Source organism: Rutidosis leptorrhynchoides, chromosome 8 (assembly GCF_046630445.1).
Source record: "Rutidosis leptorrhynchoides isolate AG116_Rl617_1_P2 chromosome 8, CSIRO_AGI_Rlap_v1, whole genome shotgun sequence".
Classification (NCBI taxonomy): Eukaryota; Viridiplantae; Streptophyta; class Magnoliopsida; order Asterales; family Asteraceae; genus Rutidosis; species Rutidosis leptorrhynchoides.
Window position 1 is genome coordinate 102,811,206 of NC_092340.1, and position 144,179 is coordinate 102,955,384.

At 33.9% G+C, this 144,179-nt stretch overlaps 1 protein-coding gene and 1 pseudogene across 1 annotated transcript; one reads left to right on the forward strand and one right to left on the reverse strand.

Moving 5' to 3' along the window:
* Nucleotides 1-27,977: 27,977 nt before the first annotated feature.
* LOC139863690 (probable disease resistance protein At5g66900) lies at nt 27,978-33,131 on the forward strand (annotated as a pseudogene).
* A 29,289-nt stretch (nt 33,132-62,420) lies between these two features.
* LOC139863691 (LOB domain-containing protein 10-like) lies at nt 62,421-64,066 on the reverse strand. Its single transcript, XM_071852298.1, has 2 exons — nt 64,047-64,066; nt 62,421-63,323 (listed from the first exon to the last, which is right to left on the reverse strand). Exons 1-2 carry the CDS (start codon nt 64,064-64,066, stop codon nt 62,531-62,533), a joined length of 813 nt encoding a protein of 270 aa, XP_071708399.1. The 3' UTR covers nt 62,421-62,530.
* Between the last annotated feature and the right edge of the window lie 80,113 nt (nt 64,067-144,179).

Below are 144,179 nucleotides of genomic sequence, written 5' to 3' on the forward strand. Positions count from 1 at the left end.
ACAAACTAATGAACAAAATGCTCAAGCATTTAGAAGTTAACAAGCTTCTATTCAAAATCTGGAACAAAAAGTGAGCAACCTAGCAAGGTTGATAGGTGAAAGAAAATCAGGGAGTCTACCTAGTGATACAAATGCTAACCCCCGGAATGAAATAGCTAAAGCCATTACCACAAGAAGTGGTATTACACTTAAACCACCTGAAATACCTGTAATTTCTGATGACTCTATTCCTACTCCACAGGCACCACAGCCTGAGTAAGAGAAAGAAACAGAACCGGTAGTTAAAAAGGTTAATGAAGATAACACAGTTAAAGCTAAACCTTATATTAAACCATACCAACCACCACTTCCTTACCCGAGTAAAATGAGAAAAGAAAGACTTGAAGCCGAGCAATCCAAATTCTTGGATATGTTTAAACAAATAAATGTTAATCTTCCTTTCATTGATGTGATTTCAGGAATGCCTAGATATACTAAATTTCTGAAAGATCTAATCACAAATAGAAAGAAAATAGAAGAACTCTCGGCTGTTACTATGAATGCAAATTGTTCTGTAGTGCTGTTGAATAAACTACCAGAAAAACTCTCAGATCCAGGAAGTTTCACAATTCCATGTTTTCTTGGTAGTCTTAGTTCAATAGAAGCATTGGCAGACTTAGGTGCTAGTATAAATTTAATGCCGTATTCACTATATGCTAAACTAGACCTTGGAGAATTGAAACCAACACGAATAAGCATACAACTAGCTGATCGATCAGTAAAATATCCTAGAGGGATAATGGAAAATATGCTAGTTAAAGTTGGTACTTTAGTATTTCCAGTAGACTTTGTTATTCTGGACATGAAAGAATATTCTCGAGTTCCTCTTATATTAGGAAGACCATTCTTAAACATGGCTAAAGCAATAATAGACGTGTTTGGTAAGAAACTGACCCTAAGTATAGAGGACGAGAGTGTTACCTTTTCTGTGGATAGAGCCATGCAACAACCGCAATCTGCAGATGATACATGTTATTATATTCAAACTATAGATTCACATGCAGCATTGTTAGAAGAATTCCCAGAATTACAAGGAACAGGAGAATGTTCTTTAGGAGAAGGAACTGAACCAATTGATGAAGCTGAAATGTTAACCACACTCATGGCTAATGATTATGAACTAACAACAGAAGAACTTCAAATGTTAAAAGAGGAAGACAGATATCGATACAAATCATCGATAGAAGAACCACCGACATTAGAGTTAAAGCCACTTTCAAACCATTTGGTATACGCTTATTTACATGGTGAATATGAATTACCTGTAATAATATCGTCTTCTCTTACAGAAAATGAAAAATCTCAACTCATTTCTGTGCTAAAAGCTCATAAACCAACTATTGCATGGAAGATTCATGACATTAAAGGCATAAGTCCTTCGTATTGCACACATAAAATCCTTATGGAAGAAGGTCATAAAACATATGTGCAACACCAACGAAGACTAAATCCTAATATGCAAGATGTTGTTAAGAAAGAAATTATTAAACTGCTAGATGCAGGTTAAATTTATCCAATCTATGATAGTCCATGGGTAAGCCCAGTTCAATGCGTACCTAAGAAGGGTGGCATGACTGTCATCACAAATGAAAAAATGAGCTAATTCCTACTAGGACTGTAACAGGATGGCGTGTCTATATTGATTATAGAAAATTAAATGACGCCACCAGAAAAGATCACTTTCCATTACCTTTCATTGATCAAATGTTGGAAAGACTAGCCGGGAATAGTTACTATTGTTTTCTTGACGGTTTTCCCGGATACTTTCAAATTCCAATCGCACCCGAGGACCAAGAGAAAACCACATTCACGTGCCCTTATGGTACTTTTGCTTACAAACGCATGCCATTTGGACTTTGCAACGCCCCTGCAACCTTTCAAAGGTGTATGATGGCAATTTTTCACCACATGATAGAAGAATGCATGGAAGTTTTTATGGATGACTTTTCAGTCTTCGGTGATACATTTGAAACATGTCTAGTTAATCTTGAATGAATGCTTTTTAGATGCGAGCAATCAAATCTAGTTCTTAATTGGGAGAAATGCCATTTCATGGTTAAAGAAGGCATCGTTCTTGGTCATAAAATTTCAGAGGAAGGAATTGAAGTGGATAGAGCTAAAGTAGATGTAATTGCTAAACTTTCACATCTCACCAATGTTAGAGGGGTTAGGATTTTTCTAGGGCATGCCGGTTTTTACCAACGTTTCATAAAAGATTTTTCTAAAATTGCCACTCCTATGAATAAACTCCTAGAAAAGGATGCTCCATTTATCTTTTCAGATGAATGCATCAAATCTTTTAATATTGTTAAAGAAAAACTCACTAATGCGCCGATCATGATAACTCCAAATTGGAATCTACCATTTGAACTCATGTGCGATGCAAGTGATTTTGCAATGGGAGCCGTTTTAGGACAAAGGATTGAAAAACAATTTCAACCTATTTATTACACTAGTAAGACGTTACAAGGAGCACAAACAAATTACACAACTACTGAAAAATAACTCCTTGCTATTGTCTTTGCTTTTGACAAATTTCGTTCATATTTCGTTCTAGCTAAAACGGTGGTCTGTACCGACCATTCTGCTCTTAGATACCTATTTTCGAAACAAGATGCCAAACCACGATTAATTCGTTGGATCTTACTCTTACAAGAGTTCGATATTGAAATCCGAGATAAAAAGGGAGCAGAAAATCTAGCCGCTGATCATCTTTCTCGTCTTGAAAATCCTGAATTGAAAGTTCTAAATGAATCGACTATACAAGACAACTTTCCTGATGAATATCTTTTGAGAATCAATTATAATGAAATTCCATGGTTTGCAGACTATGCAGACTATTTAGTATGTAGATTCCTTGAAAAAGGGTTGTCGTACCAAAAAAGAAAGAAATTCTTTAGTGATATAAACACTATTTTTGGAAAGATCCACATTTGTTTAAAAGTTGTCCCAATGGAATAATACGCCGATGCGTATTCGGAGATGAAGCTAGTCAAATCTTAAACCATTGTCACACAGGACCAACAGGAGGGCATTATGGGCCTCAACTCACAGCAAGAAAAGTTTACGACGCTGGATTCTATTGGCCTACAATTTTCAAAGACGCACACCTTCTTTGTAAATCATGTGATGCTTGTCAAAGGGCCGGAAAAATAAGTCAACGTGATGAAATGCCACAAATGTCATTCAAGTATGTGAAGTATTTGACGTTTGGGGTATTGACTTTATGGGTCCATTTCCAAAATCTCATAATAATCTCTATATTCTCGTTGCCATTGATTATGTATCTAAAAGAGCGGAAGCACAAGCTCTCCCAACTAACGATGCACGAGTTGTAGTAAACTTCTTAAAACGTCTTTTTGCTAGGTTTGGAACACCGAAAGCTTTAATAAGTGATCGGGGTACTCATTTTTGTAACAATCAACTTGAGAAAGTTCTCAAAAGATATGGAGTGACTCATAAAATCTCGACCGCTTATCATCTACAAACAAGTGAACAAGTTGAAAATACCAACCGAGCATTAAAACGTATTCTAGAGAAAACCGTAGGATCGAATCCAAAGGAATGGTCCATGAAATTGGAGGATGCACTCTGGGCTTTTAGAAAATCCTACAAAACTCTAATTGGAACCACACCTTTTAAACTCGTTTACGGAAAAGCATGTCACCTTCCAGTAGAAATTGAGCACAAAGCATTTTGGGCTTTGAAGACATGTAAATTTGATTTATATAAAGCTGGACGTCTACGTTTAAGTCAACTAAACGAATTAGAAGAACTAAGACATGAAGCATATGAAAATTCGTTAATCTATAAGGAAAGAACAAAGAAATGGCATGATAAAAGAATCAGAAGTTCAAAAGAATTTAAGGAAGGAGACAGAGTCCTTCTTTTCAATTCACGATTCAAGCTATTTCCTGGAAAATTGAAATCAAGATGGTCTGGACCATTCATAGTCAAAAAAGTTTTCCCATACGGAACAATAGAGTTAATAAATTCAAATGGGATTGAATTTAAAGTTAATGGTCACAGAGTTAAACATTATATACATGGTCCAATGGAAGTTGACAATGAAGTTAATCACAATTTCGACACCACAGCTAACTAAGTGTGGGAAGATTCAAATCTTTTAAGGGTAATATGTATTTCTGTTAGAGTTAGATTTTCTTTTTTCGTGTAGTTCTCGAGAATGGAATCCGAATGGTCTTTCCCTAGCAGACCCTAAAGAACTAGTCTTCTCCCCCCATTCTGAATTTTTATTTCTTTTAGGTTTTACAAGATGAAGAATTCCTTTTATCTGAACCATGGTCTACTACTACACGCTATGATTACTAAACATAATAATAACATCTTCCCGAGCGAACTGGTATCATTCATAAGAGGAAAAATGGACGAAGTGAGGAAAGAACTCAGGAAAGATCACCATAAGACACATTTTGGTAAAGGAAAATCAAAATCCGCAACAAAAAGAAGAGCACGACACCTTGAAAGATGTAATAAATGCGGAAAATGGTCACACGAAGGTAAATGTTCGAACAATCAAACATATTCAAATACCAAATTTGTTACTCTATGCAGAGAAGGGCCGTTCATATGTTTAGAAGAAAAGTTATTGAAGAATCAAGGTTACGCTTATGTAGCTATGGAAAACCAAATCACACGACTCTCCTATGAGTCAGCTAAAGCAGGTCTCTGAGAATTCTATCTCACAGGTAAGTATGTACAATTTTTATTTGTTTTTATTTATTGCTTTTAACCTTTTGATAATAAACGCTGAATCGTTCCCTATAGAGTATTAAATTGATATTCAATAAAATTAGGTATGCGAAACCGAAATTATTGATATCATACAAAAATTTATTACATCACTGCGAATTTACCGTTTATTCTTAAGGTATAAATATCTTTAATCAATCAATCCAAAACATTTCAGAAATTCGTCAGCTGTAAAACTAGGTAAAATAGCCAAAATTACTTTACCCAAAAGAAGGACGTATATTTTTGATAATATTTGATTGATTAAAGTGGGATAAAAGACCAAAAAGATTTTTCATTTTAATTTTTACCTTGTTTTTAAATTAATATTAAATTATTATTGTAAATTTTTAAAATCAATATATTTAAGTTTTTTTATTATTTTAAAAATTAATATTTTCAATATAAGTTTGTAAAATTAATGTATAAAAATAATATTAATATTAATATAAATTTTTAATTTTATGCATTTTGAATTTAAGTTTGGTGTGAATTTAAAAACAAAAATTTACTTTATTTCATTAAGTTAAAAATTTGATATTTAAAATTCGTCGTGAATTAAAGACTAGGTCGTTGAACCGAAATTGCTTTACCCAAGGGAGGGACGAGAAATTTTATTATCATTATTTTTAATCTTATTGATTTAAAGTATGCCAACAACATTTAAAAAAACCCCAAAAATCTTTGCTTTTAAAACAAACGCTTTAAAATGACAAATTTTAAAAATTTTGTCGAGGGACGGACTAGGTAAACGTACCGAAACAACCTCGTCCTAAATAAAAAGGAAAACAAATTTTTAAAATTTATTAATTTTTGTTTTATTAATTAAAAGTTTTTATAAAAAAAAAAGGTAAATCCGCACTCTCGGAGCTGGAAAGGGACCCACATCTGCACTCGCGGAGTTGTGAAATTCCAAAAAAAATAAAACTAGTCGAACAGACCAGTTTGCACACACCCACACCCAATTTTCTGCGAAAAAACCCACAAAAACACTCTCAAATTCGAAATTTTTCACCGTTAATCATCAAATTTTTTGCTAAAATCATGTTGAGAAGGATCCTACCAAGAAGTTACTCAAGGAGATCGGTAATTTCTACATCTAAACACTCTTTAATTCATATTTTTAGTGTTCTTGAATAAATTTATACCTAATTTGATTTTGATGATTTCTAGTTTAATTATGCTTAAATTATTTGTGTATTATGCTTGTATAATCTAGATTGATGCTATTTAACATGATTAGAAGCCTTAAACTTCAAATTTTGAGTAATCTAGGGTTTGTGTTCTTGAGCAAAATTGGGGCTTTTTGATATAAACGGGTTATGGCCGAATTTTGTTGTTAGTTTATACTAAATTGAGTAGTGTAACATGTTTAGGTTTCTAAATGATCAAAACTTTGATCCTAGACATAATTTTTGAGCATTAAAGTGGACTTTTTGAGTCAAAAATGCATGAACTCGATTTAATTGATATGAATGCCATTTGGAACTTGTTTATTTGCTAGTAATGATTATTTTGACATGTTATTTGAGATAAAAGCTAAAGAACATTGTATACATTTTCATATATGTTTATTTGTAAAAGTGTAGAATTGTTAATATTGTGAAACTGCATATAAAGTTTAATATGGATTAAACATGTCATTATGATTGTTTTGATTTATGATTCTGATAACACTAATGCATATTTGGATGTACAAAAATTGTGTTTAATGTGTTTTGCAGACTGAAAGAGGTGAATCTTCATCCACATCTCAGGCTCACAATGCTCCTCCTGAGAATGCAGAAGAACAGGAGATTAACGACCAATATAGACAAAATCTACCGCATCAATTCATTTTATATTCAAATATAGAATTGGCAGATTTACACCCTAATTTAAGATTTGACAGACATTGGATAGATTATCCAAAATATCAGAGGAACTTGCACACCCTTCAGTCTAATGTTGTTGAAGTACCCAGGGTAATAGATTGCGAACCGTTAGAAACAGTGAGATTGGCCGATCCAATCAGAGAATTACTTACACAAAGGTATGGTAATTCTACTTTTAATGATTGGGAACGTTTGTTCAATATACGTAGGCGTGTATATAGAGAATGGTGTGTGGAATTTTTATGTGGTGTTGAAATAAATGATCGGGTAGCTACTTTAACCGATCGGAGTTTTATTAGATTTTTATTAGAAGGTGTGATGCGCCATATGTCTCTACTAGACATGGCTCAGGCTTTGTGTATATATACGCCTGAGGAACTAGCATCTACTAATTGTCAAAGGTTGATAGTTAATGGTAGGAGGGTTGATGAAAATTTTGATATGAATGGAATATGGAGTATAATGACTAGCCATAACCGATTTCGTGGGGGAAATAACTCTTATACTGATATTGATAGAGCTGAGCTAAGAGTAATCCATAGGTTCTTAGCAAACTCGATTACACAGCGAGGTAGGAACAAAGAGAAGGTAAATGAGAATGATTTATTTTATCTCATGTGTATTCGAGACCCACAGAGCGCTGTGAGTATACCTTATTGTGTGGGTTATTATTTATCGGCTATGGTTAGGAGTATACGGCCTAATAGTATAATAGGAGGTGGTATCTTTGTTACTTTAATTGTTGAGTATCTCGGTGTCGATAGAAGTCAGGGGGGATTAATAATTGCAGCACCAGAACCACGTGATACAATTGGTTTGAAAGTATATCATAGTGCTAAGGTTTTAAAGAAACGACATAACGCTGCAGCACCATATGATGGCAATCATCCACAGGTCGAAAGAGATCAGCAGCAAGGTAATGCGGGAGGGGGGAATCAGATGATAGAAATGCAAATTTTTATGGCTCAACATGAGTATGAAATGGCTAGACAACGAGCATTTCAAGATTGGCAGTATCTTCAAAACCAAATCATAAGTCATTGTACATACATAAATACAAACTACATTCCTACTCCAATGCCCGTATTTCCTCCCTGGACTATACAGACCCGACCACCGTACCATACATATGACCCAGCTCAAGCATTCTACAGCACATACGGATATGAATGGAATCCCTACTGGCACCATCCTCATCAACCCTAATTTTCTTTTATGCCTATTTTTATTTATTTGGTAACTTCTAATTTTATACTTTTAATATTTCTTTTGATACTATAATAGTTTTTATAATTTTCTAACTTTTATTATTAGATTTTTAATAATTTTTGAATGTGGGGTGATATACCCAACTTCAAAAATATGTATATATATGTTTGTAGTTTATCTCATGTACAAAACAGGGTAAAACAGCGCACTTTCAAAGACTGACATTAAGTTCAGCAAAAGCTATTAATTTTGACGACAAAACGAAAAACAAGTGTGATGTAACAACATACAGAATGAACAAATGATGTGCACCATTTATCATTCAACACAAACAACAATATGTTTGGAAACTTTGATAAAATTTAATCATTTTTCTACGCTAATCACCCTCAATAATTTAAATTGTTACCGATTTCTTGCAAATGAGGGCATTGCAAGATCTTAAGTGTGGGAAGGGGTTAAATTCTTTCGGATTTTTAAAATTTTAATTTAAACACTTGGTTACCATAAAAAAATACTAGTAACGCAGTAGTTGTATTAAAATCTAGTGCTCTCTAATAATAAAGAACAGCCCTAGTCTTATATACTGACTACCCAATTCTAGTAAAAATTTTCAAAATTTTCAACTAAATGAACTCAAAATCATGTTTATACATATTTATGAACAATAAAACTAGGTGTTAACACCGAAATTATTGTTACCTCGGAAAGGACATAAATTGAGAAACAACTCAAAACACTTGAATTCATTTAAAATGGAATAGAGGAGAATAAAAAGGCAAAGAAAGAAAAATAAAAGCCAAGTGTGGGAAAAATTTACCAAGTTATTTAGAACATATATTACATATTTTTGTACAAATAATTGAAAATACTTTTGTTTTGAACAATATTAATCAGTTTTACCCAGTTTATTGTAATATAAATAGAATTTATAAGGAAGTAAAGTCTTCCGAGAAAAAAGACACGGGCTTCTTGATTTAGGTCAGGAAGTTGTCGTCCAGACCAGTTGTAGAGTCTACGAAAAACCTTGAAAAGTTTTCTCGAAAATTAGCTGGAAATCCACGGACCTCAGCATCAAACAGGGTCGCCAAGTGGTTAGACTTATCCTAACCATGAGAGGATCTATCTCGTACAATGGGGGGCACCGTGCAAATTAGCTTATAAGACTAATGAATCAGATCTCCAGAACGGATAATCTCCTTAAAAGATCAAAAATCAGCTTTTAAGCCTGATATTACTCAATCCTTGAGATTGACCTTAAAGATTGAGAATTCAAACTCATGGAATTCAATGATATCTAAACTCGAGCTTGAACGAGAAAATATTTTGATCAAATTAAAACCGATTTGTTTTCTGAAAACCTATTTTCAATGCGTTCATTACCATTGAACGTAAAATTCTAAGAATTCACCGGAATTCATTAGGTCACCTGAACCAAATCGGGCTTCAACCGTAAGAACGGTGGTTGCATAGCATGGTCGAAGACAGGACCTTGTGCTAGATCGAAAAAACTATAGAGTGATCTTTACTATTGCTCCTACAAAGGATAGTAATTGCATCCGACATGATATAGACCATAATCAAAAGCATGTCACGGGACATTGCCTTAACAGTTGCTTGTTCAACGCTTTCCTTTACAACCGGACGGTAGTTTACAAAAAGGTAATATATGGAGCAAGTATACTGGACGTGTTGCTTTCCCAATACAAGGTTAGCAAGTGGGTGACACAAAACCATAAGTTTTGATCTAAAATTTTCAAATCTGAAACCCACGAAATCCACAAAAATAATTTGCAAACACCGGTGAAGGGTTATTCCGAAAAACTTATCTAGGGTAAAAGCTACATTGAATTTTCAAAAGATCAAATGTTTTCATAAAGATCCAATTTCCTAAAGGATCTAAATTTTTATAGTCATGTGGGACTGTAAACCACATCGTTACTACCATTGTTCATACCGCCGTATTAAAATCACTGATGTACAAAGTGTGAAGAATAATGAAGTGATTCTAGTAAAGATATATTCAAGTTCTATATTGCTTGAGGACAAGCAACGCTCAAGTGTGGGAATATTTGATAATGCTAAAAATGAACATATATTTCATAGCATTATCCTTCAAGAAAGACAAGCTTTTAGTTGCAGTTGTTCTATTTACAAGTTATATTCGTTTAAATAATAAAAGGTGAAGACAAAAGACAGATTCGATGATTTGAAGACGCAAACGACCAAAAAGCTAAAAAGTACAAAGTACAATCCAAGTGGTTCAAATTATTGATGAGAAACGTCTAAAAATGGCAAGAGTACAAGCCGCAAAAAGCAAAGTGCAAGATATTAAATTATATGAAAAGGCGTTCGAAAATTCGGAACCGAGACATGAACCAACTTTCAGCGCGCGACGCAAGGACCAAAAATTACAAGTCAACTATGCACAAGAATATAATATAATATATAATTAATTATATATATTATAATTATACGCAGCCCACGTTTTGAATTTGATCTATGAGCTGGAATCCAGACCTCCGCACTCGCGGAGCTGTGATGAAGAAAACCTCCGCACTCGCGGAGCACAACAGTTAAACGTGGGCCTATAAAAGGCCGCGCATTCTGATCGATTAAACACACCTTTTTCTATCTATCTATCTACGATATATTTATATTTATATTTTATAATTTTAATTTTAATTTAAGTTTAATAATAATAAGGTTATAGTGGCGAATGTTTTAAGTTTGTAAGTCGAAACTCTTACCGTGTAACGCTACGCTATTAATACTCATTGTAAGTTATGTTCAACCTTTTTAAATTAATGTCTCGTAGCTAAGTTATTATTATGCTTATTTAAGCCGAAGTAATCGTGATGTTGGGCTAAATATTAAAGACGGGGTTATTGGGCTTTGTACCATAATTGGGGTTTGGACAAAAGAACGACACTTGTGGAAATTATGACCGATGGACTATTATGGACAAAACCGTATGGACATATCGAGTAATCCCGGACAAAGGACAATTAACCCATGGTAATAAATTAAAATCAACAGGTTGAACATCATGATTACGGAAGTTTAAATAAGTATAATTCCTTTATTTTATATCTTATTGCATTTTTAATTTTCGTACTTTTTAATTATCGCAATTTTATTTATCGTCATTTTATTTATCGCACTTTAAATTATCGCACTTTTATTATTGTTATTTACTTTACGCTTTAAATTAAGTCATTTATATATTTAATATTTTACATTAGGTTTTAATTGCGACTTAAGACATAAAATCGACAAACCGGTCATTAAACGGTAAAAACCCCCTTTTATAATAATAATAATAATATTACTTATATATATATATATATATATATATATATATATATATATATATATATATATATATATATATATATATATATATATATTATTTATTTATACAAATATAGTTTTAAAAAAAATATAGCGTTAAACTTGGCTAGCTCCCTGCGGAACGAACCGGACTTACTAAAAACTACACTACTCTACGATTAGGTACACTGCCTATAGTGTTGTAGCAAGGTTTAGGTATATCCACTCTATAAATAAAAAAATAACTTGTGTAAAATTGTGTCGTATTTAATAGTATTTCGTACTAAAAAATATAACTATTTCGTATACACCTCGCATAACATCAGGTGACAAAGTCTCGATCTAAGAAGGCAGCTGAACATAACAATGAGTTGCAGGTTGGACCTAACAACAACATGATTGCAAACTTGAATAAGATTGATACTTTAGCTGATTATCATGGGATTATGGAGTTTCTTGAGCGTTCTCGGATTTACACAGCTATCACTATTGAGGTGCCAGCTTATGTGTCTCATCAACGTGAATTTTGGAAGAATGTTACTTTGTCCAAAGCTATGGATGGTGAACGAAGGATTGATGTGCTGAACAGTATGGTTCAGGGTAAGCCGATTGTTGTTCCTGAGGGACATATCAGGAGGCTGTTAAACTTCCCTGATAAGGCTGATATGAAAACAAGGTTGAATTTGGGACTTGTCAAAGGATGTTTCCAGAGATGTAAGTATTCTGGAGATTTGACTAAGTCAAAAGTGTTGAAGTCAGGTTTCTGTCCTGCTTTCAAGTATTTGGCTCATGTTATTGTTCACTGTTTGAGTTCAAGAAGGGAAGGTCATGATGACTTAAACTTTGTGATGCAATCAATGATGGTGGCTTTAATTCTCAATCTTCCGTATAACTTCTCTGGAGTTATTTTTGATTACTTGATCGAGAATAACAAGTTTAAGTCTGATCCCTATCTGTTTTATCCTCGATTTCTTCAGCTAGTTATTAATTCTCAACATACTGAGCTTATCAAGGAGGTTAAGGATCTCATTAAGCTAAATGTTATGACCAATGAGTTGGTGAGGCGTATGATTTACTACAAGGGTAAAGTAGCACCACCAAACCTTCCTTTGTTTGGTCATCTGAAAAAGGCTGATTATGTTGCTAGGAACCCTAGAATGTGGAGAAATGAGGATAGTGATTCTGACAAGGAAGATATTATTCCCGATTTTGCAGAAACGGAGGATGAAGATGAGGTGGTTGAGGTTGGTTCTCACTCAGGTCGAACAGCTGATGATCTCGAGAATTACAGCTTGGAAGATGAGGTTACCGAAGGTGGTGAGTTGTTAATGTTGTTAAAAAAGAAGGAAGTTCAGGTGGATGAACCTCTGAGAAGACCATAAAGAAAGAGAGGTCATGTGAGAAGGGTTGTTGATCCTTCAGGTGGGAGTTCGGCTACTCAAAGAGATGAGGCACTGTCTACTCAACGTGTTCAGGCGCCTCCGGTACCACTTGCTCAACCTACTCAACAAGTTCCAACTTCTCAAGTTGCTTCTACGCAGGAGGGTAGCTCACTGGCTCTTGAAAATGCTAATCCGGCATTTGTTACTCTTCTGGCTAATGTGATGAACTTGGTTAATAAGGTTGATGAGATGACAAAGAAGGATAAAGAGAAAAGGAAAGGGTGAATGAGTTACAAGCTAAAGTGGACTCATTGACTTATGAACTTGAGAAATCTCAGAAGGTAGCTGCTGATCTAAAACAGTTAACAGAAAAACAGGCTAAGAGGATCAGGAGGTTGGATCGTCATGATCGAAAGTTTAAAAGAAAGATTGAAGATGATCCTCAAGATGGGTCAATTCGGTTAAAGATGGAGCACATTGAAGACGATATCTTTTCTACAGAAAGCGAATTCTCTTCAGACTCTTCATTTGAGGGGACTGAGAACGTAAGTCAGATACAGGAGGTACATTTTCCTAAACCTCTGTTTGTTGATATTCATAAGTTAACATATTTTTTGGACCATCAAGGTACAGTGATTAGCTCGCTAGACTATGATGTGGAGGAAGGGAAAATTGTGCATACTAGGTCAGATGAAGAGGTAGCTAGAATGTTTGGTATTGAGGTAGATAAGTTGATTGCTGCTGAAAAAGCTCCAAATACTGCTGGTACACGTGAGAAGAGGCATTCAAACGATGATAGTGCTGAAGAAGTTATAGTTGAGGATGCTTCGAATGATGAGAACGTTGATGAAAGTGCTAAGGAAGATGACTTGCCTGAGTTTGCTGATCTTTTTAATCAACAAAGTGATGATGTTCTGAATAGGAAAGTGGATGAGAAGCGAACGGTTGAGGAAGGTGAGTCGTCTGGTGTGAACAAAGAGGGTGAGAATCTTGATACCATAAATAAACAGAAAAACAAAGAATGGAGGGAGTATCAAAGATCCTGCACCAAAGCGTGGTTTAAGAAAGTACCGTTGGAACCAAAATACAAGTTATATTACGATCGAACAGGAAAGGTTACAGGAGGAAAGATTCTCAGTTGGGCATATTTAAAAGATTTGAATTGCTTTGCTGTGCGTAGGGAGAATGGAGTAGATTATTTTAAACATGCTGTTGATATTAAAACACTTCCATATTCCGAGATGATGGAACTGGAAAGATTAACACTGCTTTATCATGATACTGATGGTTGGGGGCAGTGGATGCAGTTTAAGATTCGAAAAGAGTTCAAGTACGGCTGGTCTGTGTTAGAGCCGCAGTTCTCAAAAGTTTCTTATCGTACCGATCAATCAACCGAGAATGTAGTTCGAGTGGTTAGGTATACACGAGCAAAGACTATGAAGTTTGCACCAGTTCGTAAGATGCCACAGAATTTCGGTGATCGGTTTCGTTGGTGGTATTATGATGGGAGAACAGAAGAAGCGGTGATTGTGTTGGATAATCCTAATGGTAGTTTGGACCAGATCAGGATTATTGATCCGAGGTGGATTCGGAATTTGAGTAAGACTGATATCAAGGTGTTGAGAAAACATCCAATCTTTCATGAGTTGCCTAATACCGAGCCGGCGATTCAGTTTAACCGTGCTGTTCGTTCTTGTTATGCTTATGATATCCATGCTTAATGTTTGTCTGACGGTTTTAAATTTCATGAACTGTGAACTTGAATGTTTTCTTTTGGATTTAGTTCGATTTGGTTGTAATAACTTGATTTTAACGTCTTAATTTCCATATTATTGAATGTGTTGACTGTGTATTTAGTTGTTTTGCAGGGAAAGTGTATAATGTGATTTTAGATAATGAACTGGGTCCTAGGGGGAGTTTGTTGGTGCATAATTAGTCCCCGAGTTCATTATAATCAAGTTAAAGTGCTAAATTGTTTAACTTTCTCTGTTCGTATGCAACCGCACGGTTGCATAATGCAACCGTACGGTTGCAAGGTGCAACCGCACGGTTGCAACGTGCTGTGTGTATTTAAAGGGGATTTCGAGTTCATTGTGAGGGTTACGTATCCTAGCCTATATACACGTACAATCCGATTTCCTGGTGTTCTAGCATTCAATATAGTCGATCTTTAACATATCTAAGTCTATTTTATCATTAAGATCAAAGGTTTTCATTGAGTTTTGAGTATAAAACCCAATAACGAGATTTTCCGCACTCGTTATTGAATCTAAGATCGTTTAATTCTGTTTACACGATCCTACACTCTCCATTCAGAGCATATTGGTTCGTGTAATTGATTAATATCGTCGATTAGACCAACATAATCATTCTTGGATTGTACTCCCTTGTATGAAACTTCCCCTTGTAAAGAGACCATGACCACGATCATAAATTATCATTTTTTCTTTATGAAAAAGTTGAGTAGCTTTGTCACAAATGTAAAATGCTTTACAAACATAATATGTGTTACCATGTAACTTATTATAGTATTTAGTTATTTATCATTTTATCATATCAAAAGTGGAGCTTACAGACGATCTGTATCAATTTTGAATGAATTCTTTAGGTATTGGTACATAAATAATTTTTCAAACCATGAAAGCAGGGTAAATTGGTCTTTCTATTAAATGTACTCTTAGTCATCGACAGAGCTAACTAGAACATCCCGACTTTACTTCCCGATAATGTGATGGAATGTTTTGTTTGAATACAACATTGATATTTCTGAAAGTTATAGTGATTTTCTTTGCTTGTTTACATAATAAAAAGTTTGTCTGTGAAAGTAAGACAACATTTATTCTTTAGAAAATTCACACTAATATATGCACAAGTACACTACCAAGCCTTCAGATATGAGTCATGGGTACAATTTTCATGATAATGTAGCATATTTTCATACTAGGTTGGTTTAAACACCTCAACTTAATACAAAAAATGACAATAAATAAGGAAAAAGAAACTCAATGTGTAAAGAGGAATGGTAGGTTCAATTTATTGGATAAAAAAAAAAAAAAGTCCACCAGCTCTAATATTGCAGGCTTCATCTTCAGCTACTAGGAAACAATGATATCAGGAACAAAGTCAATAAACCATAAATAAGAGATGGTTTTAAAGTGTTAATGCCAAAACTAAACTATCAATTTCATTTCGAAGTTTTAATCTACGATTCCATATGTTCTAAGCGTGCGTTTGTTTTTTAACATCTTGAAGTAGCATGTCAATCAATCAATTCATAAGATTCGAGTCTACTCACATTGGTGAATAACACAACCTCAACAATAGTCATTGCATGAACAACTCCCACCTTCAAAAAAACAGTGAAATATACTTGAATCTGTAACAATAATTTCCTACTAACAAGTTTGGAGATGTGTTTTTATAGCTGTATGATAATCAACATAAGTCCTTAAATTCATAAACACTTTTATCGGTGTCCCTGATGGAGTAGCAAGAATCGCAAACACAATGGAAAGTTTCTTAGTGTGATTTGATAAGTTCTTCTCCTCTTCTACACCATTAAGCACATAATATGTCTATGGCACATAAACTGTTTCTGCAACTCCTTTAAAAGCACAAGGATTTCTTTTAATCTTGGTTGTGATATATCTCCAATAAAAAAAGTATACACTTTTCTCTTTATTTTAAGTCCAAATGCATCCTGGTTTCTTCAGCACTCCGTTAACATCCATCATGTTTATGATTGTTGCTAGTTTCGGTCAAATCCAACCCTGAAACACATGTTTACATAATATTAAGAAGTCTGTTAGACTATATTATTTATCTAGCTCATGGATTATGTCCGTTGGGCTTAGCTCGTTATTAGATGTTAGGGTTCTTGGCTATATATAGCCCTTATGTATGTAGTGAACAAATCATTCACAATAATAAGATATCTATGTTGCACTTTAACATGGTTTCGAGACCCCAGATATCCGGATCATGTCTGCTTATTGCAGAAATCTTTATATGGCCTAAAGCAGGCCCCCCGCACCTGGTTTCAGCGCTTTGCAGGATATGCTCAGCGGATTGGTTTTCACCAAAGCCGCTGTGACACCTCTCTTTTTATTTATCGTCAGGGATCCGATACTGCCTACTTGCTCTTATATGTTGATGATATTGTGTTGACTGCTTCTTCTACAGGTTTACTTCAGCGGATTATTTCTTTCTTACATCAGGAATTTTCTATGACAGATTTGGGACCGTTGAACTACTTTCTTGGGATTCACGCCACTCGTACTGCATCTGGAATGTTCCTCTCTCAGAGATAGTACGCCATTGAGATCATTGAGCGGGCTGGTATGCCCACGTGTCATCCATGCCGGACCCATGTTGAACCAGGTGCCAAACTCACTAGTCATGGCCCTCCTGTTCAGGACCTGACTCTCTATTGGAGCCTCGCAGGAGCATTACAGTATCTCACGTTTACTCGACCGGACATCTCATATGTCGTTCAACAGATTTGTCTCTTCATGCATGATCCCCGAGAACAGCACATGCATGCCCTGAAACGAATCATTCGTTACATTCAGGGTACCACTGAACTTGGATTACAGTTATATGCGTCTTCTCCTACCTCCTTAGTTGCTTACTCTGACGCCGATTGGGCAGGCTGCCCCACTACCAGACGATCCACCTCTGGCTACTGTGTTTTTCTTCGTAATAACCTTCTCTCATGGTCATCCAAGCGGCAACTCACGCCCTCTCGATCCAGTGCCGAAGCAGAATACCGTGGGGTTGCCAATGCAGTTACTGAGAATTGCTGGATTCGTAACCTTCTTCGTGAGCTTCATTGTCCTCTCACCTCAGCCACTCTGGTATATTGTGATAATGTCAGCTCGATCTACCTATCTACTAATCCGGTCCAACACCAACGGACCAAGCACATTGAGATTGACATCCACTTTGTTCGTGATCTAGTTGCTCAGGGGCAGGTACGGGTCCTTCATGTTCTCTCCCGATATCAGTTTGCGGACATTTTCACCAAAGGGCTCCCATTCGCATTATTTGATGAATTTCGATCCAGTTTGAGCGTCCGGCGCACTCCCGCTCCAACTGGGGGATGTTAGACTATATTATTTTTCTAGCCTATATATTATGTCCGTTGGGCTTAGCCCGTTATTAGATGTTAGGGTTCTTGGCTATATATAGCCCTTATGTATATGTATGTAGTGAACAATTCATTCACAATAATAAGATATCGATGTTGCACTTTAACAAAGTCAAATGGTTAGTGCATTCATGAGTTAAACATACATATTCTACAAATACTCTTTTGATAACAATAATTCACGTTATATGTAAACATATAACTCTATCATTTAATAATATAAATATAAATATAATATATAATCTCTAGCTCATATAATTTCTAGCTATGTTGAATGTATAGGTGTCGAACTCTGCTTTGAACTTTCTAGCTCTGATGAAAATGCAGAGGTGTAGAACACCGCTCTAACTCTATATATACCAATAGCCAGTGGCCAGGATTTCGAAGGGATGGTATCATAATGTAATGTATTTTTTCATCTTTGGCATTTCAAGGAAAATCATTTATATCGAATTTTTTGGCGTTGAAGGAGCAAAGTTATGATCTTGAAAATTTGTTAACGTAATACTCCGGATATGCTTGAAGGTTTTTCCCCATTAGATAATACTTTTCCTTTTATAAAAAAAAATTTTAGTGTGCCTTGCATCTATTTAATCAACATATATTTTAAATAGAATATGTATAAATTTGTTGAACTATCAAATCAAAATCAAACATGAAACATATAACTTAAAGAGAAATAACCCTTAATATTTTAAACAGCCATATGGATAACTAAGGAGTAATAAATATATTGATACCTACATTAAGTTAAAAAAATAGTCTCTCTGCAACTCTACTACTTCGGTCAAGAAAATAATAGAAATATACCGTAACCGTAAACCTATACTCATTTAAAATTGTTTCAAGTGAATTATAATTTATGGAGTAATTTATATTTATATTTATTATAATGTTATATACCCTAATATATAACTTCAATTTATTTTTAATTTTAATTTATCTAGTGCAATAGCCAGTAGAGGAGGTTAAAATAATTGGACCATACGTTACTAAATAAATTGGGCCGTATGTTGTACTCGTCTACTCGGTTTCCAATCTATCTTGTAGTTTTTCAGCCGCTAAAAGCAGTATCACATTAAAAATTATTTCTAATGGGTCTTTATCAAATAGAGTAGGGGTCAAATAATAGAAACCCAAAACTTCTACCGTATAAATTGTAGTATACTACATGTTCTCATAAAAAAATCCGCTGGTGTCAACCGACACCACTATTCAGTATGTGGCTCCGCCACTGCCAATAGCCTTTGTCAAAAGTCATCTCACTACTTGTGAAAGAATCCTATACCAGATAAACGGGCCAGGCTGGGTCGAATTAGATCACGGGTCGAATAGGGTTTGGGTCGAATAGGGTCAAGAGTCGAATACGCCTGGTAGCATATTGGGTTAAATGGGCCGGGTCATAACTAGGTTGGGTTAGTCATATTTTCTTAATATCTTTAAAATTCTTTTTACCTTTAATATTATAATTATAATTAGTTTACGTTTTACGGCTTACGACTTACGTTTATGTGTTATGTATGAGTGTTACGTGTTACGTTATAAATTTTCTTTTTTACGTGCTATGTTTTAATCTAATTAGTGGTTGATACTTAATTGATAAAACTTGAAAATAACATCGTTAATAGCTGACTCTGAATTAAAAGCCGTATTATTTTTTGTTTCAAACAAGTAAAATAATTAATATAATATCTTTTATATATTAAAATAATAGGTGTATAAAGAAGAAAAATCAGTATAAAAGTGAGTTTGACCTCATAAATCATTCCTGATCGTGATAAATCGATTACAGTCGTGTTTAATCGAGGCAGTTACACATTTAATCAAAGAGAATCCTAATTTCCGCAAATTCCAAAGAATCAAATCTTATTTAGATTATGAAGATTTTCTATTCCTTAAATTCCGGAAATCAATCGTTACTACGTCAAGAGTTAAGACGAATCTCTATTCTCCATTTCACTCTTTTACGATAACTTCTCTCATACGCTTCGAGTAATTGGATTGTTTTATCCATGTTATTCAACAGTGATAAAACTCTATTTATCGACTCATATACGTCATGAAAACATTTTTATTGTTAGTCATGACGACCTCACTCAAATATCGGAACAAAATTTCTTTAACGGGTAGGTACTGTGACGACCCGGAAAATTTCAACTTATTTTGAACCAAATTCTCGATATGATTTAATGTTTCTGACACGATAAGCAAAGTCTGTAAAACTGAATCTCAATATTTTTGAACTACTTTCATATGTTCAATTACCCTTCGATTGTTCTCAACGATTCGCGAACAATTATATGTAAATAGATACATATATACACTATAACTTGAAAGTGTAACAAAGTATTAATTGTATGATACTGTACATTAAACTCATTGGTTTAAATATCTATTTGAATATTTATGATAAGTTGAAATATTAATTGTATGAATAACTTGCGACGTGTATTTAAAACGTGTTTATAAATATGGAGAATAGATATAAACTTGGTTATAAAACATTTGATAATACTATTATATTAGTAAATAACGAGAAGATGATTTATTGAAGTAAATGACCAAAACACTCAAATGTATAAGTTATATTTCGAGTGATATAGTTTATGGATAATTTAAGTCTATATTTTGACAAAGGTACGAGTCACGAAACGAAAAGTGCAAGTTTTCTAAGCGTGCGAAACAACGTTCGAAAAACCGGAACCGGGACATAAGTCGAGTGACGACGTACGACATATTGGAACAAAAGTTACAAGTCCACTACGCACGAGAATATAATATAATATATAATTAATTTATATAAATTATATATATTATATATAAATATAATAATATGTCGACGAACTGCAAAACAAAGTAGATGTGAGCTGGATCTGGGGCTCATACGATCGCATGGGTTCCCCTCACATTCCCCATGCGATCGCATGGATGCTGGGGACAGAAAACTTGTATAAAGCTCGATCAGTTTTTGGCCGAAATCATTCACTCTTTCTCAATCTCTCAATCTCTCTAATATAATATATTATTATTATTATTATTATTATTATTATTATTATTATTATTATTATTATTATTATTATTATTATTATTATTATTATAATTAAGATTAATATTATTATTAATCTTATAGTTAGGGGTATTATTATTAGTAGTATTATACATAAAATATTACGACGGGAGTATGCTCGAACGATTTCAAAACAAGCTTTTTGAGTGGGATAGAGCTAAGGAAACTATGGGTTATAGCTATGGAGGTTATGGGTAATGCTCATTGGGTATTGTTCGCAAGTCAAACCTAGTGTTTATCATCTCTGTTGCGTCTACGTACTTTCCTGTAATATTAAATCACAATATTGATACGTGAGCATTCATATCTTATCTTTTATATATTAATAGTGTATCCATGTCTAGTGCTCGAGTATATATATTTATGCATGCTTGTATGCTAAATTTTGTCGTTAAATAGTTTATGATGAATCACGAATTTAATACATATATTATTGATACAAGGTATATGATATGCATGTTATTGGAAAGCTGACGAAAAATCAATAACTTTTCATTTAGAAATCGCGTAATTTCGATGAACGAATTAAAAGATATGGGCAACTGAATTATGATCAACGTTAATTGGAATCGCTTTTGAATCTGCAATTAATATTTAAACTACTTGTTTATAAGATTGATAAAGTGGATTTTTAAATGTTACCAGCCGAGTAAATGAATTCTTAAATAAGGCATGTCTTGTTCTGTTGAACAATGGTCAAGTTGACTGTTTTATCATATTTTAAAGCTTTATAAAACTATAGTCTAATTATACAAGTATTGGGAAACCATGTGAAATGTTAAACTATTTTCGATTGCCATGATCATTCAAACTATAGTATAGATTTTAAAAGTCACTATTTAGTCAGGTTGACTTTTTGAAATGACTTTTGATAACTTTTGTATGTCGATCTCGAGCATTAGGATTGTGATACACTATGACCTGACCTAGCTTGATAGACATTTATTGACCAACATATGTTCTCTAGGTCGAGATCTACGGTTATTTGGTATTCCGAATTTCAGTCACATTTCGGTGAACGACTTTATGTGCTGCTAAGGTGAGTTTCATATGCTCCCTTTTTAATTGCTTTTGCAATCTATATTTTTTGGCTGAGAATACATGCACTTTATTTTAAATGCAATGGATACAAGTACATACTTAATTCTACACCGAGTTTGAATGAAAATCCCTTAGCTTTGGTAACTAGTAGCCGCCGGTTATAAGAACTGGTGGGCGCGAATAGTTGTATATGGATCCATAGGGCTTGACATCTCCGTCTGTTCCAGGTATAGAAACCCTAGCCTGAACTATAAAATAGACGTATGCTATTTGAGTTAGTACACGTTGGTTTGCGTGTATTGTACATGTTGGTTGCATGTATGTTAAAACATGGGTACTTATTATAACGTTAAAGTTTAGTTACCAGGGTGCTCAATCTTGTAGAATATTTTGATAAACGTTTCTGGATGAAATAACTGAAATCTTGTGATCCACCTTTATATACAGATTATGCGAAACATTAAAAATATGAACTCACCAACATTTGTGTTGACACTTGTTAGCATGTTTATTCTCAGGTTCCCTAGAAGTTTTCCGTTGTTTGCTTATATGTTAGACAAGCTTTGTGCATGGAGTCATACATGCTTTATTCAAGAAAACGTTGTATTCACAAAATCATCATCATGTATCTATTTTGACTGCATTGTCAACGGATGTATTATTGTAAACTATTATTTACGATGATTGTCTATATGTAGAAATCATCAGATGTCGAAAACCTTGGATTTAAATATTCATTTATGTTATACCTTTTCAAAAGAATGCAATGTTTATAAAACGTATCATATATAGGTCAAATACCTCGCAATGAAATCGATGAATGACGTATTCGTCCATATGGATTTGGAGCGATCGTCACATAAGTAATAACAGAATGTAACGGATTTTGCCGCCAAAATTGTTTTAAGTAATCACTTGCTAATTAGAACGATTAGTTAGTTAATTTTCTGTTAGACGTTCCAATTGAGCTTGTATAAATGATTGTAACACGTTTCATTTAAGTTTTATGAAATCAATTGCGCAATTAACTTTCGTTTCTTATGATGCCAGAGCTATGGAGCGTAATAACTCTAAATCCCCAAATTCTCCATTTTTGATCCGATTATTCGATTCGGTTACAAAGTGAGTCAATTGACTGTGCTAATACGTTCGTTATCAGAGATTGAGACTGGTACAAAGGAAAAGGCAAAGAAACATGTAGATTTAGCTGCACATGCTACTGCAGACTTTGAACCATACATGCACAAAGATACACCTTTTAATATTGAAAATGAGAATTTGATTAACAGTGAGAGAATGGATCTGAATCAAAAATTAGTTAATACAGTTTGTTAAGAGATTACGAGAATCTTCAAAGGCAAAGGCCCAACTGATAATTCAAGTAATTCCAAAACATATGAAGGTATATCTTCCATGCCGAGTTAAAGTTTTAACTGATAAACACAATGAATTCAATTATGAGAAAGATTGGATTGTTGATATTGATGCTTCAGATCACATATTACATAACATTAATCTATTTCAAACCATTAGATGCTTAAACAGACCAATAAGAGTCAAATTACCATATGAAAATAGTAAATGAGTCACTAAAGTTGGGAATATTCAAATCACACCCAATTTGACACTCTCTAACTTATTTTATATTCCTGATTTTCATATATCTTTTATCAGTTGGAAAGCTTCTTAAACCCAGTTTTCTCATTATCATTTTACATCTGCTGAAGAAGGATTTAACAAACTTTACATCTGCAATTCTGCCACAACTGTTCCTTCTAAACCTTTCGTTGATGTGTCTTATTTTGTAAACAATGATGTTGTTAATAAGTCTTTAGACATACCTGTTGAATCTTTTCATTTCATATTAGGGCATTCTTTTGTGTCTAAGCTCATTCATGTAAAATATTGTAGTAAAACAAATGTGGTTGATATTATGTGAGATACGTGTCTTCTTGCTAAATCTCATAGACTCCTATTTTATGTTAGTCAAACTAGAGCAACACCATCGTTTCATTTAATCCCTATTGACTTATGAGGACCATGTGAACTTGCAGCTTTAAATGGATCACACTATTTTTCACAATTGTTGATAATCATAGTAGATGTACCAGACATATTTGTTACATACAAAGGATACCATTAGTGTTATCTTGTCTCACTTCTTTCAATATGTTTTTTGTTAAACGCAAGGTTTGGAATCACTGACGGGGATAGAAGCCACCCAATAGATCATTTTCCACACACACGCGCTTTTGAGCGGAAACCTGAACCGCAAAACAGGTCCTGATTCATCAATCCATATGGGCATGTAGACCAAGCTGAATTCCTGAATATGGAATGATAAAACCTCCCATTGGGGCTTCTTATGAGGCATGGTATTACCCATTTTGACACTAAACCTAAATACCTAAGGTCTTACAATGGTACTGAAATAGTGAATAAGACATGTATACAACTATAAGAAAAGGGCATAGTACATTAGAGATCTATAGTGTATACACTCCAGTAAAATGAGAGAGTTGAACGCAAGCACATATACTTTCTTGACACGGTAAGGGCATTGAAATGGCATGCTAATTTGCCCAATGAATTCTGAGGTGATTGTGTATTGAGTGCCATATATTTGATAAAAAAAATGCCTATGAAGTGCTGGATTGGAAGACACTTTATGAAGTATTACACAAAAAAAGCACCCACTTATGACAACCGTAGAATAATTGGTTGTCTATGTTATGCTAATGTGCCTAAACCCTATCAAGATAAGTTTGAAGCAAGAGGAACCAGATGTGTATTAATAGGATATCCCCAAGAGAAAAATGCTTACAAGTTGTATACTTTGGATACAAAAGAAGTCATTTACAGCAGAGATGTGGTGTTCAAAGAAGATGTGTTTCCATTTAAGCAATCAGTCATACCTGTCGACACTACACAATATGATCTGCCAATGCCTAGTTTTTCTTGAGAAGATGAATAATAATTTAATGAAGGAGCAGTTCCAACAATCACTGAAGTTTGATATGATCAAACTATTCCTACTGTAGACCCACCAAGAAGGTCTGGCAGAGTACATACATCACCCACATGGTTGAAGGACTTCATTCAACCACATAGTACAACAAATAATGTATCTACCAATCCAAATTACCCTTTTGTTCAACAACAGGATTTCAGGGATTATCCAAAGGATTATGTGGTTTCACTCTTCCATGTATTATCAGCCTTTGAACCCTCATCATCTGCAGAAGCCGCGCTTAATCCAAGATAGGTGGAAGCAATAAACAAAGAGTTGACTGCACTTGGAAATAATGAAACATGAGAACTGACAGAGTTGCCTTCTACTCGCAAAACTACTTCCTTAAAATGGGGGTTTAAAACGAAATATAAACCAAATGGTTCTATTAAACGAATAAACGCAAAATTGGTGGTTAGAGGTTCTAATAAAAAAGAAACACACTTTTTCACCAGTAGCAAAGGCAACCATTGTTAGAGTTCTTATAGCCATAGTAACTGCAAAAGGATGGCAGTTGCATCAATTAGATATTAACAATGCATTCCTTCATGGATATGTAGATGAGTAGATTCATACATACGACATTACACGACGCGAGAGTGCATGGCCAACTGCACGGTCGCTAGAAGATATGATCCAACCTACCCAACCTACTAGATCCTTTACATAAAAATACAAGAATTTCTTCCTTCTCCCCATATCACTCATTCACACAGCACAGCGCCTTGCTATTTGCATTCCGAGCGGTAATAGGACATCGTCTTTTCATGTCTAAGACACGGGTTCAATTCCCGTAAGGGATTTATATGAAGCAACCACAAGGGTACAAAAAGGCATTGCATTGTCAAGTTTGTAAACTCTAAAAGTCACTATATGGGTTGAAACAAGCTTCAAGACAATGGAATCATGATTTAAATAAATATATGGTTTTACTTGGTTTTACCTAGTCAAAGCATGATTATACTTTATTTGTCGTAATTATAAAGGAATATGGAAATTCAGAAGATGATATGCAAAGTTAAACAAGCCTTGGATGATAAGTTCACCATTAAGGATCTTGGTTTAGCAAGATATTTCCTTGGCATTAAATTGTGCAAAACTTACACCAAAAAAGTACATTTTAGATTTCTTATTGCATGCACGATTGACTGCCACTAAACCTACATCAACTCTTTTACCACAGTACTTGAAATTAGCTTTGGATAAAGGAAAAATTATCTAATAACCAGATTCTTACAGAAGATTAGTTGGAAAGTTATTATATTTGCCTATGACTAGAATAGATATCTCATTTGTAGTTCAACACTTAAGTCAGTTCATTTCAGACCTAAAAGATCTGCATACGCAGACTGCTATTTACTTATTGAGATATCTGAAGGGTACTATTTAAAAAGGCTTGTTTTACCGGTACAACCTGATCTCAAAGTGGCTAGCTTTTCAGATGCAGATTGGGCATATTTAATGACCAGAAAGTCATTAAATGGTTATTGTGGCTTTTTAGTTCATTTCTTGGTATCCTGAAAAACAAAGAAGCAAGTGACAGTGTTCAGGTCTACCACAAAAGTTGAATATAAAAGCATGGCTACAACAACTTGTGAGTTAGTTTGGTTAGATTACTTATTGAAGGATCTACATATTGAAGTTGCCAATCACACTTTTCTGTGACAGCAAAGCAACTCAACAAATAACTGCAAATCCATGCTTTCATGAAAGAACAAAGCATTTGGATACTGATAGTCATTTTATTTGAGACAAAGTGCAAGATGTTTTTTTACAAACTGCATACATACCTACCCAATTGCAACTGGCATACATTATGACCAAAACTTTGTGTCGAAATCAACACCTTCATCTCTCTACCGAGTTGGGTTATGAAGACCTTTCAAGTTGAGGGGAGGATATAAAATAATATTCAAAATTACAAGTTTAGGGTCAAAAATGTAATATTATAAACTATAGGGAAGGAATTGTAATTTTTGTTCTAGCCGGATAACATAATGTAACGGAGTTTGCCGCCAAAATTCGTTTAAGCAGTCTTTTGCTAATTAGGACGATTAGTTAGTTAATTTTCCGTTAGACGCTCTAATTGAGCTTGTATAGTTGTATAAATGATTGTAACATTTCATTTGAGTTTAATGAAATCAATTACGCAATTAACTTCGGTTTCCTAAATCTGTTGGACCTGTTGTCCTTAATAAGATACTCCATCCGTCTTAAAATAAATGTCTTGTTTGACTTTTCGTGATTTTTCTTTTGAAAGTTTGACTTCAAATATTGTTATTTGTGTTATATAATATTTGATAAAAGTTATATCAATGAAAACACATTTTAAAATCAAATCTATTCATATATTTTTTCATGAAATATTATATAACACAAATAAAAATATTTAAAGTCAAAATATCAAAAGATTGACCTGGATAAGTCAAACATGACACTTATTTGGGACGGAGGAGTAATATTTAATAAACCTAAATACCCAATTGGTTATTAACAATAACCCATTGGACCTTTTAGAATGAAAGGGGGTTTGGTTTGGCAGTTATAAAAAGAAACAACTTGATCGATGACTAAGTATGGTCAACACGATAAAAGGTAGACTCAGATCATATGCAGTCAATATGACTGGTACACATCAAGGTGAGCCAACTGGCCAAGTCATTTTCTATTGAAAAACTAATTTATAATTTATTTAATAAAATATAATAAAAAAAGGAATATCCAAATGAGTATCAAATTGTGTGGCAACATTTTCATAGAATAAAAGACATTTTAAGCAATCATACTTCTAGATTAACCAGAAACTAATAATAAGTTACTTATACATGTTTAAATATGATACACAAATAAAATGAGAGATCAGTGATCACAATTCACTATGTTGCTTATTATTTGTCTGCTAAAGTTTAATAATGGGTTGATTTTAAAATATTTGACTTATTATTTGGATATCCCTCTTAACGAACTTGGTGCTTTCCTGAATTGCAAAGGATATAACAGTGTATCTCTAAGGAAACAAAAAACACAAATGTATTGATAAGGCTTTGAACCTTTTGAAAATATCTAAAATCTGAAACATTAATAAAAACCAAACCTTATGACTTTCATTAGCTCGTACCGTAAGGTGTTGGATTAGGTCGCGCAACAAGTGCAACCATCTTGGTCTCCTAGAAGTTGCAAGCTGATTTCCTCCCATGTACTTAATTCCCCTTACCATATCCAAAGTCAACTGAATTATTTAAAAGAAAAGCATCTTCTTCAAATCCTCTTTTAAAATTTTTTTTTTATTTTAAGAAACTAAAAAAATCATCAAAAACTTAACCTCAAATACTTGCAAGTAGAGTATTGCTTAATTTGTGTGTTTGAAGATGGCTGTCGAGCTTGTTGGAGGAGCTGCTTTAGGTGCCGTCTTTAGTGAGTTACTGAAAGTAGTAATACAACAGCCTTCACTAATTACCAAATTCAAATCCGAACTAAAAAATCTTAAAACTACCTTAGAAAGTATCCAGCCGAAGTTTTACAAGATTTTGGAGCTGAGGAAAGTGTTGAACTGTCCTGAAGAAGAAGATACATTAACATCTTATCTAAAAGATGCGACGGAGCTAGTTCGCAAGTGTTCTAGGATTAAATTTCTTAATCTGCGTGCTAGACGTTATTACACCATAAAGCTGAAAATCCTAGATAACCAGCTTGTGAGGTTCTTTCAGATACACGTACAGGCAGACATGACTATCACTGGTATGGAGAGTTTAATAGAGATTCTAGGCATGAAAAACAAGTTACCAAGTAATAGTACCAAAAGGCTATTAGGTTGGTGCAATGTTCCTGGGCTTCCAGAACATATTGTTGGATTGGATGGGCATGTTAAAGAATTGAAGTACAGATTGCTCTAGGACGACATCCAGACGTTGCTGATTACAGCTCCAGGAGGATGTGGGAAGACTACTTTGGCCAAGAAGTTTTGTCATGATGACATAATTAAAGGTATTTCTATGATGCACACAACTCTATATAATGTTTGCTATTCACATGAGTTTAAGCTCCTAGAATAATTCTTCAGTTTTGCATCCTATTGTTCCTCTTTAGTGCACATTGTTGTTGAGTGAACTTAATTCCTCTTTCTCTTTTAGGGTGAATTTAATTGTCTCTTAAATGAATGGTTCAGTACGGTTGAATGTTGAACGTTTAACTTTCGGTGCGTTTGTTTGTGACATTTGAATGATAAATGATGCTCAACCATTTAACGTTCTTTGCTGCATTCAGAGTTAACCATTCTAACTCCTCTATTTCCTTCAATATCCTCCGAAAAGTATGTTCAAAACACTTATCAAATAATTATATTCTTCTATAGTTCTAATTATTCATGTATAAGGTTAATACATTGATTTTATCATTCAAAAAGTTCATTCATTCAAAATGATTATCAAACAGTTTATTGTTTAATGTGAGTCAGAACCAAGTCCAACAAGAACCTTTGAATTATTCAGATTTTGAACCATTCAATGCTTGATCACTCTATCTATCAAACACACACTTAGTTATGAGCAGAAAATTGTGACAACATAAAGTACTCACCAATTCAGTGTTTTTGTTAGATTATTCATGTCTGGTTACAACTTATATTTCAGTCTGCTCTTACTTGTATGTTGACAGACACATTTGGCGAAAATATCCTTTATGTTACTGTGTCACGAGAGTCCAGCCTTAAGGTCATCGCTCAGAACATATTTAAACATTATGGAGAGAACGATCATGTCTTCAAATCTGAAGAAGACGCCAAAAATCAAATCGAGAATCTGATGAAGCAAAAGATAGGGTCGGGAAAAATGCTGCTGGTCCTGGATGATGGATGATGTCTGGTCTGAATCAGAATCTCTTATTCAGAGTCTTAAGTTCCAAATACATAGATACAAAATTCTAGTCGCATCAAGGTTCCAGTTTAAAAGTTTTCATTCCACTTATGAGTTGACCTTGTTAAATGAAGAGGATGCAAAGAATCTTCTTTGCAAACACGCATTTCCAACTGATGGAACTGCAGTTCGTGTGCCAGAGGATGTCGTGCACGAGGTAAATGAAAATATTTACTTAATCCCTCAAAACTAATAGTTCACTTGTGTATACTGAAGATAATATTATATATGGTTCTGTATGCAGATGGTCAAATTTTGCAAGGGGTTTCCGTTGGCCCTAATTGTATTCGGTGCATCGTTCTGTAGGCAACCTGTGAATAAGTTGAGAACCACTCTTAAGAAACGGTCTCAAGGTCGATCCGTTTTGCAGTCAGATGAACGCAGTGGCGAAACTTGAACCCGACCACAGATGGGGCGGGTTTAAAATTTTATTAAATTTTTCAATGACAGCTGGGGCGAACACTAAAAAAAACCTTAGTGTTTAGTAAATTTATTATTTTTTTAGTGTAAATTTAAAAAAAAAAGAATATCCAGCTGGGGCGGGTGCCCCGCCCCGTCTCCGCAATGTTCCGCCCATGGATGAACGTATCCTGCATTGCCTCGAGGCCAGCGTTGATACATTGGATGAGATGCCGATTGCGAAGAAATGTTTCATGGACCTCGGTTCGTTTCCTGAAGATCATCGAATTCCAGACACTGTTCTTATGGATATGTGGGCGGAGTTGTACAATCTTGACGTGGACGATGCTAGTGAATACCTTTTTGAGCAGGCAATGCGAAATCTTATCAATCTTATTCCAACAAGGTACTCTGGGAGGTTTGTTGCAAACGACGGTTGCATCGGTTTGGTGACTAGTCCGTCCCATTTCGCTAAAACCTTAATAAGTCGGTTCACACTAAAAGTCAAGTCAAAATCGGTCAACACTGGTCAAAAGTTGAGTTTTTGTCTGGTCTTGCTCTAGTTAAAAAGAAAATCCCAAACTCATTTAAACATTAAGTGGAAATAATATCCACTTCGGAAGCATCCCTTATAATTAATAATACACTATAACTAAACAAAAGATTATAAAAAATCAATATATATTTAAACTAGAGGAATATTTAAATGAAACCAACTTTTAAGTTGAAATCCAAGGGACCAATCAAAGTGCGACACGTGGCGCGATAATCACATGTGATTGAAAAAAAAATTAAAATTTTTTTTTTAAATTTTTTTTAAAAACATTTTTTTCGAATTTTTTTTTCCTAATTTTTTTTTCCAATCACATGTGATTGGATTTGACATGCAGTAAATCACATGTGATTCTGCATGCCAAGCACATGTGATTGTAAAACTCAATCACATGTGATTCTGCCTGTCAAATCCAATCACATGTGATTGAATTTTTTTTTTTTTAGTAAAATGACGAATTTCAGTAAGTTTGTGCTAAAACCTTTAAACACCAAGTTTTTGATTAAAATTTGATCAAATCACCGAATTAAAGTCTGAAATTTTGAAGATATGATCACGAAACGCTGACAAACTTGATCAAATCACCGAATTAAAGTTTGTTTCCGGTTGAAATTTTCTTGTGGGAAAAAAAATTGAATTTTTTTTTTTCAATCACATGTGATTGGATTTGACATGCAGAATCACATGTAATTGTGTTTTACAATCACATGTGATTGGATTTGACATGCTAAATTTAAAAAAAAAATTAAAATTTTTTTCAAATTTTTTTTGAATTTTTTTTGAATTTTTTTTCAATCACATGTGATTGTCGCGGCACATGTCACGCTCTTATTGGTTCGTTGGATTTCAAACAAATTTTTGGATTCAAAGGATTACAACTCATACTAATACCACATCATCTTATTATTATGTTAACTATTTATTTTAAAATTATTTATGTGTAAAATATGTATGTTTGATTAATATGTTATTTAAAGGTCAACGTTGGTCATTGTCCGTCCACCCTATATTGACCGATTCAACCTTTCAAAGCCTCGACCGACTCGTCTCCCTCTTGCGTCTTTTCTAACCTTATTTCTCCATTGATCAAACAACCCTTATATGATCTTAAGGAAACATGTGGCCGAACTAGACGCGTATGATAGCGAGCATCATGTCACACAACATGATTTACTCAGAGAATTAGCCATATACCAAAGCGCCCAAGGAGATGAAGCAAACAGAAAACGACTTTTTGAGGAAATCAAGAAAAATATCTTTCCCGAATGGTGGACTAAACAAAGAGAACAATCCGTCGCCATCTGTTTAATGTCCATTACAACAGGTTTAGTTTCTTCGTTAACTTCTATGCTTAACCTGAAGAACATAAGCATCCTCTCCTTATTTACCTTACCACATTCTTTAACTAACAGACGAAACATTCAACTCTACGTGGCATGATATAAACGCACCGAATGTTAAAGTACTGAAATAGAAAATAAGGAGCGAGAATTACACCCTGCCCAAGTTCATCTAGAGAATGAGCCAACTAAAGGTTTTGATCATCACAGGCTATGGAGCTTATCCTACTCACGTACACAATCTTCAAGTTTTAGGTTCTTTATACAACATAAAAACAATCAGATTTGAACACATTACAGTCTTCTCTTCTATTTAAGTCATCTTCTCATTGAAGAATCTACAAAAACTTACCTTTGTTATGATCTTCCTGAACAATTAGGAACTCGAAATCGATCGTTGTTATGATCTTAAAAAACTACCAGAACAACTATGCAGTTTCTCTCATCTCCAAAAGCTAACAATCACCAACTGCCATGAGTTGGATGCTCTTCCTGAACAATTAGGGAGACTGAAAAAACTTCAAACCTTAAGGCTTCATACCTGCAAAAAATTGGAAAAGTTACCAGAATCAATTGAACACCTCCGTAATCCGGAGTTGTTTGACATATCTGACTGTTTGAATATTAAAGTACTGCCTGAACAAATTGGTCAGCTAAGCGGCCTTACATTAAGATGTGCGGTTGTCGAGGGTTGCAATCTATACCGGAGTCACTTAGCAAACTGTCGAAGCTAGATGTTATTTGCGACGAAGAGACGTCATATTTGTGGTGGGATCTTATATTGAGTGATCTCTCTAATGTGAAGATAAACCTTGTTGAAGACGACAGACTTGGAAGCTTTAAGATAATCACACAGTTGTAATATTGATCTTGCTTTTTTGTGGGCTCAAAACTGTTTGTCAAATATCTGTTTTGTCAATTGATGTGTAATAATAACTAGAGTCAAATTTGCCTTTCTGTTTTGCGATATAAGAAATGGTTATTGTTACAGTTTCATGAGGTGTATCATGATAAGGATAATGATGTAACGTTAAGTGTGACTATCTGCCTATCTGGTTGTCATTGTTAAAGGTACTATCAACTATATGAATATGTGATAAGCAAAAGTCGCATTACGGTTTAATCTTATATCTTGGAACTCATATGCGATTTAAACAATAATTCACATCGGTCAGCTCGGGTCAAAGTGGCAAAACGAGTAATCAATTTCACAAACACCTCATAAGCAGTGAGTCTTCAACAAAGACCAGAGTGTTTAACTGTGCATGCTGATCCTAGAATTCAAATTTTTATAATACGTTTATACTTTATAGACACTCATAGAGACATAAAAGCAAACCGTTGGTATGCAAAAACTTATATAAACATCAAAATTGTATTATTCATGATGAAGGTGAAAGGAGAAGATTACATACATGTTGAAAGTGGCCGAAGATTGTTAACCCGACGAAGACAACACAGTAGGGAACTAATTCAAACTTGCGACGGCTGACTGGCTGTTGCTGTGGTGGTTGAGTGGCTACCGTTAGGTGAACTTGAAAATAAAAATTTATTTTTAATTTAATTTGGACGCGAAGTCGCGAACCATAGAATGAAGTGGGTTAAAGACCTTCAACGCAGCGCGAAGACCACCAAATCACCACTGTCACGCCACAATTAGGCCAATAACATGGTGTCATGGAGAAGTAACATCGGGCACGATGAATTCCATGAAAGGATATGGAAGATGGCATTTTGGGTCACGTGGTGATACATGATTGGCTGTATATTCGAGCCGTTGGAAAATTAAAAAATGGGTAAAGACTAGACCTGGCAAATAAGACCCAAAGCTTAAAAAATGGGTTGATTGTGTTTACTTGAAGACCCAAATGGGTCCAAGCAAATAATATCAAAAATTACTCCAAGACCCAAATGGGTCCAACTACATTATAGAAAATTACTTAAGGACCCAAATGGGTCCAAATGGGTTTAATTCAAAAGATTTGATTTCAGAGCGCGAGTTCGACGCGCGTTATTCGACGCGAGTTTTCGACACTTGGTTTCGACCTCGTTTTCGGCACGCGTTTTTAGCTCCCAGTTTTCGGCCCCCATTTTCGGCGCCCGGTTTCGGCGTCCGGTTTCGGCCCCCGTTTTTGGACCCCGTTTTCGACGCCCAGTTTCGGCCCCCGGTTTCGGCCCCCGTTTTTGGAACCGTTTTCAACGCCCGTTTTCGGCGGGCGTTTTTGGCCTCCTGTTTTCGGCCCCCGGTTTCGGGGCCCTGTTTCAGCGCCCGGTTTCGGCCCCCGGTTTCGGACCTCCGTTTTCGGAACCCGTTTTCGATGCCCGGTTTCGGCACGCGTTTTCGGCACGCGGTTTCGTGACCCGGTTTCGGCGCCCTGTTTCAGCGCCCGGTTTCGGCCCTCGGTTTAGGGCCCCGTTTTCGGCCCCCATTTTTGGAACCCGGTTTCGGCGCCCGGTTTCAGCGCCTGGTTTCGGGGCCCGTTTTCGGCCCCTGGTTTCGACGCCCCGTTTCCGGCGCCGGTTTCGGTGCCCGTTTTAGGCCCCCGGTTTCGGGCCCCTTTTTCGGCCCCCGTTTTTGGACCCCGTTTTCGACACCCGGTTTCAGCCCCCGGTTTCGGCCTCCGTTTTTGGACCCTGTTTTTGGCGCCCGGTTTCGGCACCCCGTTTTCGGCGCGCGTTTTCGGCCCCCGGTTTTCGGACCCTGTTTCGGCGCCCATTTTCGCCACCCGTTTTCAGCGCGCGGTTTCAGGCACCCTGTTTCGACTCTCGGTTTCGGCACCCCGTTTTCGGTGCCCGGTTTCGGCCCTCGGTTTCGGACCCCGTTTTCGGCTCCCGGTTTCAGCGTCCGGTTTCGGTGCCCGTATCGGCTCCCGGTTTCGGCCTACGATTTTGGCGCGTTTTTCGACCTGCGATTTCAGAGCGTTTTTCGACCTGCGATTTCGGCGCGTTTTTCGTCTTGCGATTTCTGCGCGTTTTTCGACGCCCGTCTTTACGTGTGTTTTTGACGCGCCTTTTTCAAGGCGCGTTTTCGACGAGTGTTTTCGTTGCAAAAAACGAGGTCAAAAAAATACATAAAAAACGGGGTCCTAAAAAGGCGTGTGTTCGGAAGAGACACATCAAAAAATACAATTAAGAGCAATTTGACTAGCCCGACCCAACCGATCCGGTCTTGACCCGACCCGACCCGGGTCTCGACCCAACCCGTTCGACCCATTTTAATTCTGACCCATTTCGACCCATGACCCGTTTCGACCCAAACCCATTTGATCTTTGACCCAACCCGACCAATCTCGACCCATTTGACAGGTATAGTAAAGACTAAGAGTGTCATGCTTTAACTTAAAATTAATAAATTTTAACTATTTTTATCTATAAAAAACAATACATTCATCCATTTTTTATACACATAACTCCTACTCCTCCATTCAATTTCTATACTTTCTCTCTACAATTCTATAAACACGTCAAACCCAAATCAATTTCTCAATTCTAGCGATTTTGATTCTTCTAATTTATACAATTTCGGGTCACCAAATATGTCCGGTTCGTCTTCAAATTCTCCACAAAATATTCGGGATAATCGACCAACAAATCCTTTTGGCAATTTCACTCCACAAAATCTTCTTCAAGATTTTCACAATGAACACAATCTATGCCGTTTCAAAATCCTTTTGGGCAACAATTTACACAACAACAACAACAACAACAACAATAACCACTTGTACAAGATGAATAATTAGAAGAAATTCGTGAAGAAATGCAGCAAATGCAATACGAATAAGAATGTATCATAGGAAAAAAGAAAAAGGAGTTGTGAAAGAACCTCAAAACAAAAATTTGTGCACATCAAAAGGAGTTTGGTTGGCAATGTGTTGGATTGATGCATCACATGATACGGTTCATGGTATTTCACCAAAAGGGGGGTCTTTTGGGCTATGGTACGTGACAAGTTCAACGATAATGATTGTAGGTAGGAACGAGGAGACGAACAATCAACCGGAAAATGGAGTCATATCGATAAGGCGTGCAAACAATTCAACGCCATATGGAATGAAGAAGATCTTACCGTAAGGCGTAGCGATTGAAACGAGGCAGACATTTATGGCCGGAAGGTAGAAAATTATCAAGACATATTTTTGAAGAACTTAGGGGTTACAAAGAAGCTTGTGAATACTTGAATGCAAGCCAAAATGGTATGCTCCAAAATTCGGGTGAAATTTGTTCCTTTTATTTTAATAAAATTGTATATTTACATTTTTTACCCCTGAGAAAATGTAAAGTTGAGGGATCGTTGTGTAAATTGAGGCAAAGGTGAGGGGCCGATTACAGTGTGAACGCAAAGTCAAAGCTACAATCCTAACAATTGAAACTACAAAATCCTTCATGAGTTTTAGTATTTAGGGGTAATTAAATAAAAGCAATAATAAAATATCTAAAAAAAATAGTGGGACCTACTCCCCATCACACTATATTACCACTATAGACATTTTTACACCACTACAAACATTTCTTCCATCACAATTCCGGATCACTACTATACCCTTCAAAATCCTTCATGGCACCCCATAACACCATCACCAATATAAATTTTCTATATGATCCGCAAGCCAACTACTACTCCACCCGTTACTCTATCCTTTAAAATAACAATAACATTAGAATGGATCCGATGATCAATAAATGTAACCGATACACAAGAATCCAATAACGAGCCGTAGCCAAACCAAACCAAACGGTTTCACCACCGGGATGAAAAACACGTAAAATCTAGTAAGCAAGGTACAACTAAGGCTATAAGTAATGAAGACTTAAGTAACGACTACACTAACAATACATCAAAATAAACAAACAACAATAAAACCGAAACCGCTATTGCTCACCGCAGACGCCGGATTAATAAAAGCAAAAAACTCAGAAGACCAACAAAAATACTTTCACAACCGCACCCAAGGCAAGAGAACGTCACTCAGATTTTTAATCAATGAAACCTCCAATTTGAAGACACAAGCACCCACGACCAAAAAGGTCGGACGGAAAACCCCATATCCACGACACCAACTCACACCAAAAAATAACCGAAGACGGAAGCCTAAAATCACCAACCACTACCACCCTCTAAAATCAGATTTCCAATAGTGCACTCGGCCGCATGTCCAAAAGAAAGGATTGTACTAGAAAATAAAACTCCGACAAGAAAACAAATCTCCGGTCTGGCTGCTAACTTAAGCAGAGGCACGATCTAACCCAGATCTACCAAGAAGAAGCAAAAAAAAATACCATAAAGCGAGAGAATGTTGCCCAACCGGAGCTCAGAGAAACTTTGACAAGATTCGGGCGAAACAAAAGGAACTGGATGGAAAATAGAAGAGGGGGACCCCGAAGAGAAACCAAACAGGTGAACAACTTAAACCCAACTAACCTTCATTAAAGGTCACGAAAATGGCGGCACGATAAGGAAGATTAGCTGGAAAAAATGTTGTTGTCAAAGAAAACAAAGGGAACTAAAAAGAAGTCCAAGACACTAGTGCGATGTTAGTGGCCGAAGGAGGGAGAAACAAGGTTACAAATCCATAAACAAGCTTGAACGAGGGAAGAGATGGTAACAAAGTTAGGGTTGTTAGATAGTTACAAAGAAGATCAAAACAAAAGAAATAGGGCTGTCGCATTTTGGCTTGTTCTGTCGCCAAACGCGACAACAAAGGACGCGGTACACTAGCCTCAAACGCGACAGATGTGACAGAACGAGGTGTCTGAAGGTGTAACGTTTGAAGTTGTTTTGTCGCGTTTTGTTACAGTTGGTCGCGGATCGCGATAGGTCATCGTGAAACGCGATGACGTGCATAGCCAGCAAGTTATTCGATTTGTTTCCTAATTTTGATTAGCACTATAAATATACCTATTGTAATCTGTAACCCTAAGCATGAAAAATCAATAAAAAAAAAGCTCTCTAGTTAGCCGTGGACTAAAGCAATCACACCGATTGCATATAACCACGTAATATCTTGTATCATTTACTTTTCTTGTTGTTATTCTGTCCGTTTGTCGTTTGTAGGATCACAATCTTTAGATTGGTGGTCGTTGTTGGGTCCATAAATTCCTAACAACTGGTATCTAGAGCACAAGGTTCGTATCGGGCACGATGGGGGACGAAGGAAAGTTTAGGATTGATCGGTTCGATGGGAAAGATTTTGGATTTGGGAAGATGCAAACAGAAGACTATTTGTACCAGAAAAAATTACACTTACCACTTGAAGAGAAGAAGCCTGATAGCGTTAAACAAGAAGATTGGGATCTCCTAGATCGCCAAGCTTTAGGGGCGGTTAGGATGTCTCTTGCAAAAAACGTTACTTACAACGTTATTAACGAGAAGACTACGTTTGGGTGCTTAAAGGCACTTACAAACATGTATGAAAAACCTAACGCTGCTAATAAGGTTTTTCTCATGCGTCAATTGTTCAACAAAAATATGAAAGAAGGTGCGTGTGCTGCAGATCATATCAATGATTTTAACAATCTCATTACAAGATTGGCCTCGGTGGAGATTGTGTTTGATGATGAACTTCAGACACTGATTTTTCTTTCGTCTTTGCCTGAAAGTTGGTCGAGTACAGTTACTACAGTTAGTAGTTCCACAGGAACCACTAAGCTCAAGCTTGAGGGGATTAAGGATTTGATTCTAGGGGAAAAAACTCGTAGGAGGAATTCCGGAGAATCATCGGGGTCGCTCTTAAATACCGACAGGGGCAGGAAGAACGATAAGGGTACGAAGAAGGGTAAGAAATTCAAAAATAGGTATAACTCTAAGGACCGAGAATCTGCGGTTTGTTGGAATTGCAATCAAAAGGGTCACTTTAGCACTCAATGTAAGAATCTAAAGGTGGATAAAGCTAGGGTGAACTTCACTTCCGAGGATACGGATGACTCTTTGGTGTGTTGTGTTGAAAATTTGGTTGAAGCTTGGATCATGGATCCGGGCGCATCATTCCATCCTAATCCTAGTAAGGAGATGATGAAGAATTTTAAGGCGTATCAGGGGAAGGTGAGATTGGCGGATGACAAACGCTTAGACATAAGAGGCATTGAAGATGTGACATTGAAGACATCCAATGGTTCCAATTAGACTTTGAAAAATGTGAGGTATATTCCAGATTTGAAAAGGAAGCTTATCTCTATAGGTCAATTGGATGAAGAAGGTAATCATACTACCTTCGGTGATCGCAAGTGGCGTGTTCAAAAGGATGGTCAAGTCGTGGTTTTGGGACATAAAAGGGGAACTTTATACATGGTCGAGGTATTCGATGATGATGAGGTTAATGTGACAAGTAATGTAGGGGCCAATTCTACTCTATGGCACCGAAGATTAGGGCATATGAGTGAGAAGGGGATGAAGTTGCTAGTTTCTAATGGGAAGATTCCGGGTTTGAAGAAAGTGGATATCGGGTTTTCTGAGCCATGTACTATAGGGAAACAAAAGAAGGTATCATTCGGGAAATCGTGATTTGCGCCAAAGAAGGAAAAGCTTGAACTTGTTCATTCCGATGTCTATGGACCTACAACGGTTGAGTCGCATGGTGGTTCCCGCTACTATGTCACCTTCATTGATGACTCCACTAGAAAGGTATGGGTTTACTTTCTCAAAGTTAAATCTAATGTGTTTTCTAATTTTAAAGTGTGGAGAGCTGCTGTTGAAAACGAGACTAACTTGAAAGTTAAGTGCTTGAAATATGATAATGGATGAGAATACAGCAGTAAAGAATTTAAAGACTATTGTGCGGAACATGGTATTAGTATGTTGAAAACTGTTTCAGAAACACCACAACACAATGGGGTTGCCGAACGCATGAACCAGACGCTCAATGAGCGGGCTAGGAGTATGCGGTTACATGCGGGTCTACCAAAGATGTTTTGGGCAGATGCCGTGAACACGGCTGCTTATTTAATTAATAGAGGACCCTCAACACCGTTAGAGTTTTGAATTCCAGAGGAAGAGTGGACCGGTAAAAAGGTGAGTTTGGCTCACTTAAGGGTTTTCGGTTGTAATGTGTATGTGAAAACCAAAGACATTGACAAAGACAAGCTTGAAGCTAAATCAAGAAAGTGTACTTTTGTCGGGTATGGATTGGATGACATGGGTTATAGGTGTTGGGACAATGTATCACACCCCCAATTAGGGCCTGGGTGAATGTGACATTAATATCAAATAAACCAACATATTATAATATACGAGAACAATACTAAATGATAAGAATAAACTTTATTGAGTATGCAGCGAAAAATGAATGTTGTTACAATAATGGAAATTACAATAAAGTAATTGTTTCAAATGCAAGAATAATAAATGCGATATCTCTTGATCCTAAGTCCAAGTAACATCACATAAGCAGTAAGTAAATAAGCTTGATCAATCAGCACCTGAGACAAACATGCTAAAGTGTCAACCAAAAAAGGTTGAGTGAAGTTCATAGGTTTAACAAATAAGTTTGACCGTTGTTTTAGACCACAAGATTTAGTTTATAAAGTTGATCTCGCAGGGATCAAAAAGTTATGCCAATTCGTGATATTTAGACTAAACATTCAAAGTTTGCCCCAATGACAAGTTGTGTCTATACTTGTCGGTTTAATTTCATTATTAAGTAATACAATGACTTGGTCAAACGTATCGGGGATGTTACTCCCGATAGGCCTACCCCCAATAATTAAGAATGCATTTAACGAGTAATTAAAAATATCAATGTAGGGACTTAGTCGGACATAGCCGGGTATAGCATAGTTTAACAGTTGGTACTTGTGTCTAAATCGTAAAAAGTAAAAATAGCATGTGTCTCACCCCAAAAAGTTAAATAAGTTGCTAGCAATAAAGAGTGGGGCTATGAGTTCACCTTAGTAAGTAGGAGAAAGATCGTTATTCCTCGGAATAGGAAGTTTGGATGGATGAGCAGAAAGTCAAGCTAATGACATTTAAGAGTAGTTAAGTGTTTTGCCCAAATTTAAGTTTAAGTATGCAAGTGTTTTAAGTATAATTCGTTTTACTAAGTTTCCATTCTTAGTATGTTTCCACATTTAGTAAGTTTCCACCTTTAGTAAGTTTCCACTTTTAGTAAGTTAGCGTTGAACACTAGTGAGTTGTCCTTAATAAGTCTACCACCTATTAAGTGTGAAGATAACTAAGTGTATGATTACTATAGTCGGGTTTGACATTGTGCACCATACTCAAACATCTATTCCACAGCCGAGTCACCAGAATGACCAATTGTTACTGGTTGGCCCAGATTTCTTGACCAAAATCTAAGTTTGGCATTCGTAATCCACAAGCGTCCCATAGTGGTACCAAGGATCACCCTATGCCTTACGTAGCATTGACATTCGAGTAATCACACGTTATCGTGATTGACTATTGTAATCGTGTATTATACTATAAGTAGTATATTATAAGTATTAGTAATAGTATAAGTGTTAAGTAGTAGTATAAGTGTATAAGTGTTAAGTAGTATTAGTAATATAGTATAAGTAGTATTAGGGTTTTATTAATTAATTAGGTTTAATAAATTAAAGTAGTATTAAATGATTAGGGTTTATGTGATAAATGTTTAATAGTATTATTAGGTTTAGGGTGTAGTGAAGTAATGATTAGGTAATGATTTGAGTTTATTTAATATTTTAGGGTTTAGGTAATATTAGGATTTTATTAAATTAGGGTTAGTTTAATTAGGGTTTAAGTATTATATATATATATATATATATATATATATATATATATATATATATATATATATATATATATATATGTGTGTGTGTGTGTGTGTGTGTGTATATATGTATATACATCGTTTATATGTATATATATATATACTATTTTTATTTATTTTTTTATATATATGTAATCGTGTATATATATGTATATATTTATATATATATATATATATATATATATATATATATATATATATATTTTTTTTTTATTAGTAAATACATATATATGTAATGTGTATCTACTTTCCAAATATAACTACCCTAACACAATCTTAGTGAATTCTTAGGGTTTTTAAGATCTAAACAAAACCTTTTTTTATACATGTAGCCGTATGTATGTATATGTATATGCATATTTTATTTTATTTTTACATAAACAATATAGATGTTAAGATCATGCATGATTAATTATGATTATAAACATGAATCAAATGTAAGATTTAAGAGTTTTCGATCTAGGGTTTTTACCTTGATGAAGATTAATGAAGACTAACAAGATCTTTGAAGATGAAGATCAAAACCCTTGATGATCAAAGAACACCTTGAAGATCTTTGAAGAACGCGAAGAACACAATGAACAATTTGAAGATTACTTGAAGATCTTGATGATGTTGATGATTTTCGATGGGGGTGGTGGTGGTTTTCGGTTCTTGGCCGAATATAGGGAGAGGGAGAGAGATTTGAGAGAGAGATTTGTGAATGTGTTTTGGTACAAGATTAGCTATAGTCTAGGTCTCTATTTATAGGAGGGTTTAGATAATTCTAGAATTAGGGTTTAATTAGGAATTACTTTGGGAACAAGTTCGGTTAATGAGGAGGTGATGGGGTTCCTTTGGGCCGAAAATTAGGAGGACAAAAGGGTAATTTCCCCCAAGTTTAATCCTTGTACTTTAGATTAGCTTAAATAGTTCCTTAATTATCCAAGTTTAATTATTTAAGTGTACAAGGTTTAAGGTTATTTATTTTGTTCACAAAAATTAATAAGCTCATTATTTTTATCTTTTATTAACTTATCGTTTATTACACAAAGTTAATTATTATATTTTATAATTCTTAACGCTTAACAATCGTTAATTAAAGTTTAATCGTTAAGTTTAATTATATTGTTAGGCATTTAATATGGAAAAATATAGAATGGAAAAATGAGGGTCGTTATAGTACCTCCCCGTTATTAGAAACTTCGTCCCGAAGTTTTAGGTAGATTCCTCGTTTGCATCAGCAGTTGAGAAGAGATGGGGATATTTCCATATCATGTGGTCTTTGCGTTCCCAGGTATATTCGGGGCCTCTACGCGAATTCCAACGAACTTTAACGATAGCTATGTTGCTTTTACGCGTTTGTTTGACCTCTCCTTCCATGATTTCTATAGGTTCTTCAACGAAGTGCATTTGCTCATCAATGCGGATATCATCTAAAGGAATAACAAGTGTGTCATCAGCAAGACACTTTTTAAGATTCGAGACATGAAACACATCATGTACTTGGCTAAGTTCAGTTGGTGGTTCTAATCGGTACGCCACGGGACCGACTCTTTGAGTGACTGTGAAAGGTCCAACATATCGTGGACTGAGTTTGCTTCGTTTACCGAAACGGACAACACCTTTCTAAGGGGATACTTTCAACATGACTTTATCTCCAACTTGGTATTCTATGTCCTTTCGCTTCTTATCGGCATAGCTCTTTTGTCGGCTACATGCAGTTTCTAATCGTTGCTTAATCTGAACGATCTTTTCGGTAGTTTCATGAATAATTTCAGGACCAGTTAAATGTCTTTCCTCGAGTTCGTCCCAACACAAAGGGGATCTACATTTCCGGCCATATAAAGCTTCAAAAGGTGCAGCTTTAATGCTAGAGTGATAACTGTTGTTGTAAGAAAATTCAACTAAAGGTAAGTGTCTATCCCAACCTTTGCCGAAATCGATTACACAAGCACGTAGCATATCTTCCAAGGTTTGAATAGTTCGTTCACTTTGACCATCAGTTTGCGGATGATAGGCTGTACTCATGTCGAGTTGAGTTCCAAAAGTAGATTGTAAAGTTTTCCAGAATCGAGAAACGAATCGACCGTCGCGATCAGAAATGATCGAGATAGGAACTCCATGACGCGAGACAATTTCTTTAATGTAAAGCTGTGATAATTTCTCCATTTTGTCAGTTTCCTTGATTGGTATGAAATGTACAGATTTAGTAAGACGATCAACTATGACCCAAATAGTATCGTTACCGTTCAAAGTCTTAGGCAACTTGGTAACGAAATCCATAGTGATGCATTCCCACTTCCACTGCGGGATATTGGGTTGTGTCAACAGACCAGAAGGCTTTTGATGTTCAGCCTTGACCTTCAAACAAGTGAGACAATTACTAACATAGGTAGCAATGTCGGCTTTCATGTTAGGCCACCAGTAGAATTCCTTCACATCGTGATACATTTTACTGGAACCGGGATGAATAGAGTACCTAGTCTTATGTGCTTCATCCAAGACTAGTTCACAGAGATTACCGAAGCGAGGGACCCAAATTCTGTTACCAAAGTACCGTGTACCATTGACTTTCACTTGGAATTGGTTCTCAAAACCGATAGGTCCTTCACCTTCGATAAGTGTTGGTTTGATAGCTTCAAGTTGAGCTTCACAGATTCGCGATATAAGATTCTATTTGATTTTCAGGTTTAAAGCACGAACACGTTTAACATCGTCTTTTCAACTAAGAGCATCGGCAACTACACTTGCCTTGCCGGGATGATATTTCAGCTCACAGTGATAATTGTTCAATAACTCGAGCCATCGGCTTTGCCTCATATTCAGCTGTTTCTGATCAAAGATGTGTCGAAGACTTTTATGGTCAGTGTACACCGTAAACTTAGTACCAAATAGATAATGTCTCCATATCTTTAATGCAAATACCACGGCACCTAACTCAAGGTCATGTGTGGTATAGTTCTCCTCGTGTTTCTTCAACTGTCTAGATGCATAAGCAATAACCTTTTCACTTTGCATTAAAACAAAACCAAAGCCTTGCTTTGAGGTATCACAGTAAACAACAAAGTCGTTAGTACCTTCAGGTAAAGAGAGAATCGGGGTTGTGGTCAATTTCTCCTTCAGAATCTTGAAAGCAGATTCCTGTTCTTCGGACCACTCAAACTTCTTCCCTTTGTGAGTTAGCTTCGTAAGGGGTTTAGCAAGAAGAGAAAAATCTTTTATGAACATTCGATAATAACCGGCAAGTCCCAAAAATTGATGAATATGCTTCGTAGTCTTTGGTATCTCCCAGTTCTAAAATAGCGGTGATCTTAGCTAGATCGACATGTATTCCTTTACTATCAACAACATGTCCGAGAAATTGTACGGTTTTGAGCCAAAACTCGCACTTAGAAAATTTAGCATAAAGTTGTTCTTTTCGTAAGAGTTCAAGAATCATGCGCAAATGTTGCTCATGTTCTTTCTCACTCTTCGAGTAGATTAAGATGTCGTCAATGAACACAATGACAAATTTGTCAAGATACGGCTTGCAGACACGATTCATAAGATCCATGAATACGGCAGGTGCGTTGGTCAAACCAAAAGGCATGACACAGAATTCATAGTGCCTATAACGTGTACGAAAAGCAGTCTTAGGAATATCGGATTCCTTGACTTTGATTTGGTGATAACCGGACCTTAAATCAATCTTTGAGTAAACACTCGACCCTTGAAGTTGGTCAAATAGATCATCAATATGCGTTAATGGATATGGTTCTTAATAATAAGCTTGTTGAGTTTGCGATAATCAATGCACATCCTCAATGTACCGTCCTTCTTCTTAACGAATAGAATAGGAGCTCCCCATGGGGACGAGCTTGGATGAATGAAACCTTTATCCAATATTTCTTGGAGTTGGTTAGAAAGTTCCTTCATTTCGGAAGGTGCTAAACGGTATGGTGCTTTAGCAATAGGAGCAGCACCGGGAGCTAAATCAATTTGGAATTCAACTTGTCGAGGAGATGGAAGACCAGGAAGATCTTCGGAAAACACATCAGGAAAGTCTTTAACCACAGGTACATCTTCAATACACTTCTCTTTCGATTCGATCATCTTAACGTGGGCTAGAATAGCTGGATAACCTTTCATAAGGTATTTGCGGGTTTTAATACAGGAGATAATGTTGAGATTAGAACCACTCTTGCCGCCTTGAATGACTAGAGTCTCTCCATTTCCCAACGGAATGTTAACGGTTTTATCAAAACACAAGATTGCAGTATGTAATGGACGTAACCAATCCATTCCAACTACGACATCGAAACTTCCGAGATCGACTGGAAAAAGGTCTATCTTAAATTCTTTGTTGGCTAAGATTAGGTTGCAGTTTTTATAGATTTTATCGACTTTCATGATCTTTCCATTGGCTACTTCTACTAATCGTTTAGATTCTAAGGGTTGAGGCTTTTCAGTAAATAGGATACAAAATTCACTAGACACGTAACTTTTGTCGGCACCCGTATCAAATAAAATAGTTGCGTAACAATTATTGACAAGATACGTACCCTTGATGACCTCATCCTCATCTCGGGCTTCAGCAGCAGTAAGAACAAATGTACACCCCTTTGCAGCAGTAGTATTGGCTCCAGTAGTGGGATTATCTTTCTTCTTAGGACAATTTGGACTAATGTGTCCCTTTTCTCCACAAGTGTAACAAGTAGAACGAGCTTTGACAGGAACAATAGCTTTATCCTTTGGAGGAGTCTTACACGTCTTAGCAATGTGTCCCACTTTCTTACACAACGAACAAGTAGCAGTACACCGCCCCGGGTGATGCCTTTCACAACGAATACAAAAAAGATAAGTGCCCTTATAATTCGTCCTTGTATTATCTGCCAGCTTCTTACTAACATTCTGAGTTAAACCTTGAGATGGCTCAAACTTCCTTTTACCTTCATTGCTCTTAGTGTCAACCTGCTTAATAGCCGACGCCCTTCTTTTCTTGGCCAACATCAGATTTTGTGCCATGAGAATCACAGCATCAAGAGTAACCTTCTCAGCAGCAATAACATTCCCCTGAACATCCTCGGGGAGACCTTCAATATACCTTTCAATCCTTCTAGCTTCGGTAGGAAACATCTCGGGACACAAAGTAGAAAGCTCAAGAAAACGATTGGTGTAGCTTTCAATATCAGTACCCTTCACCTTGAGTTCCCAGAACTCGGCTTCAATTTTTTGAACTTGACTTCTCGGACAGAATTTATTAACCATCATGCTTTTGAGTTTGTCCCATGGGATTGCATTAGCATTGCCAATTCCCACGGACTTAGCATAAGCAGTCCACCAAGTCAAAGCATTGCCAGCTAATGAGCTAGTGGCATAATTGACCCGATTGTTATCTCCGCAGTTGCAAATGCGGAAGATGGACTCTAGCTTCTCGAACCATCGAACTAGTTCGACAGCCTCTTCATTTCCCTTGAAAGCGGGAGGATGGCAGTTTGTAAAGTCCTTGTAAGAACAAGGTTTCGGTTGAGGATTAACATTATTAGCTTGAGCGTTGCCTTAGGCAGCAGCAAGAAACTGTTGGAATTGTTCAGTGGTCAATACGATGTTGTTAACAGTAGGTGCAGCTGGACGAATCATGATGTCACTACATAGAAGTGAACATAAGTTTGGTAAGGTGACAAGTTATAAGTTTGGGCAATTATAAGTATGAATAAAATAAAGCATTGATATCACATGATATTAATAGAACACTTTATATTATTAGAACGAGGCATTGAATAAGCCTTTTTAATACACGATTTGGAAATAGAAATAGTTTAAGGCATAGCCTTTACATAGACAAGGAATTGGAAAAATAGTCTAGGAAATATTAAGATTGAAGTAATCTTCATATTTCTTCTTCTCATCCTCCACTTTCTTCATAAACTCATCAACTTTCTCGTTCCTCGCCTTTTGCTTCTCATAGAGATACTCGAGGTTATCATAGAGGTTAGTAACGCGACTGTTGACTGCGTTGTTATCGTACCCCTTTAGAGAAAGCTGCTTGTTGACTCGATTTCTTTCCATATCCAACCAGAAATCAACATTCTCCTTGAGATGAGCAAGCGATTGTTTTCCCCAACGGGTGTTATGTTCTTCCTCATACTTCACCAACTTTATCTCTTTCTTTAACTCCGCATTTTCCTCCACAAGTTTCTTGATCACTAGGTCCTTTTCATCCATTCGAGCCTCGATCTTTGTAATATGGCGAAGCAAACTATTGATGTTCTTTTCGGTAGTTGTTCGCAGATTCATGATTTCACACATGGCATCATGGTTATCGTAAGAAGGAGATCGAACTCTTTTTTTAGACGGGCCATCTTCATTAAAATTAGCAGGGCGTTTCCCCTTGTCTTCAATTCTTGGGGTTGGGTAGTAGTCGGGAGACTTAGGTAAAGTATTTGGACTATAGTTTGGCGAGGGAGGACCACCAAGACCATAAGGTGGGCTTTGGACTCGTCTCGAAGTTGAAGAGTGTCCAACACCTACTTCGGTGGTAGGGTTGAAGCGAGCCATTTCTTCAGAAGATTTAAAGAGAGTCATTTTATTTGGTTGATTAATGCTTGAGCTTGACATCCTAACATTAGGAAAGAGACTTTGATTAGAATCTTTGAGTCAAGTTTAGTAAAGCATATGTGTTAAGATTATAAGGCAATCCTAAGTGCTTTAAAGTCTAAGGAAGGAAAGGTTATAGTTTCCTAGATTGCTAAGGCACCCTATCTAGCAAATAAGGTACACATAAAGATGCAATCCTGGTTCTCTATAACAGCCTGGTTTGCTCTGATACCAATCTATCACACCCCCAATTAGGGCCTGGGTGAATGTGACATTAATATCAAATAAACCAACATATTATAATATACAAGAACAATACTAAATGATAAGAATAAACTTTATTGAGTACGCAGCGGAAAATGAATGTCGTTACAATAATGGAAATTATGATAAAGTAATTGTTTCAAATGCAAGAATAATAAATGCGATATCTCTTGATCCTAAGTCCAAGTAGCATCGCATAAGCAGTAAGTAAATAAGCTTGATCAATCAGCACCTGAGACAAACATGCTAAAGTGTCAACCAAAAAAGGTTGAGTGAAGTTCATAGGTTTAACAAATAAGTTTGACCGTTGTTTTAGACCACAAGATTTAGTTTATAAAGTTGATCTCGCAGGGATCAAAAAGTTATGCCAATTCGTGATATTTAGACTAAACGTTCAAATTTTGCCCCAATGACAATTTGTGTCTATACTTGATGGTTTAATTTCATTATTAAGTAATACAATGACTTGGTCAAATGTACCGGGGACGTTACTCACGATAGGCCTACCCCCAATAATTAAGAATGCATTTAACGAGCAATTAAAAATATCACTGTAGGGACTTAGTCGGACATAGCCGGGTATAGCATAGTTTAACAGTTGTTACTTGTGTCTAAATCGTAAAAAGTAAAAATAGCATGTGTCTCACCCCAAAAAGTTAAATAAGTTGCTAGCAATAAAGAGTGGGGCTATGAGTTCACCTTAGTAAGTAGGAGAAAGATCGTTATTCCTCGGAATAGGAAGTTTAGATGGATGAGCAGAAAGTCAACCTAATGACATTTAAGAGTAGTTAAGTGTTTCGCCCAAATTTAAGTTTAAGTATAATTCGTTTTACTAAGTTTCCATTCTTAGTATGTTTCCACATTTAGTAAGTTTCCACCTTTAGTAAGTTTCCACTTTTAATAAGTTAGCGTTGAACACTAGTGAGTTGTCCTTAATAAGTCTACCACCTATTAAGTGTGAAGATAACTAAGTGTATGATTACTATAGTCGGGTTTGACATTGTGCACCATACTCAAACATCTATTCCACCGCCGAGTCACCAGAATGACCAATTGTTACCAGTTGGCCCAAGATTTCTTGACCAAAATCTAAGTTTGGCATTCGTAATCCACAAGCGTCCCATAGTGGTACCAAGGATCACCCTAGGCCGTAAGTAGCGTTGACGTTCGAGTAATCACACGTTATCGTGATTGACTATTGTAATCGTGTATTATACTATAAGTAGTATATTATAAGTATTAGTAATAGTATAAGTGTTAAGTAGTAGTATAAGTGTATAAGTGTTAAGTAGTATTAGTAATATAGTATAAGTAGTATTAGGGTTTTATTAATTAATTAGGTTTAATTAATTAAAGTAGTATTAAATGATTAGGGTTTATGTGATAAATGTTTAATAGTATTATTAGGTTTAGGGTTTAGTGAAGTAATGATTATGTAATGATTAGGGTTTTATTTAATATTTTAGGGTTTAGGTAATATTAGGGTTTTATTAAATTAGGGTTAGATTAATTAGGGTTTAAGTATTAAATATATATATATGTATATGTATATATATCGTATATATGTGTATATAAATATATATATATATAGTATTTTTATTTTTATTTTCTTACATATATGTAATCATGTATATATATGTGTGTGTGTGTATATTTATATTAGTAAATACATATATATGTAATGTGTATCTACTTACCAAATATAACTACCCTAACACAATCTTAGTGAATCCTTAGGGTTTTTAAGATCTAAATAAAACCTTTTTTTATACATGTAGCCGTATGTATGTATATGTATATGTATATGCATATTTTAATTTTTTTTACATAAACAATATAGATGTTAAGATCATGCATGAGTAATTATGATTATAAACATGAATCAAAAGTAAGATTTAAGAGTTTTGGATCTAGGGTTTTTACCTTGATGAAGATTAATGAAGACTAACAAGAAAAAGTTGATGAACACTTGAAGATGAAGATCAAAACCCTTGATGATAGAAGAACACCTTGAAGATCTTTGAAGAACGCGAAGAACACGATGAACAACTTGAAGATTACTTGAAGATCTTGATGATGTTGATGATTTTCGATGGGGGTGGTGGTGGTTTTCAGTTCTTGGATGAAAATAGGGAGAGGGAGAGAGATTTGTGAATGTGTTTTGGTACAAGATTAGCTCTAGCCTAGGTCTCTATTTATAGGAGGGTTTAGATAATTCTAGAATTAGGGTTTAATTAGGAATTACTTTGGGAACAAGTTAGGTTAATGAGGAGGTGATGGGGTTCCTTTGGGCCAAAAATTGGGAGGGCAAAAGGGTAATTTCCCCTTTAAATTTCGGCTAGGGTTACATGGGATGGTTTGGAACTTTTTCACTTTAGTCCTTGTACTTTAGATTAGCTTAAATAGTTCCTTAATTATCCAAGTTTAATTATTTAAGTGTACAAGGTTTAAGGTTATTTATTTTGTTCACAAAAATTAATAAGCTCATTATTTTTATCTTTTATTAACTTGTCGTTTATTACACAAAGTTAATTATTATATTTTATAATTCTTAACGCTTAACAATCGTTAATTAAAGTTTAATCGTTAAGTTTAATTATATGGTTGGGCATTTAATATGGAAAAATATAGAATGGAAAAATGAGGGTCGTTATACAATGAGGCGAGGAAGGTGATTCGTAGTATAGATGTTACTTTTGATGAAAGCTCATTGTATGGCACCAAGGTAACGGTTAATTCTAATCATAGTCCGGTTATGCTTGATAAGTTTGTTGATGTGAATACAGGTTCTAGTAGGAGTTCGGGAACTATTGAATTTCCAATTGACGGTAAGGATCAAAGTGATGGAGATGATTCGAAGAGTGGTGCTAGCTCCGAAATGATGAGAGCTCTATTGGTGGGGATGATGGTGACTTAACTCGATCACCAACACCCGTTACTCCACCAATGAGACGCTCTAGTAGAACGCCCAAACCTACTGTTAGGTTTTCTCCATCAGCAAACTATTTGCTTTATACCGAGAATGGTGAACCCGAGAGTTATTTTGAAGCAAGACAATCTAAAGAATCCATACAGTGAGCTTGCTATGAAAAAAGAGATGGGGTCACTTATCAAGAATAAGACATGGTCTTTAGTGAAATTACCTCCAATGAAAATGGTGTTGCACGGTAAATGGGTCATTCGGGTCAAAGATGAGTTGAACGGGAAAAAGTGGTACAAAGCTCGATTGGTAGTTAACGGGTTTCAACAAAAGGAAGGAGTTGATTATAACGAGATCTTTTCGCCGGTTGTGAAGATGACTACTATTCTATTGGTTTTGAGTATTGCTGCTGCTGATGATTTACATCTAGAACAATTAGATATAAAGACCGCTTTTTTACATGGGGATCTTAAAGAGGATATTTATATGGTGCAACCAAAGGGCTTCGAGGTAGTTGGTAAAGAGAGATGGGTTTGCAAATTGAAGAAAAGTCTGTATGGGTTAAAACAAGCACCGCGGCAATGGTACTTGAAGTTTGATGAATTTATGACAATTAGTGGCTTTACAAGAAGCGAGTCAGATCATTGTTGTTACTTGAAGAGATTAAAGTCCTCCTATGTTATATTGTTACTTTATGTTGATGACATGTTGATTGCAGGATCGGATATGTTAGAGATCAACAAGTTGAAGAGAAAGTTGTCTCATGCGTTCTAGATGAAAGACTTAGAGGCTGGTAAACGGATACTCGGAATGAGTATTGAAAGGAATCGGATTGAAGGTACTTTAACTTTATCTCAAACCAAGTATATCGAGAAAGTGTTAGAGCATTTCAACATGGGTGATTCAAAGGCAAGATCCGTGCCTTTAGGCGGTACTTTAAAGTTAAAGAAAAGTCAAGCACCTACAACGGAAGTAGACAAAGAGGAGATGGCTCAAATTTCATATGCGTCGGCAGTGGGTAGTATTATGTACGAAATGATTTGTTCAAGACCCGACATAGCTTATGCAGTGGGAGTTGTGAGTCGGTTTATGTCGAATCCGGGTAAAGAGCATTGGGAAGGTATAAAGTGGCTTTTGTGCTACTTGAAAGGTACTTCTAAAATGGGGTTGCAATTCACTAAAGGTGATTCCATTTTGAGAGGGTACGTTGATGCTGATTTGGGTGATTGTGACGATTCGGGTAGAAGCACTACGGGGTATGTTTTCACGGTTGGTAAGATGGAGGTCAGTTGGATGTCCAAACTTTAAAGTTGTGTTGCGCTGTCAACAACGGAGGCTGAATACATGGCAGCAGCAGAAGCTTGCAAAGAACTTGTATGGTTGAAGAATTTTATGATTGAGTTGGGATGAGTTCAACAAGATTATGTCTTATACTGTGATAATCAAAGTGCTATTCATTTGGTGAAGAACCCGGTGTTTCATGGTCGTACGAAACACATAAAGCTAAGGTATCATAAAATTCTCGAACTTATTGAAGATGGTACTTTAGTTGTTAAGAAAATTCCTGGTGCGGAGAATCCTGCTGATATGTGTACTAAGGTGGTTACGATCGGGAAGTTGAAGCTTTGCATAGCTTCAACTGGTCTTCTTGTTACTTGATGAAAGAAGACGTCAACTAGAGAGTTCTAAGGGTTATTGGTATTGATTTCGACAAGTAGTGTTGAAGACCTTGTATCGAAAGTCTGCTCTTCCAACAATGTTGAGTTTGCGTGTCCCATGTTTGATTGGCGGTGTGAGAGGTGGTTCAACGTTCTTGGTTGAAATGGTTAGTTTTGGGGTTGACGAGATTTCTAGGTTTTTGTTCTCCTTTGAGTGGGAGATTGTTAGATAGTTGCAAAGAATATCAAAACAAAAGAAACAGGGTTGTCGCGTTTTGGCTTGTTCTGTCACCAAACGCGACAACACAGGATGCGGTACACTAGCCTCAAACGCGACAGATGTGACAGAACGAGGTGTCTGAAGGTGTAACGTTTGAAGTTGTTTTGTCGCGTTTTATTACAGTTGGTCGCGGATCGCGATAGGTCATCGCAAAACGCGATGACGTGCGTAGCCAGCAAGTTATTCGATTTGTTTCCTAATTTTGATTAGCACTATAAATATACCTATTGTAATCTGTAACCCTAAGCACGAAAAATCAATAAAAAGGCTCTCTAGTTGGCTGTGGACTAAAGCAATCACACCGATTGCATATAACCACGTAATATCTTGTGTCGTTTACTTTTCTTGTTGTTATTCTGTTCGTTTGTCGTTTATGGGATCACAATCTTTAGATTGGTAGTCGTTGTTGGGTCCATAAATTCCTAACAAGGGTTATGAGAGGAACTCCCGCGAGCTTTTGCCCAAATTAATTTAGATGGGATTTAGAGATCTTTTTTAGTAGCTTAGTGTTCAAATGATATATATAGTAACATTTGTGTAGCCATTACAGAAACAACTAATCAATATCTAAATCCATGCATCTATATAATAATTAATATTAATCTATATAATAAAGAAGAATAATCATGATATAATTCTATATATATTCAATTAGAGAATGGATGAACAATAACTCAATTGATTTGTGATTTTAATTTTTGATGATTTTAGATTATAAATATATAACGATCGATTTTTAACACGTAAGCTGTTTTGGCCGAGTGGTTGTATGTAAGGCTTTTAACCGAAAGGTCAGATGACCGAAAGGCTTTTACTTGGGTAATCTTATATTCAAATTTCAAGTAACAAATCATATGAGTTTTATGGAAGTTAGACTTACATCTACATGTATGATGTATTTTAAAATGACCGACTCTCTTACCCCATTAAAAAATTTCTATTTAAACCCTTTTATTTTTTATTTTTATTTTTTCCTTAACCTTTTTTAGAATATTTTTTATACTTTTTTTAAAACTTTTTAAATTCTTTTCGCATTTTCTCAATTTTTTACAATCTTTTTATGGAACTTTTGACTCATTGTTTCATTATAAGATACGTATAAAATTATTCGATCAACTATTTTTCTTACTTTTTTTTCCTTTGCAAATATTCTCCAGGGAGATATTGTAAATTGGGTTGTGTTTCTTTGAAATTCGATATGAGAATATAAGTAACGTTAACGAACTACTAAATAGATATCAATGTATTAAATGTTTGGCAGAACCATGATTTCTTATTGTACAATGTCGATAACGTAGTAGAAACAATGAACAACAAACATAGAACTATGTACGCATGAAATTTTATGTATATAATGAATATATCATGTAACACGTCAGTAGAAAAACCAAAAAACAACTCATGATTGGTTAACCGCTCTTCGGCCGCAGCGAAGCGCGGCTAACCACAAAACTTGTTAAGTTCATTTTCAATTGTTGAGAAATTTTTATGTTGAAGTGTCTTCGTGCAATTTTCTTGATTTTTTCGGCGAAAAACGATGAAACTTATATAAAAACTAGGATAATAATAAACAGATGAAAAATTCGAAACGCACTACAATCAAAGACACAAACACACCAAACAAAGAGAATGATAAACATAACACTACCTACAAATATAACCAACAAAGTTATGCAACAAACAAAACCAGGCAACCGACAAACATAATAACCCAACAAAAATAAGTAACTAACGAAATCGAAACAAAAAGCACAAACCAAACCACACGACCGCCACACTCATTTCTTGGGCGAAGGACCATTATCCTCTTTCATACCATTCATGAAAGTGGTGAACCAATTTGTTTCGAACCTCGAATACCCTTCTTCTTCTTATAATTTTTCTTGGAATTAATCAATTTTTCTTCAACAGGAACAAAATGAGCTGAATTCTCTGTCGCACATAGCACACTAGAATCGACTTGGAAGAAGATATCGTAAGAAATGGGTCCAAATCCATCACGTTAGCAACAAGTTCATACATTCATCAACCAACCAGAAGGAGGCAAAACCAAGAGCAGAGGAGCGAGATTTAAATTGTGTTTTTAACATTCATTCTAAACTTCTCGCACTACTCAACATTTTTTGATAATGCAAGTAGAGTTGCCATTGCAACTAGAAGATTGACGATGGGGACCAAAGCCACATCCAACTACATTCCAACAGCTGAGATAATAGGTGCTCCTTAGGCTACCCTCACCTTGAGTACTCTAGTCGTCTACATTTGCATCACAGGTGTGTATTTGGATATGCTACTTGCAAGGTGAGTTAAATAACCCGCTTTTTACTGTTTTCAAACATTGAGGTGAGAGTACATGATTATTTTACTATTTTACATTATGGACAAAATTACTTCAGTTACTTATATGCATAGTTATAGTCCATAAAGCCCTTAACTCGATTAAATCAAATTACTGAATTGTAAGCGTGAATCATTTAGATAGATTTATCGGGTCTTACAACCCCACCCAAATAGAACCGGGTGCTTATTAGTTCGTAGAAATACACTTGGAATAATGTACACATTTATAGAATTATAGGGTATTGGTTGTATATTTCATCACGCATGTTTTAAGTTTCATATATCGGGTGCTCATGACTTATAAACTTTTTGCGAATTTTTATACATTACTAAATCTTGTGGTCCATACTTATACATTCTCTGGTTTCTTAAACCTATCACAAACCTTTATGTTGACACTATATCTTGTATTTCTGAGGTCACTAGGCATTGTTTCCCTGCATATTGATTAGAGGTCAAACATGATCTCAACATTGGAGTATTGTGATGACTTTATTTATCGCATTCATTACTATTTCGGATACTTTTTTTTTTATGAAAAATGTATTACTTTTAACATATTGGTCACGATGAAAATTAAAAATTTTAATGTACTTTTATTAGAACGTCTCATGTAGAGGGTGTTAATCATCTCTGAGCTTCTTTATATCACCCCAAGTAATAACCGTTTATGCGGGGTGTGATACGTTGTCTCACTATAAGTGTTCATATTACTATTTTGAGATGTATTATTTAATGTATCTACTATGTAGTTTAAATAATTAGAAAAGGTTATTTTAGAGAATTTTTTTTTATTGGTTCAAAATGAAGTTAGTGACATTTTATAAAATTCTATTAGAAAAGTAAGTGAATATTTTTAATGAACGAATATATACTATAGGTAAAGAGCTGAGTACTAAATTTATAGCAAACTTGAACTTTGTTGTTGAATGCATATATAAAACATCTGGTCACAATACGAAAGGACAGCAGGTATCAATGAGTCCCCTCAATGCTTGTCAGAGACAAACCTCTCTTTTTTGACATTTTATACCTCAGTTTGACTTTTCAAAAACAATAATAATTAAATCAGATTTTCATTAAAGTAAAAAATGTTTCCATAATGTATGGTATTTCAAAAAGTAAATATTACGACAACTCGGTAAATTTATTAATTTATCTCTGATCATGAGTTTAGATTTGAAATAACATAAATATAAACTTATATATAGTATAAAAGAAAAGATAATAAAAATAATAAAATAAAAATTATATAAATGTTACCCGATACGTTTCATAAAATGAGACCACATTTTATTTATATATGTTTCAAAATAAATGTACGTTACTTAAAATAATATTAAAATGTCACTAAATTTTAATTCTAACTTTTTTATATATAGAATTAGACAAAAATTAAAATAGTGATTTCATCTCTTTCTTATTTTGTTTTGAAAGTTAGTTAATTATATGACTTATTAAATTAATGTTAATGTTAAAGTAGATATTTAATTAACTAAAATATCAAGAATTGAAAAATTATTTGTTGGTGGACATTTAATGTAGAACGGAGAGAGTATAATTTAAGCCTTTACTTCTACATTAGGGTTTTATCGAAAACATTGACAATATAACAAATCTTGGTGTTTCGTGCTGGGGTTTAACTTGTAACCATGGCTTGTGTACTTTGAGCATTTAGTAAACCTTTAAAATTTCCCCAAAAAAATAAATAAAAATATTTGCATATCCATTCCAATAATATCATCTTATAAAACGGGTTTTATTATAAAAAAAAATAAAAACATTATAAAAAATAATTAAGGGTCTGTAAATTTATAAAACAATGAGAGAGCGAGGGTAAATAAATGTAATTGAATGACATAAGAGAATAATTTAACTGAGAAGAGAAGCAAGGAAAGGGGTGGGTTTTATTTCATTCCAGCTACCAATTTATCAACAGAAATAGAAGCATACGTACAGGTTATGGTTATCATTACTGACTGTGACGCATCATATTCATGCCTGCATGTTTTTAATAAATAAATTTTTTTAAGAAAAAACAATAATTCCTGTTAACGTAACTGCCCTTTCTTTTGCATTAACTATACTGATCAATCTTCCCACTTTTAACTGCATCATTCTATGTTACATACATTTCAATAGTGATTTATGATATGTTATGTTATAGACACTTATAGCACATGTATATATGCATCGATAACCTTGATTTTACATGACATGAAAGTATTTCAAAAGGCTAAAAGGTGTTATGATTTTGTTACAATAGGTTTAAAGTTTGAATATTCCTAGAAAAACACTTGGAAAGTGATTAGGAAAAAAAATCAAAAATAGTTACCTGATTGGGCCGTGTCAAATGGTAGTGGTCGATGTGACACTCTTTGTTAGAGATTTGGAATTCGACTCTTGAGGATTACAACATTGCACACAAGGTTATCCCGTGACCTTAAAATCCACCCAAGGTCGCCTTTCGCACATTGCTTTGCGGGGGCAGTGTGGAGGGGTTTTACCAGTCATGTCCTCGGTGTTGAATAATGAATTTCCCCGTGATTATTATTCAATACTAATAGCATATTTATAGTACATATGAAACCCTAATAATACCTATGAACCCTAACGGACCCAAGCCCACAATCGGGTTGGGCCACTAACCTACCATCTAACACTCCCCCGTAGTCCGAACGGCGAAATCGCGAAAGTTCGGACCGGACAGATAACGCTAAGTTCAAAATAAACAAATAAAAATTACATTTTTTTTCTCTTGTTTGATGCACTGAATAGACATATATAAGAGGATATGGTTTCATATTGCTTGACTGCGTATTCCTTTCCCGTAGCGTTTTTTTTTCTTTTACGCCGTGGCTTGCTTTGCCTAAGGATTGAGCAGGACTTGGGCATAAAACTTTTGTCGACGACAACAGTCATCTTCAACGCTGCAAAAGAGAGTTTTTTTTTTTTTTTTTTTGTATTCCTCTTTTTTCGGGGTTTGAAACCTAATCACGCTAGGCGGCTCAGCCCCACGCCGATTATTATTAAATAAAATAGATAAACTATAAATTAAATAGAAATGAAATGTAACAACCCAACCCGTTAACCAACCAAAAACGCGGAATAAAAAAAAATTTAAAACTGAACTGGAGGGTGCGCGGCGCGCACCACTGCCTGTGCGCGGCGCGCACAAGGCCTGAGACAGTTCTGATCAAAATGTCCATTTTTCGCGAAAAGAACTTCGACTTCCCGACACTTTTAGACCGAACGCTTTTCACAACAAACTTATATATGTAAAACTAACACGAATCAAACATAAAAATGATGTTTTACAAGCAGGGCCCACACGACCCAAAATACAAGTTTAATACAAGTTTAGAGTTTCGACCACCAAAAAGTTTAAGTTCCAAACTACACAATGAGCATGGCGTTTGGGATTAAACTACCCAACTACCGGTCAAACTCCAAGAGCTACTAAAGCCAAAAGCGTCCCCTAGTATCAAGCGGGATCTCTAGTCCAATACGATGCCCTTACCCTTGTCCAAAACCGAACCTATAAAATGGTAAACAACGAGAGGGTAAGCAAAGCTTAGTGAATGCAATAATTATACGAATACATATATAATTATACCTACTTGCATACACTTACACAAACCGCAAACGTGCTAGCAACACAATTAGCTTATCGTCACATTAACAAGCTATAATCTCCAATACCACAAGCTAGCAACAACCGCATAATAATATAACTCGAAATGATATAATATGCTTACAACACAAGTAACCATGGTCGACCAATAGTACAAGGGAACGGCGCTCGCGAAAACGCCATCGGTGTTCATAACATCCATTAGGGCACTTAACACATCGCACCACTAACCCCTAGGGTGGCACCTTAACACTTCGGCACATCACCCCGAGTGGCATCTTAACACCTCGATGCAACACTCATTATTTTACGGAGTGGTGTCTTAACACCTCGACACTACACTCCTAGGTGGCATCTTAACACCTCGATGCTACACCCGAGTGGCATCTTAACACCTCGATGCTACACCTTTCACGTGAAACGTGGTGTCTTAACACCTCGACACTATACCTTTCACGCTACAACAAATAGATACATTATATACATACGCATATAATTATTCCACTCATCTTAACAATTAGATGACGATTTCAACCTCCACAAGCTTCAAAGCAAAGTACCTAATATAATAAGTTCTTGATCAACACACAAGCTAAGTGGACTCAATACTAACACTTACACATGAGCATTTAATGACTTAATGTATTAAATCGCCCATTTATACCAAAATCGCCCAATTAAAGTCAAGACCACCACTAATCACTTTAAAGCTAGTGATTAAGGTCCAACAACACCAACCAATACATAATTAGGGTAATTCATACCCATCTTTTCAAACTAGGTCAATTTATTACCCAAATAACCATTTTAAGACAACACACCCATTTCGGGTCATCCACTAACTAACCAAGACCCATTTACTAAATAACTAGGTGTGTTAGCAATTAACTCACCAATTAGGGTTCATAAACATCATTTAATACTTTGAAACCCTAGACTAGTCACCAATTAGTATTCAAGACTCAATTTTACCCAAGAACACCCAAAATCACCAATAATGGGTTTTGTGTTCATCATTTACTCAAACCCTAACCTTTACACTAAATCAAAGTAAGGAAAATAAAATTAGAACATACCACAACTACCACAACGAAGCTAGAGATAAGATGAAAGACTTTAATGCTTGAACTTTAACCCAAAACAAGCTCATTCCTCATGGATTTAAGCTTTCTCTCTCAAAAATCACAATCTCTCTCTAGAATCAAAGTTAAAGTGATAAGGTTGTTGATTATGGAGTAATGGTGCTCCACAAACTGACCTATCTGTCTCTAACCCGTCCATAAGTGAATTTATCAAAATGCCCATCAAAATATCTGATTTAAAAAGCTGGAACCCGGCTACAGTAAGGGGTGCGCGACGCGCTCCCTTTAGTGTGCGCGGCGCGCACTAGGCTCAGCTCACTCAGTGACTTCTGTTTAACTGCACAACATCACCCACACTCTATGTAACATATTTACACTGCTGTACAAACTGATTAGGGTCTTACATGAAATAAGAGCGATGATCGCCGGAAGAACGTAAAATGACAAAAGAGATGCAAAAATAAGGGATTGAAAACGTTATGAAAGGGGCTACGTATGATTATGATGAACCGAATGGTTTGGTAACACATACTCGGTCTTTAATTTTTTTTTTGTGTGCGCCGTAACCAAAAAAAGCAAAACGTATATTATTTTAACAATTTAATGGACAAAGGATTTATTCAAACAGAAGAGGCCTTGATGACACATGTGTACTTCTTGTTTTAAAGACACGTTTGATAAAAATACTTTGAGTGAATAAATAGAGACAACATCAGTAGATAATACGGATATTAGACAATCGGGAAAAAAAATTGAAAGAAAGAGAACAATGAAGAGACAGCTCGTGGTGATACCTACAGGGAGGATATGCAAGAGATTCAACCAGGATCATAATATTTGCTCTGATACCATGTTGAATAATGAATTCCCCGTGATTATTATTCAATACTAATAGCATATTTATAGTACATATGAAACCCTAATAATACATATGAACCCTAACGGACCCAAGCCCACAATCGGGTTGGGCCACTAACCTACCATCTAACACTCGGATTGGTCCGAATTTCCTCAAGAACAACAGCAGTTGGGGGCTGGTTATACAACTGCACGAGATCGCATGAGTGGTTTAATCCCTGATTGATCCCAAAGTAACTGCTGTTAAAAAAAAATCGTCATCGTAAGAAAAAATGAACAAGAAAAAACTTATATATATGTTTATCCTTTCGGATAAAAGGGACACGTCTAATCAATGAAATTTGTAGACTTTCATTTATTCTTATGTCAGTTGAAAGTTTAGTGTAACTATATCTTGTAAATATGAGTTTGAAACCGATCAATATTTTGACATCCATTACAAAGTTATACGTAGTAATATGGTACGTTGTGTAAGGTAACAAATAGCTTTCGGTTCAATAATATATGTCATCAATACAAGTATGTACGATTAAAAATCTCAAAAAAATGATGGTAGTCTTAACATGCATGTACGTGTTACATTTATGAATAACATGGCCAAAATTGCTTGCTATAACTTTAAAAAATAATCACATCTTAAATGCGTATGCATGTTTAATTTGAAACCTAAAGCAACAATCTTTTGTCTTTTAAGCCAATCTAAGTTATTCATATTTGTAACACGTACATGTTAATATTTTAAAAAATAAGTTATTCAAAAATATAAGTCAATTATTCCAGAGCAAAAATAGTTATCTGATGTTGATATTTGAAACACTAAATCAGGAAAAACTAAATCAAAACTACGACATAACTGCACTGCAAATTAAACTAAAGTGACTAGCTATCCCATTGCAAGAATCATCATATTAAGAAATGCATAAAATGAAATAAATAATTAATTAGTCAAATTTACCACCAAATCCAACAATTTAATTAATTAGCTAGTAGATTGAAAAAGAAGTACAAACAAGCTACCCAGAAAGAGCTAATGATATTAATAATCTAAAAAACAAGAGCAAAAGATGGGTGTGGAATTAGCATGAAAAATCGACAGGATTCAAAGTACACTCTCACTGTCCGCGCGTGCAAGCTACTCGGCTCCTTGTGGTTGCAGCGGTTGTTGCTGGAGAAACAACTGATGCAGCTGGTGATGATGATGTGGCTGGTGTTGAATCTGATGATACATATTATTATGATTATGATTATGATTACTCTCATACGAACCACCTAACGATAAACACGGTGACATGGCTGCAGCCCTGGTGGTCATATGGCTAAACTCATTAGCAGTCACTTGAACCGCAGCTGAAACTGCATCAATTCCACCATTAAAACTCCCTAAAACCTCGCCCGAACACCGCTGCTGCTGATCATTAGCTTCAATCAACTGATGTTGCTGCTGGTGCTGATCTTGAACCATTTGTTGACTCTGAACCAACCCTAAAACCGGATTTGGTTGCATGTTGTAATTAGGTAAACCTTGATTAATAATCGGAATCATTGCAGATGGGCCAATGTAGTTAGCTAATTCTCGTTTAGCGTTTTCTAAATCCATCTGAACTTGTTTTAACCGATGTTGGAGAATCGAGATTAGTCCTACACAGCCATAAACTGGATCGCGTAGCCTTGCATCGGCTTCGTAAGCTAACGAATTAACCGCATCTTCTCGTTGTGTGGTTGGCAAATCATTGAGAAGTTTAGCAACATTGCTTGCTCCATAAACTTTGTGCACATTTGCAAACTTATGAGGCTGATCTGGTGGAAAATAAGGTGCGAAAACACACTCTTGTGTGCATTTTCGACGTAGAAACTTGCACGCAGCACATGGCGAATTTGTTGACATTTTCTCTTTTACCTTCACAACTGCATACATAGTTTCAACACTGCACACAATTTGTTCATAAATGAATTGAAATAGACAGCGGATATATGAGAAAATATAGAAAGAAATTAATCATTGGGATCATGTTGACATACTAGATCTGTTGTTATTATTAGAGACACATTAATTAATTTAATGATCAGAGTAATCAGAAAAAAATATTATGCCTTTCAGATTTGCTTTTATATTAGTTAGGGTTTGAATATATATATAAAAGTTAGGGTTTTACACGATTAAAAAAAATCTTATTGATAAATTAAATCAGTGAAGTACTCGTACTTGTTATAAACTATAAAATTAGCCATTAGAGGAATATATATAGATAAACAAATGGATATAGTGATTGGTGATAAAAAAAGACAAATTGAATATAAAAGAATACACGTTTTCAAGACGTGTATGCATTAACTTGAAGACAAAAAACTGCTGATAACTAAATTATTATTTTACAAATTCGAGTAAATCAAAATAATCAAATGAAATCGAGAATCAAATCTGAAATAGAGTCTGTTATTCAAAATTGAAATTCATTATCTCACCTCTATGTTAATTAACACTTGTATTCTTTGTTTTCAAGTACGAAAACTTAAAAATAACCTGCAAACAGATAAACAATAACAAATAAAATAAGGATAACTTATGGTTGGATAATTTATTTCATTGAATTCTCAGTGTAACATATATATATATAGCGCAAAAGTCACTTGAAATCAAAAAGGATTACCTGGATTGAAACGACGACATTTCAGTGAGAGGTCTGTATATGGATATATATATAATTAGGAATATGAATGAATGAATGAATGAATTGTGGGAGTGATGATAAAGAAAGCGTGTGATGTAATCTACGCTGTTGAAATTCGGAAGAGGATTAGTTTTGAGCGTTGGATTAAAAATCGGGAGTTTGTTACAGGAGCATGGTGACACTGAGAATTGAAAGAGAGATGGAGAGGGACATGACATATATGATTCTGAACGATAACTTAAATGCCCCCTGAGTTTCCTCTTTGTCCCTGTACTGTTTTTCTTGTATTTCCATGATTACCCTTCACTACAACATTGAAGTTTTACAATAACAATAACATTATTATACTCTCTCTCTTTCATATTTATTGTTCATTATTTCTTTTTATATGTTTTAAATTAATTGTTCACTTTTATAATTGAAAAAGATTAATGTGATAAATTTCTTTTGTACCCCCACTTTATATATGTAAAACAAAAGAGATTGATAAAACGTAAGGGGTAAAACCGAAAAGTTAATAGAAAAATACATGTGTCAAGTACTTTTTTTAAATTATGTGTTTTTTGTCTGTGGCAATAGATTTGTGATGGATGGAGTATGTAAATATGTAACATGTATGTATTACATGTATATGTATTTATTGTATGTAAATATGTATCATGTATGTATGTATGTATATATATATATATATATATATATATATATATATATATATATATATATATATATATATATATATATATATATATTGGTAGGATCAAGAGGGAAGTAACCATTCGGGAGGAAGCGGGGGGAAGCAAAATTTTTTTTTCTTTCGTTTTTTGAAAAAACTTTGTTCACGAACATTATAGATGAGATGAAAATATGAACATTTAGTAGAGACACTTTGTGATAAATGTTTTTATTTTGGCGGGAAAACGCTCGAAGAAGTAATATATAACAATTATCGTGTTTTTCGAGCGTATTTTGAGGTTTTAGCTATTGGGGTTTAGATATTAGGGTTTATAAGGTTTAGATATTAGGGTTTAGAAATTTAGGGTTTAGGGTTTTGATTTAGGGTTTAGATTTAGGATTTAGATTGAGTTTTTAACACGAACGGTTTAGAGTTTAGGGATTCGGGTTTAGGATTTGGTGTTTTGGGTTTATGGAATAAACCCAAAACACCAAACCCTAAACCCTAAGCCCTAAACTCTAAATCGGGCTAAATTTTACTTCACAAAACATGAAAAAAACGTTCATATTCTTCACGAACAATATTATCTTGAATGTTATTTTTGTCGATCGTTTTCCCGCCTAAATAATAACATTCATCACGAAGTGTCTCTTCTAAATTTGCTTCCCCCCGCTTCCCCCCGATTGGTTACTTCCCCATTGATCCTGCCCCTATATATATATATCATTAACTCTTTCTAAATGTTATTATTTAGGCGGGAAAACGATCTACAAAAATAACATTCAAGATAATATTGTTCGTGAAGAATATGAACGTTTTTTTCAATGTTTTGTGAAGTAAAATTTAGCCCGATTTAGAGTTTAGGGTTTAGGGTTTAGGGTTTGGTGTTTTGGGTTTATTCCATAAACCCAAAACACCAAACCCTAAACCCTAAACCCTAAACTCTAAACCGTTCGTGTTAAAAACTCAATCTAAATCCTAAATCTAAACCCTAAATCTAAACCCTAAACCCTAAATTTCTAAACCCTAATATCTAAACCCTATAAACCCTAATATCTAAACCCTAATATCTAAACCCCAATAGCTAAAACCTCAAAATACGCTCGAAAAACACGATAATTGTTATATATTACTTCTTCGAGCATTTTCCTGTCAAAATAAAAACATTTATCACAAAGTGTCTCTACTAAATGTTCATATTTTCATCTCATCTATAATGTTCGTGAACAAAGTTTTTTCAAAAAAGGAAAAAAAAAGTTTTTGCTTCCCCCCGCTTCCCCCCGAATGGTTACTTCCCTCTTGATCCTACCACTATATATATATATATATATATATATATATATATATATATATATATATATATATATATATATATATATATATATATATATATATATTATTTTTTTAAAGATAGCTTTGGTCTATGTTCTCAATTTCGGGTGGTGGTTTTGTTTTGATGCTTGTATTTCCAGTCCTTGTGAATTGGTAAACGGAGTGAAATATCTAAGTGTAAATTATAGACTTGTAAATGTGCAAATGAATAAGATTTTCATTGTTCATGCTATCCGGTCACGAATAATATATTTAATTTATTACTACGCACCCAAAACGGGTTATTCTATAACCATTCGTGCCTAATCCCTGACATCCCAATATGTATTGTTAGTGAGGTTTGAACTTGAAATCTTGTGAAATAGATTATTGGTGTCACGCTCCCAAAAGTGATCCCCAAGTTTGTGACAGTTCATATCCACAAGTCCATAATAACGAGAACGACCTTTAAATGATATGTTTTAAAAAGACATATTTATTGCAGCGGAAAAGTAAATATTCACAGTTAAGTACAACCCATAAAGAAATAAACTAATGTGATATGTTTTTAAAATTAAATAAGATGCAAATAAATGCAGACTCAACATAGGCAAGCATACATAACATCTTGTTCACACAGCATATAGTTACCTGAGACAAAATATGCTTAAAAGTGTCCACACAATTGTTGAGTGAGTTCATAGGTTTATTATAACAATAAATAAGTTTGTTGACCACAAGATTTTAGTTACAAAGGTGATATAACAATATCAAAAAGTATGCCATGAGTGGTTAATATTGAAACTAAACAACTGTACCCTCTACGCTTTGTTTTCACGTCGTCAATCATTATTATGTAACCACTTGAACGGTCAATGGATAGTGATGTTAAACCTAATAGATCTTTTCACAATAATTAAGCTCACCTAAACTAGTGATTGACGATATTAAAGTAGGGATTTGCATGTAAATACATGTATAAGCAGTAACTCATGTTAAGCATAAAGTTTAGGCACTTGTGTTCAACACGTAAAATAGTTCAAAAGCAATCATGTATCTCACTGCACGTATAAAATATTAAAAAGAGTAAAAAGCAGGGCTATGAAGACTCACCTTAGATAGTATAGCAAAAGTTATCACACAAACACGATAAAAGTATAGCAAAAATATTCCAGACCGTAGCACTCAACCTAGTGATACAAGTTCATCATTAATCATCATTTTTTATGTTATAAATACGTAAATAATTCCTATGTAATTTTATTTGTTCAACAATAGTTGTTATATTTATTTTATATCATTAACAGATATAAAAGTTTCAAGATTCGGGGTTAGTAAACATCGTTTAATTAAATTTCACGAAAACAGTGACAATTGCGTCGTGCAATGGCATAGGTGCGCGACACCTTCTGGTGTGGCAGTGCGCCGCACCAAAGGAGTGGTGTGCCGCACCAGTCGGGCATAAACAACAAACTCGTTCAACTAGATTTTTAAGATTTCGACTTTAGGATTAGAAAAACGAAATATTTTATTAATTTTAACCCTAAACAATATATTTAAACAAGTTTTTATCATAATAATAGTATATGATTAAATTAAAAGGATTGGAGTTTAATTTATACCTTTGAACAAAAGATGAATGAGCTTGGATCGAATGGGGATGATCAACAAAAGTCAATTGTGGTGTTGTTGGTAGAAGAAACAAATGAGAGGGAAGGACAAGAAATTTTGGAACGATTTGAATAAGAGGTGAGGGGTGTATTTTTGGGGTGAAATTTTAGGGTTAAGATTAAGAATTAGAGTTTGAATCAAATTTACCTTTCTTAGGGGATAAGTGAAGAATATATTCTAGAATGTTCCAAGAGGATAATGTTAAAATATTTGAAAATATCCTTTTTGTAATTATCTAGTTTTGTTATTTATTTAATTTAATTTATTATTCTTATTCTTTTTTTTATTCGACCGATAATATATATATATATATATATATATATATATATATATATATATATATATATATATATATCGATTTTTATTAAATAAATATATGTATTTATCTAGTTTTTATTATTTATGAATAATGTACATTTTAGTCCTTATCAGTTTAAGTTCGTTTATTTATTTCATTTATGATGATGATGTGTGATGACCCGGAAATTTTCGACCAAATTTAAACTTAATCTTTATATGTTTTCGACACGATAAGCAAAGTCTGTAATGTTGAAATCTCAAAAACTTTGAAAACTATATTCATGTGTTCAATTAACCTGTGACCATTCCCGACGATTCACGAACAACTAATTATAAATTGATACATATATATTTAAATGTATATATATAATGATTTGAAATATAAATTGAAATAAAATATTTTTTAAGTATTAGAAATAAATATGTAAAATAAATTAATATAAGATAAGGAAGTTATACTTTAAAATGAATCTATATATATATATATATATATATATATATATATATATATATATATATATATATATATATATATATATATATATATATATATAATGTATATTCAAAATAAATATTAAATGATTGTAATACTCGTTTGATGTTCCGATTGATATTAAGCAAACTAAATTCAAACTTATATGATTTTGAAATAAACAGTGATCCGAAAATGAGTTTTATAAATTATAGGCTTATTAAAAATGTATTTAGGAACTATTGGTTAAATTTTAAGACTTTCTATATTTTACTTAGGGTTGGGAGTGAATAATTAATGTAATTTTTATTTAATATTTAATGATCGAATTTTATACCATAATGACCAAAATAAATAAATATAGTTAATTTAAAAATATGGGATTTTTCTGAACACTTTTATCCACCACTGATTTCGCACGATACACAGTTCGTGGAAACTGTCAGTAAGAAGAAACAAAGGAGGCTGCTACCGTTTTTAAATTTCAATTGGATTGACTCCATGTTATTATCATTTCAATTATATAATATATAATATATAGTATATAATACAATATAATGTATATTTGAAAGTGAGTGATACATGAACCATTACTGTGTTTGCTTTTATTTGATGTACCACTAATTATTTTATCTTACTTCTGCCTTTCAAAAACCGTAAACAAAAACCACCTTAAACCCATTTGGGGTGTTGCACCCTTCTATTGAGATCGATACCCATATACCGCCATCCTTATCATCTTCGTTCACCAACCTACTACCACCATGAACCATCACTCTCATCAACCACAACAACCAATCGATCACCATCACCCTTATCACCACTCTCGCCATCATCAACCATTTCACCTTGATCATTACTCTACCACCGTCACCCCCACTAGTGAATCACCACCACCTCGACCATTTTGAAGCCGCTAACAACTTATATCCGTTTCCTGTTTTGATTCAATCACCTAGTATGCGTATTACTACTGCTATATTCTGGCTTGTAACTGAACGACAAAAACACACAAACCATCATCGAACCGTTACATTTGCATCTATTTCTGTTACAAACCACCACCTTAACGCAAACCCACCATCGTTATCAATTGAAACTCACGAAGCACATCTCCAACACAAACTAATTATTACCTCTCATTTCTTTTTACCTTCGTGAAACCACCTCCTCCGTCATTAAACCGTCACCATCGTACCACCATGACCACAACCGTTGAAACACCATCGACCTCCTACACCGTCTATTTTCTTTCTGTTTTCTTTCATAAAACAAACACTACACACCACATAGATAAACTCTTGTTATTGTTTTATGTTTCTAACTATAAACGACTACTGTTAACCGTCGATAAATACCACCATCGGTCCGTCATGATCAAACCATCGACAACCCACCACCATGATAATTATTGAAAACCCATTAAAATTTCTACAATCGCTGTTACATTTTCCTGTTTTAAAACCGTCATCAACCACCACAATCACCATCCAATCACCATTATCACCACCGGTAACTGCTATTTCTGATCACTATTACACTCATCATCCAACCCCCATTAAAATCGTTGCTAATGAGCTGCTATATATTTCTGCCTATTGCATGCGATAACTATGATGATGAATGAAAAGTTGATTGTAATGGCGAATATAAAACAGTGAAGATAATAAGGGTACTGTGTCGATATTGTTTGCATTACACTATACCTGCTGTCTGTTTATTACTCGTTAAACACGAATTGATATTTGGCCGAATTATTATCTTTTTTCCTTGGGCCAGTTAAACGTGTTTTAGGACTAAAAGTGTGATTGGGTTTAACTTGGGCCATGGGTTTGTTTAGTTAGTGGGCAAATTAGGCCAAGAAGAAATATAGAAGCGAGTAAAGACGGGTTATATAATTGATTCCGTAAGTTTAGTCAGAAAAAATGAGATTAGTTCAATGGTTAAGGGTGTTAATAGGTGAGTGGGAGATCGCGGGTTCGAGCTTTGTTTGGGGCATTCTTTTTATAAAAACTTCATAAAAGGGTATACTCTTTATTCTTATTTTTTTATAATTAACATTATTATTATTATTGTCATTATTATTATTATTTTTGGTAATATTACTAGTAGTATAATTAGTATTACAATTATTATTACAAGTATTATAAATATTTTTATTATTATTAATATTATAAAGTATGAGTATTATTATTATTATTATTATTAGTATTATTATTAATAAGTAATATGAATATCATCATTATTATTATTATTAATCTAATTAGTATTATTATTATTGTTGTTGTTAAGTTAAGTCTTATTATTACTACCATACTACAAACTAATATTATTTTCACGAATATTAGCATTGTATCATTTTTAGTACTATTACTGTTATTAGTAACAATATTATTATTAATATGATTATCATTATTAGTAATGTTAATAATAAAAATTGTTATTGTGTTATCATTACAACTATATAATAATAATAATAATAATAATAATAATAATAATAATAATAATAATAATAATAATAATTATTATTATTATTATTATTATTATTATTATTATTATTATTATTATTATTATTATTATTATTATTATTATTATTATTATTATTATTATTATTATTATTATTATTATCATTTTTACAACTAGCATCATTAATATTTATTATTAGTATAAGTAATGTTATTAATAATATTATCATTATAATCAAATGCAACTTTTATCTACTATTATTAATATTATATATTATTATGTATATAAAAATATACTCATAAGTAATATTACATATAAGTATGAATTAATTATATTAACAATCTTAATATAAATATTCATATATATAACCAATTAGGTATTTTTAAAATATATATATATATATATACATATAACTATACAAATAAAATCATTTTTCAAATATATATATACAAATTAAATATACAATATATAAAGTTACAATATATGAAATTGTTCGATTACGAGTATGTGTTAATATATATACAAATGATATAGGTTCGTGAATCTGAGGCCAGCCCTACACTTGTTCAATGTCGTCATATGTATTTTTACTACAAAATACAATATAGTGAGTTTCATTTGCTCCCTTTTTAAATGCTTTTGCAATATATATTTTTGGGACTGAGAATACATGCGCTGTTTTATATTTGTTTTACGAAATAGGCACAAGTACTTAAAACTACATTATATGGTTGGATTATTAAACCGAATATCGCCCCTTCAAGTCTGGTAACCTAAGAATTAGGAAAATGGCCCCTAATTGACGCGAATCCAAAAGCTAGATCTATCGGGTCCAACGAGCCCCATCCAGGGTATGGATGCTTTAGTACTTCGAGGTATTATTTAGTATATTAGCTGCGTGCTGTATACTGGGGGATATTCTATATGCATCTTGTTAAGGTCGGTTACCAGGTGTTCAATCCATATGAATGATTTTTATCTCTATACAGTTTGCGAAATGCCTGATACGAGATTATGTTTATGAAAGATGGAATTTAAATCTTGTGGTCTATTAAAAATATGAAATTGATGGATTAGATAAACTAATGAACTCACCAACCTTTTGGTTGACACTTTAAAGCATGTTTATTCTCATGTGTTAAAGAAATCTTCCGCTGTGCATTTGCTCATTTTAGAGATATTAGTTGGAGTCATTCATGACATATTTCAAAAGACGTTGCATTCGAGTTGTTGAGTTCATAAAGATTATTATTAAGTCAATTATAGTTGGATATATTATGAAATGGTATGCATGTCGTCAACTTTCTATGTAATGGAAGTTTGTCTTTTAAAAACGAATGCAATGTTTGTAAAATGTATCATATAGAGGTCAAGTACCTCGCGATATAACCAAATGTAATGTATTCGTCCAGATGGAATAGGACGGGTCATTAGAGTTGGTATCAGAGCGGTGGTCTTAGTGAACCAGATCTTGCATTAGTGTGTCTAACTGATAGTTGTTTAGATGCATTAGTGAGTCTGGACTTCGACCGTGTCTGCATGTCAAAAGTTTTGCTTATCATTTCGTGTCGAAAATCATCTAACTATCATCCTTAGGAAATTACCTGCTTATCATTCTTAGTCTAGACACTTCTTATTGCATTGATTGCATGAATAGTGTAGAGAAAAAATTCATATCTTAGCATGTCTGCTAATCCATATCTTAGCGTATCTGTTACTGTAGACTTTGTCTGACACGTTTCCTTAATTTCCTCCGTAATCTACGGGATCATCTGTACTATACATAGATATTCTATGAAATTAGAATATCATCCGATATCCGAAAATCATTTCATAAAAAAAAAATCCTTTACCTAACCGTGCAAGATGAATTCCGCAACCAGTTCAAGTTCGTCGGATTCCGATAATTATTTCGATATGGATTTTCACTCGAGCTCCAAAAGCAGTGTAACCGGAATGGATCAACCGATTAGCCATCATCTATTCTGGATGAATTGGGGCTGGGTTCGTAGCCTCCTCAATCATTGGAGACAAGAAGAAGGTGATCCTTTTCATCCACCACATTGCCCCCTTGGCGAAGAACCTGAAGCACTTACCGGTGAACCTGTCCGAAACACCATTTTCTCTCTCATTTCCAGGGTATCTCGTCATGATTATATACTATACCAAATTCTAGATCATATTTATCCGCTCGTCCGAACCGACAATCACTCTGGTGTAATAGAAGAAGTCAACGAGCTTCGCGCTCGGGTAGTGACTTTGTAGAATATGGTGCAAAGGTTACAAACACTAGCAGCAGCACCAGCAGCATAACCAGTACCACCATCACCAACGCCAACAGTACCATTACCACCACCAACAACAACCGCATCGCAAACCTCAACTTCACAATCTGTCACACGAACATCAACGTCATTCGCACCATAGATACCAAGGAGTACCAACAACAATGAACGATGAAGTATTAATTCATAACTTCATTGAAGAAATATTCTGCGAAGAATATGTGGTTTCTAAAAGTTTTAGAGATTATTTATTCTAACTCAAACCGAAAATAAAATGAGTTTAATATCATATTGACTCATTAAATCCATAATTACATCTGAAGAAAATATATATGTATATATTTTTTCATAAAGATTGTAATTAAAAATTCTTTCGTACAAACTGTTAATGGTGAAAATATTTTAACGGGTAGGTAATACCCGAGGAATAGTTAGATTTCACATTAATAAGTTATACTGTACATACTTCGAATCTAATTCAACGGTCATTTACTATCCTACTTACATCCACAAGATATACGAATCCGTTCACCACAGAATAACTATTTTCATTCAATTTCATATTTGGATTTTGACCCATCAGAATTCAACAAGTGGCATAATGAAGAAAACATTGGACAAAATAAAATTTGTTAGAAACAAACAAATTAACTATGAGAAATTCTGTTAAGAATCCACACTAACAAAGTCCTAGCTAACTGTTCATAGCTAACTATTAATTCCTTATTACATTTATTTATCGCAATTTAATTATCGCAATTAAAATTCTCGCAATTTTATTTATCGTCATTTAATTTCAGTTATTTATTTTACGCACTTTAAATATCGGGACCCGTATACAGGGTTTTGACATATCATATCGACGCATCTATATATATTATTTGGAATAACCATAGACACTCTATATGCAGTAATGTTTGAGTTAGCTATACATGGTTGAAGTTGATTCTACAATAATATATATACTTTGAGTTGTGATCGAGTCTGAGGCATGTATACAATGAGTCACGATACGCATTAATTAATTTGAATATTATATATTAAACTATATATGAATTATTGGACTGTCAACTGTGCACTATCGACTGTGGACTAATAACATTGGACAATTAAAATGAATTAAAATATTGATTATAACATATGAAACTAAACAATTCTTCAAGTTTGCCACTTGATTTCATCTTAAACCTCATTTGTATTTTGACGATTACAATTCGCGTTCAAACCTTTCATGATTCTTGAAAACACCTCAATCGAGAGGATGAACCAACCGCACTTCATCTACGGAAGGAAAGATTTATGCATATAGTATTGCACCTAAAAAACTCTCGGAAACTGAGTAAACGTTTAACGCGTAGCTGTGCTAATTCCTTTAGCGTTACTATTACCGAAAATAACTTTGTAATCTCTTTCCAAATTAGTCAATTTTATCACAGCTACAGCAAGTCAACTTCGACTTTTCGTTCGAAACAACCTTATTATAATCTTGATATATATATATATATATATATATATATATATATATATATATATATATATATATATATATATATATATATATGTATATATATATATATATGTATGTATATATACATGCTCTTTTATTGTTACCGGAGAACCTTTTATATTCCACCATATTACCATCAGCGTTTAATCATCTAAAAACACAGTTCTCCTGAAACCACCTCGAATTGATAACCGATGATTCAGATATCATAGCATTAAATGCAGAGGAAACAGAAAAATTGTAGATGGTCTAAACGGCCAAAAGTTTGATGATAGAGAAGGGATTGTTAGGAACGCTCGATAGAAAATTTGGTACCGAAAAATAGATTGAGCTAACCATGAAGGAGACCAAGGACAAATACAAGGACCAAGCCCTATATTCAAAGAATCCAGGTAATTCTGGATCTGATGAAATCTTTAGAGAATATCCTGCTCCGAAGTCATGTTAAAATCTTGCGGAAAATTTTTCCTTATCAACTTTCGAACTTAGAAATTTCAAAATATCATCATAAATATCTTCGATACTTCTGAAGATATCTTCATAAATATTCTTGTCCGAAATTATATACCTCTTCGTGCTATCAGTAATACATTATATTGAAAATTTTTGTAAAATCTAAGCATAAACTATGAATGAATTCTGAAGTAGTGTTGGGAACTGAAGCACGAGTTAGTATAATATAATGACACTTGATCAACGTGATTATATTACAGTAAGTCATGCTGAGTTTCTAATGGGACGTGATGATTCACAGATCATAACGTCATCATGTGCCATGTTACATAACTCTTTCATTCTGCTTAACTTCTGAACATATCAAGAAAATATATTCTTGATAGTTCTATTCTCAGTGATTATGGTAATTTGATAAATCAAATCGTGCTACTACCTTTCCTTTCTACCTTGTATATCATGATCATTCGAAACTCCAAACCTACGAATTCTGGACCATTACTTGCTAAAAGAAAACAAAAGTATGAAGCTCCGAAATAGAAAGGAGGTATAAATCGCAGCAAATAAGAGAGAGTGCATTAACTGTGAATGACAATGATTATAGAAGACGGAAGCAGGGACTTCGACATATAAGGGAGAATATAAAGCTCGATAACAACACATAAATTTCAAACCGTGGATATCAATGTTTATCGCAACATAAAGACACGGGAGAATTAAAAGTACTATAACCCCAAGGGCGAAGTAGAAGTAAACCGATTCCTCCGGTGGAAGTTGGAAAAGGAGGATGATTGTTGCGATAGTCAGGGTAAGGACAAGGATTAGAACTGGATTAAGCATTTTCACAATCTTTTGAATTTGGGAATTGAGTATAGAAGTGGTAAAAACTAATGGAACGGAAAAGGTAAATTTATAAGGGAAATATCAAACGTAGTAATCGGGACAGATCATCGCATTTAATTAAAGAGATCCTAATTTCCTTAAATCTCGAAGAATCAGATCTTATAAGATTTCCAAGATTTTCTTTTAAATCCCTTGAATTCCGGAATTCAATCAAGACAACGTCAAAAGTTAAGACGCACCTTAATTTCTAATGTCAACCATGACTAGTCAAGAGTTATGATGAAACATGTCTTTCTCATTTCACTATTTAGTGATAGCTTCATTCGTACTATTCGAGTAATCAAATTATTTTATCCGTATTACTCAATTATGATAAAACTCAAATATTCAGCTCGTATGCGTCATGAAAACATACTTATTGTCAGCCATGACCATCCCGGACAAATTTCGGGGACGAATTTTCTTTAACGGGTAGGTACTGTGATGACCCGAAAATGTCCGACCAAATTTAAACTTAATCTTTATATGTTTCCGACACGATAAGCAGAGTCTGTAATGTTGAAATCTCAAAAACTTTGAAAACTATATTCATGTGTTCAATTAACCTGTGACCATTCCCGACGATTCACGAACAACTAATTATAAATAGATACATATATATTTAAATGTATATATATAATGATTTGAAATATAAATTGAAATAAAATATTTTTTAAGTATTAGAAATAAATATGTAAAATAAATTAATATAAGATAAGGAAGTTATACTTTAAAATGAATCTATATATATATATATATATATATATATATATATATATATATATATATATATATATATATATATATATATATAAAATGTATATTAAAAATAAATATTAAATAATTGTAATACTCGTTTGATGTTCCGATTGATATTAAGCAAACTAAATTCAAACTTATATGATTTTGAAATAAACAGTGATCTGAAAATGAGTTTTATAAATTATAGGCTTATTAAAAATGTATTTAGGAACTATTGGTTAAATTTTAAGACTTTCTATATTTTACTTAGGGTTGGGAGTGAATAATTAATGTAATTTTTATTTAATAGTTAATGATCGAATTTTATACCATAATGACCAAAATAAATAAATATAGATAATTTAAAAATATGGGATTTTTCTGAACACTTTTATCCGCCACTGATTTCGCACGATACACAGTTCGTGGAAACTGTCAGTAAGAAGAAACAAAGGAGGCTGCTACCGTTTTTAAATTTCAATTGGATTGACTCCATGTTATTATCATTTCAATTATATAATATATAATATATAGTATATAATACAATATAATGTATATTTGAAAGTGAGTGATACATGAACCATTAGTGTGTTTGCTTTTATTTGATGTACCACTAATTCTTTTATCTTACTTCTGCCTTTCAAAAACCGTAAACAAAAACCACCTTAAACCCATTTGGGGTGTTGCACCCTTCTATTGAGATCGATACCCATATACCGCCATCCTTATCATCTTCGTTCACCAACCTACCACCACCATGAACCATCACTCTCATCAACCACAACAACCAATCGATCACCATCACCCTTATCACCACTCTCGCCATCATCAACCATTTCACCTTGATCATTACTCTACCACCGTCACCCCCACTAGTGAATCACCACCACCTCGACCATTTTGAAGCCGCTAACAACTTATATCCGTTTCCTGTTTTGATTCAATCACCTAGTATGCGTATTACTACTGCTATATTCTGGCTTGTAACTGAACGACAAAAACACACAAACCATCATCGAACCGTTACATTTGCATCTATTTCTGTTACAAACCACCACCTTAACGCAAACCCACCATCGTTATCAATTGAAACTCACGAACCACATCTCCAACACAAACTAATTATTACCTCTCGTTTCTTTTTACCTTCGTGAAACCACCTCCTCCGTCATTAAACCGTCACCATCGTACCACCATGACCACAACCGTTGAAACACCATCGACCTCCTACACCGTCTATTTTCTTTCTGTTTTCTTTCATAAAACAAACACTACACACCACATAGATAAACTCTTGTTATTGTTTTATGTTTCTAACTATAAACGACTACTGTTAACCGTCGATAAATACCACCATCGGTCCGTCATGATCAAACCATCGACAACCCACCACAATGATAATTATCGAAAACCCATTAAAATTTCTACAATCGCTGTTACATTTTCCTGTTTTAAAACCGTCATCAACCACCACAATCACCATCCAATCACCATTATCACCACCGGTAACTGCTATTTCTGATCACTATTACACTCATCATCCAACCCCCATTAAAATCGTTGCTAATGAGCTGCTATATATTTCTGCCTATTACATGCAATAACTATGATGATGAATGAAAAGTTGATTGTAATGGCGAATATAAAATAGTGAAGATAATAAGGGTACTGTGTCGATATTGTTTGCATTACACTATACCTGCTGTCTGTTTATTACTCGTCAAACACGAATTGATTTTGGCCGAATTATTATCTTTTTTCCTTGGGCCATTTAAACGTGTTTTGGGACTAAAAGTGTGATTGGGTTTAAATTGGTCCATGGGTTTGTTTAGTTAGTGGACAAATTGGGCCAAGAAGAAATATAGAAGCGAGTAAAGACGGGTTATATAATTGATTCCGTAAGTTTAGTCAGAAAAAATGAGATTAGTTCAATGGTTAAGGGTGTTAATAGGTGAGTGGGAGATCACGGGTTCGAGCTTTGTTTGGGGCATTCTTTTTATAAAAACTTCATAAAAGGGTATACTCTTTATTCTTATTTTTTTATAATTAACATTATTATTATTATTATTATTATTATTATTATTGTCATTATTATTATTATTTTTAGTAATATTACTAGTAGTATAATTAGTATTACAATTATTGTTACAAGTATTATAAATATTATTATTATTAATATTATAAAGTATGAGTATTATTATTATTATTATTATTATTATTAGTATAATTAATAATAAGTAATATGAATATCATCATTATTATTATCATTAATCTAATTAGTATTATTATTATTGTTGTTGTTAAGTTAAGTCTTATTATTACTATCATACTACAAACTAATATTATTTACACGAATATTAGCATTGTATCATTTTTAGTACTATTACTGTTATTAGTAACAATAGTATTATTAATATGATTATCATTATTAGTAATGTTAATATTAAAAATTGTTATTGTATTATCATTACAACTATATAATTATTATTATTATTATTATTATTATTATTATTATTATTATCATTTTTACTACTAGCATCATTAATATTTATTATTAGTATAAGTAATGTTATTAATAATATTATCATTATAATCAAATACAACTTTTATCTACTATTATTAATATTATATATTATTATGTATATAAAAATATACTCATAAGTATATTACATATAAGTATGAATCAATTATATTAACAATCTTAATATAAATATTTATATATATAACTAATTAGGTATTTTTAAAATATATATACACATATAACTATACAAATAAAATCATTTTTCAAATATATATACAAATTAAATATACAATATATAAAGTTACAATATATGAAATTGTTCGATTACGAGTATGTGTTAATATATATACAAATGATATAGGTTCGTGAATCTGAGGCCAACCCTATACTTGTTCAATGTCGTCATATGTATTTTTACTACAAAATACAATATAGTGAGTTTCATTTGCTCCCCTTTTAAATGCTTTTGCAATATATATTTTTAGGACTGAGAATACATGCGCTATTTTATACTTGTTTTACGAAATAGATACAAGTACTTAAAACTACATACTATGGTTAGATTATTAAATCGAATATCGCCCATTCAAGTCTGGTAACCTACGAATTAGGAAAATGGCCCCTAATTGTCGCGAATCCTAAAGGTAGATCTATCGGGCCCAACGAGCCCCATCCAGGGTATGGATGCTTTAGTACTTCGAGGTATTATTTATTATATTAGCTGCGCGCTGTATACTGTGAAGCGCCCCGTCCTAATCCATCCGGACAAAGTCCACATCGATTATAAACGATTCACAATAGTTGTTTACATTGCGAGGCACTTGACCTCTATATGATACATTTTACAAACATTACATTCGTTTTTGAAAAGACAAACTTTCATTTCATTGAAAGTCGACAGCATGCATACCATTTCATAATACATCCAACTATAATTGACTTAATAATGATCTTGATGAACTCGATGACTCGAATGCAACGTCTTTTGAAATATGCCATGAATGACTCCAAGTAATATCTCTAAAATGAGCAAATGCACAGCGGAAGATTTCTTTCATACCTGAGAATAAACATGCTTTCAAGTGTCAACCAAAAGGTTGGTGAGTTCATTAGTTTATCATAACAATCATTTCAATATTTTAATAGACCACAAGATTTCATATTTTCATATCATGCATGCATATAGCCATCTGCATAAAAATCATTCATATGGATTGAACACCTGGTAACCGACCTTAACAATATGCATATAAGAATATCCCCATCATTCCGGGATCCTCCTTCAGACATGATATAAATTTCGAAGTACTAAAGCATCCGGTACTTTGGATGGGGCTTGTAGGGCCCGATAGATCTATCTTTAGGATTTGCGTCAATTAGGGTGTCTGTTCCCTAATTCTTAGATTACCAGACTTAATAAAAAGGGGCATATTCGATTTCGATAATTCAACCATAGAATTTAGTTTCACGTACTTGTGTCTAGTTTGTAAATCATTTATAAAAGTAGTGCATGTATTCTCAGTCCCAAAAATATATATTGCAAAAGCATTTAAAAAGGAAGTAATGAAACTCACAATACTGTATTTTATAGTAAAAATACATATGACGACATTGAACAAGTGTAAGGTTGGCCTCGGATTCACGAACCTATATCAATTGTATATTTATTAACACATATAATGGAATCAAACAAATTTATATATTATTAGTGATATATTTATTATTTAAATAAATTATGTTTTTCATTAATAACTAAATTACATGTATTTATTTTATATACTATAACTAATTAAAATGTTACTATAGTTTAGTTAAGTATATTCCTATGTTGACTAATTTTTATTGTAATAATGATAATAATATTAGTAGTAATATTGATAATAATTATAATATGATTTTTATAAAGATATAATAATGATACTAGTAATAATAAAAATGATAATAAAAAAATAATGTAAAAACAATAATATTAAGGTTAAAAATAATAATAATAATAATGATACTTAATAATAATAATAATAATGAGTAATAAATAAACTACCTCAAAGAAGTAGTTTTTAAAAAATAAAATGCCCAAGTTCGGGTTTGAACCCGCGACGTCTCGCTAACCCGATAACAACCTAACCCATACCAGTCTCGAACCCGAGACCTCTCGCTTAACTAATACACCATTAAACCATTCCACTGTCACTTACTTTTCTAAATTAAATCACACTTAGTTCTATTTATTCTTATTTCTTTTTGTTTCCGTATTCTTCTTTGTTTCATACATCACCCGACTTCAATCATTCCACCACCATATCATTTAAAACTAACATCATCATTTATTTTATCATTTTATCATTATCATATTCATAATCATAATCATCATAATCATCATCAAGCTTCATCTCACCAACACCATCATCATTATTTTAACGACCCGTCAAAGTACACTTGACTACCATCGTTATCTTGGTCCCATAGCTTGATCATAACTCTATATGAATTTAATAAATAACCTTGCATTCTTTATTTAAAAATGATTTCCTATAAAGGAAACCTATCAAAATATGTAAGTTTAGAAAAATCATACATTATTACTTAACCAAAAGTTGACCAAAATAAAGTCAACAGCATCCACTATTAAATGTATCAAAATAGAATGCAAGTTATTATTTAACAAAAGCTGCCATCATAAATATGCAGACTCTCTAAGCACGGCGGAAGCAATCAATCATGAACCTGAGAATAAAACATGCGAGTAACTGTCAACAAAAAATGTTGAGTGAATTATAGGTTTAATATTGCAAACAATATTTAATTAAAACCGTAAAAATTTATTTTGAAAACATAAAAACTCCTTTTTGGACCACAAAATTATATGCTAGAAAACATATAAAAACATTATTCCATTTACCGTGAGCCACCTGGTAACCACTTAACCATTTATTTACCCTTGCCAAACACAATAAATAATATACACCGAACAAGTGTATCTACAATAAATTACGAAGTACTAAACATTCCGATTATAAATTGCTAGCGCGACTAGCTCAAAATGGGGTTGTCAAACCCGATAGATCTATCCGTAGGATTTGCGTTCACCAGTAGAAACCAGTGATTACAGTTACCAGACTAGGAAATATTTTTGTTCAACTCACAATGAATAATTTAAACCAACATCCACATGTGTCCAAAATATAAAATAAATTGCATGTATTCTCATCCTAAAAGATTTAAAATAGAAAAATGGGACTATAACTCACCTTAATAGCAAACGAAGTAACCATATAAATATGCGAACAGCAAATGAAGTAAAGTGATCATGAATGATCACAACGCCGACCTATAAATAAAGAAGGTCGATATAAATAACTAACTTAGGTCAAGTCTTAGTATGATAGCTATTGTACATGTTGCAAGTAGACATAGAACAGTACTCAATATGCATTGGTTTGATCAGAACAGCTTACGGACACACACTTTCTATTTTTAGAAAATTTCTATTTTTAGCAGGTTTCCATTTTTGGAAAGTTTCTATTTTTGGAAAGTTTCTATTTTTGGAAAGTTTCCAAATTTAGAAAGTTGCTATTTTAGGAAAGTTTATAAGTTAGGAAAGTTTCCTTAATTAGAAAGTCAACAAAAGTCAACTGAAAGTCAAAGTCAACCGAAAGTCAACTCAAAAGTCAACCTAGGTCAAACATGGTCAACGTAAATTTTAAAAGTGTAAGTTAAAATAATAATATAAGTTATAACTTTTATTTAAGTTAAATATGTCTAATTAAGTCATAACATAAGTTTAATTAAATTAAAATGAATTATTAAAGTTAATATACGTTTAAATAATATAATTAATATAACATAAGTATTTAATTAATTAATTAAATATTAGTCATAATATAAATATTATTAATTAATAATAAATTTTAAATCATATCATAAGTATTATTAATTAATAATGAATTATTAAGCATATCATAAGTTTCTAATTATAACTATTAAATCATAAGTATTTAATAATTAAATAATAACTAAGCCTTATAATAATTAAATAATTAATTAATCCTTATTATAAGTCTTTTTATAATAATCTCATAATATAAGTTTAATACTTATCATAAGTATTTTTCCATTAATAATGAAGTATTATTAATCATATGTTTAATTAAAATGTTAATTAAATCATAAGTATTAATTAAATGATATAATAAATATATATCATATGTTGTAAATAATAATAATTACTTTTTTTTTCATAAGTAATTAAATGATAATGAAATCCATTATTTATATCATAAGTTTCATAATTAGTCAAAAGTTTTAAATCAAAAGTTCATCGGGTCGTATCCTGAGCCCCGAGTGTCGGTTTTCGGCGAGCCTTACATATATCTCCGCCTAAGCAAACCACCCGACAATTTGGTACACTCAAGAACACCCCCAAGAACAGTCCACAAGTCGTGATGTACAGCCATTACACTACTTGGAACTTCAATTCACTCAAAAACGTGTTTTAGACGTAACGGGTGATTCGTGGCTCGGATTGAGATGACCCGAACATGAAAGTTCATCCCACCATAAGTCCTAACACACTAAAACACCCTAAAGTCACCAAATATGGTCACAAAGTCGGACCAAACCTGGTTCATATCAAAATCACATTTCAATCTTAACAAAATACCACTTTGATCATATCTAGGGCTCCGAAAATCGAAACGACATGAATCCGGAGTCTAAAATTAATGTCTTGATGACAGGAACTCATTTATATACTTTATTTTATGATCAACATCAGTTACAATATCAGAAACAAAAGAAAAAGCTGCTGTCCCAATTTTATCAAACCGAAAAATATGCAATCGAGCAATTCTACGCATACAATCAACATTACAACAACTAATAATCATCATACTAATAATATAAACAGAAAATACAGAAAAATAAATAATAAGTAAAAGTTCTAGGGTTAGGGTTTATACCCTAATCAAGAAACAATTAGTATAATCGCGTAGAGAACGGAACAAGGAATCCGATTGTATGAACGATCTCTAAATCCAAGCTTGAAAAATTGATGAAGATGATGATGTTTGGTGGTGTTGGTCGTCACCCAAAAAGATAAGTAAGGGAGGAAGGAGAGAAAAAGTGGTAATTAGGTTTAGATTAAAATTGTGTAATGTGTAAATGAGATGGAAAATAAAAAAAAAAGGGGAGTATACTCCCTCCCCTTATGGTCGGCCGAATGGGGGGTCATGGGGTGGGACCCATGGCCCAATCTTGCTAAAAGTGTAATTTCTTGTGGCCCGAACGCTCGATCGAAGCCCGAAACGCGAAAACGCTACTACGCGATTGATTTTTCGGAGAGATAACAACTACGCGACGGATAAAATATATAAACACTATATATGATCATATGACATTAAAATATCATATTTAAAATAATTAGGACTTAAAAATCCTAAAAGCTCGACCGTTGGTTTGAAAACCGAAAAAATTCGCCGGATAGAAATCCGCGACACGTAGAAACGTACAATTAAAGATATGAATACAAATATTCATATAACACATAATAATTAATATATTATTACAAATATAATAATATAGGTCATAGAAATGACGTGGCACGAATAACAGTTAACGGTCATTAAATAATTAACGATAAAAGATAACGGAAAAAGTAGGGTCGTGACAGTACCTTCCCGTTACGGAAATTTCGTCCCGAAATTTAAGCAGGTGCAGTGGTTGACTCAGCATCTGGGAACAAATGCGGATACTTCTGCTTATCTGATCTTCACGCTCCCAAGTGAACTCGGGACCACGTCTGGCGTTCCATCTAACCCGGACAATAGGAATTCGGCTCTGCTTAAGAGTCTTAACTTCTCGATTCATAATTTCAATAGGTTCCTCAATAAAGTGTAGTTGCTTATCAACATGAATTTCTTCCAGAGGAATAGTCTTATCGGCCTCGGCCAAACACTTCTTTAGATTCGATACATGAAAAACATCGTGAACAGCACTGAGTTCTTGTGGAAACTTCAAACGATAAGCCGCCGGTCCAACTCTATCAACAATCTCAAACGGTCCAACAAAACGAGGACTCAACTTTCCCCTTTTTCCAAAATGTACCACGCCTTTCCAAGGTGATACCTTCAACATAACACGGTCACCGACCTGAAATTCAATATCGTTCTTTCTCTTATTGGCATGACTCTTTTGCCTACTTCTGGTAGTTCTCAAACTTTCCTTAATCTGTACGATCTTCTCGGTAGTCTCATGAATAATTTATGGACCTATGAGTTGAGCATCCCCAACCTCATTCCAACAGATAGGAGACCTACACTTTCTATCATACAGATCTTCAAACGGTGCGGCTTTAATACTTGCATGATAACTGTTATTATAAGAAAATTCAGCCAACGGCAAGTACCTATCCCACCCATTACCAAAATCAATGATGCATGCTTGTAACATGTCTTCTAACGTTTGAATGGTCCTTTCACTCTGACCATATGACTGTGGATGATAAGCAGTGTTCATATACAATTTAGTTCCCAAAGCATCTTGTAAGGATTGCCAAAACCTCGATGTGAATCGACTATCTTGGTCTGAAATAATAAATACAGGGACACCATGCCTCAAAACAATCTCCTTCAAATACAAACGAGTAAGTTTCTCCATCGAATTTGTTTTCTTAATTGGCAAGGAACGACCTGACTTTGTGAGTCAGTCAACAATAACCCAAAATGTATCATAACCACCCACAACTCTCGGTAACTTCGTAATAAAATCCATTGTAATGCTTTCCCACTTCCACTCGGGAATTTCAAGTTGCACCAAAAGTCCTGACGGTTCTGATGTTCAGCTTTAACTGTAACATCCCATTTTTCCTGTACGTATCGAAAGGTACATACTTAATCATTTGTACGTTTATAATTCGTTAGCTTACGCGTAAATGTATGAATATATATATATATATATATATATATATATATATATATATATGTGTGTGTGTGTGTATGTGTATACTTGATATTGTGTGCATAAGTAAGTCTATATATGAGTTTTGGTTAGCGTTAAGTCATGTGACGCATAGACACGATGTTTAGACGTATATCGGAAGCTTGAACGAATTGATAGTGGTGTAAAACATTTTTTGGTTTGAGTGTGGCCAAAGTGCCCAGTTCTAGCCTTAGGCCGCGCCGCGACAAACTGGTCCGCGCCGCGGCATTTCAAGCAAACCAAGATCAGAAAGTGAGTTAAAGAGGGGTGATTTTACCGTTGTATGTCGCGCCGCGACGAACCACGCCGCGCAGCGGCAGTCCTGCTGGACAGAATCCAGTTTTTAGCTCAAATTTAATGATTTTAAGGGGCAAAATGATAATTGGACATGTAGATCTGATGGGAGCACTAAATCCCAACCACCCATTCCATTTCATTTAATTTCTTTTCCTTTTTCTTTCATTTTCTCTCCCAAAAACTCAACACCCATTTAGATTAAAAGTGAGATTTGAGAGTGAGGGATTGAGGGTTGATCTTTGGAGCAAGAATTAAAGTTGTTCCTTGTGTCTCTAGCTACGCATTGATAGTCTCGGTAAGTTCTAACTCTAAATTTTGAGTTTTAATTGGTTATAAGCTAGGGTTTTGCTAATGAAGATCTTGTATGACCCATTTGAGGGTTTAATGGGTGGGTTTTGGGTTAGGTTGGTGAAAGTAAACCCAAATGGCCATAACCTAGGGTTTGGTCTTATGATTTGGGGTTATAAATGTTAAATGGCGTTTTAGTCACTGACACACTTGTTAAAGTTTAAAGAAACGTTAATTAGGTCATGTTTGACAAGTTTGGCAGTGAAAGTGTTAAATGGATCCAAAATGGGCTAGTTGACCTAGTTTGGGCGAAATGGGTATAAATTACCCTAAGTTGGTGTTAGTTGAAGTTGGTAGACTTTAATTCACTAGCTTTAAGTGACTAAAGTCGAGTCTTGGCCATTTAAGGGCGGTTGTGGTGTTTTTGAGTCATTTAATGCGAATTGGGTCATTAAATGCGCAAGTAGGTGCAATGTGGTTAATTCCACTAGTTGTGTAATGGAATGTGTACTTATGTATTAGGTACTTTGCTTTGAAGCTCGGAAGTGCATAATCATCACCGAAGTGTTAAGGTGAGTGGAATAATTATATGCGTGCACATATGATGTATTTATTTGTGTAGTTGAGTTGTGAAGTGTCGACGTGTTAAGACACCACTCCTCACATGGCGAGTGAAGTGTCGATGTGTTAAGACACCACTCGGGAGTGAAGTATCGATGTGTTAAGATGCCACTCCGAGAGATGTAACGAGTGAAGTGTTGATGTGCTAAGACACCACTCGGGGTGAAGTGCCGAAGTGTTAAGGCACCACCCAGGGTGAAGTATCGACGTGTTAAGATGCCACCCGTGGGGTTAGTGTACGAGGTGTTAAGTGCACTAATGGTTGTTATGAACTCCGACGGTCCTTAAACATCGTTCCCTTGTTCGATTGGTTAACCATGGTTGTGTGCGGATTGTAGCATATTATATTTTTTAAATAATATGCTATTGTTATGCTAGCTTATGTTGTTGGAAGTTTAGTATTATACTTGCGATGGTATGATTAATTATATTGCTAGCATGTATGCGGGAATGTGTAAGTGATTGCAAGTAAGTAGGTTGTATATGTAAACATATAATTATTGCACTCACTAAGCGTTAGCTTACCCCTCTCGTTGTTCATATTTTTAGATGCAGGTGCGGATAAAGGCAAGGGGTTGTTGGGCACTAGGTGTCCCTTGTAGATGTTATGTTGAAGCTTTTGGAAGTTGGCCTACGTTATGGGTAGTTTAGTCCCAAACCATGCTCAAGGGGTCGTTTGGATTATAAACTATCATTTGTAGTTGGTCAAACTTGTATCACATTCGTTAATGGCCTTTGTGCCTCTTTGTAAACATTAAACTCGTAGTATGTTTTGACGAAACGTGTGGAATGGGTTACATATTTAAGTGGAGCGTAAATGTATATTATTTTAAAAAAAAAAAATTATCGTACGGAGTACGAGTTTGGTTGTTTCAAGTGGTATCAGAGCATGGTCTAAGGGATTTAGGCGACTTGAGATAGGTGCCTAGACTTAGACTTTATTGTGCATGCGCTTTTATGCGGACTTGTAGGACTTTGGGTCTAATCGAGAATTGTTAGTGCTTTGGTTTATGTGAACTAACCTCATGCTAATTGATTTGTGTTGTGTTTAGCAATCATCAAGCGAGATGGACGTTGTACTAGCAAGTTAATGCTACGTGCTCGCGTAACAATGATTAGCTACCATTGTTACGAGTGCAAATCGTGTCAAACAAGTGATGTACGATGATTGTCGAGCAAGATAGGGTAGTGGGGTGTATATGTATATACATTCGTGTTAAGTTCTTTTGCTTCGTCATTTAACCCTTTTCGTTTTATAGAATGAAGACGAGAAATGGACCCGATGTTGATAACGGGGGTACGAGTGAGGACGTTGAATTCACGGCCAAGGTTGAGGCCATCTTTAAATGTCAAAAGGCGGAATATCTTGAGGAGATTAAGAAGATGTTTCTAGACTCGATTGACGAGCAATTAGTCAATGTAGTCAAAGAGCAAGTCAAGGCCGTCCTTCATGATGATAATATGGGAAGGCGCGAATTTCTCTTTAAGAATTTCAAAGATGCTCAACCACCTATTTTTGAGGGCGAAAGAGACCCGTTAAAGAGTGCCCGGTGGATCTCCGATATGGAGGGGGCCTTTTGAACTTGTGAATGCCCGATTGATAAAAAGACAAAGTATGGTTGTAGCATGCTAAGAGGTGATGCAAAGCTATGGTGGGATGCAAAAATCCAAGTTTATGGCGAGGAACAATGCATGCATTTTACTTGGGATGAGTTCAAAACGGAGTTCTTCCAAGAGTACCGAACTTCGGCCGATCTTACTAGGCTTAAGGACGAGTTGCGTTCCTTGAGGTAAGGGTCGATGGATTTGAATACTCTTAAATCCGTTTACTTGTCAAAAACTCAATTTTGCCCGGAGTATGTCTGGAATGATAAGATGTTGAAGGAAGACTTTTACTGAATCTTGAATGACAACTATCAAGAAAAGATTAGTGTGAACGTGGTGAAGAGTTTTGATGAGTTGTTTGATATGGCCAAAGGGTTTGAGTCACTCATCTTGAGAAAGAGTGGCTTCACCTTCGGCAAAAAGAAGTTTGAAGCTATTAGTCATTCGAACTTTTCTAACAAGAAGCATAAGAAGGGCTTCGAGAGTGTTGGTAGTGTTAAGAAGGGTGCTTCCGGTGATTTTACCTATGCTTGCTACAATTGTGGGCAAAGGGGGTACATGGCTCGTGAGTGCCCAAAACAATCATCCACAACCAAGCTCACTTGTTTTAATTTCGGTAAAGAAGGGCATAAGAAGCCGGAGTGTCCCGACTTGCGGGGTGATCATGTTAGGAGGTTAGAGAGGGCGGCGGGCACGGCTAAGGGGCAAAATTATTTAATGACCAATGATGAGGCCAAGCATTCCAATGAAGTTGTCTCAGGTACTTTCATGGTTAACTCTAATCCGGCAAGGATATTATTTGATAGCGGTGCTAATTTGTCTTTTTTGTCGCCCCGATTTGTGTCTAAGATTAACAAACCGCTAGCTAAGTTAAGTCATCCGGTAGAAGTTGAAATAGCGGATGGTAAGACGGTGCTAGGGGTTGATGTGTGTAAAGATTGTAATGTCGTGTTTGGTACCGAAACATTTAAAATCGATCTCATTCCGATGACTTTGGGTGAGTTTGATATTGTCGTTGGTATGGATTGGCTCGATCGTTATAGAGCCGATATTGCATGCCATGATAAGTTCATTCGTGTCAAGACCCCAAGCGGGGGAGAGTTGATTATTCATGGCGATAAACGAAGAAGACTCGTACCATTATGCACTTGACGTTTTCTCAAGAGTGGTGGTATATGTTATCTTGCTCATGTAGTTGATACTCGTGATGAGCCACCACCTATTCGTGAAATTCCGGTGGTTAATGAATTTGAAGACGTTTTTCCGGATGAGTTACCAGGTGTTCCGGCGAAAAGACAAGTAGAATTTTGCATTAAGTTGGTTCCGGGAGCTACTCCCATTGCTAAAACTCCTTATCATTTAGCGCCGACGGAAATGCAAGAGTTGTTAAATCAAACTCAAGAGTTGCTTGAAAAGGGTTTCATTCGACCGAGCTCCTCGCCATGGGGTGCTCCGGTTTTGTTTGTGAAAAAGAAAGATGGAAGTATGCGGATGTGCATCGATTATCGGGAGTTGAACAAAGTGACGATCAAGAATCGCTATCCATTACCTAGGATTGACGATTTGTTTGACCAACTCCAAGGTGCAACGTATTTTTCTAAGATTGACCTACGGTCCGGCTATCATCAAGTGCGGGTCCGTGAGGAAGACATAGAGAAAACGGCTTTTCGAATGCGTTACGGGCATTATGAGTTTGTAGTTATGCCTTTTGGTCTTACGAATGCACCGGCGGCATTCATGGACCTTATGAACCGGGTGTGCCAACCTATGTTGGACAAGTCAGTAATTGTGTTCATCGACGACATACTTGTTTATTCAAAGAGTATGAAGGAACATGAGCACCATTTACGTGAAGTGTTGAAGACATTGCGGAAGGAGAAGTTGTATGCAAAATTCTCCAAATGTGAATTTTGGCTAAGGGAAGTTCAATTCCTTGGCCATATTGTGAATCAAGAAGGAATTCAAGTAGACCCGGGGAAGATAGAAACGGTGAAGAGTTGGGGACAACCGACTACGCCTACGGAAATCCGAAGCTTTCTCGGATTGGCCGGTTATTATAGTTGGTTCATCCAAGACTTTTCTAAGATTGCTTCTCCTTTGACTAAATTGACGAGGAAGAATGTAAGATTCAATTGGGAGAACGAGCAAGAAATCGCTTTTCAATTGTTAAAAGAGAAATTGTGTCAAGCTCCGGTGTTAGTGTTGCCGGAAGGGGTAGAATACATGACGGTTTATTGTGATGCTTCTTTAAATGGGATCGGGTGTGTTTTGATGCAAAGAGGTAAAGTCATCGCTTACGCCTCTCGACAATTAAAGGAACACGAAAAGAGATACCCGACACATGATCTTGAATTGGCGGCAGTGGTTCATGCGTTGAAAATTTTGCGCCACTACTTGTATGGTGTCAAGTGTACGATTTATTCGGACCATAAGAGTTTGAAACATCTCTTTACTCAACGAGATTTGAATTATCGTCAACGTAGGTGGATGGATGTGGTAAAGGATTATGATTGTGAGATACTTTACCATCCGGGAAAGGCGAACGTGGTCGCGGATGCCTTGAGTCGAAAGTGTCAACATCCGGCGATACGAGTAGGATCGTTACTCATGATTATTACTAACGATTTCCTTGTAAAGCTTGGTGAAGTTCAAATAGAAGCGTATGTTCACAACAAGCATGAAGAACGGATTGTGGGGCAAACGGAGTTCATTACTGTGGGCTCGCGTGGTTTGTTGTCGTTTCAAGGAAGAGTGTGGGTACCTAAGATGGGTGGTAACCGACAAGTGCTACTAGATGAAGCACATAAGTCAAAGTATTCCATTCATCCGGGTGCAACAAAGATGTACTATGACTTGAAGAAAGATTATTTGTGGCCCGGTATGAAACGTGATGTGGTTAAGTATGTTGAACAATGCGTCACGTGTTTGCAAGTTAAAGCCGAACACCAAAAGCCGTACGGTAAGTTACAACCATTGGAAGTCCCGAAGTGGAAATGGGAGCACATTTCCATGGACTTCATTACTAAGTTACCAAAGACGGCGAGAACCCAATATGATACGATTTGGGTGATAGTTGATCGATTGACGAAAAGTGCTTTGTTTCTTCCCATTCGGGAAACGATATCATCGGAGACTTTATCCAAGTTGTTTATCAAGGAGGTGATATCGAGACATGGGGTTCCTATATCTATTATTTCGGATCGAGATACTCATTTTACGTCCCTATTTTGGAACAAGTTTCATGAAGATATGGGTACTCAATTGAAAATGAGCACGGCGTATCATCCTCAAACGGACGGTCAAACCGAGCGTACGAACCAAACGTTGGAGGATATGTTAAGGGTGTATATTATTGATTTTGGTGGAAGTTGGGATGAGCACTTACCATTGGTGGAATTCTCGTACAATAATAGTTACCACACTAGTATTGGAATGCCACCGTATGAGATGCTCTATGGGCGTAGGTGTCGAACTCCCATTTGTTGGGGAGAAGTGGGTCAACGAGAAATCGAAAGTTCCGATTTGGTTTTGGAAACAAATAGTAAAATTGAGATGATTCGGGCTCGAATTAAAGTGGCGCAAGATCGAAAAAAGTCTTATGCTGATAAAGGTAGGAGAACAATTGAGTTTCAAGAAGGTGACATGGTGATGCTTAAGGTTTCGCCATGGAAGAGTGTTTTCCGGTTTCGAAAACGAGGAAAGTTAGCTCCTCGGTTTATTGGTCCTTTCAAGGTTTTGGCACGTGTTGGTGAGGTTGCTTATCGACTAGAGTTACCCGAAGAACTTGCGGGAATTCATAACACATTTCATGTTTCCCATCTTCGTAAGTGTCTTGCGGATGACTCGACTTGGGTGCCTTTAGATGAGATTACGTTGAATAACAAGCTAGAGTATGCGGAAGAACCGGTTGCAATCCTTGATGAGAAGGTTAAGATGTTGCGGAACAAGGAAATTAGAACTTTCAAGGTGCAATGGCGACATCGAAAGGGTTCTGAGTTTACGTGGGAATCCGAAGAGTTTGTTTTGGTTTATCTTCCGGCTTATCATGCGGCTTGGATCGCGAGGGCGCGCTCCGATTCAAGTGGGGGAGAGTTGTAACATCCCGTTTTTCCTGTACGTATCAAAAGGTACATACTTAATCATTTGTACGTTTATAATTCGTTAGCTTACGCGTAAATGTATGAATATATATATATATATATATATATATATATATATATATATATATATATATATATATATATATATATATATATATATATATATATATATATATATATGTATGTGTATACTTGATATTGTGTGCATAAGCAAGTCTATATATGAGTTTTGGCTAGCGTTAAGTCATGTGAAGCATAGACACGATGTTTAGACATATATCGGAAGCTTGAACGAATTGATAGTGGTGTAAAACGATTTTTGGTTTGAGTGTGGCCAAAATGCCCAGTTCTAGCCTTAGGCCGCGCCGCGACAAACTGGTCCGCGCCGCGACATTTTAAGCAAACCAGGATCATAAATTGAGTTAAAGAGGGGTGATTTTCCCGTTGTATGTCGCGCCGCGACGAACCAGGCCGCGCCGCGGCAGTCCTGCTGGACAGAATCCCGTTTTTAGCTCAAATTTAATGATTTTAAGGGGCAAAATGGTAATTGGACATGTAGATCTGATGGGAGCACTAAATCCCAACCACCCATTCCATTTCATTTAATTTCTTTTCCTTTTTCTTTCATTTTCTCTCCCAAAAACTCAACACCCATTTAGATTAAAAGTGAGATTTGAGAGTGAGGGATTGAGGGTTGATCTTTGGAGCAAGAATTAAAGTTGTTCCTTGTGTCTCTAGCTACGCGTTGATAGTCTCGGTAAGTTCTAACTCTAAATTTTGAGTTTTAATTGGTTATAAGCTAGGGTTTTGCTAATGAAGATCTTGTATGACCCATTTGAGGGTTTAATGGGTGGGTTTTGGGTTAGGTTGGTGAAAGTAAACCCAAATGGCCATAACCTAGGGTTTGGTCTTATGATTTGGGGTTATAAATGTTAAATGGCGTTTTAGTCACTGACACACTTGTTAAAGTTTAAAGAAACGTTAATTAGGTTATGTTTGACAAGTTTGGCAGTGAAAGTGTTAAATGGATCCAAAATGGGCTAGTTAACCTAGTTTGGGCGAAATGGGTATAAATTACCCTAAGTTGGTGTTAGTTGAAGTTGGTAGACTTTAATTCACTAGCTTTAAGTGACTAAAGTCGAGTCTTGGCCATTTAAGGGCGGTTGTGGTGTGTTTGAGTCATTTAATGCGAATTGGGTGATTAAATGCTCAAGTAGGTGCAATGTGGTTAATTCCACTAGTTGTGTAATGGAATGTGTACTTATGTATTAGGTACTTTGCTTTGAAGCTCGGAAGTGCATAATCATCACCGAAGTGTTAAGGTGAGTGGAATAATTATATGCGTGCACATATGATGTATTTATTTGTGTAGTTGAGTTGTGAAGTGTCGACGTGTTAAGACACCACTCCTCACATGGCGAGTGAAGTGTCGATGTGTTAAGACACCACTCGGGAGTGAAGTATCGATGTGTTAAGATGCCACTCCGAGAGATGTAACGAGTGAAGTGTTGATGTGCTAAGACACCACTCCGGGTGAAGTGCCGAAGTGTTAAGGCACCACCCAGGGTGAAGTATCGACGTGTTAAGATGCCACCCGTGGGGTTAGTGTACGAGGTGTTAAGTGCACTAATGGTTGTTATGAACTCCGACGGTCCTTAAACACCGTTCCCTTGTTCGATTGGTTAACCATGGTTGTGTGCGGATTGTAGCATATTATATTGTTTAAATAATATGCTATTGTTATGCTAGCTTATGTTGTTGGAAGTTTAGTATTATACTTGCGATGGTATGATTAATTATATTGCTAGCATGTATGCGGGAATGTGTAAGTGATTGCAAGTAAGTAGGTTGTATATGTAAACATATAATTATTGCACTCACTAAGCGTTAGCTTACCCCTCTCGTTGTTCATATTTTAGATGCAGGTGCGGATAAAGGCAAGGGGGTTATTGGGCACTAGGTGTCCCTTGTAGATGTTATGTTGAAGCTTTTGGAAGTTGGCCTACGTTATGGGTAGTTTAGTCCCAAACCATGCTCAAGGGGTCGTTTGGATTATAAACTATCATTTGTAGTTGGTCAAACTTGTATCACATTCGTTAATGGCCTTTGTGCCTCTTTGTAAACATTAAACTCGTAGTATGTTTTGACGAAACGTGTGGAATGGGTTACATATTTAAGTGGCGCGTAAATGTGTATTATTTTAAAAAAAAATTATCGCACGGAGTACGGGTTGGGTTGTTTCATTAACCTTAGCACAGGTCAAACACTTAGCCACATACGTAGCCACATCAGCCTTCAAATGAGGCCACCAATACAGCTCCTTAAGATCATGATACATCTTTCCTGAATCAGAATGAATAGAGTACCTAGACTTATGAGCCTCCTCTAGAACAAGTTGTCGTAGATCACCAAACTTCAGAACCTAGAGGCGTCCCGCGAAATACCAAGTACCATCGGTTCGTACCTCTAACTGTTTACTCAAGCCTCGGACCTTCCCGTTACAAAATTCTCCTCCTTCAAGGCTTCTTATTGAGCTTCAAGAATCTGCCTTGCGAGGTTTGTTCGAATGGTCATAGTTAAGGCCCTAAACCTATGAGGTTCAGCCCTCTCTTTACGACTTAATATATCGGCCACAACATTAGCCTTCCCCGGATGATATAAAAGTTCACAATCATAATCGTTCAACATCTCAATCAATTTTCATTGCCTCATATTCGACTGTTTCTGATCAAGGATATGTTGAAGACTTTTGTGATTAGTGTACACAGTACATTTGACCCTATATAAGTAATGTCTCAAATCTTGAGTGCGAACACAACAGCACCCAGTTCTAAATCATGGGTTGTATAATTCTGTTCATGAATCTTTAACCGTCATGCCGCGTAGGCAATGACTTTCTTTCACTGCATCAAAACACAACCCAAGTCTCGGCACGAAGCATCACTATAGATAAAAAAATCATCATTACTCTCAGGTAGTGATAATATCGGTGCGGAAGTTAACTTCTTCTTCAGAGTCTGGAAAGCAGACTCTTGTTCACTCTTCCACTCGTACTTCTTCCCCTTATGCGTTAAAGCAGTCAGAGGTTTTGCTACTCATGAAAACTCTTGAGTGAACCTTCTAAAATAGCCTGCCAAACCTAGGAACTGACGAATCTGAGTAGGAGTTTTCGGAATTTCTCACTTCTCAATTGCCTCAATCTTGGTAGGATCAACTTGAATTCCCTGGTTACTAACAATATATTCAAGGAATTGAACTTCTCTTAATCAGAAAGCACACTTAGAGAACTTGGCGTACAACTCTTCTTCTCTCAATAAATCAAGCACCAACTTCAAATGTTCTTCGTGCTCTTCATCACTCTTAGAATAAATAAGGATGTCTTCGATGAAAACAATAACGAACTTGTCCAGATAGGGTCTACACACACGGTTCATGAGGTCCATGAACACAGCAGGTACGTTTGTCAATCCGAACGGCATAACAAGGAATTCGTAGTGACCATAACGGCTACGAAAAGTGGTTTTCGGAATATCAGTTTCTTTAGCCTGCAGTTGGTGATAACTGGAACGAAGATCGATCTTAGAATAAACAGATGAACCTTGAAGCTGATCGAACAGATCATCGATTCTAGGAAGAGGGTAACGGTTTTTAACAGTGAGCTTGCTTAATTCACGATAATCCTTACACGAACGAAACGAACCATCTTTCTTCTTAACAAACAGGACAGGAGCTCCCCAAGGGGACGAACTGGGATGAATGAAATATAGTTGCAACAATGAAGGAAGAAATATATGGAGTAGTCACATCGGTGGCATAGATATTTAGGGCAATTCTCTCAAAGGAGATAACGAGGATCATGGACTTCAAAGTAAATTTCATTACATTTTCGAAAGGAAGACGTACGAAAGGTGTGATATTTCAACAAGAGTGAACTTCCTCGCACAATGAGCGAGTCAATCTAGGATTCATCCATATTCTTAAATTTATGTGCGGATGAAAAGAACGTGAATCATGGGTTATAAAGAATGACCGACTCCAGGTGGGATGAATCTCCAAAAATAATTTCGTGCACCTCAAAGTATTGAATCCTAGGATTGATGTTTATGAGGGTGTTGCGGTTGACAGCGAATATTGAGAGTAGAAACTCCTCAAACGGTCTAGTGTAATATATATCCATGATACCTACTATAACAACAGTTGGGGTAGAAACCCACCTAGCGCCTTTTCTACAATAGGGTGACTACCGAGCGTATCCCAGAAAATTGATTTATCGGTCCGTGTTTCGGCCATGTCCAACCATAAGAGGGAAAATTTTATGAGCGCAAAGACTTTCCAACAAATTTTATAAAACCGGCATCCAAAGTGGCGTAAGAGTTTCTATCAATGAACTTAATGGTAAGTTTCATCCTTAAACCGAGGATGAGAAGAACTGTGATCCGAATACTCTGTAGAGTAATGCGAAAATTTGATAAAATTAATCAAAGGAGTTTTGAAAAAACTTTAAACGTTTGATGTGACAGCATAAACGGAACGAAGTTCTTAATAAATTTAGAAGTATGTACAACGTGTACCATTTTTTTATAAAACAAATTGACTTAATCAAACAGCTCAATAAATGAGTGGTTTTAAAATAATTTTGAAGGTATGATTTAGTATATACTAGCCAAAATAGGTAAGAGTAAATTTATTCATTTGAATCCATACGTACATATATAATTTTATACGTTGTATACATGATAAAATATTTTATTACTTCTATTCGCCCATAATCCCGTGAGGACCGCCCAATTAAACAAATGTGTAAAACTCCCGATGATAACAGAGTATCTGTATTTCAGAGGTTACAAGTTGAAGTAAGATCGTGGAAGATCGAGTAAAGGACTTGAATCGTCGTGCGACATTTGACCAACAAATGTTATGAGGTCATGAAAAACAATGAGTTAAATGTTGTTTTGACTATTATCAGGACATAAGTCCTTAGGCCAAAACTGTTCCCGAGCAAAGCTGTTACTAACAAGCGAGTTATGAAGGATAGAGCATGAGATAGACAATCTAGTTAAAACAAACTTCTCGTATATCAATAAATAAGATAATGAATATTTTTCCTATCCATGTAATACATCGGAACTTCTGAACGAGTAGTGTAAAAATTTTCTTTGACTCACTTTCTATTCCTCATGTCACAATATTGGGACTTCTTTATGAATTAACGTAATATAATCACTTTGGCCTGACGCCATTATATTTCACTAATTCATAGTTCCATTCCAATAGCACTACATGAGGTCAGGACACGCGATCAACCTCGAATTTCCACCCAATTTTTCTAAATCGATTTCTTAAACAATGTGCTAAAGATATCACAAAAGGCAAAACATCCAAGGTAATGAATAGCAGTAACGATGACATAGAAATGTCTTCGAAGTACCAATAATCTCTAAAAGTCAAGAATGACGTTTTTCGGTTCAAAAACCAAAGCACATAGGCACAACGGCACAAAGGCGTGTAATATAACAAGAATGTTATATACCTAAACATAATAGCTGACATTGAAATGTCGAGCCTTTAGAAGTCAAGAATGACATCTCACGTAATATAACTCAAATGTCATATACATAAACATAATAGATGACATAGAAATGTCGGAAATTTCAGAAGTCCAGAATGACATCCCTCGGTTTCACTACCCGAGGTGTTCATATAAGGATCAGTTCGCAAGAGTCGAAGAATACGTTTAAATCGGAATGGGAGTTCCTCCTTGATTAGGAACATAATAGAGATGTATGTATGATAACAATATACATACCAATACGATACAAGTAATCACATATAATAATATATTATAGGCCGGGCTGTAGACTAGACTCACTAATGCACCCTATTGACTCGGGTAACGACATCAATGCAGCCTAATTCCCTACAACCAGAGCTCTGATACCAACTTTAATAACCCGTCAAAGTACACTTGACGACCATCGTTATCTTGGTCCCACAGCTTGATCATAACTCTATATGAATTTAATAAATAACCTTGCATTCTTTATTTAAAAATGATTTCCTATAAAGGAAACCTATCAAAATATGTAAGTTTAGAAAAACCATACATTATTACTTAAACAAAAGTTGACCAAAACAAAGTCAACAGCATCCACTATTAAATGTATCAAAATAGAATGCAAGTTATTATTTAACAAAAGCTGCCATCATAAATATGCAGACTCTCTAAGCACAGCGGAAGCAATCAATCATGAACCTGAGAATAAAACATGCGAGTAACTGTCAACAAAAAATGTTGAGTGAATTATAGGTTTAATATTGCAAACAATATTTAATTTAAACCGTAAAAATTTATGTTTGAAAACATAAAAACTCCTTTTTGGACCACAAAATTATATGCTAGGAAACATATAAAAACATTATTCCATTTACCGTGAGCCACCTGGTAACCATTTAACCATTTATTTACCCTTGCTAAACACAATAAATAATATACACCGAACAAGTGTATCTACAACAAATTACGAAGTACTAAACATTCCGATTATAAATTGCTAGCGCGACTAGCTCGAAATGGGGTTGTCAAACCCGATAGATCTATCCGTAGGATTCGCGTTCTCCAGTAGAAACCAGTGATTACAGTTACCAGACTAGGGAATATTTTTGTTCAACTCACAATGAATAATTTAAACCAACATCCACATGTGTCCAAAATATAAAATAAATTGCATGTATTCTCATCCCAAAAGATTTAAAATAGAAAAATAGGACTATAACTCACCTTAATAGCAAACGAAGTAACCATACAAATATGCGAACAGCAAATGAAGTAAAGTGATCATGAATGATCACAACGCCGACCTATAAATAAAGAATGTCGATATAAATAAGTAACTTAGGTCAAGTCTTAGTATGATAGCTATTGTACATGTTGCAAGTAGACATAGAATAGTACTCAATATGCATTGGTTTGATCGAAACAGCTTACGGACACACACTTTCTATTTTTAGAAAGTTTCTATTTTTAGCAGGTTTCCATTTTTGGAAAGTTTCTATTTTTGGAAAGTTTCTATTTTTGGAAAGTTTCTAAATTTAGAAAGTTGCTATTTTAGGAAAGTTTATAAGTTATGAAAGTTTCCTTAATTAGAAAGTCAACAAAAGTCAACTGAAAGTCAAAGTCAACCGAAAGTCAACTCAAAAGTCAACCTTGGTCAAACATGGTCAACGTAAATTTTAAAATTGTAAGTTATAATAATAATATAAGTTATAACATTTTTTAAAGTTAAATATGTCTAATTATGTCATAACATAAGTTTAATTAAATTAAAATGAATTATTAAAGTTAATATACGTTTAAATAATATAATTAATATAACATAAGTATTTAATTAATTAATTAAATATTAGTCATAATATAAATATTATTAATTAATAATAAATTTTAAATCATATCATAAGTATTATTAATTAATAATGAATTATTAATCATATCATAAGTTTCTAATTATAATTATTAAATCATAAGTATTTAATAATTAAATTATAATTAAATAATAACTAAGCCTTATAATAATTAAATAATTAATTAACCCTTATTATAAGTCTTATTATAATAATCTCATAATATAAGTTTAATACTTATCATAAGTATTTTTCCATTAATAATGAAGTATTATTAATCATATGTTTAATTAAAATGTTAATTAAATCATAAATATTAATTAAATGATATAATAAATATATATCATAAGTTGTAAATAATAATAATTACTTTTTTTTCATAAGTAATTAAATTATAATGAAATCCATTATTTATATCATAAGCTTCATAATTAGTCAAAAGTTTTAAATCAAAAGTTCATCGGGTCGTATCCTGAGCCCCGGGTGTCGGTTTTCGGCGAGCCTTACATATATCTCCGCCTAAGCAAACCACCCGACACTTTGGCACACTCAAGAACACCCCAAGAACATTCCACAAGTCGTGATGTACAGCCATTACACTACTTGGAACTTCAATTAACTCAAAAACGTGTTTTAGACGTAACGGGTGATTCGTGGCTCGGATTGAGATGACCCGAACATGAAAGTTCATCCCACCATCAGTCCTAACACACTAACACACCCTAAAGTCACCAAATATGGTCACAAAGTCGGACCAAACCTGGTTCATACCAAAATCACATTTCAATCTTAACAAAATACCACTTTGATCATATCTAGGGCTCCGGAAATCGAAACGACATGAATCCGGAGTCTAAAATTAATGTATTGATGAGAGGAACTTATTTATATACTTTATTTTTTGATAAACATCAGTTACAATATCAGAAACACACGAAAAAGCTGTTGTCCCAATTTTATCAAACCGAAAAATATGCAATCGAGCAATTCTACGCATACAATCAACATTACAACAACTAATATTCATCATACTAATAATATAAACATAAAATACAGAAAAATAAATAAAAATTAAAAGTTCTAGGGTTAGGGTTTATACCCTAATCAAGAAACAATTAGTATAATCGCGTAGAGAACGGAACGAGGAATCCGATTGTATGAACGATCTCTAGATCCAAGCTTGAAAAATTGATGAAGACGATGATGTTTGGTGGTGTTCTTCGTCGCCCAAAAAGAGAAGGAAGGGAGGAAGGAGAGCAAAAGTGGTAATTAGGTTTACATTAAAATTGTGTAATGTGTAAATGAGATGGAAAATAAAAAAAAAATGGGGAGTATACTCCCTCCCCTTATGGTTGGCCGAATGGGGGGTCATGGGGTGGGCCCCATGGCCTAATCTTGCTAAAAGTGTAATTGCTTGTGGCCCAAACGCTCGATCGAAGCCCGAAACGCGAAAACGCTACTACGCGATTGATTTTTCAGAGAGATAACAACTACGCGACGGATAAAATATATAAACACTATATATGATCATATGACATTAAAATATCATATTTAAAATAATTAGTACTTAAAAATCCTAAAAGCTCGACCGTTGGTTTGAAAACCGAAAAGATTCGCCGGATAGAAATCCGCGACACGTAGAAATGTACAATTAAAGATATGAATACAAATATTCATATAACACATAATAATTAATATATTATTACAAATATAATAATATAGGTCATAGAAATGAAGTGGCACGAATAACAGTTAACGGTCGTTAAATAATTAACGATAAAAGATAACGAAAAAAGTAGGGTCGTGACAATTATCAATAGGTAACAACATAATATCACCCTAAGTTGTTTTCTTCCTTATATGATCATACTATTATCATCACTCATTATTGTTTGTGGATTATTAGAACTCTTCACCCAAAATATCAAATAGCTGTCTCATAAACATGTACAATGATTCGGTTCAGATTTATTCGGCCCATCAGAAAAATAGTTGTTGGATCTCGGCCCAAGAGTTAATTTAATTAGGACCAACTACTAGGTTAGCCCACAGCCGATTACAAAAGAAGATCTAATCATACGTATGTTTTCACCTTGGATTCCAATTTGTTCTTAAATAATAATCACCCACTAACTTAAAGTTGTGATAATTTTTCGGTCATAAATTAGTCCCACTAGTTAGTTTGATAAAGCTCTTATTATTATACTATATCTATGTTGTCAAAACACTAACATATTCTAACCTTTTTGTTTCAGTAGCGTACCCAAAACGATGAAGTATTATATATGATGATGGTGGCGGTCAGTGGCCTGAACTGAAATAGAAAGATAGAAGCTTGCTGTAGCAGTAGGAGACTGCAGTCCTGGCTGTGTTTGCTTAGCATGTTCGACAGAAAAGAAACGAGTAGGAAGAACAAAATTACACGATGAATATGTGTCACGGTGGACGTTTGTTTTTGTCGTCAATGGTGATGATGGTAATCGATTGTGTGAGTTAAAATGGTAAGGGTTATGGCTTCGGTTGTATGCATGAAAGAAACAGAAAAAGTTATTAATGAATGGGTTGCACTTCGAATAAGGAGGTTGGTGTTTGGGCTTCGGTTTAAGCTAGCTCGACATAAAAAATAATAGTTAGTATTGAGAACTAAAAAAAATAAAGAGGTGGTGGATAGTGGTTCCCGTTTGATGAAAGTGGGGTGATTAATGGGTGATGTTAGTTTTAATGGTGTTCAATTAAAAAGGGTGGTGGTTTATGTAGAGTGGTGGCTTAGTGGGTACGGTATTCAGAAACAGTGATTGCAGCTGTTCGAGCAAATTGGATTGGTGGTTTATGATTGGTGTTGAAGGTGGTGGAGATGGTGTTGTGTTGGTCGATGGTAGGTGATAAGGTGAAGGTTGAAGATGGTGATCGTGGTGTGTTCACGATGGGTGGTTCAACATTGTGGGTGGTATTTTAAACCGAAGGTGGTGGTGGTGCGGTTTAGTACAACTAACAACAAATGGGTTTTCATGATGAAGATGTCGATGATGGTTGATGATAGTTTAAAGGTGAACCAAATGTGATGAGGGTGTTGGTTCCGGTTGTTCAACAGAGAAGAGTAAGAAAGATATATACCAAGGAAATGGGTTGGTAAATGAAAACAAAAAGAATATAAAAAAAACACAAGTGGTGATGGCTTGGATGTTTTACATCTCTCGCATATATGTATGTGATAACATATATAGAGAATATATAATTGAAATAGGTGATGGCCAGTTGCAAACAAAAAGGAAACAGTAACCATTAATAATAATGTAACAATAATCGTGCTTTAAAAAGGGATCCAATTGTTTATTTTGTACATTTCTTACCGACAGTTTATTAGAGATATTATATCATGGTCCGTTGATCATTAGTGGCGGATTAAAAAGTCTTTCAGAAAAATTCCAAATTTTTAAATTAACTCTATTTATTTATTTTGGTCATTATGATATAAAATTCAATCATTAATTTATTAACTAAAAATTACATCAACTGTCCCTCACAATTCTGGAAAAAATATAAAAAGTGTTAAAATTTAATAACTAGGTCCTAAATACATTTTTAGTAAGCCTAAAATTTATAGAACTCGTTTTCGAATCACCATTTATATATATATATACATATATATATATATATATATATATATATATATATATATATATATATATATACACACACACACACACACATATCTATTTACAATTAATGGTTCATGAATCGTCGAAACTGGTCGAAGGTAATTGAATACATGAACATAGTTCCAAAATTTTCGAGACTCAATATTATAGACTTTACTTATCATGTTGGAAACATATAAAGATCAAATTTAAATTTGGTCGAAAATTTCCAGGTTGTCACAGTACCTACCCGTTAAAGAAATTTCGTCCCGAAATTTGAGTGAGGTGATCATGGCTAACAATAAAAATGTTTTCATGATGAATACGAGCTGATAAATAGAGTTTTATTACTGTTGAGTAACATGGATAAGATAATTCGACTACTCGAAGAGTACGAGTGAAGCTATCATTAAATAGTGAAATGAGATAGACATGTTTCATCATAACTTTCGACTAGTCATGGTTGAATTTCGAAATTCAAGGGATTTAAAGAAAATCTTCAAAATCTAAAAGATTTGATTCTTCGACGAGTAATAAAATTAAGATCTCTATAATTAAATACGGTGATCTGCTTTTGATTATTCTGTCTGATATTTCCATTATAAATTTATCTTTTCCTTTCCATCAGTTTTCACCACTTCTATACCTTCTTTCTCAGTTCATATATCTAAAAGATTATAATATTGCTTAATCCGGTTCTAATCCTTGTTCTTATTCTGACTATCGCAACGATTGTTCTTCTTTTCCAACTCCCACCGGAGAAATCTGTTTTCTTCTACTTCGCCCTTGGGGTTATAGTGTTTTTAATTCTCCCGTGTCTTTATGTTGCGATAAACATTGATATACACGGTTTGTAATTTATGTGTTGTCATCAGGCTTTATATTCTCCCTTATATTTCGAAGCTCTTTGCCTTTTTATTCTCCTCTCGACCCTAAGTCAAGCGAATAATGGTCCAGAATTCGTAGATATGAAATTCGGAATGAACATGGTAAATGTTCTAAGAAGGAATTTGTAATGGCACGATCTTGATTTGTCAAATTACCAGAATACCTCGGAAAGACCGAATCATTAAGAAAATAGTTTCTTGATATTCTTAGAGGTTAAATAGAATACAAGAGTCGTGTAACATGGCACATGATGAAGTTATGATCTGTGAATCATCACGTTCCATTTAGAAACTCAGCATGACTTACTGTAATATAATCACGTTGATCAAGTGTCATTATATTATACTAATTTATGCATCAATTTCCAGCACTACTTCAAAATCATTCATAATTCAAAATCGAATTTTAAAGAAATTTAGAAACTAAAGTAGTTTCCTTTATGATGTAATATAGATAGCACAAAGAGATAAATAATTTCGGACGAGAATATTTATGAAAATATCTTCAGAAATATCGAAGATATTTATGATGATATTTTGGAATTTCTAAGTTCGATGGTTGCTGAAGAAAGATTTTTCGGAAGATTTTAACATGACTTCGGAGCAAGATATTCTCTAAAGATTTCAACGGATCCAGAATTATCTGGATTCTTTGAATATAGGGTATGGTCCTTGTATTTGTCCTTGGTTTCCTTCGTGGTTAGCTCAATTCGTTTTTCAGTTTCAACTTTTCTGAGCTTTTCCAACATGCTATTCTTCATCATCAAACTTCCGATGATTAAGATCGTTTACGGTTGTCTATGGTTTCTGCTGCTTTATTCAGCTTTTTCAACATTCAGAGTAGTGATTTGTAGACTGAGTGCTTTTCAGAATGAAAGATCATAATTATAAGAGATAAATGTTATACATATAACAGTTGACGTAGATATGCTGTGAGTTTTCAAAATACTGGTTGCCGATTCTCGGTAATTGATATGGCTATTCTCGTTACAAGATGCGAATGAGTATATGATAGGGTTTCAATGAATAAATATAATGATTTATCAGAGAGATTTAAGCCAAGAAGCAACGAGGTTCCTGGTATGTCTGCTGGTAATATGGTGGAATATAAAAGGTTCCCTGGTAACAATAAAAGAGCACGCATATATATCAAGGTTATAATAAGGTTATTTCGAATGAAAAGTCGAAGTTGACTTGCTGGAGCTGTGACAAAATTTGCTACTTTAAAAAGAAATTGCAAAGTTGTTTCCGGTAATAACAACGCTAGAGGAATTAGCACAGCTACGCGTTAAACGTTTACTCAGTTTCCGAGAGTTTTTCAGGTGCTTAACTATATGCAAAAATCTTTTCTCCCGTAGATGAAGTGCGGTTGGTTCATTCTCTCATTTGAGGTGTTTTCAAGAATCATGAAAGGTTTGAACGCAGATTGTAATTGTCAAGATACAAATGAGGTTTAAGATGAAATCAAGTGGCAAACTTGAAGAATTATTTAGTTTCATATGTTATAATCAGTATTTTAATTTATTTTAATCATCCAATATCATTAGTCCACAATCGATAGTCCACAGTTAATAGTTCAATAATTCATATATAATTGAATATATAATATTCTAATTAATTAATATGTATCGTGACCCGTGTACATGTCTCAGACTCGATCACAACTCAAACTATATATATATTATTGTAGAATCAACCTCAACCCTGTATAGCTAACTCCAGCATTACTGCATATAGAGTGTCTATGGTTATTCCAAATAATATATATAGATGCGTCGATATGATATGTCAAAACCTTGTATACATGTCCCGATATTTAAAGTGCGTAAAATAAATAACAGAAATTAAATGACGATAAATTAAATTGCGAGAATTAAAATTGTGATAAATAAAATGCGATAAATAAATTGCAATAAATAAATTGTGATAAATAAAAGGTAATATGGAATTAACAGTTAGCTAGGAACAATTAGCATGGATTCTTAACAAAATTCCTCATAGTTAATTTGTTTGTTTCTAACAAATTTTATTTTGTCCAATGTTTTCTTCATTATGCCACTTGTTGGATTATGGTAAATCAAAATACAAATATGAAATTGAGTGTAATTGGTTATTCTGCGGTGAACGGATACGTATATCGGTGGTTGTAAGTAGGATAGTAAATGACTTGTTGAATCGGATTTGAAGAATGTACAGTGTAACTTATTAATATGAAATCTAAATATTTCTCGGGTATTACCTACCCGTTAAAATATTTTCATCATTAATCATTTGTACAAAAGAATTTTTAATTACAATCTCTATGAAAACATATATACATATATATTTTCTTCAGATGTAATCATGGATTTAATGAGTCAAAATAATATTAAACTCATTTGATTTACCGTTAGAACTAGAATACATAATCTCTAAAACATTAGAGATTACATAATCGCCATGTAGAATGAAGATTATGCTCAGGGTATAGATTGTGATGTTGAGGTATGCGATGTTGAGGCTACTGGTGCTGGTGGTACTGTTGATACTGGTGATGTTCATGAAGCTGGTATGTTTTGCACCATATTCTCCAAATTGATTACTCGAGCGCGAAGCTCGTTGACTTCTTCTATTATTCCGGGTTGATTATTAGTCGGAACGAGTGGATGAATAAGGTTTAGAATTGTGGATAGAATATAATCGTGTCGAGATACACTGGAAATGAGGGTGAAAATGGTGTTTCGAATAGATTCGCCGGTGAGTGCTTCAGGTTCATCGCCAAGAGGAAATTTGGTTGATGGGAAATATCGCCTTCTCCTCATCTCTATCGATTAAGTCGACTACGAACTCATCAGATGAATTGGTTGATTCATTCTGGTAACACTGCTTTCGGAGCTTAGGTGAAACTCCATATCAGAATAGCTGTCGGAATCCAAAGAATTCGAACTGGTTGAAGGATTCATCTCGTACGATCAGATGAAGGATTTTCGATAAGAAATAGATTATAGGATGTAGATTAGTACCTGCAATACATAATTTACATATGCATATATAATACTAAAATCCCATAAGTTACGGAGAAATCTACTGAAGCTGTCGAGCAAAGGTAACAATAACAGATACGCTAAGATATGAATTTATCTATACACAGTCTATGCAATAGAGGCAGTAAGACGTGTCTATACTTTAAGGATGATAAGCAAATAATTTTCGACATTAAATGATAAGAAAAAATTTTGACATGCAGACACGGTCAAAGTCCAGACTCACTAATGCATCCTAGAGACTATCAATTAGACACACTAATGCAAGACCTGGTTTGCTAAGACCACTGCTCTGATACCAACTGAAGCGCCCCGTCCTAATCCATCCGGACAAAGTCCACATCGATTATAAACGATTCACAATAGTTGTTTACATTGCGAGGTACTTGACCTCTATATGATACATTTTACAAACATTACATTCGTTTTTGAAAAGACAAACTTTCATTTCATTAAAAGTCGACAGCATGCATACCATTTCATAATACATCCAACTATAATTGACTTAATAATGATCTTGATGAACTCGATTACTTGAATGCAACGTCTTTTGAAATATGCCATGAATGACTCCAAGTAATATCTCTAAAATAAGCAAATGCACAGCGGAAGATTTCTTTCATACCTGAGAATAAACATGCTTTCAAGTGTCAACCAAAAGGTTGGTGAGTTCATTAGTTTATCATAACAATCATTTCAATATTTTAATAGACCACAAGATTTCATATTTTCATATCATGCATGCATATAGCCATCTGCATAAAAATCATTCATATGGATTGAACACCTGGTAACTGACCTTAACAATATGCATATAAGAATATCCCCATCATTCCGGGATCCTCCTTCGGACATGATATAAATTTTGAAGTACTAAAGCATCCGGTACTTTGGATGGGGCTTGTTAGGCCCGATAGATCTATCTTTAGGATTCGCATCAATTAGGGTGTCTGTTCCCTAATTCTTAGATTACCAGACTTAATAAAAAGGGGCATATTCGATTTTGATAAATCAACCATAGAATGTAGTTTTACGTACTTGTGTCTAGTTTGCAAATCATTTATAAAAGCAGCGCATGTATTCTCAGTCCCAAAAATATATATTGTAAAAGCATTTAAAAAGGGAGTAATGAAACTCACAATACTGTATTTTGTAGTAAAAATACATATGACGACATTGAACAAGTGTAAGGTTGGCCTCGGATTCACGAACCTATATCAATTGTATATTTATTAACACATATAATGGAATCGAACAAATTTATATATTATTAGTGATATATTTGTTATTTTAATAAATTATGTTTTTCATTAATAACTAAATTACATGTATTTATTTATTTTATATACTATAACTAATTAAAATGTTACTATAGTTTAGTTAAGTATATTTCTATGTTGACTAATTTTTATTGTAATAATTAATGATAATAATATTAGTAGTAATATTGATAATAATTATAATATTGTTTTTATAAAGATATAATAATGATACTAGTAATAATAAAAATGATAATAAAAATAATAATGTAAAAATAATAATATTAAGGTTAAAAATAATAATAATAATAATAATGATACTTAATAATAATAATAATAATGAGTAATAAATAAACTACCTCAAAAAAGTAGTCTTTAAAAAAAATGCCCAAGTTCGAGTTTGAACCCGCGACGTCTCGCTAACCCGATAACAACCTAACCCATACCAGGCTCGAACCCGAGACCTCTCGCTTAACTAACACACCATCAAACCATTCCACTGTCACTTACTTTTCTAAATTAAATCACACTTAGTTCTATTTATTCTTATTTCTTTTTGTTTCTGTATTCTTCTTTGTTTCATACATCATCCGACTTCAATCATTCCACCACCATATCATTTAAAACTATCATCATCATTTATTTTATCATTTTGTCATTATCATATTCATAATCATAATCATCATAATCATCATCAAGCTTCATCTCACCAACACCATCATCATTATCAATAGGTAACAACATAATATCACCCTAAGTTGTTTTCTTCCTCATATGATCATACTGTTATCATCACTCATTATTGTTTGCGGATTGTTAGAACTCTTCACCCAAAATATCAAATAGCTGTCTCATAAACATGTACAATGATTCGGTTCAGATTTTATTCGGCCCATCAGAAAAATAGTTGTTGGATCTCGGCCCAAGAGTTAATTTAATTAGGACCAACTACTAGGTTAGCCCACAGCCGATTACAAAAGAAGATCTAATCATACGTATGTTTTCACCTTGGATTCCAATTTGTTCTTAAATAATAATCACCCACTAACTTAAAGTTGTGATAATTTTTCGGTCATAAATTAGTCCCACTAGTTAGTTTGATAAAGCTCTTATTATTATACTATATCTATGTTGTCAAAACACTAACATATTCTAACCTTTTTGTTTCAGTAGCGTACCCAAAACGAAGAAGTATTATATATGATGATGGTGGCGGTCAGTGGCCTGAATCGAAACAGAAAGATAGAAGCTTGTTGTAGCAGTAGGAGACTGCAGTGCAGGCTGTGTTTGCTCAGCATGTTCGACAGAAAAGAAACGAGTAGGAAGAACAAAATTACACGATGAATATGTGTCACGGTGGACGTTTGTTTTTGTCGTCAATGGTGATGATGGTAATCGATTGTGTGAGTTAAAATGGTAAGGGTTATGGCTTCGGTTGTATGCATGAAAGAAACAGAAAAAGTTAATTAATGCATGGGTTGCACTTCGAATAAGGAGGTTGGTGTTTGGGCTTCGGTTTAAGCTAGCTCGACATAAAAAATAATAGTTAGTATTGAGAACTAAAAAAAATAAAGAGGTGGTGGATAGTGGTTCCCGTTTGATGAAAGTAGGGTGATTAATGGGTGATGTTGGTTTTGATGGTGTTCAATTAAAAAGGGTGGTGGTTTATGTAGAGTGGTGGCTTAGTGGGTACGGTATTCAGAAACAGTGATTGCAGCTGTTCGAGCAAATTAGATTGGTGGTTTATGATTGGTGTTGAAGGTGGTGGAGATGGTGTTGTGTTGGTCGATGGTAGGTGATAAGGTGAAGGTTGAAGATGGTGATCGTGGTGTGTTCACGATGGGTGGTTCAACGTTGTGGGTGGTATTTTAAACCGAAGGTGGTGGTGGTGGTGCGGTTTAGTACAACTAACAACAAATGGGTTTTCATGATGAAGATGTCGATGATGGTTGATGATAGTTTAAAGGTGAACCAAATGTGATGAGGGTGTTGGTTCTGGTTGTTCAATAGAGAAGAGTAAGAAAGATATATACCAAGGAAATGGGTTGGTAAATGAAAACAAAAAGAATATAAAAAAAAAACACAAGTGGTGATGGCTTGGATGTTTTACATCTCAAGCATATGTGTATGTGATAACATATATAGAGAATATATAATTGAAATAGGTGATGGCCAGTTGCAAACAAAAAGGAAACAATAACCATTAATAATAATGTAACAATAAACGTGCTTTAAAAAGGGATCCAATTGTTTATTTTGTACATATCTTACCGACAGTTTATTAGAGATATTATATCGTCGTCCGTTGATCATTAGTGGCGGATTAAAAAGTCTTTCAGAAAAATTACAAATTTTTAAAGTAACTCTATTTATTTATTTTGGTCATTATGGTATAAAATTCAATCATTAATTTATTAACTAAAAATTACATCAACTGTCCCTCTCAATTCTGGGAAAAATATAAAAAGTGTTAAAATTTAATAACTAGGTCCTAAATACATTTTTAGTAAGCCTAAAATTTATAGAACTCGTTTTCGAATCACCATTTATATATATATATATATATATATATATATATATATATATACACACATATCTATTTACAATTAATGGTTCGTGAATCGTCGAAACTGGTCGAAGGTAATTGAATACATGAACATAGTTCCAAAATTTTCGAAACTCAATATTATAGACTTTACTTATCGTGTCGGAAACATATAAAGATCAAGTTTAAATTTGGTCGGAAATTTCTGGGTTGTCACATACTGGGGGATATTCTATATGCATCTTGTTAAGGTCGGTTACCAGGTGTTCAATCCATATGAATGATTTTTATCTCTATGCAGTTTGCGAAATGCCTGATACGAGATTATGTTTATGAAAGATGGAATTTAAATCTTGTGGACTATTAAAAATATGAAATTGATGGATTATGATAAACTAATGAACTCACCAACCTTTTGGTTGACACTTTAAATTATGTTTATTCTCAGGTGTTAAAGAAATCTTTCGATGTGCATTTGCTCATTTTAGAGATATTACTTGGAGTCATTCATGACATATTTCAAAAGACGTTGCATTCGAGTTGTTGAGTTCATCAAGATTATTATTAAGTCAATTATAGTTGGATATATTATGAAATGGTATGTATGTCGTCAACTTTCTATGTAATGGAAGTTTGTCTTTTAAAAACGAATGCAATGTTTGTAAAATGTATCATATAGAGGTCAAGTACCTCGCGATGTAATCAAATGTAATGTATTCATCCAGATGGATTAGGACGGGTCATTAGATGATGATCATTAGACTGATAAATAAATTATCCTAAGTTTTCATTAGTCACAAATGACCAAGTCTCTGTTTCATATCTGGAAATGTATAAACTTCATTACTTCAAATAGCCTAGGACTACACTACTACATTTCGGCTCATTTAGAGCCCGTCATTTAGACGTGTTCACTATATAACACGTCTAATTTATCACACGGAACACGTCTAATTTAGATTTCTACCAAAAAAAACACGGAACATGTTTAATTAATATTCGCAACACGTCTAATTAGATATCTTCAACACGTCTAAATAAGTTTAACACCTCTAATTGGTAACCACGTCTAATTACTTTTACCGGGAACACATCTAATTGACAACACGTCTAACAAATATTCCAAATAACATGTCTAATTAACAACACGTCTAATTATGTATACCAGGAACACGTCTGAATGAAACAAGAACACGTCTAATTGGCAACACGTCTTATTAGATTTACCGGGAACACGTCTAATAAGTTTCAAAACACACGTCTAATTTGTTTTTAACTAACGTCTTTAACCGTGACACGTCTAAATAAGTTAACGGGATATATATGTTAACGATCTTCGTTTTATCAACCTAACCCTTAAAGTTCTGTTAATATTAGTCTACCGAAATTACCGATCACGTCTAATTAAACAAACAATGTAACGGGTTATATATTTAGGGTTCCATATTGAACAAGTTAATAAACAAACACGTCTAATTAATAGGAAGTTAGTTAGTTACAGAAGAGTTAGGAAATAATTTGATAACTAGGAATGGATTTTGATAAGTATATATAATATAATTATAATATTATAAAATTTTATATACCTTAAATAAATAAGATTATTATTGAAGTTATAAATAATATAAAATATAAAAAATCTTTTCAGAAATATAAAAACACACGTTTTTTAGTTTTTTTTTTCGTCTTGCTCTTGTGTGATGACCCAGAAAATTTCAAATTAATAAATTTATTAACAGGATAAATGTGTCCGACACGATAAGCGAACCTATTATGTTGAGTCTTAAAACTTTTTGAACTAGTTTACACATTCATGTACCTTTCGATTTTTTTCGACGATTCACGAACGTCATAACCTGTGATAATTACAAAAATCACATTGCTACAGTAAAAATGACTTTGCTACAGTAAAACACTATTTGCTACAGTAAAAATGACTTTGCTACAGTAAAACACTATTTGCTACAGTCAAAACGACTTTGCTACAGTAAAACACTATTTGCTACAGTGAAACGTCTTGCTACAGTGAAACGACTTTGCTACAGTAAACACTATTTGCTATAGTAAACACTATTTGCTACAGTACACTAATTGCTACAGTAAATATATGTCGACGACTAGCAAACAAAAGCGGATCAGGTGGCCATGCGATCGCATGGCAAATACACTACAAACCCATGCGATCGCATGGGCTACAGGAAATGAAAAAGTACTATAAATACGCCAGTTTTCTGCTCGACTCAACACACCATTTTCTTTGAAAAAGTACTATAATTTAAGTTTAATAATAATAAGATATATACGCGGGTGTTTTTAATTCGGGTTTCAAACCGTTTTAAAGTAAGGAAATATTGGGTATTGTTCGGGGTATTGTTCTTGAATCCAAGGCCAACCATACAGTCATCTACCATCATTACGTCTACGCAATTTACCTACAATATTGAATCTCAATATTGAACCGTGAGTTTATAGTCTCCATTTTTAAATACTTTAAATATTTTTGGGCTGAGAATACATGCAATTTATTTTAAACGCAATAAGACACAAATACATACTAAATTCTACACTGGGTTAAACCGAAAATCCCTTAGCTTTGGTAACTAGTAGCTGCCAGTACATAGGATATGGACTGGTGGGCGCGAATAATTGTATATAGATCCATAGGGCTTGACATCCCCGTCCGAGCTAGAGCGCTAGCCTTTTAACGGACGTATATTATTTGAGTTTATGACACGTTGGTTTACGTGTATTAAAACAAATATGGTAATTATCATTATAGCGTTAAGTTTAGTTACCAGGGTGCTCTGTTACGTAGAATCTATTGATAAAATTTTGATGAAATCTTGTGGTCTATCTTTATATATATTTATGACTCGAGCAATTAAACCTATAACTCACCAACATTCGTGTTGACTTTTTTTTATCATGTTTTATTCTCAGGTCCTTAGATTGCTTCCGCTGTGATGTGCTTGTTGCCTGTATGGAGTCTCTCATGCTTTTTATAAAGTTTATGGCATTCGAAATAAAACTGCGTTGTGTAATAAATAATTTGACTGTGATGTCAAACTGTATGATAAAAACTTATGTGTTATGGGGATTTGCTTATACCTAAGCACTCACCCACATGTTTATAACTTTCTATGTTTAGAAAGTCACTTATTTTAATGAATGCAATATTTTATTAAAACGTATCATATAGAGGCCAAAACCTCACTGTGGAATCAATGATTAACGTGCCGCGTCAATAGCGATTTTGACGGGTCGTTACAGTTGGTATCCGAGCTTGAGGTTATAGGTAACCAGAATTTGCATTAATGTGTTTAACTGGTAATTGTTAGGATGCATTAGTGAGTCTGGACTATGACCATATCTGTTTTTACCGATTTTTGCTTATCATTTTGTCAAAAACATTATATGTGATATATTTATATACTAACGTAATTGTTATTTCAATTATGTGATAGATGACTTCTTCTAATCCTATCATTTTGCACGACTCGAAATCAGACACTGAATCTATTCTATCCACGACTGAAAAGGGCGTTCCAATACCTATTAAAGAAGAAATTGTGTTAGTCGGGGAATCTCAACTCCAGGTAAACCCAGAGGAGGTCCCAGCTCCACCCATCCCTAGTTTTCCGGAGCCACAGTATCGTTTCGATATAAATGTGATTCCTGGAATAAACGAGGGTCGTCCATTTCGAAACGAACATAGACACTGGGCCAGATACACCACCGACGGGCGGGTTGTGATGATTACGCCTGGCAGATATCGGTTCATGACCACCGGTACATATTCTCCTACACTTGACTCAGACAGTTCATTAGGTGAGATCAGTGAGGAGGAGGAGGAAGTAAAGGAGATTACAGAAAAAGAAGTTAACAAAGAAAAGGAACATGTAGTCACCAACCCAGAATTGCCAAATCCAAAAATTAATAAAGCAATTGTTACTCCTAATATTGCTACCCCTAGTCACCCTTCTCACCCTTCTATTTGTTCTATGTCGTTTTATGCTTCATCATTATAGAATAACAATTTGGTTAAACCTTTGGCTAAATATGTATTTTCTTTTTCGTTAGAGTCTTCCAAAGGAGTTTATTGGACTTCCAGGACTGAGAAGTGGGTGTTATGTGAATTGCTTTTATCATGAAGGTGATGAATTCAAGTGGCGGTTGAAGCAGGAGACAGGGAAAAAGAAACCAAATCTGGCAGTTACTTACAGTTTTCCAGAGTACCGAACAATCAATGGCCTGATTCCTGGGCAATATTATGAACTCACGTACAATCTGGAGGAACAAAACTTTTATCTTTAGTTTGTTGATTTAAACAATTTTAGTTACTTTTGGGGTATAAGTGCTGTACAATCTGGATGTTGTTAGTTTGCATATTTTTTGTTACACTTATACCATGTATTTGTTGTAATCTATTACTCTAGTATTCAGCAATTCTCCCTATATATATAATAGCTGAATGGATAGTTTACATTTAGATACGCTAATGTTTTCTAATGATGCCTGAAGTTTAGTAATATTTACTTCTTGCATTACTTTTGATTACAAACTTTCAACTCAATGCAATTGTAAGCACTTACCAATGATGGAACAATAGACTCATTTAAAACATACATTTCATTAAAAAAAATCTTGTACATATACTACATTGAAAAAGCCAAATACATACAATTTACCATGATAAGTGAACCATCTTAGGTTGTTACTTGTGACGCGCAACTTCAAATATAATCAAACTTGAATTAGAAAAAATAGTTTATTGTAAACTACAATGTTCCATTACTAAACAATATTAAAGAACCTACACATCGAACAATAATTGTATGCGATTACGGTAGTAATTTACCAAACATCAACATCGACTATTAAATATGAACATAATTTACATATCATAATATAGAATTCTTACATACATTAGTAAATCTAAAACATAAATTGTTCTCCGGTGAGGAACTTAAAAGTTATCAAAAGATGTACACGTGCAATTCAGACATAGACTATTACTACTTCACAAATTAGAGTTAAAGCTGCACTATCAAAAGACTATTGACCCTAATGAGATTGTTAAAGTGGGTGGCTTCCATCCATGACCATGAAAAAACTCTTGTACCGACGGGAGAACCCAATCATACACCTATCACCCTCTTTGTACCCATTCAAAGCCACAAAGTACTCCCAGCCTTTCGAAACAAAAAGCTTTTTTTTGGTTACATCTGTGGCCTGTTTTATGTTCCACCAATGGAATATCCCTTCCATATCCAAGCATATATAGGTGCAGCCAGCCTCGAGTTCTCAGATGCGATTAAAGTCCTCAGGTAGTTCCTAAATGACATTGACATATTATTTGTTAATGATTTCATAATTATTTGTCATTGCTATATACACAAATACGTTTAACTGTTTCTCTAAAAAAGTATCTAACTCACGCAAAAAGTTCCCCTTGGTATGTCGAAGAAGATGTATGTGACATCAACGGAGCTCCATATGTTGTACCTTTCAGCTCTATTTAGCTGGTCAATGGCGAGTGCACGTGTTTGACTAGTAGAGGCGTCATTGTTTCCAGCTGTATTTGTGATTCAATTCATTAATATGCAAACAAAGAACAAAATACTCAGTTACATCACGGATCAATGGTTAGATTTAATAAGCAGGTAATTTCTGACAAAAATGATAAGCAAAACTTTTATCATGCAGACACGGTCGAAGTCCAGACTCATTATTGCATCTTAATAACTATCAGTTAGACACACTAATGCAAGACCTGGTTCGCTAAGACCACCGCTCTGATACCACATGAAGCGACCCGTCCTAATCCATAAGGATGAATACAATAACATATGGTTACAATGCGAGGTATTTGACCTCTATATGATACATTTTACAAACATTGCATTCATTTTAAAAGACAAACTTTAATTTCATCAAAAGTTGACAGGCATACATACCATTTCATAATATCCAAACTATAAATGACCTAATATGTCATTTACTTAATAATAATCTTTATTGAACTCAACAATCTTGAATGCAACATCTTTTGAAATATGCCATGAATGACTCCAAGTAATATCTTTAAAATGAGTAAATGCACAGCGGAAGATTTCTTTCAATCCTGAGAATAAACATGCTTTCAAGTGTTAACCAAAAGGTTGGTGAGTTCATTAGTTTATCGTAATCAATCATTTCCATAATTTTAATAGACCACGAGATTTCCTTTATTCAATAATCATACACTCGCAAGTGTTTAAAAATCATTCATATGGATTGAACACTTGGTAACCGACATTAACATCATGCATATGGAATATCCCTAAAACAGAAATCCATCTGTATAATATAAACTCGAAGTACTAAAGCATACCATTTTCCAGTATGAGGGGTGTTAGTGCCCGTAGATCTACCTTTAGGATTCGCGTCAATTAGGGTGTCTGTTCACTAATTCTTAGGCTACCAAGCTAAAAGGGGTGATATTCGATTTCGATAATTCAACCATAGAATGTAGTTTCGATTACTTGTGTTTATTTCGTAAAACATTTATAAAAGCAGCGCATGTATTCTCAGTCCCAAAAATATATATTATAAAAACCTTTAAAAAGGGAGCAAATGAAACTCACAATACTGTATTTTGTAGTAAAAATACATATGACGACATTGAATAAATGTAGGGTTGGCCTCGGATTCACGAACCTATATCATTTATGTATTTATATTAAAACACATGATGACAATTAACCAGTTTTCATATTTATATTATTAATATACTTCTTATATTAATAATTTATTAACTATATTCACTTATATATTTTAATTTCTTAAAATTTATGTATATATCAGTTTTGATGTATATGATATGTCATTTGTTATAAATATCCTATATTGATGTTTAGAAATATAATCTTATGTATTAAAACTTTATGTTAATATATTTGTAATGTTTATTTGTAATAATAATAATGATATTACTAATCATTTTATTAATGATAATAATATATATAATGTAAATTTTAATAAAGAATAAGATAATATTTTTGCTAATAATGTTAAATTTTGATAAAAGTGATAGTTTTAAATAAAATGATAACCTTGATAATTTTTAGTTATAATGACACTTCTAATAGAAATGATAATAATAATAATAATAATTTTAATAATGATAATAATAATGATATTAATAATAATAATACTTATAATAATAATAATGATAATAATAGTAGTTTTTAAATAAAACGAAAAGTTTAATAATAATGAAAATTTTTATTTATATATTTAATTCTAAAAATTAATATTCCAATTTACTGTATATATGTATTTATACACATGTCTATTAACAAATGGTTATTCCTGAATTGAAGGTTAAAGTCCAACGAATAAATAAATGTATGAAATTATTTTATTGTAACACGTTAATTTGCTTAACTTGTTGATAACCATCTTCTAAGTAATCTACATTTCCTAATTTTACCTTTACATTAAATAATATGAAAGTTAAATAATTACCTTACCAAAAGTCACGAGTAAATTATTGTAAAGCATGTATTGGAAATCAAACAGGAATCTCCAATAATTTTTGTCTAGTTCTCGTTAATTGACACTTTTGTTCTTACATGTAAATCACTTTACCATTTTTCGAATATTGTTAAAAAGAATAGATTTCTTAAATCATAGTGGACCTCATAACAGATACCCGTAATTATATCCCAATGTATTTGATAATTCAATCATTTGATATTATCTTTTAATTCCGTCGATAAATATATTGAAACAAATACGTGCATGTAAAATATTATACATCTAACACTTTGTTAACGTTTTCAATTAATATAACTATATATTATATATACATATCTATATACACATAAATGTTCATGAATCGTCGAGCACGGTCAAAGGGTAATTGATTACATGAATATAATTCCAAAATTTTGAGACTCAATATTACAGACTTTGCTTATCGTGTCGGAAACAATTTAGATTAAGTTTAAATTTGGTTGGAAATTTCCGGGTCGTCACAATGTTTATGTTCTGTATGACTGCCATGTGTAGTTAGATATTGTCATGCTAGTTAGGACGATTGCATGACTGATTATCTGTGATCCTATGTGCACACTGTTAGTTTGGACACCAACCGAGACGGCATGGTTAGGAACCCACCGAGGCAGCAAGGTAGGGTTTGTGTAAGGTCGACCGTAATAGCCTGGTCGGGTCATGATGTTACTGATTGTTCAGTATAGCATAGAAGGACGCACTTGTTGCGTCTGGACGATTATGCAGTGGATTCAGTAAAGCAGACTATCGGTAAAATGTAGCCTGATCAGCTAAATCGTGTGCTCATACAAGCCTTCGATCCTCATATTGTCAGTTGTTGTTATATGCTAGTTCATGACGTTAGCATATTTGTGACCTGTGCATGTTCAGATGCTTATGCTTGGTCTGTTAGATAGTATCCATTCACTTAGCAGTTATGGTAATTCCCCACATTTCCACCCCTTGCAGGTTTAGGTACTGCTGTAGGACGGGTGTTGCGGACGGGTTAGAAGACATGTTTGACTATGAGCTTAACTCTGATGTTTTCTTATTTTGTACTGTTTTTACGTAACACCGTCGTTGTATAAAATTTTAATGTATGTTAAAAATATTTGATTATAAACTATGGTTTGTAAACGTTAACCAGGGCAATTTCGGTAATTATATGTACTTCCGATGTGATAAAAAAAATCAGGGTGTTACATAACCTGGATATAAAGAGTTGGAATATGATGCTTTGAAATCGATCCAAGAATCAGGTTGATGGTTGAAGCTAACTTTTCTGAACACACCATAACGTCAGCAAAAAATCGTTCGGCAGCCAAAATCGATCCACCAATATTCGAAACCCTAATTTGACCGATATCCAAAATCGACCATGAATGAACGTATGTCGTTCGTCACTATATTGTTCTGATTTAAAATAATGGGGTTATCGTCCTTCACATGATGTAGAAGATTTGTGTGGATGAATCGTCGTTTTTATGTGGAAAGGAAGAAAATGATGAAACCTAATAGATGTTTGAGAAGCCAGACCCCAATCTGTGCTATGAGGTTGAGTTGGTTGGTAGGTGTAGAACGGAAGTGAAATTATGTAACCTTAAAAAATGATCGAGTTAGAAAGACCCTGATTGTTAATTTAGTTTTCAACAATTAGGTAGGACACGTGCTAATTAAAGGGTATGTTAATAAAAGGGTTGGACACATGGCAGCCTAATTAACAAGATAAATTCTCTGCTTTATATAATGTATAGATAGATAGATTAATCTAGTATTGTTAAATACGGTTTAAATTTTTTTTAGTTTTCAACTGTCTTATTTTTTGAAGCCTGTTCTTTTTAATAAACTTATAAAATATAAACTTTTGTTTAACAATTTACAAAATTCATGATATTTAATTTTTAAATAAAACAAATATACTTGGTTGTCCGTGAAGAATTTGTGTAGTACTGTTAAAAATCATACGTAGTAATTTATATTTTATTTTGACAAAACGTAGTTTGCAAATGTAGGTGCATTGAATGTGTCACTGACAATGACCATAACATCTCTAAATAATAATTGATCAAATGTAAAAAGACACAATTACATATTACTTCAAGATTTCAAGATTTGACAAATCAAAATTTACTCTCTTTTGTCGGTTTATAAAGAAATTCCAATTTTTCTATATCTTTCAAAAATCTATAAATATTGTGAACTAAATGTATATGACAATTTTTTTTTTTTTTTTTCCGTAAAAAATAAATGTATATGACAACTACTCTGTAAAACATTAACCCTTTATATTGGCAAAATGTGTAGTTTTTAGCATATGAAACGACACAAAGCAAAATCCAGCCCAAAAACTGCAAAATACTCCCCTCAACTATAACCAACTTACAAAACTAACCGGAACTTCAGGGGAGTAAAACATAAATTCTTTCAATTAAAATAAAAACTCCACTCAAACGCTTCGACAGCCCGTATCTTCTTCCTCGCCCCGAGTTAACTTAGACGGACCACACCGTTAAACTCGAAATATTTTTATGAACAGTACGAAACTAACTTCATTCCAAACAGACATTTTTTAAAAAACGCTAAACACAACGACAGCCCGTATCTTCCCGCTGGCCGCGAATTAAATTTTTTCAACAGCAGCGTCATACTCGAAATAATATTATGAACATAACGAAAATAAGTACGTTCGAAACAGACATTTTTTAAAAAACGCTAAACACAACGACAGCCCGTATTTTCCTGCTCGCCACGACTTAAATTTTTTCAACAGCACCGTTAGACTCGAAATAATTTTATCAACAAAATGAAACTAACTACGTTCGAACCGGACAGATTTTAAAAAACACTAAAGACGACGACACCTACAACGGCACTTAACACATGAGCCTATTTCCCTTTTGTAAACACATAAAGCTACGTTAAATATGAATACGCGGGCCGAAAGCCCCCGCCGCATCGCGCGGGCCGGATCCGGACTAGTTTAAAACAAAACATACAACGTGTACTTGTAATAATGTTAATATTATCATTAGCTTAACTTAACTTCACTGGAGTTAATCTGTCAATTACTCCGTATATTGAAACAATTACATTCAAATTTTAATCCCAAAAACCAAATTCGACAACCAAAAACACACCTAATAAATTCCAATAATCCATGAATCTACAAGTCAGGGATTATCACACCGTCAAATGGCGAGACATCAGGAATGTTTTGAGATGATAGTCTCGAATAAATTCTTTGATAATTAAAATTAAATATAGAATGTAAATATATGTATATGATAAAAAGGTTAATTACATGGAGTGATGGAATTTAAATCCGGATACAGATGAAGCAGGTGTAAAAATTAATAAATTTTTCATTTTACGTTAGCAAGGTAAACACTAAAAAAACATATTCTTTAGTAAATTTTATTTTAGAGTAACAGTTTTTTGCATTAAATACAGGTGGGGCGGATACTTTTTTTGTGACACACTATCTTCGGCCACTAATTACTGGCCTAGTGATATATATATATATATATATATATATATATATATATATATATATATATATATATATATATATATATATATATATATATATATATATGGGGCAGGATCAATGGGAAGTAACCAAGCGGGGGGAAGCAAAAAAAAATAATTCGTTTTTTGAAAAAACTTTGTTCACGAACATTATAGATTGGATGAAAATATGAACATTTAGAAAAGACACTTCGTGATGAATGTTATTATTTTGGCGGAAAAACGATCGACAAAAATAACATTCAAGATAATATTGTTCGTGAAGAATGTTAACGTTTTTTTTCTCATGTTTTGTGAAGTAAAATTTAGCCCGATTTAGAGTTTAGGGTTTAGGGTTTTGTGTTGTGGGTTTATTCCATAAACCCAAAACACCAAACCCTAAACCCTAAACTCTAAACCGTTCGTGTTAAAAGTTCAATCTAAATCCTAAATCTAAACCCTAAATCTAAACCCTAAACCCTAAATTTCTAAACCCTAATATTCAAACCCTAATATCTAAAACCTCAAAATACGCTCGAAAAACACGATAATTGTTATATATTACTTCTTCGAGAGTTTTTCCGCCAAAATAAAAACATTTATCACAAAGTGTCTTTATTAAATGTTCATATTTTCATCCAATCTATAATGTTCGTGAACAAAGTTTTTTCAAAAAACGAAAAAAAAAATTTACTTCCCCCCGATTTCCCCCGAATGGTTACTTTCCTCTTGATCCTACCACTATATATATATATATATATATATATATATATATATATATATATATATAGGGTTTTGTTAACGTATGTCATGGTGGCATACGTTAAGGTGCATTGAATGAACTTAAATTTACAATTCAAATTGAAATTGATATAGGGTTTATATATATATATATATATATATATATATATATATATGTATATATATATGTATATATATATATAGTGAAAGGATCCCTAGAGATTTAGAGTATGTAGAGAACTCATAGAACTTATAGATTGAACTTCAATCTATGTGGAGATTGAGCTTTAATCTATGAAAAAAAAATACAATCTGCAAAATAAAAAAAATAAAAAATCTGCAAAAAAAAAAAAACAGTGAATCTGCACAGAAAAAAAAGTGAATCTGCAAAAAAAAAACTGCAAAAAAACGTCAATCTGCACGCAGATTGACTCAATCTGCACGCAGAATGACTCAATCTGCACACAAAAAAAAGTCAAACCTGCACAGAAAAAAGTCGATCTGCAAAAAAAAAAACTGCAAAAAAAAAAACGCAGATTGACTCAATCTGCATAAAAAAACAGAAAAAAGTCGATCTGTAAAAAAAAAATGCTGGAAAAAATCGTCAATCTGCACGCAGTCTGCAAAAAAAAAAAAAGTCTGAACAGAAAAAAAATTTGCAAAAAAAAAAATATATGTGAATCTGCACGCAGATTTAGTGAATCTGCACGAGTTCCATGAGTTCTCTACTACCTTTGGTTCTCCATAGATCCTCACCCTATATATATATATATATGTATATATATATATATATATATATATATATATATATATATATATATATATATATATATATATATATATATATATATGTGATACGGATCTGCGAGTAGATATTTTTACAATTCAAATTGATAAATCCACCATCATTTGATCTGATGTTATCTTCCAAACTTAAACTTAAACCTTCAATAAATATTAGCTAAGAATTTATTTATGTATTTATGTAACACATCATTTAAGAGTAATATAGGTTATTTAGGCGGATTTAATTCTCTTTAAAAAAAAGTAGTTAAAGATATGAATTTGAATTCTTCTCAAACCACATCACCCCAAGTTCACTAAATCACATCACCCCAAGTTCACTATATCACATACTCCTCAAGAGACCGAATTTGAATTCAGCAAACTACTTTGCCAAGCAGTAGTTGGAACACAACGACCTAATCCAAACCTACTGATGGAATGAACTAAATACAAACAGTTTGTACTGGGCTTCAACCATGTCTCGGGGAGAATCTCAGTAAGTATAGCGCCATGCAATTTCACATATCGGAGTTGGAATGGCATCTTTTCACGTAAATTATATTAAATAATAGCCTAAAATAAAATAAAAAAATAGAAACGGACCCAGTCATAACCTATCAGAAATTATCAAATCGAGCTACCAGCGTTAATTAGCGTTGCATTATGAGTCGTTCACCTCTAATTAAAGTGAATGATTAGAAATTATTTTGAATTCTTATATTGTTACTTGAATTCTTAGAACATAGTTGAACAAAATAATAAACTGGACGTTAGTTAATACGAGTAGTATAATTTTTGGTAAATCATTAGAAAACCATAACAACAACAACAACATTACCCAATTGTTCATGCATATATTTTTCGAGGGAAAAGATATTCACGAACAACAATATGTGAGGGGTTTTTTTAAGTGTCAACATCGTTAACCTCAAGTCCGGTTACCGTGATAACCCGTACTCAAGATGATGATCTTGGGAGGGTGGTCAAAGAATTGTCCGCCGGTCAATAGTCGAAATCTATCGAAGACAAAAGGAAGATGTTACAAATAAATGTTCTAAACATTCATCATTTCCTATTTTAGAACAAAACAGCTAAGACAAATGTTAGGAAATCAAAACGGATTCTTTCCTTTTTGAATATAGGCTCCTCACCAAAAATAGATGTAAATTTTGTGTATAAATAGGTGCAGGCAACACCATTGTAATTCATTCAAAAAGATATAAATAAAAAGCATACAATTTTTTCTTTCTTTCAATTACAAACAGATGAAACCCCCACGAGATCTGTAGGTAAAAACTCCAGTGTTCAGATCGTGGAGACGATAGTGGATAAAGAGATCCAACGATGGGAGTTGTATGCGTCGTTTTGAGGGAAGTGTGTTTGATAGAGATTGTATGTATGATAGGGTTTGTGAACTTGATATAGGTTTTACCATATATTTATAAATAGAAATTAGGGTTTAGATGACTTATGGACTAAGTCAATCGTATCGGTCCTAATGAGTAAAACTACGTCATCAAGTCCCTCGAAGTTCGGTATAATACTTTTGTGAAGTTTCGTATCGTACTTCTCATTATGCTATGGAAAACAAGTTAACAGGAGTCTGCATAAACACTAGTGCATAAACCTGCACAAAGACTGCGCAAAGACTGCGCAAAAAACACTAGTCCCTCGAAGACCGCACAAAGACTGAGCAAAAACCCGCAGTCTGCATAAACACTAGTCCCTCGAAGACCGCACAAAGACTGCGGAAAAAACCGCAGTCAGCTGCGCGCAAAAGACCGTATGCGTAAAATCGTATGCAAACTTGGTAAAACTGCAGACAACTGATCGAAAATCGAGCGAAAACTGAGTAAGAGAGCGCACAAACAAATGCGCAAGCGCGCGAACATCTGTGCGAAAGATATCCTGCCATTGAACTGCATATAACGAAGTAAAAGCTTGATAAGAAAGTCAAAGCTTCAATACCTGTGTGATTGCAAGAGTATGAGACGTCATGTTGTGTCTCTCACTGAGAGCAACATTTGTTCATGCATATATTTTCCGAGGGAAAAGATATCCACGAACAATAATATGTGAGGGATTTTTTCGTCAACATCATTAACCTCCAGTCCGGTTAACGTGATAACCCATACCCTGAAATGATGATCTCGGGAGGGTGGTCGACGAATTGCCCGTCGGTCAATAGCTGGAATCTATCGACGATAAGAGGGAGAAAACGCTACGAGATCTGTAGGTAAAAAACCTAGTGTTTCCATCGTGATGATGATCCTGGATAAAGAGATCCGACGATGGGGGCTGTGCGCGTCGTTTTGAGGGAAGTGTGTTTGATAGAGCTTGTATGGTTTAGGGAAGTGTGTTTGATAGGGGTTGTGAATTTGATGTAGGTTTTGCCCTATATTTATAGATAGAAGTTATGGTTTAGATGACTTGTGGACAATGACGGAGCTTGAACGTTAAGATTGAGGGGACCATAATTAATTTATGTAAAACAGTCTCTCATAAAGTTGCTTGTTAATAGGCTTTCAAAAGTAATTAATAAGTTGCTTGCTAATCATTTAGTGCGGGTCATTGACAAGGCAATCTCACATGAACAATCGGCTTTTATAAAAGGTAGACAAATTTTAGATGGGCCTCTTATTGTTAGTGAGTTACTAAATTGGTATAAATCTAAGAAAAAGCAACTAATGATTTTTAAAGTTGATTTTGAAAAGGCGTATGATACGGTTGATTGGAATTTTCTCGATCGTATGTTCATTATGTTGGGTTTTGGGTCGATTTGGAGGAATTGGATTAAAATGTGTTTATATAATTCGAGGTCATCCATTCTAATCAATGGAAGCCCGACCGGTGAGTTTCGTATTTTTTGAGGTCTTTGTCAAGGAGACTGATAGTGCTCCAAATGAACATATATTTAAGCACAATATCCTTCCAATATGTAAAGCTTTTAGTTGCAATTGTTTTATTTTTATGTAATATTCGTTTAAATAAATAAGTGCGAAGACAAAAGAAGAAAACGACGATTTGAAGACGCAAATGACCAAAAAGCTAAAAAATACAAAGTACAATTCAAGTGGTTCAATTTATTGATGAGAAACGTCTCAAAATTACAAAAGTACAAGCCGCAAAACGCAAAGTACAAGATATTAAATTATACGAAAAGGCGTTCGAAAATCCGAAACCGAGACATGGACCAACTTTCAACGCTCGACGCAACGGAGCTGAAAGTACAAGTCAACTATGCACAAGAATATAATATAATATTTAAATAATTCATAATAAGAATAATAATAAATAATAAAAAGTTGTTAATTGAGCATAGTTAAAAGGTCATAATTGAAAATTTCAAATCAACAATTCGCAACGAGATATTATTGATTCAACTTTGAATGGTAGCCAGCTAACATTCCACCTACAACAGTATCAATAATTTGCCTATAAAAGCAAGGTACGGAGTAATGAAGAAACTACACCTTTTTCTTTTCCTTTCTCATATCATATACGATATATATATATATATATATATATATATATATATATATATATATATATATATATATATATATATATATATATATATATATATATATATATATATATATATATATATATATATATTTTATAATTATAATTTTAATTTAAGTTTAATAATAATTGGGTTATTGTAAGAATGTTTTACGGGTTTTAAATCGAAACTCTGTCCATGTAACGCTACGCTATAAATAATCATTGTAAGTTATATTCTTCCTTTTTAAATTAATATCTCGTAACTAAGTTATTATTATGCTTATTTAAGCCGAAGTAATCGTGATGTTGGGCTAAATATTAAGATTGGGTAATTGAGCTTTGGACCATAATTGGGGTTTGAACAAAAGACCGACACTTGTGGAAATTAGACTATTGGCTATTAATGGGCTTTATATTTGTTTAACTGAATGATAGTTCGTTAATTTAATATAAAGATTTACAACTTGACGTATCTATAAATAACCACATACACTCGATCGGATACGATGGGCGGGATATTTATAAGTACTAATAATTGTTCATTTGACCGGACACGGGGATGGATTAATAGTCAATGGACTCATTAAAACGGGGGTGGATTACATACAAGGAAAATTGGTGTAATTGTTAACAAAGTATTAAAACCTTGTTACAGTTTAAGTCCTCAATTAGTTTGAATATTTGACTTCGTGTATAAGGGTAATTTGACGAGGATACTCGCACTTTATAATTATGGCCGATGGACTGTTATGGACAAAAACCAGATAGACGTATCGAATAATCCAGGACAAAGGACAATTAACCCATGTTAATAAATTAAAATCAAAACGTCAAACATCATGATTACGGAAGTTTAAATAAGCATAATTCCTTTATTTTATATCTCATCGTACTTTCATTTATCGTCATTTTATTTATCGTACTTTAAATTATCGCACTTTTATTTTTACGCTTTATTTATATTTTTAATTATTGCACTTTTATTTGTTGTCATTTACTTTACTCTTTAAAATAAGTAATATTTATATTTAATATTTTGCATTAGGTTTTAACTGTGATATAAGTCTCAAAATCGACAAACCGGTCATTAAACGGTAAATCTCCCCAAAGTTACCTATAATTACTATATATTACTAAATCTAGTTCAACTACTTAATTAACTAATTTGACCTAGTATGACACCCAATAATAGTGTCCACGGATCGACCTCCCGGACTTTACCTTAGCTATATTATTACACGATAGGTATACTTGCCTTTTGTGTTTTAGTTTAATTTAGGTGATTTCCTGTAGTAAATAAATATAAAACTGATAACCGTTTCATACACACCCTCTAGAACACATCAAGTTTTTGGCGCCGCTGCCGGGGACACTTTTTGTGTCTTCACGGGTTATTTAAGTTTTTTTTTTTAGTTTTTGACTGATTAAAGATATATTAATTTAAATATAATAATTTAATAAATATAATAATATAATAATATTGAAATAAAATATAATAATATAATAATAATTTTGAATCAAATTTGAATCGTAAAGTTTTAAAAAGTCGTATTTATTAAATACTTCAGGAGTATATTATGTAACTTATAATTAATAATTTCTATCATGTCGCTTTCATGTGAATAGTAAATTAATTAATTTCGTTTCATTTACTATTCAATGAATAGTAAATTAATTAAAAAAAACAATTAAATATTTTTGCTTTTCTATTATTTTAAGTTAAAAAATCGAAAAAAATAAAATTTAAAAAAATAATAATAAAAAAAATCTCGTTTTTTTTAAAAATAAAATAAAAAAATTTTTAAAAAAATATTTTTAAAAAAAAATTAAAACGTAAAAAATAATAATAATAATTTAAAAAAATTATTAATTTCGTAAAAAAAAGAAAAAAAATTTTAAATTTTTTTTTTTTTAAGTTTTATTACCTTTAGATTTTTAGACTCTAGTCACAACTTTTAGTATTAAGTTTAGTTTTGCCATAGTTATTTTTATACTTTTAGATTTTTAGGCTTTGCCGTAAAATCCCTTAAGTGCTTTTTCTTTAGACTAAGATTTAAGTGCCTTAAAATTTTGCGACGCCGTGTTCAAATTTTAGTATCCTTTTAAGTAATTCCCGTTTTTCGTTTAGAATCCCTTTTTAATTTTCGACGCGCTACAATTTTCTTATTTTTCGACCTTTTATTTTTCGACATTTTTCGACGCGCTCTTTTTCTTTCTTATTTCTCGACGCTCTAGTTTTAGGACATAGATTTTTATTTCAAAATTTCAACGAAAAATTGTTTTAAGTGGTTAAATTGATAGGCATCCAAAATTTTCTGGTTCGTAGTAATAGTTGGATTTGTTAGTGGCGAGTTGTGGGCTTCCGATATAAAGGGTCCTGGCTACCTGCTGCATCTATTGGCTATTCGAAACGTGGGCAAAATCAGAAAAGTCTATTAATTTGATAACTTATATAATTTTTATCTTTTATAACTAATAGGATATTCAGTGAATGCACCGAGCAAAACGTTCACCACCTGTAACTCGATCAAGACATCTAGCCAACATTGTCGCCGTTGATTTTTCTTTAGAATCGTCATCTAGTCGACCAAGTACTCCAATTCAAATTACCGATAATCTAGTTTTTGAACCCGATCTTACAATTGAGAACCCGGAGGATATTCAAGGACAATTCAGAGATCCTGAACCACTAATATTTCCTCCTGAACCTCCAATCATTCAACCGGAGATTGTCGAGGAAGAAACCATTAAATCAGAATCTTCTAGTGATTCGGATTCAACCAATTCAAAAATGGAAATAACGGAACCTCAAAGTATGGAAGACCGAATGAGAGCCACACGCACGGGCCAAGGTCACGCCATTAATCAGCCAGATGTTAGAGCATCAGATTTTGAAATCAAAGGACAAATCCTACACATGATCACCAATCAGTGCCAATTTGGTGGTACAACAAAAGAAGATCCAAACGAACATCTTCGAACTTTTAATAGGATTTGTAATCTATTTAAAATCTGAGAAGTTGAGGATGAAACTATTTATCTTATGTTGTTCCCCTGGACTTTAAAGGGAGAACCCAAAGATTGGTTAGAATCGTTACCTGAAGGAACGATTGACACATGGGATGTTTTAGTTGAGAAATTTCTTCAAAGATTCTTTCCGGCATCTAAAGTCGTGAGACTTCAAGGAGAAATAGTTACGTTCACGCAGAAGCCAAATGAAACTCTATATGAGGCGTGGACAAGATTTGGAAAGTTTTTAAGAGGATGTCCGCAACATGGTTTTGACACTTATCAAATAGTACAAATATTCTACCAAGGTATCGACATTGCTACACGAAAAGACATCGACATAGCAGCTGGTGGTTCCATTATGAAGAAAACCGCAACCGAAGCTCACAAAATTATTGATAACACAGCCTCCCACTCGCATGAGTGGCATCAGGAAAAAGATATTTTTCATTCATCTAAAGCTGCTAGAGCCGATTCTAGCCATAACTTTGATTCTGTTTTCACAAAAATAGATGCTTTCGAGAGACGAATGGAAAATGATGAATAAAGATATTCACGCAATACGAATCAGTTGTGAGCAATGCGGTGGACCACACTTAACGAAAGATTGTCACATTGAGCAAACGATGGAACAACGTGAGAATGTTTCCTACATGAACCAAAGGCCAGGAAATAATTATCAAAATAATTATCAACCGCCAAGGCTAAACTTCAATCGAAATCAAAACATTCTTTACAATCCAAATGGACCCAACAATAACTCGTATAACCAATAAGGTCCGAATAACCAACCAATTCAAAACAACACTTTCAATCAACAAAGACCTGGCTTGTATAAACCACCACAACAAACCGAAGAGAAAAAGTCAAATCTAGAAGAAATGGTACAAAAGCTAGTTGAATCTCAAACACAATTTATTGTAACTCAAATCCAAATGAATGAGAAGTTTGATCAGTCATTTAGAACTCAACAAGCTTCCATTTTGAATCTAGAAAAACAAGTAGGTACTCTTGCTAGATTGATGAGTGAAAGGAAACAAGGAAAGCTACCGAGTAATACTGAAGTAAATCCTCGGAATGAAAATGTTAACATGGTTTCAACGATGACGAATTCCATTTCGTACGATTGGATAAAGGATATTTTTTTTTCGATATGAAATGATTTTGGCTAACGGATGGTAGTCTAATTACATAGAATATATATATATATATATATATATATATATATATATATATATATATATATATATATATATATATATATATATATATATATATATAGAGATCAAAAGATTTCGTAGATTACGGAGGACTTTGCGGGATATGTCAGGCAAAGTTTAAAGTAACAGATACGATAAGATATGATTTAGCAGATATGCTAAGATATGAATTTTTGTCTATACACTATTCATGCAATCAATGCAGCAAGACGTGTCTTAGACTAAAAATGATAAGCAGGTAATTTCCTAAGGATGATAAGTAGTTAATTTTCGACACAAAATGATAAGCAAAACTTTTGACATGCAGACACGGTCGAAGTCCAGACTCACTAATGCATCCTATCGACTTATCAGTTAGACACACTAATGCAGACCTAGTTCGCTAAGACCACTGCTCTGATACCAACTGAAAGGACCCGTTTATATACATTATAAACGATTCACAATAGTTGATTACATTGCGAGGTATTTGACCTTTATATGATACATTTTACAAACATTGCATTCGTTTTTAAAAGACAAACTTTCTTTACATCAAAAATTGACAGGCATGCATACCATTTCATAATATCCACTATCCAACTATAAATTAATTTAATAATAATCTTTGATGAACTCAATGACTCGAATGCAACGTTCTTCGAAATATGCTATGAAAGATTCCAATTAATATCTTTAAAATGAGCAAATGCACAGCGGAAGATTTCTTTAACACATGAGAATAAACATGCTTTAAAGTGTCAACCAAAAGGTTGGTGAGTTCATTAGTTTATCATAATCATTTATTTCCATCATTTTAATAGACCACAAGAATTTCATTTCCAGTTATCATAAATATACGTCCCATGCATAGAGACAAAAATAATCATTCATATGGTGAACACCTGGTAACCGACATTAACTAGATACATATAAGAATATCCCCTATCATTCCGGGATCCTCCTTCGGACATGATATAAATTTTGAAGTACTAAAGCATCCGGTACTTTGGATGGGTTTTGTTAGGCCCAATAGATCTATCTTTAGGATTCGCGTCAATTAGTAGATCGGTTTACTAATTCTTAGGTTACCAAGCAAAAAGGGGAATATTCGGCTTCGATCATTCAACCATAGAATGTAGTTTCAATTACTTGTGTCTATTTCGTAAAACAATTATAAAAGTTGCGCATGTATTCTCAGCCCAAAAATGTAAAGGGTAAAAAAGGCAAATGAAACTCACCATACTGTATTTCGTAGTAAAAATACATATAACGTCATTGAACAAGTGCAAGGTTGGCCTCGGATTCACGAACCTAAATTAATTATATATATTTATGTGTTGGTCAATATTTGTCTAACAAATTAGGTCAAGTCATAGTGTACCACAATCCTAATGCTCGAGACTAATATGCAAAAGTCAACAAAAGTAAATTTGACTCAAAATAATTTCCAAAAATCTATACATGATTAATATATAGTTTAAATATCGTCGTTTTATATTTTTAAATATTTTTAAAAGATTTATTAGAGTAAATAATATAATTTATTTATTAATAAATAAAATTTTATATTAAATTTATATAATAAAATATACTTTTATATATATTAAGTAATAAAATTTATAGGGTTCATTTAATATCATAAAGATAATATGATAGGTATTATTAAAGTAAGTTATTACACGTAGTAAAATATGTTTGTATCACATATTTATTTGATAAAATAATATCTATAATGATAGTAAGTAAAAGTTGTATTATTTTGTAATAAAAATAATTATTATAAAAATATCAATATTTATAATTACTAAGATGACATTATGATAAAACGATAATTCTAATTATGATAACTTTAATATTTACGATAATTTTTAATATTATCTTTAAAATAATAATTCTATTTAAAATAATAATAATAATGATATTTTATAGTAACAATGACATTTCTATTAAAATGATAATTTTTGTTAAAATGATAGTTTTAATACTAACGATACTTTTAATAATAATAGTAATGATAAAAATAATAAGAACGATAATTTTATCTAAATCAATATCTTATAATATTTTAATTTCATCATGATACTCTTACTCATTATTTCCTAATCGTTTCGTTTAATAGCTTTTAATCGTCTTTTATATCGTGTTCATAATAATGATAATAATAGTAATCAAAATAATTAGGTGTTACAAATATTTATTTTAATTACACTAATATTAATAATGATAGTTACTATAACATTATTAATGATAATACTAATAATTATCTTAATGATAATATAGTAATAATAATAATAACAATAACAATAACCATTTTTAAGTAATGAAATATATATTAATAATGATAATAATAATAATAATACTAATAATAATAATAATAATAATAATAATAATAGTAATAGTAATAATAATAATAATAATAATTGGATAATAATAATAATACTAATTATAACTTTAACGATAATAACGATAGTAATAATAAAAAAATAACAATTTTTAATGATAAATCCCTTTTATTGATAAAGATAATAATAATCATAATAATAAGATAAAACGACGATAAAAACGACGATAATAATAATCATTTTTAATAAAAATATTGAAAATTCAATTGATTATAACTTCTAATCCGTTCATCGAAACCATTCGATATCTAAAGGAAAAGTTCTTAATTTTTCGCTAGCTTTCCAAGGACATGCATATCTTATACCTTATCTCAACCGCAAGTGTAACTAATTCAAGATCAACCTAACCTGTCTAAGGGCAATATCAAAAGTACAAGCATGCATAATCCTAAATACTCGAGCACTAGTCAGGGATACACTATTAGTATGTAAAAGTTAAATTATGAGTACTCACCTATCAATATTGAGATTTAATATTGCAGGAAAGGTACGTAGACGCAACGGAAATGATAAACACTATATTGACCTCACGAGCATACCCATGAACCATACTCAATCACCTCCATAGCTATAACCCATAATTTCCTTAATCCTATCCTACTTGAAAAACAATTTCGAAACCACTCGGACAGCACTCCGTCGTAATATTTTATGTATACTAATAATATCTTGAAATAATACGGAGTAAATATATATATGTAAATCGATTGAGAGAGTTTAGAGAAAAATATTTTCAAGTTTCTATGAAATAATGAAACCTATTGAATTCTATTTATAATAGATTTTTGAATTATTAAAGTGAATTATTAAAGTATGAATTATTAAAGTGAATTAATAAAGTATGAATTATTAAAGTGAATTATTAAAGTATGAATTATTAAAGTTAAAGTAATGTAAAAATAAAGTAAAGGTAAAGTTTAAGTATAGTAAAAGTATAAAACTATGTACGTATAATACGCGTATAAATATATATAATATTAATTTAAATCGTTATATATATTTAATAAAATAAAATATAAATATCGTTATCTTTATCATACTAGTTAAGTAATGAGTTGTCAAAAGTGATTCTAGATATTTATAAAAGTTATATACATTTTAATAATAAAGTTCTTTTTAAACTGAAAACGTTTTTGTACGTTTAAAACTAAATAGATCAATCGAGTCTTTTTGAGATTCAATCTTCCACTATCCTTTGTCTAGTTCTCAATGATTGACAATTTGTTCTTATTTATAAATCACTTTACCATTTTCCGAATATTGTTAAAATGGAAAGATTTCTCAAATCAACGTGGGCCTTTCAACAGAGACTTGTAATCATAATTCAATATATCTGATAATTCAATCATTTGATCTTATCTTCTAATTCCATTGATAAACATTTTGAAATAGATACAATCATATAAAGTATTTAATCTAATATTTTGTTTACGTTTCAAGTTATAATATATATACACATATACATATATAATCATATTCGTTTAATGGTTCGTGAATCGTTGGAACTTGGTCGAGGTTGAATGAATGTATGAACATAGTTTAAAATTCTTGAAATTTAACTTAACAAATATTGCTTATCGTGTCGGAAACATATAAAGTTTAAAGTTTAAATTTGGTTGGAAATTTCCGAGTTGTCACATTACCAACCCCAACGGTAGTACTTAACAATAATAAAACGGCTAAGTGTGGGAAAGATGAAGTAAAACCTAATGATGACCTGATAACAAAGAACCCCGTTGTTGATACGAAATTAAATGATCCCGTTATTAATAGTTCAATGAAGAAACTTATTAAACGGATTCGCGATGCTAGAACCAAGGGGAACTTTAAGTTATGTAACCCGTTAGTATTCAATCTATCGCCTAAAGAAAAGGCGAAACTAGTTGAATTTGTGGATATTACACAGGAATCCGACCAATGACTTAAAGCAAAAGTCACGGATATGCAAGTTGATTAAGGTTCAAAAGAAATTGACGATGAAGTTAATCACAATTTCGACACCACAACTACCTAAGTGTAGGGAGATTCAAATGTTCTAAAAGGAAAAGGTGTTCAATTTATTGATGAGAAACGTCTCAAAATTACAAAAGTACAAGCCGCAAAATGCAAAGTACAAGATATTAAATTATACGAAAAGGCGTTCGAAAATCCAGAACCGAGACATGAACCAACTTTCAATGCTCGACGCAACGGAGCTGAAAGTACAAGTCAACTATGCACAAGAATATAATATAATATTTAAATAATTCATAATAAGAATAATAATAAATAATAAAAAGTTGTTAATTGAGCATAGTTAAAGGGTCATAAGTGAAAATTTCAAATCAATAATTCGCAACGAGATATTATTGATTCAACTTTGAATGGTAGCCAGCTAACATTCCACCTACAACAGTATCAATCATTTGCCTATAAAAGCAAGGCACGGAGTAATGAAGAAATACACCTTTTTCTTTTCCTTTCTCATATCATATACGATATATATATATTTATATTTTATAAATATAATTTTAATTTAAGTTTAATAATAATTGGGTTATTGTAAGAATGTTTTACGGGTTTTAAATCGAAACTCTGTCCGTGTAACGCTACGCTATAAATAATCATTGTAAGTTATGTTCTTCCCTTTTAAATTAATGTCTCGTAACTAAGTTATTATTATGCTTATTTAAGCCGAAGTAATCGTGATGTTGGGCTAAATATTAAGATTGGGTAATTAGGCTTTGGACCATAATTTGGGTTTGAACACAAGACCGACACTTGTGAAAATTAGACTATGGGCTATTAATGAGCTTTATATTTGTTTAACTGAATGATAGTTCGTTAATTTAATATAAAGATTTACAATTTGACGTATCTATAAATAACCACATACACTCGATCGGATACGATGGGCGTGATATTTATAAGTACTAATAATTGTTCATTTGACCGGACACGGGGATGGATTAATAGTCAATGGACTCATTAAAATAGGGGTGGATTACATACAAGGAAAATTGGTGTAATTGTTAACAAATTATTAAAACCTTGTTACAGTTTAAGTCCTCAATTAGTTGGAATATTTGACTTCGGGTATAAGGGTAATTTGACGAGGATACTCGCACTTTATAATTATGGCCGATGGACTGTTATGGACAAAAACCAGATAGACGTATCGAATAATCCAGGACAAAGGACAATTAACCCATGGTAATCAATTAAAATCAAAACGTCAAACATCATGATTACGGAAGTTTAAATAAGCATAATTCCTTTATTTTATATCTCATCGTACTTTCATTTATCGTCATTTTATTTATCGCACTTTAAATTATCGCACTTTTATTTTTATGCTTTATTTATATTTTTAATTATTGCACTTTTATTTGTTGTCATTTACTTTACTCTTTAAAATAAGTTATATTTATATTTAATATTTTGCATTAGGTTTTAACTGTGATATAAGTCTCAAAATCGACAAACCGGTCATTAAACGGTAAATCTCCCCAAAGTTACCTATAATTACTATATATTACTAAATCTAGTTCAACTACTTAATTAACTAATTTGACCTAGTAAGACACCCAATAATAGTGTCCACGGATCGACCTCCCGGACTTTACCTTAGCTATATTATTACACGATAGGTATACTTGCCTTTTGTGTTTTAGTTTAATTTAGGTGATTTCCTGTAGTAAATAAATATAAAACTGATAGCCGTTTCATACTGATGTCGAACGAGGTGTATATAAAATAGCTTATATTTTACTAGGAAAAACTATTAAATACGATACAATTTTACACAAGATATTTATTTATTTATAGAATGGATATACTTAAACCTTGCTACAACACTTATAGGCAGTGTACCTAATCGTACAGTAGTGTAGTTTTTAGTAAGTCCGGTTCGTTCCACAGGGAAATCTTTAAACAAAGCTCAACGCTATATTAGTTTACTTTTATAAAAATACAAATATATATATAAGTGATATTATTATTATAAAGGGGGGTTTTTACCGTTTAATGACCGGCTTGTCGATTTTAAAACTTTAGTCGCAGTTAAAACCTAATGTAAAATATAAATACAAGACTAAATTTAAATCGTAAAGTAAATAACGATAATGAAATTGCGAATAATAAAAATGCGATAAAATTAAATTGCGATAATTAAAAGTACGATAATTAAAAGTGCGATTAAATAACAATAAAAGTGCGATAATTAGAAGTGCAATTAAATATAAAATAAAGGAAATAAAATATGAAATAAAAGAATTATGCTTATTTAAACTTCCGTAATCATGATGTTTGACGTGTTGATTTTAGTTTTATGCTCTTGGGTTAATTGTCCTTTGTCCTGGATTATTCAATATGTCCGTCTGGTTTTTGTCCATAACAGTCCATCAGTCATAAATATAAATTGCAAGTGTCCTTGACAAATTATTATTATACCCGAAGTTAAATATTCCAACTAATTGGGGATTCGAATTTGTAACAAGGTTTTAATACTTTGTTTAATGAATACACCAGGTTATCGACTGCGTGTAAACCAAGGTTTTACTACTTTGTTAACAATTACACCAATTACCCTTGAATGTAATTTCACCCCTGTTTTAATTATTCTAGTGGCTATTAATCCATTCCCGTGTCCGGTTAAATGAACGATTATTCGTACATATAAATACCCCGCCCATCGTGTCCGATCGAGTGTATATGGTAATTTATAGGGACGCCCAATTGTAAATCTTTATATTAACATTAACAAACTTTCATTTAGTTAAACAAATATAAAGCCCATTAATAGCCCATAGTCTAGTTTCCACAAGTGTCGTTCTTTTGTCCAAACCCCAATTATGGTACAAAGCCCAATTACCCAATTTTAGTAATTAGCCCAACATCATGATTACTTCGTTTTAAACAAGCATAATAATAACTTAGCTACGAGACATTAATGTAAAAAGGTTGAACATAACTTACAATGATTAAAAATAGCGTAGCGTTACACGGACAGAATTTCGACTTACACCCTTACAACATTCGCTAACATACCCTTATTATTAGAATTATAATTAAAATTAAAATATAAATTATAAATATAAATATATTTACGTATGAAGAGGAAGAGAAAAAAGATGATAAAAACTCGGCAGAAAACTGGCTTTATATAGGACCTGACCAGCAATCTCACTCCATGCGACTCGCATGGATTTGTGCTTTTGGCCATGCGAGTCGCATGGCCACCCTGGATCCAGCCAAATGGATTTGTTTTCTTCTTGCCGACGTAATATAATAATAATAATATATATAATATATAATTATATATAATTATATATATATTATATTATATTCTTGTGCATAGTAGACTAGATATTTTTGGTCCGTTGCGTCGGGCGTTTCTTCTTGGCTCAGGTCCCGGTTCCGGATTTTCGGACGTCCTTGCGTACAATTTTATATTTTGTACTTTGCGTTTTGAATCTTGTACTCTTGTGATTTCGAGACGTTTCTTATCAATAATTGGAACCTTTTTGATAGTCTTTTGTACTTTTGAGCTTTTTGGTCGTTTGCGTCTTTAATTCGTCGAATCTGTCTTTTGTCTTCACCTTTTATTATTTAAACGAATATCACTTGTAAATAGAACAATTGCAACTAAAAGCTTGTCTTTCTTGAGGAATAATGCTATGAAATATATGTTCGTTTTTAGCATTATCAAATATTCCCACACTTGAGCGTTGCTTGTCCTCAAGCAATATTGTCTTGAAATACTAGAATTACTTTTTTATTCTTCACACTTTGTACATCAGTGATTTTTATACGGCGGTATAAACAATGGTAGTAACGATATGGTTTACAGTCCCACATGACTATAAAAATTTAGATCCATTAAGGAAATTGGATCTTTATGAAAACATTTGATCTTTCGAAATCTAGTTTTTACCCTAGATAAGTTTTCCGGAATAACCCTTTACCGGTGTTTGCAAAATATTTTTGTGGGTTTGGTGGGTTTCAGAATTGAAAATTTTAGCTCAAAACTTGCGGTTTTGTGTCACCCACTTGCTAACCTTGTATTTGGAAAGCAACACGTCCAGTTTACTTGTTCCGTATATTACCTTTCGGCAAACTACCGTCCGGTTGTAAAGGAAAGCGTTGAACAAGAAACTGTTAAGGCAATGTCCCGTGACATGCTTTTGATTATGGTCTATAACGTGTCGGACGCAATTACTATCCTTGGTAGGAGCAATAGTAAAGCTCACCCTTATAATTTTTCCGGTCTGGCACAAGGTCCTGTCTTTGACCATGCTATTCAACCACCGTTCTTACGATTGACACCCGATTTAGTTCAGGTGACCTAATGAATTCCAGGTGAATTCCTAGGATTTTACGTTCAATGGTAATGAACGCATTGAAAATAGGGTTTTCAGAAAACAAATCGGTTTATAATTTTGATCAAAATATTTTCTCGTTTAAGCTCGAGTTTAGATATCATTGAATTCCATGAGTTTGTAATTCTCAATCTTTAAGGTCAATCTCTAGGATTGAGTAATATCAGTCTTAAAAGCTGATTTTTAATCTTTAAGGAGATTATCCTTTCTGGGGATCTGATTCATTAGTCTTATCCAGCTAATTTGCATGGTGCCCCCCCATTGTACGAGATAAATCCTTCTCATGGTTAGGATAAATCTGACCACTTGGCGACCCTGTTTAATGCTGAGGTCCGTGGATTTCCTGCTGATTTTAGTGATGACTTTTCTAGATTTTTCGTCAACCTACAGCTGGTCTGGACGACAACTTCATGACCTAAATCAAGAAGCGCGTGTCTTTTTCGGAAGACTTTACTTCCTTTTAATGATGGAATTGATTCATCGTGTAGATCCATCTCTTCTTTTCTTTCATTGGGTAAAACAGTTTAGTTTAGTCCAAAGCAAAAGTATTTTCAGTTATTTGTTATAGATATATGTGACATATGTTTAAAATAACTTGGTAAATTTTCCCACACTTGGCTTTTTATTTTTCTTTTTATCGTCCTCTATTCCATTTTAAATGAATTTTGACATTTTAGTTTGTTTCTCAATTTATGTCCTTTCCGAGGTAACAATAATTTCGGTGTTAAAACCTAGTTTTATCGTTCATAAATATGTATAAACATGATTTTAAATTCATTTAATTGAAAATTTTGAAAAATTTTACTAGAATTGGGTAGTCAGTATATAAGACTAGGGCTGTTCTTTTTTATCAGAGAGCACTAGATTCTAATACAACTACTGCTTTACTAGTATTTTTAATGGTAACCAAGTGTATAAAGTAAAAATTTTAAAATCCGAAAGAATTTAACCCCTTCCCACACTTAAGATCTTGCAATGCCCTCATTTGCAAAAAATCAGTAACAATTTAAATTATTGAGGGTGATTTGTGTGAAAATGATTAAATTTTTACCAAAGTTTCCAAATATATTGGCGTTTGTTTGCTGAATGATAAATGGTGCACGTCATTTGTTCATTCCGTCTTGTTGTTATTTCACATACATTTTGCATCATTGTCGTCAAAATTACTTGCTTTTGCTGAACTTAATGCCAGTCTCTGAAAACGCGTTGTTTTACCCTGTTTTGTGCATAAAAGAGAATACATACAATACAAATATAATCATACATGCAATTTGAAATGGAACTTTGGCATCCCACTTTCAAACTATAAGAAAAATATTAGTACACAATAATAATAAGAATATCAAACATTACATAAACGTAATAAAATGTTAAGTGTTTAAAATAAAAATAAAATTACCAACTTATCTCTACTGATCAGGAGGTGGGTTAGGAGGAAAATTAGGATATGGATCCCAATTCATGTTCGCGTCCGGGTTCCATGGCTGATTATAGGTGAACTGGTATGCTGCGTCATAATCATATGAATCATAGGGTGGTCTCATTTCTGGCTGATGTGCGGGATAGTATGCGGGTCGGGTCGGATAATACATCTCGCCAGGCTGCAACTGGCTTATAATTTGGCGCTGATGATAATCCCATCGGCCATGCTCTCGTTGCCGGGAATGCTCGTAGTCATTCCGACGTTGCCATGCCTCGTACTGCATATGCCTATCATAGTTCGTCATGTATTCATCCTCCATACGAACGCCTAAATCAAGAGCAGTCTCCCGAACAACTCCTATAATGTTGTTCGCATCCTCCATCTCGTCATCCGAACCTCTTTCTACCTGTCGCTGAGGTCCCTCGTATCGATATACCCGACCACGTCTCATTAATAATACCCTTGCACCGTGATAAAGGTTTGAACTTATAGTTTCACCTCCGTCCTCTATTTCGTTCATTGGACCCCCTTGGTGCTTATCTACACCTAAATACTCTCCAATGAGAGTAATGAAAATACCACCACCTATAATACTCCCCGATTTCATCCCCGAAACTACATTAGCGAGATAATAACCAACACAATAGGGAATGTTAACGAAACTCCTCGGGTCTCTAATACACTTGAGGTAGAACAAATCGTTTACGGTCAATTTCTCCTTATTCCTACCCCTTTGTGTAATTGTGTTTGCTAAGAATCTATGAATCACCCGGAGTTCAGCTCTGTCTATATCTAAGTATGTATGATTTCCACTGGCGTGAAATTCATTAAAGTGGGACATACGCCTCCAGATGGCGTTAATATCAAATTCCCTATCTACCCTTTCTCCTTGGGCAATCAGGCTATTACAGTCGGGGCTCAAAAGTTCAGCAGGGGTGTAAATCTGTAAGGCCCTAGCTAAATCTATCATGGACATTCTGTACATTCGTCCACCTAACAGAAATCTAATAAAGCTTCTATCATCTATCCTCCTAACATCACTGTTTAACTTAATAGTACTAAGTAATTCTATACACCATTCCCTATATATGGTTCTACGAATGGAAAATAGACGCATCCAATCGTTAAACTGAGAATTACCATACCTTTGCACCAATAATTCCCGAATCGGTTCGGCAAGGTTAACTGTTTCCAAAGGTACCCAGTCAATTGCCCTTGGCATTTCAACAACCTTAAAGTAGAGAATGTGCATGTTCTTTTGATAATCTGGATACTCTATCCAACATCGATCAAATCTCAGATTTGGGTGTAACTGATCTTCATTAATGTCTAAACTCAGAATCCTTTGATGTGGAGCGAATTGACGAAACTGATTCATGAATAATTGATCTTGATCGTGATATGGAATATGTTGCTCCTCCTGTTCTTCTTCTTCTTGTTGCATATGTTGTTCTTGTTCATGAAACATTTCCGGTTCGGGCTCTGGTTGCCTGGATGATGATGCTCCTGAACCTCCAGTATCGGCTCTCTGCAAAACACATTAAACACAAAATTTGTGCATCCAAATATGCATTAGTGTTAGCAAAATAATAACTTGAAACAATTATGATGACATGTTCAATTCATAACACATTTTATACACATTTTCTTAACAATAACAATTCTACACTTTTACATACGAAAATGTGTACAATGTTTTATCACATTTAAACTCTTAAACAT

Coding starts and splice junctions, on each gene's coding strand:
- LOC139863691 (XM_071852298.1), bottom strand. CDS start 64,066: ATGTCGTCGTTTCAATCCAG. Junction 63,324..64,046: donor ATGTCGTCGTTTCAATCCAG/GTAATCCTTTTT, acceptor AATTGTGTGCAG/TGTTGAAACTATGTATGCAG.